Source organism: Oryza brachyantha, chromosome 9 (assembly GCF_000231095.2).
Source record: "Oryza brachyantha chromosome 9, ObraRS2, whole genome shotgun sequence".
Taxonomy (NCBI): domain Eukaryota; kingdom Viridiplantae; phylum Streptophyta; class Magnoliopsida; order Poales; family Poaceae; genus Oryza; species Oryza brachyantha.
The window spans coordinates 8,947,521-9,088,549 of record NC_023171.2 but is presented as its reverse complement, the minus strand read 5'-3'; the positions used below and the strand labels follow the sequence as shown (position 1 = coordinate 9,088,549).

Here is a 141,029-nt window from a genome sequence, read left to right as displayed (position 1 = left end):
AGCAATGTCTCTAAGGAGGTGAATGGTGCCCAAGAGCATTGATGTCCTAGCGGCGACAAATCAAGCAAGGCTTTCTCCACACAAGGCCTTGAGCTATAAGTAAGTTACTTTAACCTTCTATGCCAAATTAAACTTTGGTTGAACTAATTTGGTACATGCAACTCAACAAGTACATAAGCTTATGGAATCGATTTCCGGCTTGAATCGATGAGTTGATGCCACCGTTCGTTTTTCGCTTTATATACTTGTCACAACTGTGCTCTTACGTGTTGTAGCAGCTGACCAATACGTAGGCTCAACTTTTCACTTATGTGTATAAGACAAAATTTGAATTTTTCAACCTTAAGTTTGAAGCGGTCTTTGGAGGTTGCTCATCGAATTTATTTTTTCAGCTTTGACTTATAGATCACTAAAAGCATATACATAAAAATTTTATTAACAAACTATTTTTCGTTTGCAATATGCCGTTTGTTTTTTCCTCGAAAAACCTAAACGATCACCCCCTCCTAATCCATTGCACTGTGTATCAATCTCAGTTAACAGTTTGGCAGAAATATGTAACTCGATCAATATGTAGCTAGGTACATATATATTCTCATGAAATCGATTTCAGCAGCCTAGCTTGGATAATCGATCAAGTTAATTAATGCCGCTGTTCAATATTTAGTTTCGTGTTTTTATTGTGATGTGCATGCTCACGCGTAGTATCACAGTTGACCTAGATGGCTAGACCTGCTGCACAGTATACTGATCTTAACACATCACTACTGCAGCTCACTGTGGCAGAAAGAAAAAGCCAAACTAGCTTCATAATTACCCCTGCAACGATCGTCGAGATCGAACTTCTGATCAGCCAGGATTAATCACACGAGTTTTCATCAAAGTCGATTAATTAATCTCTGGGTGTGTCACTGTTTTGTTTCTGATCGAGTCGGTTAATCAATTCGCAATTGCGCCTAATTATTTCAATCGACGGCGTCAGCGTCGGCGAGTTTAATACTTGTCCTGAATGGCTCGATAATGGAGCTGTCAGGGTCAGCATCCTAGAGTAAATTGGCATTAAACTCGGTTTCGATGAACTGAAATGGCAAAAAAAAAAAAAGGAAGAAGAGGAGGAGGAGAAAAATACCTAGCTATCGATCGATCGGTATATATATATATATATATATATATATATCTGCTGCGTACGCGTGTACATACACGTACGTGTAAGTACTCGTCTGACGGATTCAATTCGACCGATCCATCGGTTTCTTCTTAATGTCACGCCGCAGTTTACTTCTCCATCGACAGCGCTTTCAATTTTGTTTAGGTGGATCACCATCACATTTTTTATTAATTATGTTTATATGTTAAAATTTAAATGTTCGATCTTAAATTCAGAGTTAATCTTGGGATTTTTTCACTAAATTTTTTTTTATCTTTGGCTTTTAGACCGTTGAGATACGTATATAAGATTTTTATTCACAAATATTTTTTTTCGTTTGTAAATATGCCCATTTCAAACTATTTCTTCGTAACACCGTCCATATTACATCATCCATATATTTTTATTAATATTTTATAATCACTTACTCTCATGTTAATATTGTTCTTTTCTCTTGTGATTGAATGTTGAAATATAGATGGATGAGGGAGAACTTTTTTTTCATGGCATCATCTATTATTTTTAAGATAGATGATCTGTTGGATTTACTTTAAGCAAGTTGTTACATCGGAACAAATGTTTAGACACTGTTGCACCATACTAAGTACGCTTGACACATGCGGGAAAAAAACCAAACAACATATTTATAAAAAAAATTATAAACAAAACTTTTATATACATATTTCTAGCGATATAAAAGGAATGGTTGGAAAATAGACCGTGATGAAAACCACACAATCAACTTTAAATTTAAAGTTAAAAAGTTAAATTTTAATTTAAAGTTAAAAAGTTAAATTTTGGCTTATAAGTATAAACAAAAGCGAAAAAATGAGTATCAGGTTCTTACACCACGCATGCAATTTAATGTTATTTTTTTTAGTGAAAGTTAGCCGGGGCTTTGATCTGTATGGGTATATTTAGACATGCATGAGAGCTCCTTGAGCTTGAGTTTTGAGCAAATTAAGTTAATTAGTTAATCAAGGTAGGCAACCTGAGAGTGATCATAATCTGCAATTAATTAACGAAATTCCCCCACATGATACCAATTACTCCAATCACAAATCTGCACATGCCAGCGTCCTGCCGGTGCATGCAACGGGATAATTAACAGTGAAACTAGCTGCTCCCTCGTTCCCACGATAATCGTTCCCACGATAAACCAACTCTTTGGTTTCCCTGTACACCGTTTGACCATCTGTCTTATTTTAAATTTTTTTAAAAAATTGAAAAAAAATTAGTCGCATGTTAAGTACTATTTATGATTTATCATATAATGAAAACAAAAATATTAATCATTTTTTTTAAATAAGACGAAGAGTCAAAAATTATATGTAAAAAGTAAAAAAATGGATTGTTTTAGGACGGAGGGAGTACTTTGCAGCAAAAATTAGCTGTACGCGTGTGATGGTGTGTGACCGCATGTATAGTTCTAGCTACCGTACACATGTACAGTCTCATATTGTCCTAATATTCTGATGCCATACAGAGGATCTAGGCAGCTGTTAATTTGATAATTTCCAATGGAAATTAATTGGAATGACACAATCCATGAATGCCGGCCATTTGAGAGATGCATATATTTCTCCATATATGGGCCCTGCTGGATCTGCAGGAGTTACTACCCCCATTGTAATTGCATGTATAGTACTAAGCTCAAGTTATGGCAGGCAAAGTCAGCAGCATAAAATCTAGAGGTAATTGGATTAATTAACACCATATGTTTTGATGTATCCTGCTGTACATGTGCCAGTTATACTTAGTTAGGACTACTAGTCAGTACATATATATATTGCACCATGGGTATATCATCCTCATCAATTGTCATCAATAATACTACATAGGTGTGGATGTGATTTATTCTCAATTTCTTGCAGGCTTTGCAGTGCTGCAATTTTACCATATATGTCAGATGACTCTTTAAGCACTATTCAAGTTTGGCAAACACAAGTAATTGATGATGTGAGCCAACTTAATTAATTATTTATGATCATCCAGCTATGGGTAGTATTCTACTCTTTGATGTATATGGACATAACTTCTCCTCCTGTGGTGGGCCAATTCGGTTAGAAGAAAAACAAATGATTTGAAATTTTAAGGATTAATTCCTACATAAATAATTTGGTTAGTCGAAGCATAGTAAAGCTAAAGGAATTTTTTCTCTCACAAGTTGTAGAGAGAAAATATTGGATTTTTTTATCGACTCAAAATATATTAAAAAATTGTATGTATTGATGTGAGCATGCATTCATATTTGTCCACTTTTTCTTACCATTGGTTTGAAATTTCTCCTAGCCAAATAGGATATGAATAAGAGAGAAATATAATCATAATGAGCCCTAGAGATAGTATTATTCATTTTTGCATCAATGCAAATAAAGTTATATATATATATATTAGAGGTGTAAGTGGGCTGGCCTGTCAACCCGCTTATAATCCTATGCAAAGTTGCATATATATATATATATATATATATATATATATATATATATATATATACACACACACACACACATTGTGTCATCACAAGACACACATGTCACACATCATCCTTCCTGTGCTCTCTCCTCCATGTATTGATCTTTACAGCTAGGTCAAGAGGAGGAAGCTAGCAGGAGAGGCAGCAGGCATATGCAAGTAGGCATAGATGATCTACACTACCAATAAGGGGTTTAGCCCCATGTCACATCGGATGTTTGGATACTAATTTGAAGTATTAAACATAGACTAATAAAAAAATTAATTTCATAAATGAGTGGTAATCCGCGAGACGAATTTTTTAAGCCTAATTAATCCATAATTAGAGCATGTTTACTATAGCATCACATATGCTAATCATGGATTAATTAGGCTCATTAGATTTGTCTCGCAAATTAGTTTAAGATTATGAATGAGTTTTGTTAATAAGTATACGTTTACTATTTATAATACGTGTCTAAACATCCGATGAGACGGGGGCTAAACACCTAAGTCACCTCACATGTGCAGTAGTGGAGGTGTGCATTTATGAATTTGTTTTCTCTTTTGTTCTGCATTCAATTCCTACACTCTTTGATGAGTCTGAGTTTTCTCTGCCACTTTGTTTATCACCATGTCTCTGGCTCTATCAGCACCATGCCTCTCTATCTCTCTATCTTTGATTCTTTTCTTTGACTGCTATGTTTCATATGCTCAGTAATTAAATTACTGCCAAAGTTCAACCATGCATGTGCTCCTTCTCCATGAATCTGCACTGAAATTATAGAGGGAGCAGTAATGCCCAAATTCTTTATAGGATCATACATGGGGGTAACATTAAGTTTTCCCTGCATACATGTATTCACATGTCTCTGCTTCTACACAAAGATTGCATGAAATCTTTTGTCTTTTGGCCATGAGGTCATGGCTTGCATATGAGAGCCAGGCCATTTTTAAAGTTGTTCTTCTTTAAAAAAAAAAAAAAAACTTCAGTAGGGGAGTGAGTGATGCATGAAGTACAGCAGGAACAGGACAGTGTCTTGGCTACCTGAACATGCAGGAGAAAGGAAAGGTCGATGACACCCTATAAAATCTGCAAGCCAGAGTAAGCTATAGTAGCATTTAAGCGACTCTTTGTAGTTTCCAAGGACTCTCAAGTCATGACATTGCACTCTAGCTAGCTCTTGTTTCTTTGTACTTAAATTCAACAGTAGGTATTTTGCTGCTGTACTAGTGTATATCCCTGCCACAGGCATGTGTATGTGATCTGAGAAATTTTACTATACTTAATTTATAAAATACTTAAAGGCATGAAAATTTTACAAAAATTCCCAAGTTTTGCAGTGGAGTCATGCACTCTACCTCTAATATAAGAGCAATTTTACCATCCTCAAGAAGGTAGCACTTTTTCTATATAAAATTTGGTATCTTTTGATACTTTATATACTAGAAGATATCAAATTTTACATAGAAAACAGTGGTACATCATGATACTGAAGGATGACAAAAATGCTTCTAATATTATGATGTACTAAAAATAGTTTAATGTATATATGTTGTTGTCTTGTTGGGGACACACCATTGGTATCAATTTATCATGGAGTCATGAGCGGATAACTCCATTAAATAGGGATCAAATCATAATACCCACAAATATGTTTATGTGTATTCTTAGCTGGCGCAATTAAAGGCTGGGAGCTATACTTCTCGTTGCCAAGGAAATGTGTATATACATTATTTTAATTTTGCCAACGTGTTTCACTGTATCAAATCTGACCTCGCGCGCGCGCGCGAGAGAGAGAGAGAGAGAGAGAGTGATTGGTTTGTAACCCAAACATAACCATGTGTCAAATAATTGGCTATGCTTAAAACATTTTCCACCTATATATTTGTTAGCAACAAAAGAAATTGTCATTAATTAACAAATTATTTGGCATATTTTTTACAGTAATTGTACAAACTAACTTACTAACATCACCGAGCCAAAATTCAATTTTTAACCTAAATGACTTTGGAGTTTTTTCTATTGTAACTTATAATTCAGCCTTGACTTTTATATGGCTAAAAACATGTATATGAATTTTTTATTCACAAAATATTTCTTTTATTTGTAAATATGTTATTTGGGTTTTTTCTTAAATAAGCCAAATAATCACCCTTAAAGATTACTCAATCTTTGCCCCCCCCCCCCCAAAATGGCAACAACTAATCAAAGAACTTGCAATTTTTTCACAATTGCCAAACATTTTGTAGCCGAAAATTGGTAAGGTAAGAAATGCCTTCAAATTAAAAGGCCCTTGATTTCATCAATACATATATGGCTATGTTCATTTATTTAGATTATTTCTTGACTTTTGTGCACATGGTTATCAAACTACTTAACAATATTTTTTTTGAAAAAATCTATATAAAAGTTTATAATCTCATGTTCCTAGAGTTGATTTAATTTCATTCTTTCTACTATTAAATAACTATTAAAATCAGATAATACTTTTATCTTCCATCTTTCATCGGCAAAAGGACAGAACGTTGGTTTCCCACTTCCATGGACGCCCTAGTATATGACAAAATGGCACTACTAACTGGTGGTGCTGCATCATGCCTAAAGCTAGGATCAATATCTTAATTAATGATGTAATTATTCCGATCGACCCAATTGTTGTTTGAAGAGTGGAAACGTGTAAGCATTGGGTGGAATATCATGTCAATTTAATTCCTACTCTACAAAAATGACGTGCACATGCGGATTTCTTGCTAATTAATATACAGACTAGCTAAAGATAAAGGATTTTCAGAAAAAAAATGCTAAGGCTAGCTGGTGATTCTTAATTAGCTTATAGCATCCAAAACATTCAAGGTTAATTATGCATATTTTGGTGTTGATGATTCATCATATAAAATACTTTATATTATAAATGGAGAAAAATCATTAAAAAATCACATGAGTTCAAGAGTGAGTGAAGAAGTTCACACAAAACCAGGTATCTTATTAGTGAATGATAAAGTAAATATAGTTATTGTAAACTAAAAATGGATTAATATGGTTTTAAAAACAACTTTTATATAGTAATTATTTTTAAAATATATCATTTAGTAAATTGAGAAGCATTTTTATGAAAAACAGGTGGAGTCTTTTTCTTAACGTTATGTATTTTGCAGAAAGTAGTGTTCAAGTGTTACCGTTTCGATAATAACTAACATATAGAGCATAATCAGTGACCCCTCCATTCCATATTAGAAGATATTTTGTCTTATTTAGATTCATCCACATATTTATGAATATAATTTATATATGTGTCTAGATTCATTAGTATTTATATAAATATATTTTTTTATTGCGTAAAAGATTTGCGCGTTAATATATTAGAAGAAAACGAGTTACGTTACAGCGGAGACCCTTAGGCACAAGCTTGGAACGACTTTAAGCACAGTAATCTATAGATGATTAAAATATCTTATAATATGAAATGAAGGTAATAAAGTATAGCGGCTGAAGGTTATCTTCTTCCATGAACACAATAAGGACAGTGTACGTAAATCAATTACTTTGACCGTATTGATATCATAGGGGTTGTTTAGATGGGGCTAAACTTTTTACCCTCATGTCACATCGGATGTTTGTACACTAATTTAAAGTATTAAACATAGACTAATAAAAAAACTAATTTCATAAATGAGTGGTAATCCACGAGACGAATTTTTTAAGCCTAATTAATCTATAATTAGATCATATTTACTGTAGCATCACATAGGCTAATCATAGATTAATTAGGATCAATAGATTCGTCTCGTGAATTAGTCCAAGATTATAGATAAGTTTTATTAATAGTCTATATTTACTATTTATAATAAGCGTCCAAATATTCAATGAGACAAGGGACTAAAAATAAATCCCTTGTCCCAAACACCACCAGAGCTCTCTGGCATATACATATTGTTCAATTGTTGGATCCTTTCAGTTTCAGGTGAGTTCCCAGATTTCCATGGCTGAGCCACAGGTCTCCATCTCCCAAAGGAAGAAGAAAAATTAGGTCAAGTGTCTAAGGTAGTAGTTATAGGAGCTAACTACAATATTATGCTGCCGAATTAATCTAATCACGTACAAATGGTCTTCTAGGTACACATTTGGCGGTGAGAGAGAGAGAGGGAGATCACTCCACACAAATAAAGCCACAATGCCAATTTATTTCCCATCCCTTTCCTTGTGTCCATGCCTATCTCTACTCTATTTAATTCGCATTAATTGGTGTTGTCATGTAAAATCATGTACTGCAAGTGCTTTGAAGAGCTTTGCTATTGATCTGCTCTTTTCTAAATTCTAAGATATCGACGTAGCCTTTGATACATATATGTTTGATCACAGTGTTTTCTTAACATATGTTAGTAGTATCCAACAAATATTAAAAATACAATTACTTATTTTCTATACTATTTAAAAGAAGGTAACGGTGATGGCCGCGAATCTACTATCCACCAACTATATTATTTCAAAATAGTACTATATATTGATTATATTTTTATCTCTAGAAAACCAATTCCAAGCAATATTAGCATGTGTATCATTCGCATTTGTTTGTAGCAAAGCACATATATATTTAGGTAGTTACATGTGACATCTTAAAAGTGTCCCTACTTAGACCCCGTTTGTTTCCCTCCAACCTTTTTTAAGTCCCTGTCACATCAAATGTTTAGAGACTAATTAAAAGTACTAAATATAGATTATTAATAAAACTCATCTCATACTCTGAACTATTTCACGAGACAAATCTATTGAGCCTAATTAGTCCATGATTAGCGAATGTGATGCTACAGTAATCATTTCTAATCGTAGATTAATTAGACTTAAAAATGTGTCTAATAAAATAGCATTTATTTATGTAATTAATTTTATTATCAGTCTATATTTAATACTCCTAATTAACGTCTAAACATCCAAGGTGACCTAAATCCAAACAACCACTTATTAACTAACCAGAATATCAAAAATATGCATGCCCATGGTTCACTTAGAAACCAATATATATACTAAGGGAGATTTTATGGTCCTTGATAAATTACCTCGACATACCAAAACTTTTGCTATAAAATATTGTTAACTCGATGTAACATGTTTTTATACGAAATATATGGTATCTCAAGGTACTATTTCAAGAGTGTATATAAAATTACTCATATACTATTCTGATTTTCTTTACAACTCGATAGTTAGTACATTTATCGTTTTCTCGGCTAAATTGAAAAAAAAAGGCATGTTGCAATCACACATTATATTTCATTCATTTGGCTTTTCTGCGATGACTGTTTAGACTTGGCCACAATATATAGAGGGAGGGAAATATATATCCTAAATTAATTTCCATAGACTATGATGACCCTGTTGGCACATTTGAGGAAAGGCAATGAATTGTATTCACTAAATGAGAGGTAAGATTTATTGGCAAGCATTGTCTTGGCAGTTGCCGAGGCCCTATATACTTATATGAATTCAATGTTGGTCCGTATTTTCTAGATACAATGGTTTAAATATATAGGTTTACGATATTTTATCAAAGATTTACATGCTTGTGAATTTTACTCCAGTAATTGTTGAACTTTTTGTAAACTATGAAATGTAAATGGGAGTATTACAAAGTTTTACCGTTACATATACTATGCTAATGGTCATTCCATCCTACAAAAATATATACCATTTTAAAATTAAGTAGTGGAAATTATTAAAGATTGTTAGGCCAGAAATTGGAGCGTCGACGTATATAGTTGCTAAAAGGATATAATTTAATAAGATCTAGATATATACATACATTATTTAAGTAGAGAAATTAAACACTACCAACAGCATGCATTTGATTTTCATTATTAAATCAAAACAAACAATGCACGATAGCTCTATTTTATTTGGATTGATTAAAATTGGAATAAATGCATGATGGTCATACACATATATACTCAATTTAGTATAAAATCACACTGCTGAAAAGTTATACGGATTATTTAAAAAAAGGTAGGAATTCCACTCGAAATAGTCCACATCAAAAATAATTCAAAAAATCTCACTTTTCAAATTAGTCCTCAGGGTTCTATTCGGCTATGTTGTTTTTACGTGATTATCATATTTTATATATTATCTCACTTTGTGATATGTTTGAAGGTATAAGAAAAGGTTGGAGCTTAAAATTAGAAAGAATAATTTTATCATAAAACATATTATTAAAAATCCTTGAAAGCATGGCTGCGACAATGAATAATCAACAATGAGAAAAGAGAGCCTAGGAACAAAGTTGGAACACTCGCTAACTAAATCTTGCGTGTTATTGTTTAATAGAATTCTCTAAGAAAAACAGAAAACTTAAAAGGAGACGTCGCAGTAAAAGCAGCTGTAACATATATCTATGCACATATATATCATTTAACAGATGTACATTTATGTCTTCCTGACTCCTCCATCCATTTAATACTATATAGTCACAAAGTCACAGCCCATGATTAGTAGTATAAACTTACTTACATATTAGAGCAAGTATAATAATAAACTATAAGTTGGCTATAAGTTGATGTTCTAGGAAAGAAATAATGAAAAAGAAATAGGGTTGACTCTCATGCAAAGCCAGCTATAGACCAACTCAAAAAAATATATTAAATACAAAGATAAGAGAAAGAGATAAGACATAAAAATTATAGCCAACCTTATAGCCAACCTGTTATATGTGTTGATTATAATATAAGCTTATAACTAGTAGGCTGGCTTCACTATTAAACTTGCTCTTATCAATTCAAATAAATTAAAACCCCTAGCATCAGAGATTAATTTGTAAACCTACAAAAGAGAGGATTAACCAAACTAGATAAGATCATCAACACCAAACTCGATTTAAATCACCGAGCTAGATGGAACTGGAGGCACTTTAATTAGCTTGATTAGTTACATCTTAATTAACTCAGCAACTTTGAATTTCTTTTCTTTCTGCACCTTTTTTTTGTGTTCTTGCTGTCTACTTGATTAATTCTTGGTTGTACTACGCACGCTTAAAAGAACTCACTGGGGTCCCCCAATGGCACCACGTCCATGAGCCCCACCTCGCCGTGCCCCCCCAGGCCGCCGTCGTCGAGCAGCCAGCTCTCCAGCATCGAGAACGCCGGCGCGGGGCCGGCCATCTTGCTCGTCTCCGTCGAGCCCTCCGGCGTCTGCGCGGTCGCCGCGGTGGCGGCGGCGGCGGCGCCGCCGCCGCTTTGGCTGGCTGATGCCGAGGCCGCGCCCTCCCCGGAGCACTGAGGCTGCTGCTGCTGCTGCGTCGTCGCCGTCGTGGAGGTTGAGCCAGACGCTTCGGGGCCCTTGCCCCCGCCGCCGGCCGGCCGCATCCAGCCCTGCAGCAGCCGCGCGATGTTGTCCGCGCTCGACGCGTACGTCGCCGCCGCCGCAGCCGCCGACCCTGCTTGCGGCGATGGCTGTGCCGGCGCCGTCTTCGCCGTCGTCGTCGTCGTCGTCGTCGGGGAGGGATCGAGCGAAAGCGCGTCGCGCAGGGCCTGCCGCGCCGTGTGGATGTCCGTCTGCAGACGCCGCTCCCACTGTCCCTTGGGGGCGGCCACCTTCGCACTCCCCCCGCCGCCGCCGCCACCCTCCGAGGCCGCACCGTCTTCCCCACCGCCAGCGGCCTGCATCCTCTTGAGCTTCTTCTTGAGGTGCGTGTTCCAGTAGTTCTTGATGTCGTTGTCCGTCCTCTCCGGCAGGTACGACGCTATCGCCGCCCATCTACACACACCCAGCAAGCAACCAACCCACTCAGCCATGGACAAAATCAACCAAGCTCACACTCCGTGTACCTTGCACGGCCACAGAGCATCAAACCAACCAAGCCATCAAACCAAGAAAATCACCGGTTGCCGAGTAGCGCCTGGAGGTGGATGATGAGCTTCTCCTCCTGGTCGGTGAAGTTGCCGCGCTTGATCCCCGGCCGGAGGTAGTTCGTCCACCGGAGCCGGCAGCTCTTGCTGCAACGCATCAGCCCTACACACACAACGGACTCATTACCGATCAAAGAAAAGCTCGGATCTTGCAGGCGACCACCCCACCCGACGCCGATCAATCAAAAGATTCAAGAACACGAACGCGAACCGGTGTTGGTCGGCACGGCGCGCCAGTTCCCGGGCCCGTGCTCCTGGATGTAGGACACCAGCATCAGGTCCTCCTCCGGCGTCCACGGCCCCTTCTTCACCCCCACCTTGTCGCAGCACGGCGGCCTCCCCATGCCGCCCCCGCGGCGCCGCCGCCGCCGCCGCCGACGACGACCGGCCGGTGGTTGGTAGCTAGCTAGCTAGCTAACTGAAACCGAGTATACGTGTGTGTATGTATCTCGATCAGGGAGGAGACGAGGAGAGACCGGGGTCCAAGAAGATGAGGTAAAAGGAGAGGGGGCGAGGTATATATAAGCTAGCTGCTCGCCATGGATGCTGGCTTGAGCTACTGTCACTGCTGGTGTTTGACCTAGGTAGAAAGCTCAGGCCTTGTATACTTCCTAAATTTTTTTCCCAAAAATATCACATCAAATTTTTGGACACATTAAATATAGATAAACCAAAAAATTAATTATACAGTTACGAAAGAAATCTTGAAACGAATCTTTTGAGCCTAATTAGTCCATAATTATCTATAAGTGCTACAGTAACCAACACGTGCTAATGACGGATTAATTAGGCTCAAAAGATTCGTCTCACGGTTTCTAGGCTCCGTGAAATTCATTTTTTTCATTCGTGTCCATAAACCCTTTCCAACATCCGATCAAACATTTGACGTGATACTTCTCTTAAAAATTTTCTCAATCAAACACCCCTGAGATAATACTAACAATGAACTGCAGTGACACATGCTGACAAGCACGCACGTATATGGCGTAAGCCACAACAATAAAGACCAGAAGCTCTCAAAAATAAAACAATAAAGGCCTTCTTTAGTTCAAAATTTTTTTCCAAAAACATCTTATCGAATTTTTTGACACCTAAATAAAATATTAAACATAGATGAACCAAAAAACTAATTGCACAGTTATGGAAGAAATCTTGAGACGAATCTTTTGAGCCTAATTAGTCCATGATTAGCCATAAGTGCTACAGTAACCAAAATGTGCTATTAGACTCAAAAGATTCGTCTCGCGGTTTCTAGGCTAGCCGTGAAATTCGTTTTTTCATTCGTGTCCACAAACCCATTCCGACATCTGGTCAAACATTTGACGTGACACTTCACTTAAAAATTTCTCAATCTAAACACCCCAAAGACCAGAAAAAGATAGCAAATGGAGTAATTATTTGTTTGTTTTTTTTTTGTGTTTGCTGGCGCATGGTTTCTGCCATTTTGGTTTGCTCTTAAATGAATTTATTTAAAGTATGTAGGCTTCGTTCTTTCGGTCGGATTATTTTTCGATTTTTATATGTATGCATTCTAACTGTTAAATAGTATTTTTTTTGCAAAAGAAAAATCTCTATATACAAGATCATCATCTCATCCCTGTAAAGTAGATTTCTAATTTTATATTAATTAATTTTATAATTCATACTATTAAATAGCTTTAAAAAATCAGATAATATTTCATATTTAATCAAATAAAAGAACCCAACTTAGTAGATTTGGTGCTTCATCATTTCACATTTGTTTTTACGTATAAGACAAGAATTTTAAATTTAAATCCTAATTTTCAAGTTGGTATTGTAGTTTTATTATCATGGTTTATTTTATAATATTTGTTTTTAAAATGATGTGGACACATATATAAATTTATAACAATAAATTATTTTATTTGCTAACAAGCCGTTTCATTTTTCTTTAAGAAAGTGAGACGATGCGAGACTTTACATGAGGCTGTTGATTTTTCCATTTATTTATGTAAAATACAAATTATTTGAAAAATATAAATCTTCTATGCCATTGGTGACGTGTATAAACAGGACAACACTGCCACAAAGAAAAAAACAAATTTGGGGTTGGCAGCCTCCTGTTGCCATGCCGTTGCTAACGAGTAATGTCTTGACGAAGGGATATTTAATGATTACCACCTACATGTAATAATTAACCTATGCGTTTATAATATATGAGTAATAAATCATTAAACTTGAATGGGGCAAATAGTAACATGTTGAGTGGGTGTTCGGATCAGGATTTTTTTATCCCTTACCATATCAGATGTTTGAAGTTAATTAAAAATATTAAATATAGACTGATAACAATACTAATTGTATGAATAAATGTTATTTCATTAGATAATTTTTTAAGCCTAATTAAGCCACGATTAGCAAATGTTTACTGTAGCATCACTTTCCTAATCATAGATTAATTAGGCTCAATAAATTCGTCTCACGAAATAGTTCAAACAATACAAATATATGTATTTACATGAAATTCTTTTGTATATTTCAGTTATGAATTTAGTTCACATAGCTTCCTGCAGCTTCGACCCGTCCACAATGTAATTACTTCTAATGCCATGGAGAGTTACTTCTAGAATTTAAGTAAATTAGTTTTAAATTTGGTAAATTTATTTTAATAAATATTTGAATATATTTAATATTGGATTTGTTTTGTTTTACGTTTTGAATATAGTATGGTGGTTTAAAGTTTAAATGGATCTTAAAAACAATATGGGGGGTTCATATATATAAGCCATCAGAGTTTATATAACAAAAAAGATATACTAGTGTATAATATTTAGTTTTGATGGTTGATGATGGGCTCTATAGCACGTGAATGGGCACATGTGGGCTATCTATTTGTTTTCAGCAGTTTAAGTTGATCGGATAGCTTAATTACAGACAAGTCACTCGATAAGATAATAATGTGTTTTTACGCTCTTATTTTCCTCGAGGAAAAACAAATATGAAGGAACTTAGGAGCGAGAGGTGTGGGTGGTGAAAATGGTTTAACAATAAATAAATTTAATTTAACTTGTTTTTCTCCCTTACCTTTCTTAAATCATAAGTTAGGGCCATTGCTTCAATGAGAGTCTGGGACATGTATGGCTTTGTTCTTACTTTCCTTTTAATTTTTTTTAGTACAAGACATTTTATCATTTATGTGTTTATGAAATGTGGACCTTGATCCTGTACGTCATAGATCAGTGCTAAATCGTTAAACGCTGGTCTCAAATCCTTATGTATTTCACCTCACATCGGTAAAAGTTTGAGCTTATTAAGAGGGTGATTGTGCGGTTTATTCAGTGAAAAAGCCAGTATACTTAAAAATAAAAAATAATATATTAATAATTATTTAATATATATATTCTTAGAGATCTAAAATTCAAGGCTGGAAATAGACTAGAAAAAACTAAAATCTATTAGGTTAAAATTTTAAAGTTTGGTTTATAATCATAAACAGAAGTGAAAAGATATGGCCCATAACAAAAACAAGAATTTGAATTTCAACAAAAGTTAGCAAAACTGCAAAAGTTGTCCTTTCAAAAGTAGGCCTTGCTGTGGGCAGCAACGTATTGTTTTCATGCGATTTTACACACGGCGGCAGAGTACACGATCGAGATTTAAGAGGGGCGCTGACTGAAACTGCTGTTTAATTTAAGATACTAACTGGTAACAACCAAGCTTACCAGCTTAATTAACATGATGTTGACCACCCAAATATTGTTTACCATAACTTACGCTCCGTACAAGGTTCCAGAATTGGAGTATAAGTTTTGGCAAACAACTTGTACTACTGCCCCACCTCAGTTTTCTTTATTGATGAAGATAAAAAATTATATAATTCTTTGATAGCTATTTAATGGTGTAAAAAAATTAATATTATAAAGTTAAAAATTTTAATGTTCGTTTATAAATACGAAACGATAAACTTCTAGATAATTTCTTTTGCAAAATTTATACTGTTTAACAATTTAAAAACGTGCATGGATTGCAAAACTCATACTATTTAGCAATTTAAAAGTTAGGGAAAAAAGACTGCAAAAGAAGGTACAGTACAAACTTTTGCACATACTCGCTCCATCCCAAAATAAATTAATTTTTTAGTTTTTAGATATAATGTTTGATTCTACGTCTTATTAAAAAATTACGTTTAATATTTTTATTTTTATTAGATGATAAAATATAAATAAAACTGTGACTATTTTTAGAAAAATCATTAAATAAAACGGATGGTAAAACACCGAATATGAAGATCCAAAGGTTGATTTCTTAGAGGAGTACACGTGGTATTTTTTTTCTTTTTGGCAGTGAGTAGGGAGTTCTGAAAAGAGGACAGCAGCGTGTGCATTTAATCGGACGGGTTCGCTAAAGTCAGCTTGATTGGAGTGAACTCATCTGCGTGCATTTATTTGCTGAGCCCCGGCCCTCATCATCTTCCTCCCGGCCCACACCTTTTCTTTTCTTTTCCTACTCGAACTCACTTTTTTCTTGCCCCTCTTGTTAAGGTTTTTTAAACGGATCCAGGTATGATTTTGATATGGAGTGGTTTGAAAAATGAACGTACTAGTATTGAAAATCTCTGAATAAAATGGGTATTCAAAGATACGGATATGATCGGTTCTAATTTAACCAACTTAACAAAATAAGTTGATGTTAAAATATAAATTAAAGTTTTTTAGATAAACTAATCAACTCTAATTACCTTGGGATCGACCGATGACCATCCCTAGTTCACCCCTAGTTCAAGGTATGTTATGGTCCTGTTTAGGGGATGTTTAGATGTAGCTAAAATTGTTTAGTTCATGTCACATCAGATGTTTGGACACTAATTTGAAGTATTAAACATATACTAATAAAAATATTAATTTCATAATGAGAGCTAATCCGCGAGACGAATTTTTTAAGCCTAATTAATCCATAATTAACAAATGTCTCCTATGGCATCAAATAGGCTAATCATGGATTATTTAGCCTCAATAGATTTGTCTAGCGAATTAATCCAAGGTTATGAAATGAGTTTTGTAATTAGTTTATGTTTAATATCCGATGTGATAGAGACTAAAAATAAGTCTTTGTTTCCCAAACACCACTTTAGTTTCTTTTTTTTAAAACATCACATCAATCCTTTGAACACATAAATGAAGCATTAAACAGATATGAAATAAAAAAACTAATTGCACGGTTATGGGAAAAATCGTGAGACAAATCTTTTGAGCCTAATTAGTCCATGATTAGCCATAAGTACTACAGTTACCCGCATGTGCTAATGACTGGTTAATTAGATTTAAAAGATTTGTCTCGTAGTTTCCTGAAAGGATCTATAATTTGTTTTGTGAATAGACTATATAACCCTATGCCCGATGTGACATGCATGCCAAAAATTTGGAACTGATCCTGCAGCTCAGCTACTACTATTGTACTAAACATGCAGGTAAAAACTTACAACTTCACCATCACTTTTAGGCAGAGGCAGCATTCAATCTTGTATCTTTTTTTTCACTTTGGAATACTAGCTATGTCATGCATTGTCACGACTTTGGCCACTTGTTAGAGTTAGTCTTTCTTAGAATACTATTTATGGAATATGGAATTAGTTTAGGTAATGACCTTTTCAAGATGGATCACTATAATTTTTTTGCACATTTTGGTTATTTTAAAATAGAGATATCTTATAAACACTAGTTTTCAAGCTCTACCCTTAAGTAAATGAAAAATGATCTATTCATATAACACTTTGTCAATATTAGGGAGACAGATTCTCCGACGGGGCCAGGGACGGACCAAAAAAATTCCCCGCAGGGCTCCGAAATACAAAATTACATGTAATTTTTTTCCTATATCTCCAAACGAAGACAGTCTAAAAGCATGTTGCTACTTTCAAACCTACTGGGCAAGAAATTAAATGTAATATTATCATTGCCACCATAACAAAAATTGATAATTCCAAAAGTTTCCTCTAATAAAAATTCTACCAAAATTTGATAGGCTCTAAATCAAAGCACAATCAATGCTGCTAAAATTTATAACGCCAAAATGTCCAAACTTTTACCCCACACACCGATCGAATATACTAACATATTTAAACTTTGTTTGTTTGTCTTTTCTACGCAGTTTGTAAATACTAAAAATGGTGCAGTATTATAAAAGCACGTTTATATCCTATAAACATAAGCCTTAAGCTTTCATTCATCATAATGAAATTAACCATTTAGAATGGTACGTTGAAATTGAAACAGTGCCAATCAACTCCTGATTTTTGGGGAATGAAGGAGGTATGCATTTAAAAAGTTTAAAATATTTTATATATGGCACGAATTCTTAATTTGACCTCAGTAAAAGGAGACTAATGATTATTATAAACATATTATTAGCAATCTAAAATCAAAGGCTACAAAAAGTACGATGACCCCCCCAAAAAAATCAACAAAATTTAAAGTTAAAACTTCAAAACTTAATTTTATGAGCATAAGTATGAATGAAAAGATGATCCTCCAAGTGTATAAGGGGACAAAGGCTCTGTTTGGATGAGCTTCTTCTGGCTGCAGCTTTTTTCAAAAACTGCTTCTACCACTGTCCTAAACGGTCCACGGCTTCTAAGAATATGTAGTTATAGATTCTGGAAAAATAAACTAAGAAACTATAAGCTAAAGAAGTTGGGTTTAGGAGCTTTTCCAGATTTTCATAAGCTGGCTACCAAGCAGCTGCTTCTCAGAATCTAAGCTCTCCAAACATGCTCAAAATCACACGCGTGCTCGTGTAGACATGCAAATTTTTTTTATGTATTTCAAATAACACATACTCCATATAGTGGAAATTGTATTTCTCGCTAGCAGAAAAAAATTATTGAAGAAAACTTAAAACTAACAAAAAAGGTATTGCGACTCGGCAAGCATTTTTTTTTTATCTCTCTTTTTCTCTCGATGCTTGGTACATCGAGCATGACTGTTGCGATGTTGACACATATAGGTCTCAATCACTAAAGTAATACACTTATTGATATGTCTAAGATAAATTTATGCCTCTTCATTCATGGCTGAAAATCGTGGAAGCATACCATTATATAAATCTAGGGCCAATGCGTTAGATCAGATATGCCAGACTTAAAAGAGCATCTCAATAGCTTATTTAAATTTAATCATCCATATCTTTATTTGGTTAATTATCTAAAACAGTTTCGCTCTTCCTATATCTCTGTACTCCAATAGATCATCCATATATGACGTCTTGTGTATATCTTTGGAGGATGAAGAGAGAACATCAAAATATACAGATTCTCTTCTAATATGGATGACATCCAAAAATAGAGGATAAAATGGATGTTTTGCTGGAGCTTAAGTTTTACCTTTCATCCTCTATTTTCAGGATGAAGAATGGGATAGATGTGGATACTCTTAGGCTAGTTTAAGAATTTTTCTCTTGAAGACAGAAGAAAATCAGGAATACTATAAGACACCAGAGTTCACTTCGGAAAGTCTAAAATTGATCGCTAACCTTAAATCTGAACACTTCAGTCTTGAGCTTTTCATACAGTTCATTTTGCATCCTTTGACAAAATTCAAAGCGTTTTCATACAACCCCCATTTGAAAACATAAGCACTTCTAGATTTATCGTTTCACTCATACTAATTATAATTTACAGCTTATTAGAACTTTAAAAAATAATATTTAGAGAAAGTTTTTTTATACATGCTCTTGTTGATCTAAAAACAAATATCATAAAATAAACTATGATGAAAAAGCTACCTAAATCAACTCTAAAATTACGGTTTCTCAAGACCATAACTTGTGCTATCAAACGTAGACTTATGATAGATGGAAACCACACACGTTATTAATTAAAGAAAAATGCTTGGCAAAACCATGTTAGATAAGATGTGCAAGTAATATTTTCTCTGCAGGTATTTTTGTGGCGTTGTAAAAATTTCAACCTAGAACTATACTATTTTAATTAAACATAGAAATGAAAATATCATGTACAATGTAAATAGAGAAAGTTGCTAACGTCCAACATTCACTTTGGAGAATCTTTTGAAGAAATATTATTTTTTTAATAAAAAATCGTAAAATTAGAGTCCATTAACTGAAAATCACCAAAATAAAGGCCAGTCGAATATCGAGCCATCGATAGGGCCCTGTCGACATCCCCCGGTCGACAGGGCCAGCGAAGCAATGTGGGCGGTGCCCTGTCGAACTTTGCTAGTTTAACAGGTACGGTCGCTGCCCTGTTTTTAGATTTATATATTATTTATTTCTTGCTACTTTAGTAATATGTAAAATATTATTGTAGTATTATTTATTTGCTTGTATATTTGTGAAATATTAATGTACTACCGCTGTCCTACAATAACATCATTTTTCAATTTCTATGTCCAAAGTTTGACCATTCGTCTTATTTAAAAAATTGTAAAAAACTTTAAAAAAATTAGTCACACATAAATTTTTTGAAGTTTTTGTACAATTTTGTTAAATAAGACGAATGGTCAAACTTTGGACACAGAAATCAAAAATAATGTTATTTCGGGACAGAGATAGTACATTAATATTTCATAAATATACAAGAAAATAAATAAATACTACAATAATATTTTACATATCTATTATATATATAAAGTAATAGGAAAAGGAACCTCCATGTAGTCTCTCACGGGCCAGAAATTCTGAGATTAATTGAAGGAAAATATGAAAAAAATAAAAGATATAGTTTTTGAATCAACAAGTCTAGGAGGAAAAAAACAGAAAAGAATGGCCATCCCCGCAGCACAGCCAAGGTCACTAACTAATCTCCCCAATTAATTAATTTACTAGCTAAATTGACCAACCGATCCTACCAAACACCCAGCTTAATTATTTCAGACAAAATAAGTTCTCAAAATAAGATACGCGAACGACGCAGTCCTAAACTAGGCCATGTTTAGTTCCCAAAATAAAAATTTTCAAGCCACCATGTCGAATATTTGAATATTAAATGTAGGGGGTGGATAGAAAGCTCGTGGCTCGTTAGCTCGCTCGACTCGTGACAAACTCGGCTCGGCCCGGCTCATTTCATTTTTCTAACGAGCCGAGCTAGCATTTTAGCTCGTTAGAGATAACGAGTCAGCTCAAGCTGGCTCGTGAGCTGCTCGCGAGCCTAACGAGCTAGACAAAAGATACGCGATTCGTCGGCATTCATTGATTCCACCCCGGAAAACATGTGTTCAATACTTTATAGGTTCACCATATGATTTGTTGGTTCAAACTTTAATATTTAGATACAATTTCATATGATTTGCATGTTTGAACTGAAAATTTGCTTATATAATCTATTAAAAAATTGTTTAAATTAACTTTTCATGCATGGCTCGCGAGCCTAACGAGCCAGCTCAAGCTTTGTAACGAGCCAGACCGAGCCATGCCGAGCCGAGCTGGCTCGTTATCCACCCCTAATTAAATGTATGCAAAATTTTTAAGCCGTACTATTAACTTATTAACTTGTAAGCAAAAAAGATTATGCGTGACTAATTTTTTTAAGTTTTTGTACAATTATTTTAAATAAGACGAATGGTCAAACTTTAGACACATAAATTAAAAAATGACGTTATTTCAGGACAGAGGTAGTACATTAATATTTCACAAATATACAAGCAAATAAATAAATACTATAATAATATTTTACATATTATTAAAACAACAAGAAATAAATAATATACAAATCTAAAAAAAAATGGGCAGCTACCGTACCTGTCGAACTGCCTACTGCCCACACTCTGTCATCCGAGGGGATGTCGACAGGCCCTACGTTCGACTGGCCTCTATTTGGACAATTTCTAGCCGACAGACTTTAATTTTACGATTTTCTATTAAAAAATAATATTTCTCCAAAAAATTTCACTTTGGATCACCCACCGGCTGGCTAGAAATGGTACAAAATTCGGCTCTGTTAGAGAAGTTAGAATGACCAATAACAAATCAATTCAATTTACATATTTGCAAACGTATCTCTACTTAAATACCTTCCCTATATACTATATAGAAGATCAACAATTGATTGACGAGCTTATACTTCGCATCAATGTTGAAAACAGATATGTACTTCATAAGAATATAATCCTTCTCTGTATTAAAATAAGATGTTTTAACACTGTCGAGATCCATCTATAGATAATTTGTATATTTTATATATACGTCCAGATTCATTAACATGGATAGCCAAAATATCTTATAACGTAAAACACGTATAAAAAATTTATGAATAATTTTTTTCATCTACAAATATATGGTTGTTTGTCCCTCAAAAGCCAAACAGTTTCCACCTCAAAAGAAGACAGTGGCCAATGATAAATTGCTAATCTTATTAAATTCTTATAAGAGTTACATTTTAGGCAACTCTCCGGTGCATTTTACTAGTAGTATTATACTACCAGTAGAAAAATGATATTTTTTACATTGTTAATTACTTAATTAGCAGTATTTTATATTTTTTTGCAATAAAGATCTCAATAAAAAAGATAATATTACCCTTCAAGTTTCTACTTCACTTAATGTTGTTGGTAGTATAATTTAATCATAGTCGTCCAATAAAAATAGATCAACGGTATTGATTAAATTATATTATCAGTAAAATACACCGGAGTCAATCCCTTACATTTTACTTTCATTTTTACTTTCACGTATATAGTGGATGGAATTGCACATCGCCGCATCGCGGTTTTTAAGTAATTGGTCTTTGGCAATATACCATCATGTAACATACGTCAAGTTGTTGCTAATTAAGATTGATACAGTAGCGAGCACATCGCAAACTAAAATGCAAAAAATTAGGTAGCAACGACATTTGGTAATTCAAATCGTCACATAACACCAAAAGGTTTTTCTTGTGTGCATTTTCGTGGATTAATTAATTCTACACGCAAAAAGTTCTCAAGAATAAAAAAAAAGGACACGCAAAAAAGTGTTGATTACATATGAGCACGCATATGATCCACATGAAAGATCGAATTAATTAAGCACCATATTTAGTACGAGCCACCAAGAAGAACAGCCTGTTAAAGGGGAGAAATGCATATGATGTGACACAAAATGTACCTAATGTACGTATATATTTTCTTTGTTTTCGTACATCGAAATTATAAGTCAGCTACAGTGATGTATATAATTCCAGGCCTGGCAGCTAGATGGCCGTATATCCGTATAGTATCAGGTAGAAATTAATTGGGAGTACTAATAAGGAAGAAAGGGAACACTAGAGATGTATAAATTAAGTACTCTCACCATGTACGCATGTGGTTTTGTTCCTAAACATGATTTTGGGAGCCACCATCGAATATAATTCAGGGAAAATGAAGCATCTTCACATTTTTGATAGGGAATATCATAGAACCGAATACTTTTAGAGTTGATCGTTCATCCCAAGATTTAAATTGCAGGGAATTTCATGCTGGACTCTGTTTTCTTACCGAAGTTCAAAATGGTCCCACCGTGGGACTAGAAGGCCCACATGTCTCTGTAGTTTTACTCCTCGTCTTTTGGCTATTTATAAGCATAAGAAAAACCACTTACTAATAATATTTTTTAAAAAGGAGTATTGATAATTATATGTAAGTTTTCTGTATCAGCGAGAGAAAAAAATAATATTAATCAACCAAGAAGGTCAAGTAGTCATTGTCAAATATATCCCCAAACGAATTAATCCTTTCACAATCCAATCGATCACAGTGGACAAAATGCAGTTATTTTGATTTGAAAACTGTCCATATATACCAACAACAATTGGTTGTTCTTGACAGTTAAAGTGAGTCGTTTTCGGATTTCAGTAGCTGTGTGTAAACTAGCTAGGGAATATCTTGAGTGTTGCACTGGGACTGGGAACTAGAAATCATATAGTAGTATTAAGAAAGAGCTTTTTTAATATTTTTAAAAAGTAGCTTAATTAACCATATTTTTCAGTATAAAAATTTAATACCAATGTATCAAAATTTCATACTAAAATTTTTGACTTTTTAAGGACGGTAAAGAAAACTAACTACGAAAGGAGGAGGGGGCATACATGTACGTTTTGTACGAGTGTCAAATAATTGACCAGATAATTTGACATTAATTAGGCATGCTTGTTTAACTGAATAAACACTAGGATAGGATGGCCCCTAGTAACCATGTTTAGTAATGCATGTCCGGTCGGAGAAACTCCACGAGAGAATATCCATGGAGAGAATCCCAACTAATAGTTAAACACATTGATATGGTAGATTGCCATGGCAGCAATACGGTGTGGTCTTCATCTGTACAGCAAGGTGTAGAGATTGTCAGTTGAATAATTTAAAGCTTGCAATCAAGTGGTTCTTGGTCGATAGCTCCATCACTTATTCACTTCTAGTGGCAGAATCAGCTCAAATTTAAATACTGTACATAACTCTAGACTTTTCATGTCAAAACACTGTATAAGCATGTATAAATAAAATAATTGTAACACCCTAGTCCTAAATCCGTATAGCCTACTCTACACGGTGGGTAGACATGCGTTCACATAGCACTACATATATAGCTTCGTTTTCACTTTATTTAAAAGAGTTAACCTAGGGACTATGCTTGAGGCAAGCCTATCTAAATTTTTTATGTGGTTCTAATCTCACTAACCGAACAGTTGATTACTCGGAAGAAAATACCCAGGATCTTCCTTTGGTATCATAGTACTGCGACGTATCACCCACGGCCACCATGTAAGCATACTCGTGCAGCATAGCACGACTACATGGTGAGTAAGCCCACGTTCACGTAGCACCCCACTTATACTTTCGTCATCGTTTTATGTAAAATGGTTAATCCGAAGACACTATGATTGAGATAGACTGGATATATATGTCAGCCCAAAACTAGGTAAAGTTTCATGTGAAACTAATCCCACTGAACATAACACTTGGGCATAACAGCCCAAACCAGAACATGGACACAATCAACACAGGCCGAAGCAGTACCAATATTACAGATGTACTGTACAATAAAAGAAAATATCTTCGGCACAAAATTAAAAAGAGTACGAATCAAAACGAAAACACAAAAATTAATTACCGCAGTGATTGTAACATAAGGGGCTAATGATTCTAGAAACTGGGATTATGGATGATTAACGACTAAACAAAATTTATAAATGGGCCTACCATAGGCCCACGCCCCACAGCCCCACCTGGACACGTGGCACCGACGCACAGAGTATATACGTGGGGCCACGTATTTACAACCCACTGGAGACGCCATCTACAGCACTGGCAAGTGTGGCGCCCTTCGTTTGCTTGATATTCGTGTGATGTCTTATTTCGAAAAAAGTATTGTGCAAAATAATCAAAATCAACCCTAACTTTTATAGCCTCACTGCTTCATAATACTTCTCAACAGGGGGATACTTGTACTGGGATGGACTTTTTTAATACTACCTCCGCCTTATATCGTACTATGATGTTTGACTTGTTTGACTGTAATATTTAAGCATTCGTCTTATTTAAAAAATTAGTATAAATATAAAAATAATAAGTCATGGTTAATGTTCTTTTGATAATAAAGTAAGTCACAAGCAAAATAAATGATATTTCTATAATTTTTTAAATAAGACGAATGATCAAACATTGCCAAAAAAAATCAAACACTTATATTATGAAACGGAAGGAGTACTTGAGAGACAAAAAGGCTAATGGGTGAAAACATACCGCGCCCGATAACCCGCACGAGCACAACTCTTTTATATACAAGCTTTCATTATAAAAAGCTTTATATATGTTAATGTTTAAGTGTATAATTAATGTTTGTAATCTTGTAGATACACCTTTGTAAAATAATATTTTTGATGCTGATATTTTTCTACTAGACATTTTATATGTTAAACATGTTTCTGTGTATTTTATTATAAACTTTTTTATTTATAAAGACTAAACTTTATACATGGAAACAAAATATAAAAAAATTTGCACATATAAGTTTTCTATGTTTGTAGAGCTGTTTGTTTAGGACTGCGAGCACGTGGGCATTTACCCTGGAGAGAATGCCCCTCGTTCTTTCATTTCATCTAAATATTTAACTTTTACTGCAGGTTGCAAAAATAAAAAAAATATTATTGTGAATATATGTATACTTTTTATAGCTTATAAAAATATTGTTGTGAATACATTTTAAAGTGATATATTGCATATTAATTATATCTTGTCAAATATTTTATTATTATTCTCAAAACTATTGACATGTAAAAATGAGGGGTTTCCCCTATAAGGATTAAAATCCATTTCCATGCCATGTATTCTTATGGAGGAGTACTGAACACTAGAGACCAATACTAAGAGGAAGGCCATACATACTATGAGCATATAATAAGGGAATTTATTTTATACTGGTTAGAGATAAATAAAAGTACCCTGGAGGAATATCAGTGGCTTGGACAGACAAGATTTTTTTAAAAAAATAGAGAGGACACAAGTCCTAAAGAGGAAAGCCAAATGCAGAGTTACTAGTGCTGGGTGCAAGGGGCGAGAAATCGCTTCGAGTGAAGCATCAGGTGGAAGGTGGGCTGGCATTGAGTCAACTAGGGTAATCGGCAAACGGCATGTTTGTAAAAAAATAATTTATAAATAAAAGTTTTATATGCGTATTCTCAACGGTCTAAAAAATCAAGACTAAAAATCAGTGAAAAAATCTTAAAATCAATTTTAAATTTAAGATTAAAATTTAAATTTTAGTTTATCGACGTAAGCAGGACTGGAGCAAAACGATGGGGTGGTTTCCGATATCAACGGTAACCAGATGGTTACCGTGTTTACCGTCAGCGTTGCAATCATAATACCATCGTATCCACACCAGATTAATTTAAATTTTTAATAAACATGTTCATAGAAAATATGTTCTCAACCAAACAATCTGAATAACACAGGTAACGGTTTTAAAGGATCGATGAACATATACTACGTAGTGTAAAACACTTTCGGAATTATATATATTTATTCATCTATTTTATATTAAAATATAGAAGCACATGTATTATTCTATCGTATTTTTTAACTTTTATACGCAATAATGACAACACCTAAATTGTCCATGATGCATCGTCATCTATGTGCTGTATTCATCAAACGCGAACTTATGTGCGTTGCAACAAAAAAGGATATGATCAATATATATATCCCAGCTGCACTGCCAGCAAAACGAAATGGTTCTGCGTACGTGTGATTTGTCCTGTTTGGCCTCAACGTGTCCCAAACAGTACGCCGCCAGCATCACTTTGGCTTTTTGTTTCCGGGTAAAAGTGTGGCGTATGTGACCACTGTGTGTATAGCTGTGTGTTGCCTACTATACCTCTTTTAATAGGAGGAAATTTAACTTTTTGTTGCTATTATGAGTGGTCAAAACATATTTGTCACTCGCTGTCTATGACAGGTGAATTCACATAAGTCTATGACATGTGGATCCAGTGGTAAATCTGTTATGAACCTTCGTAAGAGTGGTAAAAAGTTAAATGTCCCCTTTTAATAAGACCTAATTATATGAATTATAATGTACATTGAAAGGACGCATTCGCAGCTGCAAACGTTGTTGGACTAATTGGCATCGGTAAAACGAGAAAAGTTATTAATGTATGATTAGTTGAGTATTAGTTACTATAAATTTGAAAATAGATTAATCTATTCTTTTAAGCAACTTTGATATGATTTTCTTTTCAAAAACAAAACGTTAGCAGTTAAAAAAAGTGCACACAGAAAAACAGAGAAATTAGCTCAGATGGAAGGTTGCTCGCGAGGCTTCAAGCAAGTATGATATGAAGGCTTCGATCAAGTGTAATAATAGACTACAAGATACTATAAATATACGTGAATGAAAGAGAATAAAAAAATAAGAAATATTGGTTGTCACACAAGAGATATACAAGTGAGAAAAACATGTAGAGAAAAATAATAGAGATAACCTTATAACTTAATCTATTATGCAGGCTAACTCTAAGATAAGCTTATATACAATAGTTAGCGCTACTATCAAACTTTAAAAGGCACCATGGCTAGTTTTGTTTTTTAGACAGTGGGAAGACATCCATCAATCTATTATATATAAAAATTAATATGAAAACCAGCCACCATATTCGCTCTCACGGCAATGTCACGGGCAAGAAAATCCACATTAATCAAAAAACAAAAACTGCAATCCAATTAGAAATACAATTTTAGAATTAAAAATAAAGAGAGCTAAGAAAGAGTCAGGTGTAAATACAGTTTAGAGATCCAAAGTGCAGATTAAAATTAAAATTAATTAGCGTTGAGCGATGAGTCCATCTATAAATACAATTGAAAACATTTAAAATTCAAGTTAAAAATAAATAATATTAAGAGAAAGAGTCGATGTATAAATATAATTTAGAAGTATCTAAGTTATATTTTACATTTTACCTTATATGTCAAGGTTGTTGAGAGGAGATGCTGCACTACAGTGGACACACCTGTAATTTTGACACTTTAGTTTTTTTAAAACTTATTTTATAAATAAATTCTTAAAAAAATTTATTACACAAATGGACCTTATTGACCGTCCCAATGTTACTGGTGTCATCGTTGCATAGGACGGCACCAATGACATTGGCGCCATCCTTCGGCATAAAAACATGTCATAATGACTTAAAGGACGACGCCAATAATATTGACGTGGTTAAAAAGGTCTCAGAGGTCTATTTATAAAATAAGTTTTTTAAAAGGATCAAAATATCAAAATGACACACCATGTATTCTACACAGGCCGGGTTGCTTTTGCAAAGAACAGAGCAGCCTCAAAACGCTCCTCACCATGGATAGGGTGTTAATTTGCAATGCTACGATACACTGTTTCTTCTGATGGAGTTGTCTATTAGCACCTTAAGAGGTTTTTTTTTAACTCTGTTGGACAAAGATCAAATGTGCTATTTATCATCCTCATTGCCCCTTTGCCAAAGCTACATCTCATATCCACCATTTTTTGCATGTCCGATACCAAGCCAAGATCTTCATCTCCTAGGTTCGTTTTGCCGAAACAACAACATGCCATGGCGTATTTGCACTTTTCTAGCAATCATTTTCCTCAGTTAATATAGTTATTGACTTATTGGTCGCAGCAAACTTTCCAAGATGAGAACATATTTATCACCTTAATTTTGTTTTACAGCCGCAAAATCCACCATCTTGGGTGAGCCCTATATCACCATCATCAATGCATCGCTCAGCTGAAACGGTGTTTACATCATTCGCCTCCGTCCAGCGTACCACATAAACTCAAAGCTCCAAGAGCCACTTAGCTGATTACAATCCAAAAGTTTGAGTTTTAAAAATAATTTTATGTCGATATTTTTAGCCAGAGAAGAGCACACATGTCGGCTCACGGATATTGAACTAGAGCTGGACACAAATTACATGTGATCCCCGTCCCGACACACCTCCATCCATATTGATACACTATCTCCGTTTAATAACGTAAGAAGTTTGATTTTTTTTAACGTTTGAACATTCGTCTTATTTAAAAAATTAGGATAAATATAAAAAATAACAAGTCGTGCTTAAAGTTCTTTTGATAATAAAGCAAGTCAAATGCAAAATAAATAATTTTTTCATAAATTTTTTAATAAGACAAATGATAAAACATTGCCTGAAAAAAATCAAACATATTACATTATGAAACGGAGGTAGTAGTAATCATGAAAAGAGATCCGTACCTGCAACGAAACTGACGATGATGGAAAAAAAAAACCTCTAAACTCAAAATTTCAACGATCAAAATCAGCATCGTATTATAATCCAAAGTAGGGACGTTGCAGTCGCAGACGCCATTCTCCCGGTAAGACTGGTGTGCGTCATGGAGTCAATGGTGAATGCTCTAGTTCATAACTCCTGATTAAAGCAGTCCATGTCCTAATTATCCCTGCATCCATCCACCCTAACTCACTTCAACTACGGTTCTTTACTTTTTAGCCGTCCCTTTTAATGTTGTTGATTATATGCAGGCCATCTAGATGCCCAAAAGAATGGAAAGAAAGCAGGTGGTCCGATCCATGATGTTAAAAAAAAAAAGAAGCAGAGAAATCATCCACCTTCACAGTAAATGAAAATATGTGGATTCCAAACAACATTAAGAGCCTGTTTTGGGAGTTTTAGATTCTGAGAAGCTGTTACTTGGCAGCCAGCTTCTGAGAATCTGGAAAGGCTCCTAAACTCAACATCTCCAGATTCTGGATTCTTAGTTCATTTTCTATAATCTGTAACTATAGATTCTCAGAAGCTATAGACCGTTTGGGGCAGCTTCTGGCAGAAGCTGCAGCTGGGAAAAGCTCCCCCAAACAGGCCCTAAGGTTCTTTCGGAATGTAGGAATTTTAGGGCTCCTTTAGGTTAACACATCTGTGTAGGCCCTAATCTTTTGAGTCTAATTAATCCGTTATTAGCACAGGTTGATTACTGTAGCACTTATGGCTAATCATGGACTAATTAGGCTTAAAAGATTCGTCTCGAGATTTTTTTTCCGTAACTGTGCAATTAGTTTTTTGGTTTATTTATATTTAATGCTTTATTTAGGTGTCAAAAAATTTGATGTGATGTTTTTGGAAAAAAAATTTAGAGAATTAAACAATGCCTTTGTCAAGGCTAGGCTATATACGCATGGTGAAGCGATGAATTTTAGCCCCCTGGCTGGCTTTTCTCCGTTCTGTTTGGAGTGATAGAACCAACAGAAGGAAAAGTTCCATGGTGCACTCGTGTGCCACGCTACAATTCAAAGTGTCGACGATTAATATCGGCAATAAACTGTAGGGTGGTTATTAGGCTCAGAACTCGATGTTTAGGATAAAAAAGAAGACGATTTACTCAAGTTCAAACTCTCGACTTAGTGAGATAATACCCTAATCCTGCTTGGCGATTATATTAGATGTACGATCGTGTGTTCCCCGTGGGGTGCTTATACCCTTATATAGTGAGGTTCTCCTTTCTATTCGGTACCCCTACGACTATATATATACATGTAGTCTACGGATACCCTTAGTACAAGTATCCCACACCAAGAGTCCCATGGAATAAAGACATGTTTGTTTTTATGTTCTTTTTTCTCCATGTTTTCGTTTATATTTATGCTTATAAACCAAAATTTAAATTTTAATCTTAAATCTTGAGTTGGTATTAGGGTTTTCTTTATCGTTGTTTATTTTTTAATCTTTACTTTAAGATCGCTAGGAACATATATAAAAATTTTATCTATAAATTATTTTTAATTATTAATAAGATGTTTCATTTATGCTCGTAAAAAGCGAGAAGATAAACCATGAGAGTAGGACCGTGTCCGTTCGTTCAGCCAGATTCACTCGTTTTCGCGTGCACGCTTCCTAAACTGCTAAACGATGTGTTTTTAAAAAAAGATTTTATAGAAATATTGTTTTAGAAATCATATTAATCTATTTTACGTTTTTATAACTAATAATTAATTAATCATATACTAATCTATTACTATATTTTTCCCGTGGACAACGTATCTTCGTCCAAACGTAGCCTAACTAGGACGGACAGTTTTATAAGGGGATCACCAATGTTTACTACCTACTTTACCTACTTTGGAAATAAGGGCGAATCCTGCGTCAATGAGTATTAGTTGTTGTAGCGACAATGGTAAAAGAACAAAAGCTAGACCCCACCATCACTAGCCTGAGAGAGAAAAATGAGAGAAATCATTTGTTTATTTCTTATAACCAGGTAGTAAGCATATTACTTGGTATTAGCTACTTACTACTCTCACAATATATACATACGACGGTAGTATTTTATTCTTTACTACCACTTTATATGCACGTCGTGGATGCCCTAAAGGTTTACCCATAATCAGCCGCAGTTGAAACGATCAAAGTTGGAATTCCTGTTTTGTCACGAAGCCCTGTTCGTTTTTGTCTGTCCTTTTAAGGTGTGAGACGTACTTTTAGAGCTGGATTTAGATGGTTTTTCGTACCCCTAGTTTCCAAAAGTGCCTTTTGAACTATTAATAACATACATATAAAATTTATACTAATAAATATTATTATATTTATTACTTTATTTATGGGTAAATTTCACAAAGTTGTAGCTTTCTTCTCGGAATTGTCACTCTGCTAAGAAGTCACAGTTTTGTGAAGGTTACTTTTTTTTTAGGCCTTGTTTAGTTCCCAAAATTTTTTTTCCAAAAACATCACATCAAATTTTTGGACACCTAAATAAAGCATTAAACATAGATGAACCAAAAAACTAATTGCACAGTTACGGAAGAAATGTTGAGACGAATCTTTTGAGCCTAATTAGTCCACGATTAACCATAAGTGCTACAGTAACCAATATGTGCTAATGACGGATTAATTAAGCTCAAAAGATTTGTCTCGCGGTTTCCAGGCTAGCCATGAAATTTATTTTTTCATTCGTGTCCAAAACCCCTTCCGACGTTCGGTCAAACATTTGACGTGATATTTTTTCCAAAAATTTTCTCAATCTAAATACCACCTTAATTGTTTTACGGGTGATAAACAAACGATCGGACCCCATCGTTTTAGGCTGGCAGCAGCTGACGCTCTACGGTGGTGGTGACGAAAAAGGGAGGCCAACCTTTTTACTTTTTTAAGTATGTCATATCGAATGTTTGGACGTTACTTAGAAGTATTAAATATAGACTGATACCGAAACTAATTGCATAAATATAGGCTATTTCATTAGACAAATTTTTTAAGTCTAATTAAGCCATGATTAGCAAATGTTTACGGTAGCATGATATTCACTAATCATAGACTAATTAGGCTCAACAGATTCGTCTCGCAAAATAGTCCAGAATACCGGTTAGATTTTATTGATAGTCTATATTTAATACTTCTAATTAATATCTAAACATTCGATGTAACTTGGACATATCAGGGTCCAAACACCCCTGAGATCGGACCCGGCTGCAATGCAGGCACTCCACGCAACCTTGGAAACAGTTCGCCGGAAAGTAGGAGCAAGAAAAGAGATGAGGCGGCGTGCATCCTACCGGTCCACTCAGGCAAATCAAACGCCCCCATCACGCCGCATTTATGCCACGACCCGACGCGGTGGCGCCCACCTCCCCTCCGCCGCGTCGAACCGGCGAATTAGGGGTGTTTGTTTCCGATGATTTTTTTAAAGTCTAGGTCGCTTCGAATATTTATATACTAATTAGACTATTAATAAAACTCACTCCATACTCTGGACTATTTCGCGAGACGAATCTATTGAGCCTAAATGATTAGTGAATGTGATGCTACACAAAATATTTGCTAATCATGGATTAATTAGGCTTAAAAAATTTGTCTGATAAAATAGCCTTTATTTATGCAATTAGTTTTATTATCAGTCTATATTTAATACTCCTAATTAACGTCTAAACATCCTATGTGACAAGAGACTTAAAAAAAAGTCAAGTCCCTAGATACAAACAAGTCACTTATTCGTAGAAACGGAGACGATAATCAGATGTAGGAGTATCTTTTCACTTCCAACTTAAAATTTAAATTTTAAATCTTAAATTTTAAAAAAATATATAATTTTTTTCACCTTATTTATGTATTATTTTTCATTTCTAAATATACTGTTTAACTTATTTTCTTAAAAAATTGAAGAATCACCCCAATGGATGGTCGTGATCAGTCCACAGTTAATTTAGGGTCCAATGTCGGGACACAAAAGTCCAACGGAGTCCAACCCCGGAACTGGGACACCTCACTTGCAGTACCCGACCTCGCTTTCCAAGCCACTCAATTCAATGCGGCGCCCCCACACGGCCATCGCCGGCTGAGCTCTCGCCCGCCTGGACGCCGCAGCGACGGCGACGGCGAGCGCCGCCGCGCGGCTGACAGCAGCTGACGAGGAGGACGACGACGACGACGGCCAGGCGAGGCGAGGCCGCGTGCCCCCGATGAGCCGTAGCCCCGTGAAGGCTTGTGGCGTTGATGGTAGCCGCGGCGCGGCACCGGGATCATGCTCCAATTATTGACCGGAATCTGTACGTACGATGCTGTACTGTACTGTACTTACCTCTGCAGTGGAGCAGCGTCTCCTTCTCAGGTCGTAGCAGCAAGAGAGAACGATAGCATGGTTTATCCCTTTCCTTCTCAGTAAAAGAAGTGAAACACAAATGAAAAGTAATCTGTAAATAAAGATTTTGTATGGGTTTTTTTACCCATTGAGAAGTAACTTGAGATATCAAAAGTTTCAATGTAAAATTCTGATATGTATCTCAAGGTAATAAACTTTTAATTTTGCATTATAAAATGTGGTATATATATGTTCTTGAGATCTAAAAGCAAATACTGAAAATAAATTAAAATAAAAAACCTCAATAAACCCCTAAATTTTAAGATTAAAAATTTAAATTTTGACTTATAAGAAGAAGTGAAACGATGGGGCCTAGGTAGCTTCTCTCAGCTTCAAGCATTGGTTCCCCGGTGAAAGCTCACTCGCAAGTCGCAGCAACAGCAGCAAGAATGCATCGATCGATCACCATGGCCAAAAGAAAAAAAAAGGTACGGTTAGGGAGAGAGGAACAAGTGTTTACCTGTGGAGACCAGTGCCTTGGATGGGCTTGTACTTTCCATGGATGAGAGGGGATCATGGAATTAGAACAGAGATTCGGGCAACGGCTGCCATTATGTGCGATGAATAAATGCCACCAGATGGATCATCAAAAGGGTTAGGCATCGATTCGATCATACCGGAACAGCCATGAGCTGAGCATGATGTGTGAGCTGCAATTATTGATCAGGGCGATATGCTGCTGCACGCTTTGACACGCTGTATATGGAATTATGGATTGGCTGGTTTCCCAGGCTTGGAAATGTTGTGGCACCCAGACAGGAATTTGATGCTGCTTCTGTTACAAGCTCTAGTACAGTACTGAGTATAGGATGTTGGTGAATTTGACCATGACTCGTGCACATTTTCATCTACTTGACGATTTCCTTCAGAAAGCTGTAGAGTTCCTCTGCAACTGGCGATGGGTATTCCTCCTGCGGCAGAAGGGCACCTGGAACCTCCACGAATTCAGTCACGCCTTTGGCACCTCTGAGAGCTTCCATCTCAGCCTTTGACCGCTTCGGAGCATTCGTGGTCGACACAACCAAAACTGGTATGTCTCCGTCCAACTTGGCAAACAGCTGAAGGAATTCTTCCCTTGATTGGACAGGGTCAAGAAGGCCTGTCAAGAATGCGGCAGGGACATACCTTGCACCTTTCCTTTTGGTTAACTCATAGCGGCTCTCCACGATGTCTGGAGTCACGTTCTCAGGGTTGGCGTAAACATGGGACGTGTACTGAGACTGGATGGACTTCTCGTTGCTCACCAGAACATTGTACATCATCCAGCCAATAGCTGGGGCCCTGAGGGTTCCTCGTAGAAGCCCGTACCTGTTGATAATGGATCGGGAAATGATTTTCAACATGATCAATTTTGATCTAAAGAAACAAAAGGCTGAGATTTCTGAAAAAGAAACTCAATGGGAACAAGTTATTATAACATAATTAGCTACATCAGTCTGTTTTCAAAATCTAAAAAAAAAATATGTATCATTACTTACTAGTTTACCTTGAGTTTCACTGATTAGTTATACAAATATATCAGCATTAATTAAATGAATACTAATAAACGTAAATAGAATGAAAATATGTAATGGAAGATGAAATCGGCAGCCAACCAGAATAAAACACGGCAACACGCAACCAATTTGGAAAACAAAGTTTCTGCAGAAACACGGTACTGGCAGTCTGTATACAGCAGTACAACACACAGAGATACATACACTACTTATCAATATGGGAAACGAATTGCCTGCATAACATGCTACTGGCACTTGATCTATGCAACACCATAAACACATTGAAACCATAAATGGCATCCAAGGCTATATATTACTAATGGACTGACTGCATAAACACAACCATATTTTCACAACTGCATGCATCACAGCCGCACTGCATTATAACCCATCACCAATCTACCAAGTGTGCCTCTTAATTGAATGAGATATTTCAGTACGGAACATGCGATTCAACTAACGACAACATGAAATATGGTTGTATTGCAAGAGCCCAAGGGTTAATATATAGAATACAAGACAAAGATCTATAAGTAGACTAGACTACCACAAATACTCACATATACATGATACTACACTATTACCCTTGAAAGATTGCACCACTAACCTTCACAATTGACACATGTCACACAACAGTACAACACATTACATCTTATATTTATATTTATATGTACGAAGGGATAGGTCATGCATACTATAGGCCTACAATGTGTAGGACAAATTATGTAAATAGTGTGTATGGTATCAATAAGGGGACATCCAAAATGCAAACTGTTGCTGAAAATCTAGTGATGATGGTAGTGTGTTCATAGTAGCTTTTTTAGAGCAGTATTACTGTTGTCTTAGAAGTTGGAAAGATAACCACTCCACACTATTGTTGAGCACAACTAAAAAAAAGCAGACCACAGGAGATTTTTTCCATTCTATACAAATATTTGCAATATAAAAGCTCATACACTCAGTTTATACCTTGTCTCCATATCAGAACCACGTCCAAATACAATGGGGAGGGGTCCAGCCCAAGTAGGTGCAACAGTGGCAATGCCAGATGGTCTTATAAGACCCTTCCCAGCTGCACGGACTGCAATCGTTGCTGCATGACCTCCTCCAACAACTACCAATTCGCCACCTGATGGTGATAACAAAGTACATGACACCATCAGTTGAGTACTGGTATTCAAGCAAAAGTATTGTTACAAAAGAGTACATTATTTTAGTTCAGTACTGAACGGCTAACCTTAGCTATGGGTGATCTTATGCATAGTTATACTAGAATAGTATATTTAGTTGGATTCCCAATTACTCCCTCCGTAGAAAATTATAGGCTGTATAATATTTTGAAAACGGGTTTGCTAACAAAACATTAACAGATTTTGAACCAAATTTTCGAATTTCTAACCATCAGATCATCTCAAGATTCGTGCAGGGCGGAAATTCTGCTTGTGTGCACAGGACCGGGGTGTCGAAACCCACAACCTGGAGAGTGGTGGATGCATATGCTGCTAACCAACCAGCCGTGCACATGTTTTGTCCAGTTATATAGTAGGAATAATATATACGTTGCATTGTAACTATACTGTAGTTACAATGTAATTACCCGCAAATTATACTATAGTTACAGTTTGACAGTTTTTCACACAAAAAACTGTCAAATGTTGTATAGCTACTCCCATTTGAAAAGGCCAAAAATTGTAACTTTTGACCAAGAGTTAGTCAAATTATAGTATATTTAGTGCATAAAAGTTATACACTAGATTCATCTTTTCAAAGAGCTTTCATAAAGCATTGGCTCTATAGATATTATGAATATATTTAATGCACAATCAATATCAAGGTCTTGTCTTAAAGACTTTTTCCAAATAAAATGTCCTATAATTTTCTATGGAGGGAGCATTACATATGCAGATAAAGTAGATAGATATAAAATATAATATAAGAACCAAAAGAAAGAAATGAAATGCTCATTAACACGCCATGCCCAAGAGAAGTAGAGTGTATTGAATCAGGTATGGAATATAGTGGAAATGCTTACAGTGTCATCAGTGCACTTTAAGAGGAAAATGTGTATACCTGTATTTGCCACAGGACTATTTGGTGACCTAATTAACTGAACCAGAAAATTCTCCATCACATCAGCATTGTAGTTCAGTGAAGGCCTGTCTGAATAACCTAATCCAGGCCAATCAACTATTGTAGCACGGTAACCTGATTCTCCTTTTCGCGCTACAATATCTTTGGCTACCTCCCTCCATTCCTCCACTGTGCTAACATCAGAGATTGTAGGAATCATAAGAATGTTCTTCACATTCTCAGCAGTTTCATGCTCATGTTCCTCGTAGTAAATGTTTATTGGCTTATCCTCAAATATCCACTGCCACTTCCCAGTCTGGAAAAACACATATGGACAATGTTATGGCACACACAACAGAGCAGAGAGGCAGAACAAAATTGTTCATGTAACCATTTCCGAAACATCTAGAAAACTTGGCACTGAAGAGATCAAAATTCATTCAGAACATTAACAATTGAGCCAAGGACAAATGGACAATTAATTGTATGCACTCTAAGGAGTGTTGTTTCATAAAAATGCCATTATAAACGATGTAAAATCATTTGTTTCCCACTTCAACAATGGAATTATTCATATTTTTCCCCCATGGACAATTTAACCATGCATTCCTCCCTTACTCCCATTCTCACCATTCTCAATGGTGAGGAGCTTTCCCACTGGCAAACAAACAGATTGAAAAAGGCATAACACTAGAAACTTCTCATGATATCTATTACTCTGTGCTTGCACAAGAATATGAAAACAAGAAATTTAACCATTATGACCACAAGCATTCGTGCATGCTCTACAATTGAGGGTCACCTTTCTTGAAATTGTAAATGTCTCACCCTTTAGATATCAAGACCATGCATGACAAGTTTCCCCCTAATGGCAACCATATCAATTTAGGGAAAAACTTGCATCAGTAATAAACAGGATTGATATGGACCTAATGAAGTGGGAGGCGTCCTGTTTATAATGCAGGGCTCAAGATACCAGCATGAAAATGAAAGGAAGGAAAGAAAACTTGCAGTCTCTCAAAAATGTAAGGCCGGATTCCACTTCGGCACATATACCAGGCGGATCATGAATCTATTTTGTTTTCAGAAAAATGTTTTCAAAAGATATCCCAGGAATGAACCAAAGAGAACAGGATGGTGAATTACTAAATTCCCCTTGCCTCCGTATATACATTCTTCATTTCAACCATATGAGCAATATGCCAACAAATCAACCACATGGAGATCATACACACAATGCGAACGATCAAGCACATACATGTTTGTACAACACACCAAGCAATAATATTATTTATTCTATTATCACTTCATTAGCAGCCAAGCAGGATCTATCCAAGGATGAATATAGCAAGGCCAGTGAAAAAAGAAGCTAACTAGACCAAAGTAGATATTCCAAACTGTTAAGTACTTAAGTACGTAGTAGCATTCTGAAACAAAAGAGGACCACTACTGGACTAGCACAAGAACATGTACGTAAAAACTACAGCTTATATTTAACCAACAAAACAGCTCTTAATAAAATTGGAAGTTCAAGGATTTGCTAGATGTATTCTGTAGCAGAAATCATGCATGTTAACAAAAATGTTTTGTTTCAGCTAAACCTAAGTAGAAGTTTCTGCCAAAATAGCAAAACGAAAATTTTTGCTAGTCACATCAAACGTTTAACCGAATGTTGGAAGGGGTTTTCATACACGAATAAAAAAACGAATTTCATAGCTTATCTGGAAACCACGAGACGAATCTTTTGAGCCTAATTAATCCATCATTAGCACATGTGGGTTACTGTAACACTTATGACTAATCATGGACTAATTAGGCTCAAAAGATTTGTCTCACGATTTCTCCTATAACTGTGTAATTAGTTTTTTGTTTCATCTATGTTTAATGCTCTATTTAGGTGTCCAAATGTGATGTTTTTGGCAAAAAAAAAAAATTGGGAACTAAACAGGGCTAAGCAAATAGATCCCAAGTGTTATATTATATTCAGGTCAAACTAAAGTTATGCAAACATCAATGAGATTTTATTCGAACATGCATATCTACCACTTCAGAACAAGTTTCTCCTAAAAAGGCAATAGGGCATGGAAATTGGAAAATAGCTTTACCAATGGTGATTGTTCATAGACACCAGAACTTTACTACCCATCGGCATGACGGCATGAGATCTAAGACCTCACGGAAGCAGTTAGCAGTTACCACCCCCAAATTAATTGACGATCTGGTGAGCTCAATCCACCAGCCGCCACACCAAGGCCAGCTCGGCTCGGTGAGAAAGTGCCAGGCGATCTCACCTTGGAGGGGGCGGCCGCGGGCTTGGGGACGGGAGGGGAGGCGGCGACGGAGCGGACAGCGAAGCGCCGGCGGGCGGCGTGCGGAACTGCGCGGCTGGGAGCTGCGACGGCGGGCGAGACGAAGGCGGTGGCAGCCGCCGCGGTGGGCCGCATGGTGGTTGGGAGCGGGAGTCAGGTCGAGAGGTTTGCCGGCGCGACGACGGTGAGGAAGCAGACGACTCGCTCCCTCCTGCTGGCTGCTGCCTTGGACGCCCATTTTTCTCGGTGCACGTGTCGCCCCAGTTTTCCACTATTTTTTTAGTTACTGCCTTCCATAATAATTTTATTTTTCGTTTTTTCGTCTTCATTTGTCTTATTTAAAAAATTTATAAAAAACTTTAAAAAATTAGTCATGTATAAAATACTGTTTAGTAACAATAAAAATATTAATCACAAAAAAATTTTAAATAAGACGAAGAGTCAAAGTATTGTATTAAAAAACTGAAAAATGGAGTTATTAAGAACAGATGTAGTATACAGTTTTTTTTATTTTTTACTTCCTCCATTTTTGTTTGACTTCGCTTGCAATGTTGGACCACTTATCTTATTTAATAAATTATAAAAATATCATTTATTTTGCTTATGGCTTACTTTATTATAAAAAGAACTTTAAGCACGACTTATCATTTTTTTATATTTGTACTAAATTTTTAAATAAGATAAATAGTCAAACGCTGCAACTAAAAATATTAAACATCTTTCATATGAAACAGTGGTAGTATTATTTAAATGTTTATCATAATATAAATATTTATGTATTGATTTCTATTATTATAATTATTTCAATAATTTTAGAACTAATTAGATGCTTAAAAAAGTTAATCAATTTAAAATTCAAAAATTCAGCACAAAAGTGATTAAAAGATAATATTTTGACATCTTCTTATTTTATGTAAACAAAGTAAATATTGTGAAATTGGCATAGTATACTTGTGTGTTATGGCGAATTGGAATGACAAGGGATATAGAAAGGAGAGATGTTTCATCTTGTGTCACTGAAACCGAATGTATCGTTGCTGCGAAAACCGTGATAATCGTGCTCTGTCGAGGAAGAGAGCCTACGTGATAACATAAACCTTGGCTCCATCCATCCATAGAAGATGAACTGGCAGAGTGGATTTAGAAATATTTGAACCTATTATTAGTACACATAATACGAAGACGAGCGATGGGTGTACTGTGTGTAGGAGAAGACAGATAGATGGATAACTGTGTTTTTTAAAGTAGTTTAGAAGTTAATAATTTGGTGAACACTAAAATTTCAGCTCTTTGAAAAAAAATCTGCTCACTTAGGCTTTTTTCCCCTCATTCTTTTAAACAAATCGTAAGTTTCATAATACCATTGATATTATGGTATAGGTTACACCAAACTATAAGGGTTTTGAGGCGTGGCACGTAACCCCATGTATTACAGTTCAAGAGTTTCACGCAACAACATTATTAATCGTTACCACAGAAAAAAAAAATGATTAATGGTAGGTGTTTGCAACTTATGTATGATATGTCAATGAATTTAGAAATCTAGTTTAATTTTACATGTGGCTTTATAACTTATGTTTAGTCAAAAGTGGGGTTCTATAGAACTATATGACCATAATATATACGGTTATTTGCCATATATTAAAACCATATGGCTTTAAAAACTTGATTTTGTGGAATTTACTTTTTTTTTCTAAAAAGACGTGTAGACTATACTCCGACACGAACATACACTTACTGAAAACGATAGGCCAAGCGATTTATATCAGATGTTTGTCACTAGCTCGATTTTGGGCGTTGCAATTGAATAGTTTGTAACTAAAATTACTTCGTGGCAGTCGTGCGAAAACGTGGACACTCCAAAGTCCAAACACCACATCGCGAAAAAAAAAAAGGTCCAAGAAATACCTCAGTGGAGCACACAGCCAACCAAACTACCTGTTTGGCCTGGCCCATAAAAATAGTTGCTCTTGCTCACCTACACTTGCTTGATGGGCCAACGCTTCCGTAGACCAGAGGAAGCCAGCAACGGCCCAACCCCCCAAATTCGGCCTGGTCCAACCGGTACACCGCGATATCACGAACAACTAATATATCCGTGCGGTATAATAGATCCATAAAAATAATAATGACCTAACCATACCAATAGAGAAAAGAATTGGTATATTAAAAAAAACTGCTTGATTTTTCTTTCTTGTTTTGGTAGAACCGATGATTTTTGCGTGATTCATGATGGGAATAGGACGTGCAATTCCGCTTTCAAGCAGAAGAGAAAAAAGACCAAGAAAACAACAGACAATAGTTAAGGGAGGCCAAATGGACTCACACATGTATACATATAAAAATTATATATACACAAAAATTACAGATATAAATTTAATATATAGAAATTTTTATACATATAAATTTATATATGTAAACTTTATACACATAAAATAAAAAACTTTATGGATATACTGTTTTTAAGGTAAAGAAAAACCATATATACTGTAAACGGGCCGATCCATGGACGTATATAGAGTAAACAGGCCGTCTCTTTCGTGCGCCGAAACCGTTCGCGCACGGCCCGTTCTTCCTGAACGCTCACTAACTGTTAGACTTTTCGTCCACCACGACAGCACTGGGGGTTGATAACAAGCCAGCTCGGCTCGACTCGACTCGGCTCGGTCTGGCTCGTTAAGGGCTTGGCTCGTTATCATAATGAGCTAAAACTCCAGCTCGGCTCGGCTCGTTACAAAGCTCAAGCTAGCTCGTTAGGCTCGCGAGCCATGCATAAAAAGTCAACTTAAACAATTTTTTAATAGATTATACAAGCAAATTTTCAGTTCAAATATGTAAATCATATGAAATTGTATCTAAATATTAAAGTTTGAACCAACAAATCACATGGTGAACCTTAAAGTATTGAACACATGCTTTTCGGGGTGGAATCAATGAATGCCGGCGAATCGCGTATCTTTTGTTTAGCTCACGAGCCAGCTCGAGCTAGCTCGTTATCTCTAACGAGCTAAAATGCTAGCTCGGCTCGTTAGAAAAATGAAACGAGCCGAGCCGAGTTTATCATGAATCGAGCGAGCTAACGAGCCACGAGTTTTCTATCCACGCCCTTAGACAGCATTCCCGCCCTCGCCACGCGAATCAACACGCGGAAACCCGGGAGGAGAAACACCAACGCGCACGCCGCGCCGCATGCGTGACCCGCGCGCGCGCGCCGGCGTCGTCTTCCTCCACCGCCCCGCGCGACGCCGACGGTCGCGGCTGGCTCGTCCGCCTCGCTCCCATCTCACCGCCCCCACGATACCATGCAACCGAAAGGCTACGGCCGTTTGGAAGGAAAACCGAAGGGTTTGGACTGTTGGAGTTCCAACGATCAGTTTCTACTGTACAAAAGTTATTTTGGTTTATAGTTATCAAATTTATTTAGTTTATAGTATGAAATTTATTTAGTTTATACGAATGGAGTATAGGAAAATCAAAGAAAATTTTTAATTTTTTTATAAGGTTGAGAAAGGAGTATGGAAAAATTTCTATTCTACTTTTTTTTCCATTATCCTGGTCATTTTTTGGACCTTTTTTTTTCTTTTGCATATATGTTTTTCCTAACTGGCAACTGCTAAACAATATTTTTAAAAAAAAATTACGTAGAAGTCTATCGTGAAACATTTGTGAAGTAGAATTTTAATTTTATATGAGTTAATATCATAAAATTAGATAAGTTTTTATCTTTCATGATCCATAAAAAAAGCATAACTATTCCATATGTACTAAAATGATGCAAGACTTTATAGCATTATAGATGCTAATGAATCTAAGACATATATATATATATAAATTATATATCTATATTAATAAATAAATTTAAACGAAGATAGTATGTACTATCGCAGAACGAAAAAACTGACGACCTCTCGCACCGCACGTACGCCGAGTCGTTGATCGGCCTGCCCCAACTTTTCCAGATTCGTTCGGAAAGAAGAAAAAACTTATCGTCGACGTCGTGTTTTATACCGGTATTCACCCGCGTGCGTGTGCCCTTTTCGCCGGCCCATCGACGTCCCGGACTCGGCCGTGGGCGTGGGGTTCACGTCATGGACGGAACGGCGGCCCAGCCTCAACTTTTACCTCCTGTCCACCCTCCTCGTACGCTAGCCAGCGCCAGCATGATGTTTACAAACACCTTATTATATTTATTTATATAGACAGATAGATATTAGATTGGATTAGATCATCGTTCGGTGAGTGTACTTGCATCATCGGACCACCTTGATTACCATCTAAGAAACGGGTGAGATTGTGCTTAAGATACATACATACTATTATAATAATAATAATAATAAGATACTCCAGTTAAGTAATCTTTCATGTCGCTCTCCGTGAAGACGAGTGCTCCGGACCTGCCATACACGCCAGCAGGGAGGTCCGTCGTCCGTATGATTTTCCCCAGTTCCCTACACGCTGCAATGCCTATCGTCATACAGCTATGTACTATTTTTAGCTATGTTTAGATTCATCTATTAATCTATATTATTTATAAATATTATTTTAATATACATATAAATCTAGTCAATGAAAGCCTCATGTTATAAATTAGAGGTATATATAATGTGTTAGGTAGTCCTTCCCCGCACTTTCATACATGATGTTGTTATTTTTTGTTGCACATTTTAACTATTTATATTATAAAAAAAATTGTGTGAATATAAAAAATATAATTTATAGTTAAAATATATTTAGTAACAAATCCAATTAAAATAAAATAAATTATTACTATGTAAGTTTTTTTTGAATAAAATGAATGGTTGAAAGTACATGCATAAGTTAACAACGTCATGTATTAAAATATGAGGAGGTATGTGCTAAGAGCATCTCCAAGGAAGCACTAATATTTTGCTTTCTAGAAATTTGTACTGGATTCATCTTAAAAATATTTGGACATAAAAGTTATACCCTCCTTGTATTCTTGTACCAAATTTAGAACATAAGTGAGCTAATTTTAAGCATGTGTAAATATTAGGAATGTATTTGGTAACCTGTTGGAGATATATTTCTAGGTCAATTTTTAAAATTCAGTTTTAAAGATCAATTTTAGATGTCTCCTGGAGATGGTCTAACTCCTGCTAAGGTTTACGTTACCCATTAACCATCTGGTTTTGAGCCCTACCAGTATCCGGTTTTCAACTTCGACCGAATTTTGATCAAATTAAATTTACTGTTTGACATTTGAATCTTTTAACACGTCATTCAAAATTACAACCGGTAATTGATTCCGAGCCGTATCGAAACGTTGAAAAGCGCGAAAACCGATCGTCCTTCATCGGCTCTGCAAAACAAAAATTCAATATGTCACCCTTTTTTTCTGGCTGAATTTGCCATCTTTCCTCTTCAGATGCCAGCTCTCCTCGTCTCATGCTCTTTTCGTGTTTAGACAACTACAGCTTCGGACCTTCCATGTGTTTCTTTTTGGAACTTTTTCGATGCTTGAAAACCCTGAGCTCACCATCCAAATCCGATACTGTATTATCGTTCTGATCGATCGAGCCAACAACTGGGTCCAACTGCAAATCTAGAGCAATTCCTTCTTCTCAGGTCATATTTATTTCAGCTAGGGATTATTGTAATCTAATTATTAAGTTAGATTATTATAATAAGCTAAATGAAAAAATTGATAAATACAAGTAATTATTTTAAAGTATCCGAAGACGGTGAGTCTAAAGCCACCCAACAATCTAAAGAAACATCTCTGAATGAGTTTATTAGATTATAATAATCTTGGGTTTAGATTATAATAATCTATTACAATAACCTATCTGTGTTGTTTTAGCTTACTTCTAATAAGCCATAAGCCAGATTATAATAATCTCAAGCCAAATCAAACAAGATCTTATTCTTTTTTTTCCTTTTGCCTGGACGTTGCTCTTGAGCTGAATAAAAAGTATAGTTGGGTTTTAGGTAGGTGGGGCATTACATAAACACCACCATACTCCACATAATGTACATGTGGGACAAATGGCAACCCAAAAAAAAGAATTGCAGGAGGTTGTACTAGCCGTGCATGCACCATCAAAATACTTTAATCTCCGTTGATATGATATGCAAATCACAACGAGGGGAATCTTGTCTGATTAAGAGTGGTCTGCAAACAATTTCATGGGGACCGGCATGAATGGACGCCTCTGTGGCCTGTGCTGATCAGTTGCTATAATCTGAGTGTCAAATGTATGATCATGTCATGTAGGAAATGATTAGTGTGGCTCCTAGAATCTTCTGCAGCTACTGAATATTTGATCACTCCTTTTTTTTCAGAAGAATTGTTAGTGGGTACTGTATTAAGTGCGTTGGTGTTTGGGTGGAGAGATTTCAATTGATTGTGAGATCTTCTGAACAACAAAGAGGATACCAGTACGGCTCTTCAATGTTTTGACATTTCTCTTGCAAAAAAAAGTCGTTGAGGTTGTTGACTCGCCATCAGGCTTAATTTAGAGTACAAAAAGATAGTTGAGTCGAAATTAATGTAGTATAAACTGTTGTCTACACTTGTGAAGAACCGTGAACGTTTCCACTAGTTTTATTTGGACAGAAACTGGGAAAGTTTCAGCAGTCTGAAATTAACAAAGCCTTTTAGTGGTGTCAACTCTAAATTATTTCTCTCTGTAGAACATCATGTAGTTTTTTTTCCCTGAAAGAAGAACACCATGTAGTTTCTTAGACGATGATAATATAGATTATTGTTGGGTAGACTACTGTAACAGAAGGCAAACTTAGGGCACGTTTGTTTCTCTCTGACTTTTTTTAGTCCCTATCTTATCGAATGTTTAGACACTAATGAGAAGTATTAAATATAAATTATTAATAAAACACACATCGAATGTTTGACACTAATGAGAAGTATTAAATATAAACTATTAATAATACACACCTCATACTCTGGACTATTTCGCGAGACGAATCTATTGAGCCTAATTAGTCCATGATTGGCGAACGTGATGCTACAGTAAATATTTGCTAATCGTGGTTTAATTAGGCTTAAAAAATTTGTCTAATGAAATAGCTTTTATTTATTCAATTAGTTTTGTTATTAGTTTATATTTAATACTCCTAATTAACGTCTAAACATCCAATATGACATGTAAAAAAAACCCTGATCCAAACAGCCACTAAGTTCGTTGCTTCCCTTTTTTGAATCTTTTTTTGTGATTGATGCATATTATTTCTTCTTCTCCTCTAACTGTGCAACGAATAATTTCTGTCGCTCTCACCAGTCCCCCTCAATCCCATATGAAAAATTTGTCGGTTTTTAACTCCATTATAGGAACCCGTCTTCATCCCACTGAAAGCGAATTTTTTACTGTTATTGCGAATACTTGAAGTCAAGACAAATTAATCAGCTATTGCCAGCCAGGCATCCAGATTAATTAGCAGAGCTAAACAGCAACTGGTTCCTAATTAACACTGTCAGCTTCCTGTGCTTATTCCTCCAAAGAACGCAGACAAGGGGCAAGTCCGGATCAGCAACAGGGCGAGTTGATTAAAGAGAGTGAAATACACACAAAGGCAACTGTAAGAATCACCCAGAAAATTCAAGGGCCTCCATAGTCTCGCTAGTTTCGCTTTTTGGAGGAATAAGTGAAAACGCGTTTTTATAAAAAAAAATTGTAGGTAAAACTTTTTTAGTGTGTTCGTAGTGACTTAAAAGCGAAATGTGTAAAACAAACCACGATAAAAAAAACATAAAATCAAGTCTAAAATTAAGTTCTAAAATTTAAATTATTGCTTATAAACAGTTACAACTACGAAACGATGGGCTAAGTGGTGACCCATCAAACAGAGTAAAGCGTTGATGAAACTGCCAAATCAATTTAATCAGCCCCTTGTGCCACTCAAATTTTCTAGAATTGGGCGTTTCCAAACCACCAAGAACCAGGCTTTGGTTCCATGGACAAAAAAGATGGAATTTTGAAGGTGACTTGGAGGCCACCTCCACTGTTTTTTTTCCTCAAGTCACCATCTAAAAGCCTAGTCATGGTTTTGGGTTTAACCCAAGCAACCTCTTGTGAAAGGTGAGATTTTTCTTTCGCTTGCCGGTGGAGGCGTCAAGGACACCATTTTCCAAGCAAGGACAGATTGCTCTGGATCTATTTGCTGAAGATATATTCGATGTTGAAGTGTCATATATAGTACTCCCTGCATCCATAATATAAGCATTTAGAGCTCATTCAGAACAGGGAAATTTTACAGAATTTTCACAAAAAATAGTTCAATTCATCAGAAATTCCCATAAACCAAATAAACTCTTAAAGTATTTAAATATTATCCATAGATATGAGTCCAACAAACAATATCTCGTTCAAATTGATTTACATATTTCATCCGACCATCGTTCCATCACCGCCATCTTTAATTATGGACAACAATGTTTTTTTCCCTCTTCAACCTTAATATTTGTTAAAGAAAACTAATGTTTATATTTGTGACAGACGGAGTACAACCCAAGTTTCTCCCTGACAAGAAAAAATGTGGCATAACAAAATGGCGTCACCATGAGCTGGAGCCCATGCAAAAATGTACTGCGTTCGCATTTCTATACGCGTTGATAAGATATTCTGGATTTAGCCGTACTCATATAACTTCTCCTCTAAGCAAAAATATCGACGCTCCCATCGTATCGCTTTTTGGAGCAATAAGCGAAAACAAGTTTTTGTAAACGAAAAATAATTTGCATGCAAAACTTATATATACATGTTCATAGTAACTTAAAAGCGAAATGTGTAAAGCAAATCATGATGAAAAAACCACAAAATCAAGTTTAAGATTAAGTTATACAATTTAAATTTTAGCTTATAAGCATTTGCAACTGCGAAACGATAGAGCCCCGAATCAAATATGTAATCCGTGTATTTATTATAGGAATAGATGTAGATGGGCTCATGATAATTTAGAATTAGCACTAGTTTAAATAAACAAAATAAAATTTATCATATAATAAAATGTAATTCATTTAATCAATCTATAGTCTACTTTAAATTATACTTGATCGATCCACCACCATCCCTAATATATTTTCTTGTTTTCTGTAGGAGCACGGACGGAGCACAGTGTGCAAGGAAAAATGCAGCAAAGCAACGCCAACGCGTGGGCGAAGCGCCGCCGGCGCGGCGGCCGGCGATGGCCCACCCGTCGGCCACACAGTGCTCCCACCCCGTTCTGTCATCGTCTCCGCCTCCGGCATTCGTCACAACGCGCGCGGCGGCGATCTCTCGGCTGCGCTGGGCCCAGGTTGAAGCGACGAGGTGTTCATTGGATTTTTTTTTCTTTTTTTGAGGCAGCCACACCTGTGATGTTCTGTACTCGGTAGATGTCCTGTTTCTGTTTCTGTTTCTGCATAGATTTGTTGGAATCATGTGATGATTTTGCCTTTACTCCCTTCTCCCCTGATGTAAAGTGTGGCTTTGGGTTGCCACATCTCTTTCGTGCGCGACTGCTGGTGATAATATCGATCTTGAACGGCTCAGGTGTGACGAAATGACTCGTGTGGTTATGGGCAGCTAGAAGGTTGTAACATCATCTAAAACGCGTGCAAGCTCCAATGCGATTATTTATTTATTCCGGCAAAAAAAACATAGATGTCTCACTTACTTACGATTATTACAATATAGATTATTGGTTAGATTATTGTAATTTAAATTATTATAAGCTAAAGTAGATAATCGATGTCAAAATGTGTAGTTACTTTAATGTACTAGAGAGAACTTGAAGTGGGTTTTAGTCACCTAATAATATGGAAAAAAAAGCTTAGATAAACTTATCAGATTATAGTAATTTGGACTCTGTAATATTTTGTCACCAATCTATTTGTTTGTTTTAAACTATTTGTAATAATTTAAATCACAATAATCTCAAGTGCAAACAAATAGGGCATAATTCAACTTGATTTAAAATTGTTATAGTGTTTGATAGGAGTGCGATCAAACTTTTAAAATTTTGACTATTAATAACTTTTAAAATATTTAGTTTAAAAACACCGGTACAATATGTATCGACGAGTCTTAAAAAGTAATTTAACAAAAGCAAATATTCATTATATATATTTTAATAAAAATCATAGTCAAATATAAAACATTTAATATTTGTTGTCTACAATAGTATGACTTAGGGCATTTCCAACTCATAACACTAGATGTAGTTTCTATAAACTCCACATCTTCCAATGCAAACATCACTATTCCATAATTCAATTTAATGCTATTTATCTCACATGATATTTTGAATGCTGTGTAGAAACCATGTCTCATGTAAGACATGGTTTCATTCTCTTTTCTCATTTATTCACTTGTCATATCATCTTTTATTCTAGATGATAACTTATTTAATTATTTAATGTTATAAACACCATCCTAATCATTGGGTTGGAAAAGCCCTTATTAAACCAAAGAGGATACTAGTATAGTTAATTAAGACACGCCCATCTCTCGGCAATGCCAAATGGCGTCATATCCCAAAACCTTCTCTGGCCAATTCTTCATGTCGGACCTCTCCTTCCTGCCACGCCACCTCCTTACCCACTTACTCCGGTTTTCATGTCCCACAAAAAACCAATTCTCCGATTCTCATATCCAACGTTTGACCATCCGTCTTATTTAAATTTTTTTTAGAAAATTAGAAAAAAATTAGTCACACATAAAGTAATATTCATGATTTATCATCTAATAAAAATAAAAATATCAATCACAAAAAATTTAAATAAGACGAAGAGTCAAAAATTATAAGTAAAAAATGAAAAATTTGTTTATTTTAGGACGGAGGGAGTAAGTTCCTTCCTCCTATCGACCGGTCTCCTCTCACACGTGTGCTGGTTCGCTCTTATAAAATGTTTTCCCTTATGCTTATGTTTACGAGCTAAGAAATAAATTTATAATTTAAATTTAGATTTGATGTTTTATCAAAAAAATTTTAACATTGGCTTCTAGATCATTAAAAAGACGTATATAAAAATGTTATTCACAAGTTAAATTTCTTTTACAAATATATCATTTGACAGTCACCCCTGGTCACCGGCGAGCGGGTCCCACTGGTCATAATAGAATATTGGCAGAGATTTTAGAGCTGCCCTTGAGTTATATAAAAAGACATAATTTCCGGTTTTTTTTCATTTGGTGACCACCGCGAGAGATGTTCTAAACGACCACAATTAACTGAGATCTGAATCACGCGATTTGTGGCTACGTATTAATTTTGATTGCCGGTGACTAATCGAGTGGAGCACCGGGAATACAGAAGCGGAGACAGGTTTGACCGTTTGATGCCTTGCGCCTTTGTGGCTTGCACATTGAGGACTTGATTAGTTCGCAAAAAATTTTTAAAAACATCACATCGAATCTTTAAACATCTAAATAAAGCATTAAACATAAATGAACTAAAAAACTAACTGTACAATTATGTAAAAAATCGTTTGACGAATTTTTTAAGACTAATTAGCCCATGATTAGCCATAAGTGCTACAGTAACCAATATGTGCTAATTATAGCATAATTAGGCTCAAAAGATTCGTCTCGCGGTTTCCAGGCGAGGTGTGAAATTTGTTTTCATTCGTGTCCGAAAATCCCTTCCGACATCCGGTCAAACGTTCGATGTGACATTTCTAACAAAAATTTTTGCCATCTAAGGATTTGTTCGGAACACAGGATAGGGAAAATATAGGAATAGGAAAAACACGGGAATAATATAGGATTTTATATGTAAAACAGAGGATTGAAAAACTTAGAAATTCGATGGTTTAAAGTGTTCGGAGCAAAGGAATATATACACCCCAGGAATTTCAAGATCAACAGTAATCCATATATTTTAGTCTAACTAAGCAATACATATTAATTTATATCTAGACTCTGCAAATGGGCCACACAGAAAAGACTTTATCTGATCTTATCCTCACAAGCTTCCATGACGCTCGGTTGCCACGGTATTATCCTTCAATTTGTCTATAACAGTTTGCCCCGTCCGAATGATAGGAAAGGAAAAAATCCCTATGAACATGATTTCTCCAAAATTCCTTTGAATATCCTGCGATCCGAATAGGGCCTAAACACCCCCTGACTGGGATCGCCGACTTTTTATGCCCTAAGCCTTTTCCATATCCGCACGGATGCATCATAAAAAGAAGCGAATCCTCCAGATGCACACGCATTTGATGAGGCCCCTAATTAATTAAGATTTAAGAGGCACAAAGCATATAATCCCCCCCCCCCCCCCTCCCTCCTCGGCGACACGACACAAAAGGCAAGATCATTATATTCTTAAACCCTCGTAATGGAATGCTGAAAGGCGACAATGGAATTTTATTACATTATGAAAAACAAAAGGTATCCTACTATCCCATCCTACTCTCATCTTATCTGAGCAGAGCGCCCCCCATCCACCGATCAGATTCCTCTGTAGCTAAAGACACCGTACTTTTGTCACTGACATATGGGTGAGCCACATGTCGGTGACAACGGAACGGTGACGGTGGAGAATCTCAATCCATTAGAGAGTTGAATGCAAGCTGCAGCAGAGATTCAAAATCTCGATACTGGGATCAAGACTACTCACTACCAATGTCTCTGGGTCTAGTAAAAAAACCATTGATAAATAAAAAAAGATGAAATATGGACATAACTTGATCGAAAAATGAGGGATGATTGTTTGTCTTTTTTTAAAAAAAGTCAAATAATATATTTGTAAATAAAAAATAATTTGTGAATATATATATTGGTCTAAAGCTAAGCTTTGTTGAGAAAATTTCAAAATTACCTAAATTTAAAGTTGAAAATTTAAATTTTCGTTTACCAGCATAACCAAAGTGAGATGATGAAGGTACAGGTTTTTCTTAATTTTGTAAGACCTGAGCTACGCTGTGCCGAAGAGATATTTTGTTTCTTTGCATACTAATACTATATAGTGCTAATTCAATCGTCGAGTTGGACTCCACTAGTTAAGATGAGAAATCCTTTTCAATGGATGCCGAACAAAGTACCACAATCTTTGTAATTAGCTTTCCCCGTGCAGCAGCGCTTACATTTGGTACAGGAGCACCATCAATCAATCGACCAGCCAAGTTGAGTCGGTGTTTCTCTTTCTCCCCCGTGCCAAGCTACCATGTACCAAATCTATGTCACTTAAGAAAGGAATAACCACGCAGGAAAGGAAAAGGATCAGGTGGAGCTTAGTTATTTTCATATAATAAGTTTGCTCCTTTCCACCGGTGCCCATTCTAGCTATAGTTTTCAATTGTTTCGAAATTATTATTCCAGCTACTTGTACTCGTCACTAAATAATTAAATCAGCAAATACGTTTAATTTTCAACCAATTAAGTGTTGCTTCGGTACGGTAGAGATGCTACTGTTCCCAATTGATCGTCGCAAAATACACCACGCCAACCAGTTTTAGGTGTGGGTTAGGTCACGTAATCTTCTCGTTTATGTTTATGTTTAAAAAAATAAATTTAGAGTTTATTTTATATTTTTTGTTAGTAAGTTTAATTTCTATCGTCTTTGGTTTTAGATCACGGTAACAAAACGCGGCTAGATGTTGCTCCGAGCACCGCGACGGGACCAGCCGGTTGCAGGCACGGGTCAGGTCAGCGGCGGTTGTTACAACTTGGTTACGGTTTGGCCGAGTCATCAGGCCAGCCGAGCCGGGGCGCGACGGACCGCGTGAAACCCCCCAACCGCGAGCGACGCGACACCCGGTCTCGCGCGGAAGCGGACTCGCCACCACCACCCCGATCCGCCAGGACCCGGCGCGCAGCGAGCGCCTTGAAAAAAAAAAAATGGTTCGCCGCGGCGGCGACCGTGCATCGGTCAGCCGCCGCCCCGCGGGGTTTTCCTCGGCGCGCGTCGTGGCGTCGAGCGTGTGGTGTGGCTGCCCTGAGGTTTTTTCGCGCGTGTTTCCCCACTGCGTTTTTTTCCCCACTCCCTCCCTCCCTCCCTCCCTCCCCGTGGCGCACGTCGTCAAAAGTGTTTAGGTGCGGACTTTGAGACTTTGCTGCTGATTGTCAAACTACGAATTTTCCATCGAAAAATAATTTATAAATAGGATATATATATATATATAATTCACTTCTGTTATTAGTCAAACGTTTGATTTTTTGTTTTTCTGCCAAACATGCGGACAATGCATGAGGGACCGTAGGAGGAGAGCGTATATGAGATTATTGATTTGCGTGCTTTTAGATTATCATCCAATAACAATGACCGAATTTGACTGATGGAATTAAAATTTTCAAACATTTTATTACTAAGCGGACCCTATATAGTTTTAATGTTTTAAAAGATAACACTAAAAAATAAAAGTAAATAAAAAAGTTTAAAATTATTTCTAAATTTAATATTGAAAAATTAAATTTTGGTTAAAAAAGGGGATGTTGGAGGGGAGAGGCTGCTCCGCGACGCGGTCTTTCTTTGTAAGCCTGAGGGAGGAGTACAGAGTACAGAGCGCCATCGGGATCAGTCGCTCTCGCCGTCTCATCTCCGGTGTATCCGTTCCTCCTTCCTCCATCCACACCTCGATCGGCGGATGGTGGCACGTAGTTTTCCTCGCCACGCGCGCGGGGCCGTCGTGGTGGTGGTGGTGGCTATGGCGTAGAGAGGAAAAGGATCCGTCGGACGGAAGGCGGAGGAGGCGGGGTTTTCTTTCTTTTCGTTTCGTTTTTTTTTCCCCTTCTTTTTTCGGTGCTGGTGCGCCGCGCTCTTCTTCTGCGCTGCCATGGTGGTGATGTGCTGCCGTGCGAGGTGAGGTCAGGTTACGTAGAAGCCAGGCGGCCGTGTGGGTTTGGCTGTCCGTCCATGGATGCCGGTGAGGGTGGCGGCGCGCCAGCCGCGGCGGCGGCGGCGGCGGCGGCGGGCGGTGGTGGTGGTGGCTCGAATGGGTTTATTCACGCCGTGGTGCGGTGCTACTCCTCTCCCCTATTCTTCTGGCTCCTCACCGTCGCGCTCGTCGCCGCAATCCACCTCGCCTCCAGCTTCATCTCTCCCTCCAGGTATTATACCGTCACCGGCGGCCAAGAAAATCGATGATTTTGCAGGGATTCTGAACAATCCGATTGGCTGATTGACAGGGACGAGGAGGATAAGGAGGCAGAGAGGAAGGCGCGGCGCGGGAGTGGTTTCGCCGGCGGCGGCGAGGACGAGGAGAGGGAGGAGGAGACGGCGGGCAGGAACGACGACAGGATTCTGGAGATGATGCGCAGCTTCAGCTTCATGCATACGAGCGAGGAGGATTTCATGGAGGGCATGGTTACGTACGACCATGTCGTCGCCAGGATGGCGCCGGAGCCGGTGGCGCCGCTGCCGCTGACACCGTCGCCGCCGTCGACCTTCAGCTTCAAGTTCCAGCACCAGTTGCCCGAAATTCTCCGAGAGACGACGGTGGTTTCGGGAGAGATACCAGTGCAAGTAGTGGAAGAGCACGAGCCGGAGAAGAAGCCGGCGATCGCGTTGGAATCGGTGGCCAAGCAAGAACGCGAGCGAGAAGCAGAGGAAAGAGAGGTAGTCATGGGAGAAGAAGAAGAAGAAGAAGAAGAAGAAGAAGAAGAAGAAGAGCAGGGTAGGGAGGTCATGGAGGCGGCGTCGCCAAGGATCGTCGCGACCACGCATAACTACCGGTTCTTGACGGAGCGAGACTTCCGGGGGTTCGTCAAGGAGCCGGAGGCCATCACGGTGCGCGTCCAGGAATCCTTCGTGCCATCGCCGCCGCTGGCAGCTGCGGCGGCGCCGGCGCCGGCGGCGTCGCAGCCTGAGGAGCGGCGAGTGGTCGACGTGCCCCCGCGTCGCGGCTTCCTCACGGAGAGCGACTTCCGTCCGTCGAACGAGCCCGGCGCGCGCCGCCCCCAGAGCGTGGCGTCGCCGGAGAAGAGAGCGCCGTCGCGGATACGGAAGCCGGCGGCGAGCTCCCCGTCTGCCGCGTCGAAGGGCAGCGCCGTGAGCGGGAGGACGAGCTTCGCGTCGGAGTTCTCCGGCTTCGGCGGCGACTCTGACTCAGAGTCAACCGCCAGCGACGGCTACTCGGTGAAGGACCTCGCCGTCGACTCCGACAGCGACTGGTTCCTCTCGGAGAAGGACTTCCCAGCGGCGGCCGGGCACGACGCCGGCAGACTCAAGAGCTACTACAAGGCCAAGGTGCTCAAGGCACTGGACGCCCTCGACGAGTCGGCTTCCAACCTGGAGCGGTCTTTCCAGGATTCTGCGACGACGGTGTCGCCGGGCTCGGTCGGCCGGGCATCGCCGGACAGCATCGCCGGCGGCTCCGCCAAGTACCCCGAGGACATGTGGTCCCGGAGCCCCTCGCCGGACGCCGAGTACAAAGAAGACAAGCACAAACGAACCGGCGAAGAAGCCGAGGTGAGGAACATGGAGGAGGAGGAGGTGAGCTTCGACATGAGCGACGACGAGCGCGCTCCTTACTCCGGCAGCAAGAAGACAGCAGCAGCAGCAGCAGCAGCATCGCCGGTGCACGACGCCGATTCTGAAGACGAGAACAGCATGGATCACTCAGAGAAGGAAACCATCACCATCAATGATCATTCGTTCGAGTCTGTCTCCGATACCAGGAGGAGCCCAGAAGCAATCTCCGACAGAGAATTGGATGATCTCTCGTCTCATCGTGTTCATGTTCTTGATGCCAAGATGAGCTCGGAGCCAACATCAGAAAGGGAACTTGTCGGTACGAACGTTCATTCATCTGAACTCATTTCTGACGACACTGAAGAATCTGCAGCTACAAATGATCAGTTACAGGCAGCAGTTTCTGATGACAAGCGAATCCCGCGTCATTTGGAGGAAGAATTTGCCGATACAGATGGTCATTCACATGAACTCATTTCTGATGTTTGGAAAGAAATTGTCAGTGCAAATGAACAGCCATTAGCGGCTCACGACGAAAAAAGCAACCTTGAACCATCAGAAATTGAATTTGTTGGCACGGACGATCAACCGGTTGAGACTGTTTCTCATGATCAGATTGCAATCGTCAGAACCCTGGATGATCCTTCATTTGCGATGGTTTCGGATGATAAGAGCATCCCAGAGACTCCAGAGCAGGAATTCAGTGCAAATGATCATCCAAGTGGACTAGTCACCGACGTCAGGATCAGTTCAGAGACTACAGAAGAAGAAATTGATATCCCAAATGATCGTCCAGCAAATGCCACTCGACATGTAACCTTCTCTGTCGAAGAGAAGGGGAAGGTGCTGGACGAGGTGGAGGAGGATCAAGAAGACAAGTGGAAGGATTTGACAGAGGAGGAGGAGGACGAGCTGGAGTCACTGTGGGAGCATCAGGATCTGATAGAACAGCTGAAGCTGGAGCTGAAGAAAGTGCGGTCGATCGGGTTGCCGACGATCTTGGAGGAGTCGGAGACGCCAAAGGCGCCGATGGAGGATCTCAAGCCATGGAGAATCGATGCCAAGTTCCTGCGCGAGGATCCGATGGACGAGCTGAACAAGTTCTTCAAGAGTTACAGGGAGAGGATGAGGAAGTTTGACATATTGTGCTATCAGAAGATGTATGCAATAGGTATGTATTTTTTTTTCCACTATTACTACCTGTTTACCCTTATTTATCTCAAATTTTAGCAACTTTTATCACTAGAGTGCAGTTTGCAGCTTTTGTGACTATCAAGCATAGCATCCACTAGCTTTTTAAAGCTAGTTAAGGACAGATGCAGCTTTATGATGCTTTACCTAGGAAAATATTTTGTTTCAACTCAATGAGTACTAAAAGAAGTGATTTTTTTTGGTTGCTTAAAATTCGGTTGTGCTAATATGTACTGCAATGGATTTGCTGCAGATTTTCTACAGCTCAGAGGGCCTCAACAATCGGCAAACTCTCTAAAATCCTTATCACCAACGGTGACGTCCATCCTTTCTCACAATTTCCGGTCATCACGTCGAAAATCACCCGAGGACCCGTCAGAAAGGTTTCTCAAGGAACTCAGGTATGACTTGGAGACGGTTTACGTCGGGCAGATGTGCTTATCATGGGAGTTCCTCCGGTGGCAGTACGAGCAGGCCCGCGACCTGCCGGATTCCGATCCTTACCACAGCCATAATTACAATCAGGTGGCTGGAGAATTCCAACAATTTCAGGTAGTAGTGCAGAGGTTTGTGGAGGATGAGTCCTTCAAGGGCCCTAGGCTGCCAAACTACATCAACAACCGATGTGTTCTCCGGAATCTCTTGCAAGTACCTGTAATTAAAGGTAAGAAATCTGGTTTCAGAACTGAACAATCAGTTAGTCCATCTTGTCGCTCTATATTCTCCTGGATTGATTGATTTGTATGTCAATGTTGGATTTGCAGAGGACAGCTTGAAGGACAGGATGGAGGATCAGCGTAAGGGGAACTATGTTATAACGAGCGAGGAGCTGGAGGAGATCATGGAGGAATGTATGCGCGTTTTTTGGGAGTTCATCAGGTCCGACAAAGTCGAGACGACGTCGGTGCTCAAGGGTTTGTCGAGCAACCACGTTGAGCTCCAGGACCCTTTAGACCATGACCTTATGATGCACATCCATGCCACGTTGCAGAAGGTAAATTACTGAATTTACACAGTACCGGCAAAAGAGTGGATTTGGTACAGTACCGACAAAACATACTTGTTGCATTACATGACACCGAATGACCCTGAAATGGATGCAGAAAGAGAAGAGGCTGAAGGATCTCCTGAGGACTGGCAACTGCATCGTGAAGAAGTTCAAGAAGCCCAAGGAGGACAATTTGAACCAGAACCTCTTCTTCTCGCAGGTCGACATGCGGCTCGTGGCACGGGTTCTGCGGATGCCGAGGATCACCAGCGAGCAGCTGCATTGGTGCAAGGCGAAGCTGGACAAGATCGCACTTGTAGATAGGAGGATCCACAGGGAGGCTTCATTTTTGTTGTTTCCCTGTTGAGAGTACATACATATATATATATACACACATGCTTCTTTTGTTCTTTTCCCCCTTCATATAGCATCTCCACCATGTAATCCCCGGCTTGTAGGTTTTCTTAACCTTTTTAGTAATCCAGCTCCTTACACATGTCAAGTGATTACAATTGTAACATGATTAAAACAGCTCATAAACCACAGAGTCCACACGGCATATAGTACTTACAGTACCTTAGCTAGAAAATTATCAGTGTAATAATCACCATTTCCTCTCAAGAGAGAGAACACCTACCAGAATGCAGAGATTGCCAAATCTGAGATGAACTGTGCGTAGTACCTTGCCTCCTCTGTCACCACATGGATGCACAACCCTGCTGAGGCTGTAGTACCACGGTGTGCAAATAAAGAAGCAATAAGGGCTTTGCCCAAGCGAAGATCAGCTGAATGCGTGTTCAGTTCTGGCTGGACTGTTCTGTGTGTACCTGTAACCTATGGTCCACTGCACTGAAGCCACGGCTACTGTTGATCGCCATTGTCACCTGTGCCCAGCTGGTGAAGATGAACAGTACAAGTGCTCCCTTTTTGCTTGCCACATGAGGCATCTACTGGCGGCCATACTGAACCCAACAATCCAAGTACTAACTGCAAACACTGCATTCTTCTGAGAGAGACAAATCATAACTCGCAGATAAAGGATCAACTGCTACTGTGTGTGCGTGGAGCTGGGGACCTGCGGCTGGCGCCGTCATTATCAGCAGGAAATGCAAGGCTCGCATCGCATCGCAGCAGACAAATGGATGCAGATGGAACAAGATGCACACAGGCTGTGCGGGGTATGCGAGTTAGTGACCTCGTCTTTTCGCTAATGCTTATGCTTATAAGCCAAGATTTGAATTTTCAACTTTATATTTAGAGCTGATTTGGGGATATTCCATCATAGTTTATTTTTTATCCTTTATTTTTAGATAATTAAGAACACGTATATAAAAAATTTGTTCGCAAATTATTTTTCGTTTACGAATATGTCGTTTAACTTTTTTAGACAAAAAAGCGAAAAGATGAGGGCCTAGAGCTCAACCGAGCTGGCTCTGGATGTACTACTAACTGTTTATCTGATCCAATCTGATCCGTGCAAGGCTTGAAATGGGTAAGATCGATGATCACAAACCGTATCGATCAACTAGGGAATTGTTTCCCAAGAAAATCGATTTGACCACCCAAAAAGATTGGTTGGATGGCAACCAATTTGCCACTGATAAGTTGATACTAGCGATGTAGACAGCACTCAAACAGAAAGTTCTAGTTAGGTAAGGTAGGAGTAGTAGGTACTGTGAGAACTATACCATGCCTGATTTTACACGGAAATATACACTTAGCTTCGAGTAAGAACGATCACAGGAACAAGGATCCAAATTTCCCGTCCAACTCTGCATTTGACGATGATAGGAATTTTTGGTGGAGCTAGGGAGTTGCCTCTGATCTTCTAATCCGGATTCTCTAACTTTTTCAAAAAAAAAATCATAACAGTATTATGCAGTAAAACACGGTAGCAGCAGTAGAAAACAGTAATAAATAGGAAACCCTACTGTGCATATTCACTTTTCATCACTACTATAGCGTTCAATCTCGATCATTTGTTGCGAATCAGACGTCTAAAAATATCCGGAAAGTCACCGTACCGTTCGTCCGTAATTTTTTAAGCAAGTCAAAGAATTTCACTTGTTGATCTTCGTCTGTCTGAGATGCAATCACCGATGCATGAGTATGGTTTGCATACATAGTGGTGTGTGTCCATGTGTGTCTTACTTGAAATCGTAAAAAAAAGAAAAAAAAAAGTAAATTGTACTTTGCACCGAGTAAAATACACAATGTTTCACTTTGCACCAGATTATATCAAAATAAGTTCCACTTAACACCATGATACATCATGAAAAAATATTAAAAACGAGAATTTCATAAAATTCAAATGAAACTTGGTGAAACATGGTCTAAATTAAAGAAGTGCTGCCAATATTTTACAAGATATCTCTTCAATTATATGCTGGAACCTATTGCAAGCGAAACTTACTTTGTATGCCCTAGTATAAAGTGAACATATATGCTAAACGCGGTACAAAATAAAATAAAATACATCTAGCTATTGTAAAAGAGCAATTTACTTTTTTTTTAAAAAAAAAGAATCATTCAGTTAAGGCTTCAAGGTGTTCAAATGAACATTCAGATTTGCCAATAAGCCAACATTTTCAATGGGCTTTGAAGTGATAGAAAACAGCGGGCAGACGGCCCAAGTAGGCCCAGGACGCCCCGATCAGGCCCATTACCGCATCGGGTGAATCCTAGCCGTCCGTGCTAGGTCAAGGCGCCCGGAGGAGAGCCATTTATAGGCATCGCCGCCGCCACGCGCTTGCTCCCCTTCTCTCTCCCATTTTCCCCCTCCTCCTCCTCCTCCTCTAGGGTTTATCCACCGGCGGCGGCGGCGGCGAGATGGTGCAGCGCCTGACGTACCGGAAGCGGCACAGCTATGCCACCAAGTCCAACCAGACGCGGGTCGTCAAGACCCCAGGTCCGGATCCTCCCATCTCTTCTTCGTTGGTGGTGCTCGGCGTCTGCTCTTTTTTTTGGTGGATTTCTCGATCTGTTTAGGCCTGTGGCTCTTTCCGCTTGTCTGAGCGGGTGGTTGTGTTGCGATTTGCAGGTGGCAAGCTCGTGTACCAGTACACCAAGAAGAGGGCGAGCGGGCCCAAGTGCCCCGTGACCGGCAAGAAGATCCAGGGAGTGAGTGACCCGCTTAATCTAGCCCGCGCAATGCATTTGCTTGGTTGCTTTTGGTAGGATTATTTCTGGTATCGATTCTAATCTGGGGCTAGGCCGACGAGTCTGTGCAAATGTAGATAAATTACTCTTATCTTAGCAAAGTAATCAGGGGTTAGGCCGATGAGTCTGTGCAAGTGTAGATAAATTACTCTATCTTAGCAAATCACTGTGCTGTAGGACCTGGTAACATAAAATCAAGGTGCGATTGGTGTAGGTATCGATATTTTGGTGAGATGGAATGGTTGATAGTTGATGGAAAATCTGCATGCCGTATGATTTTCAGCTTGGCGCATGAATGTAGCACCGTTCTCCACAGTGATTCAATCGCACAATTTACTCTTTTTGTTTACCCATGTCTGTTCCTATTTAATATGGAACTCGTTTTGCTAATTCGTTCTTTAATCTTTATGCTGATTCCATTTCTTTTAATTTTCTGTCAAGTATAGATGGTACTTATATCAATCTGATTTACTGTAGTTTCTAAGAGGGTTCAGGTTTTAATAATAGGGCATTCGGAGAGTTATAGTACTGTGACCAGAGTTTGAGCATTGAACTAAGGGTTGTAGAAACTTCTTTTCTATGTAGGCAAGTATATTTAGCATCAGGTTGTGACAGTCCCACTGTTTGCTCAACCTGACTCTTCATGATGGTTTATAATATGTACTGCATTAAAAACATTTCTTCCTACCTGAATTAATCGCAAAAACTGAATCAGTATGCTTTCTATGGATGAAGCTCTTGCACTTTTGATCATCGAACAATTGTCATGATTATTAGCTTTTGATAACACTTATTATGTGTTGACATTTTTATGTTATTACGTACTACACATGATGCATTGTATAAATATTAATTTGCTGTACTCATGCTGTCAATTCATCCATTTCCAGATTCCCCACCTCAGGCCTGCTGAGTACAAAAGGTCCAGGTTGTATAGGAACCGCAGAACTGTGAATCGTCCCTATGGTGGAGTGCTATCTGGAACTGCTGTTCGGGAAAGGTCAGGAAACAGGCTCTAATGTATTCATGTGTTTGTAACCTGTATTTTATTATGTCACCTCAGTTCCTCATATGATTGATATTGCCTCGCAGGATCATCCGTGCTTTCTTGGTGGAAGAGCAGAAGATTGTGAAGAAAGTCTTGAAAATACAGAAAACCAAGGACAAGTCAGCCTCAAAGTAGAACTCTTGGAAGTGGAAGCAAGACGCCGTGCTGTAAACAAGGAAAACATTTTTGTTGATGGTGATGATCAATGGTCTAGCCTCTTCTAGCTGAATGTTTTAGTATAACTGTCGAGTTTGGAGTACTTGAAATCCTTCTACCATTGTGATGCACTTGATGTCAAATGTTGTGAGGCATTTGATCCGCACTTTTGTTCACTTAGTACTTGGAATGAATTTTACTTACTTGAGCTGGTGTTTTGTTTCTCTTCCCCCTTCTGTTTATTTGTCCATTTGTTTGCTCTGTTCAGCAGAGCCAGATGTTGTCAATGAACCACGTTAAAACATTATTCTTGCTGCTATTCTGCAACCATAAGCCATTTAAGTTGCGTTTACTCAGGTTTCAGGTTTCTAGTATTGTTGATGATGTAGGTCAAACTTTAGAACTTTCTACGGAGAAAATTAAGCTGATTAATTTGCCGCTAAAGGATGCCATAAACATTAGTTTAGTTTAAATAAAATAATACTTTTCAAAATTCGAGTAAATATTAAAAAAAATCTCAACAAAAATAACGTGTCAAGAATGGGATTCGAACCCATGCCCTTTCGGACCAGTACCTGAAAATAGCGCCTTAGACCAACTCGGCCGTGTTGACTTATGCGGTCATTTGCCATCTTGTCTAATTGGCCGAATTTATGCTATATGAAAGTAAATCTTTATTCAAAATTCCAAATCCCCAGCTAGTTTCCAATGAGACTGTGTTGGGGGATTGCTCATGCGAATGATAATTTAAAAGATTGAGGCTATTAATTTCTTTGTTTGGTGGGTACATGAGTTAATTAAGAAGAGATGAGAATTGTGGTTTGTACTCAAACTCCCTCGCTTTTAATAGCAAGTTAGATTTGAGCAGGAAAAAAGTATAGGAAAACCTAACTTAGGTGGAAACTGGAATAAGATATTAAGATCCTTTACCTTAAGTCCTCTCTTTGTTAGTGATCCATTTTACTATGAGACCATAGGTATATAAAGTTTCGTAGCTTAAACGAGAGGATACCTTCTAGTGTAAACTTATATGAACCACAATCAAAAAGTCATACACATAATATGACGAAACAATTATTTAAAAATCTTGTCAAAATAGACCTTATTGCTTAGATAAAAATAAATTAATAAAGCTATCTTCCTTCGAAATTTATTATTTTTATATCTCACAAACTAAGTTAAATTTGAATAAGCTTTTCCACACAATTGCTCATCACCGTCTTACCTACATGTGTGATTTTATTTTATTTGATTATTGGTGACCTTTTGGAGTTTCAATCTAAGTTAGGATTTCTAACAATCTCCATCCGTTACAAAACAAATCAATTTTTTAATTTTCGTGTCCAGCGTTTGACCATTCGTCTTATTTAAAGTTTTTTTAAAAAAATTAAAAAATAGCCACACGTAAAATCTATTCATGATTTATCATCTAAACAAAACAAAAATATTAATCGTAATTTTTTTAATAAAATGAAAGTCAAACATTATAGGTAAAAAATAAAAAATTGGTTTGTTTGGGGATGGAGGGAGTATGTCTTCAACAAGAGCCGTTTCTTTTGCCAAACAATAAGACCTTGTTCAGTTTTCAAATTTTTTTTCCTAAAACATCACACTGAATTTTTGGATACCTAAATAAAGCATTAAACATAGATGAATCAAAAAACTAATTGCACATTTATGGAAGAAATCTTAAGACGAATCTTTTGAGCCTAATTAGTCCATGATTAACCATAAGTGCTACAGTAACAAACATGTGCTAATGACGGATTAATTAGGCTTAAAAGATTCGTCTCGCGGTTTCTAGGCTAGCCGTGAAATTTGGTTTTCCATTCGTATCCAAAAACCCCTTTCGACGTCCAGTCAAACATTCGATGTGATATTTTTACCAAAAAATTTTGATAACTAAAACACCACATAAAATTGGACTGGAGTGAAAAATCAGACGCACGGTCAACTTGTGTGAAGCCGTTTGGCAGCAAGGCGTCCTTCGTTCTCCTTTTCGAGGTGGGGGTTGGCAATGGCGCGCAGCCGCGCACACGAGTAGGTTGCCTCCTCCCCTCCCGTCGCGCCATCTCCATGCCGCCTCGCCGCATCCTCCTCCTCCTCCTCCCCCACGCCTCCACCCCTCTCGCCCCCGCCAACCTCCGCGCTCTCTCAGCTTCCGCCTCCACCCCGTGCGCCGTCGCGCCCCACCTGTTCGGCGGAATGCCTCGTGGCCCCGACCTCCTCGCGCGGCTCCCCGCCGAGCTCGCGTCCTTCGCCCGCGCGCGCGCCGCGGGGATCGCGCCCAGCCACTTCGCCTACGGCGGCGCGCTCGCCGCGTGCGCCGCCGCGGGGCGGGTCGCGGTGGCCGAGCAGGTCTACTGCGCCGCCTGGAAGGACGGGCTCTCCGGCAACGCGTACGTCTGCAGCGGCATGGTGGACCTGCTCGCCAAGAGCGGCCGCCTCGGGGACGCGCTCAGGGCGTTCGCGGACGGGGACCCGAGCAGCGCCGTCTGCTGGAGCGCGGCGATCTCCGGGGCGGTGCGGAACGGCGAGGACGGGCTCGCCGTCGAGATGTTCCGTGATATGGTGTGGGGTTCGTGCGAGCCCAGCTCGTTCACTTATTCCGGGGCCCTTAGCGCGTGCGCGGCGGGTGCGGAGCTGAGCGCTGGCCGGGCGGTGCATGGTCTTGTGCTTCGGCGTGATCCTGAGTACGATGTGTTTATTGGAACGTCGCTTGTTAATATGTATGCAAAATGTGGTGATATGGATGCTGCCATGAGGGAGTTCTGGAGGATGCCAGTCCGGAATGTGGTTTCATGGACCACCGCGATTGCTGGTTTCGTTCAGGAAGATGACCCAGTTAGTGCGATGCTGCTGCTAAGGGTAATGGTGCGGAGTGGGGTGGTGATCAACAAATACACAGCCACGAGTATCCTGCTCGCATGCTCTCAGATGTCTATGGTACAAGAGGCTAGCCAGATGCATGGTATGATTATGAAGACAGAGCTGTACTTGGATTGCGTTGTCAAGGAGGCTTTGATTTCAACATACACAAACATGGGGTGCATTGAGTTGTCAGAGAAAGTGTTTGAAGAAGCTGGCACAGTAAGCAGTAGAAGTATCTGGTCGGCCTTCATATCTGGGATCAGTAACCATAGCCTTCTGAGATCACTTGAGTTGTTGAAGAGGATGTTTCTTCAAGGTCTAAGACCAAATGACAAATGCTATGCTTCCGTTTTTAGTTCTGTTTCAATTGATATTGGCAGACAACTTCATTCATCTGCCATAAAAGATGGGCTCATTAATGCTATTCTTGTTGGCAGCGCACTCTCTACCATGTACTCCAGATGTGATAATATGCAGGATAGCTACAAGGTTTTTGAAGAAATGCAGGAACAAGATTTAGTCTCATGGACAGCAATGGTTGCTGGTTTCGCTACACATGGCCATTCAGTTGAGGCATTCCTAACGTTCAGGAATATGATTCTTGATGGTTTTGAGCCAGACCATGTTTCGTTAACTGCCATTCTTTCAGCTTTGAATGGACCAGAGTGTTTACTCAAAGGGAAGGAAGTTCATGGACACGTCCTTCGTGTCTATGGAGAAACCACATTCATTAACGATGGTCTTATTTCCTTGTATTCGAAATGTCGAGTAGTACAAGCAATCTCACTATTTCAGCTTATGATGGCGGCAGGTTCTCGAATAGACGGTTTTATATGCTCTTCTATTCTTAGCCTATGTGTTGACATGGCAAGACCATTCTATTCTAGATCATTACATGGATATGCAATTAAATCAGGTATACTGGCTGATCTTGCAGTAAGCAGTTCACTTGTGAAGGTGTACTCAAGAAGTGGCAATATGGATGACTCTCGTAAATTATTTGATGAAATAAGTCTCCCGGATTTAGTTGCATGGACCACTATAATTGATGGGTATGCTCAGCATGGAAGTAGCCTGAATGCCTTGGCAATGTTTGATTCGATGATTCAGCTTGGGGTAAGACCAGATACTGTTGTGTTGGTGAGTGTTTTGTCTGCATGCAGCCGTAATGGTTTAGTTGAGCAAGGAATTAACTATTTTAATTCAATGAGAACTGCATATGGGGTTGAGCCAGAGTTACATCACTACTGTTGTATTGTTGATTTACTTGGTCGATCTGGGAGGCTTGCAGAGGCAAAATGTTTTGTTGATAGCATGCCTATAAAACCTGAACTGATGATATGGAGCACGCTACTCGCTGCTTGCAGAGTTCATGAGGACACTGTACTTGGAAGGTTTGTAGAAAATAAGATCCGTGAAGGAAATTACGACTCAGGTTCTTTTGCAACTCTGTCGAACATACTTGCAAATTCTGGAGATTGGGAGGAAGTAGCTAGAGTCAGAAACACAATGAAGGGTGTAAATAGAGAACCTGGATGGAGTATGGTGTAAACTGAAATGCTTGAGGAGACATACAAAAACGAGGAATGCAGCACAGCATCTAGAAACATATATTTCATGAGGCAGTGAGATCAGCTAGAAAGATAAAAGTACCTTGGCCGAATAATTTCTACTATAACCAAGACACTGCAGAGTATGTTCATGATTAACTATTTTTTATTAGCAAACGTGCTAAATCTTGACTCAGTTGGAGTGATGATTTCCGGGAAATTGGAAATGAACACCAGTTGGTTTTATGTGGTTCTGTTCGTGGTAAAGGCCTGGCAGTTATCAAAAGTTCCCACTCTTGGAAGAACTGAGTTTGTGATTCTTCTTGCTGTACTTCATTAACTATTCACTTTATGAGAATTTTCATACTTGACATATATAGCACACCCCTAATTCTCAGAGGAAGCATACGATCTTTATATTACCGTGGAGCGTGCATTCTGAACCTTTCAACCAAAAAAAAAGTCATCATGCCTGAGTTGGGAACATCGAATCAACGGAGCTATTAACTGGACAGTAAACTTGCAGCTAGAGCTATATCTTGGAGCCGTGTATTGACACTTGATATGATCTACTGCTCTTGACAAAAACAATAGGCAGTTGTCATGTATACAAACCTATATTTTTGACCATTTAAGAAATCACTGGCCATGCAACTTGGCATTTCAATGATATCGGATCTTAAAAAATTGTGGAGGGTGTAAAATAGCATGACTTTTTGTTTACATTAGTGGGCTGAATAACAACTATGCCCCTGGTTTACATTCACATGCGAGCATTTAATATTTTGCAAAGGAGTATTTTTCACACCCCCAAATCTTACAGGCATCTAATGACTGTTACAGAGATGGAATGGACCAAGAACTCTAGAGAGCAACGTTTGACATCCTGATCCCGGTAATACTATAATGGAGCCATGAACATCATTTGTTTCTCATTGAAGTTACTAGAGAAGTCAGGAAGACAGACTGCAGACCAATCATACAGCAAGGAAAGAACAATCAGTGAATCAGTGCCCTCTGTTCACGCAGACAATGTATGAACAGCCACTGACAGGGAAAATTCATGTCAAATTCGTTGGGCCGACCTGAAAGCTACTTACAACGATACAGGAAAGTACAATGCATTTGTTATGGCAATTATTTTCCTGTTAATGACAATGGGGTGATCGCTTGGCATATTATATATATATATATATATATATATATATATATATATATGCTCTTAGCCATCTAAAAATCAAAACTGAAAAATAATCCACAATGAAACAACCCTAAATTTTACTTCAAATTTAAGGTTGGAAATTTAAAATTTAGCTTATAAGCATATAAGAGGAAGCGAAAAAGCGAAAAGATGGGGCTGAATATGTCAACTGCTATTTGCATTTGTGTACCTGCCATTCCGTCTGAGAGCTATAATCTCTAAAATAAAGTTTGAGAGCTACCTTCTAGAGACAATATACCAGTGAGGCAACGGGAAGATCATTTTCAAGTTATTATCTGACTGGTGTTTCCAATAGATTTCATACTTAAAATTTAATAGGATATTTGTTTTGTGCAAATGATGCAAGTCTTGCAAACTCTGTGTTCAATAGGTCTTTTTAGAAGTTTTCAAATTATCTGGAAAACTTACTAGAGATAGGGTTGGGGACGTTTTCTATATTTCGCATAATATCGATAGCAAATTCAACTTAATTTGACAGATACAAAAAGGGCAGCCAAAATTGTAATTTAGATACCCTGCTCATTATTTAAAAAACATATGTGCTTCTGTACTAGCATTCATTATCATGCATGGAAATCTTCATAGAGTTCATATGTTGCTCTGGTGCTCAGATAATAAGTCGTCCACACTTTCTTTTGTATAGATTCAAGTTAGATCACTACAGATGAGTACAAACACAATTATTTGATTTATTTCATCGCAGTTTACTTTTGGGAGTTACAGGAAACATAAAATCACTTGGAGAGTAAATAATGAGCACTGAGCAATAAAATAAAGGAGAGCCCATTATTCCTTTTCAAGTATCTTTGATCAAGTAACTAAAGCATATGCACAAAGCAGTAGTAAGCCTTCAAGATGCTCCCAGAAGCTCCTTGATGTCATACCCTTGTAGCTGAAGCAATAGAAAACTATGCATGTCAGTTACATCTCACTAGTTACTACTTGCATCAAATATGCCATCTAAAATAACCAAATAACATAAATAGATAAATTAATCGGATAGCTATCCTGCTCTTATGCAATCCAATGCAAGTTATACAACTCCTGAGTTCCAAATAATAAGACATACCTGAAGAAAGGTTAGCAGTAATATTACTCCTGAGTTCCAAAATGCATGTATTGTGATAGGAGTTAGAAGATTGTGGGTTTGAGCATATGAAAAGCCCAATGCAAGACCTGCATACCAGTCAACAAGGTTATGGAAATGGAAAACGTTCACACACTTTGTCAGACATGGAACTCACACGGTTTTATATCTTATTTCTAAATTAGCATATAAAATTACCAAGTACAAACAACTGCGGGAATTGTCCAGGTGTTAGATGGGCCAAGGCAAACAGAGCAGCACTGACAAGTATGCAAACTGGAGTAGGAAACCTGTACAGGAAGCAGATTGTTAAACACTTAAACAGGCAAAACTGCAAAGCATATAACATACCAAGTTGCTACATGCAAACATGTGAAAGGAAGCTACTGAGAAAGAGCTAAAAAATATATGGTCCTTTACCACTTAGTCAAGGACACCATTAGAAATCCTCGAAATACAGTCTCCTCCAGAATGGGTGCAAGAACTCCAGTAATGCCCACCAGAAAAGCAGTGCTAACAATATATTAAAACGTAAAAAAAAAATCATTTCGTGACTGTCTGGTATAAAGGCATAAACCCACTAAAAATTTGATGGATGATACCTGGCACTTGATGAGCCAATTAATGGCAATAAAAGAACTAATGAGTCAGTCTGCAAAATAAGGATCCAGAAATGAATCAGCAGTTTCAGGACTCATGAGTCATGACAGTACTCTGACGAAGGTAACTAGCGTAACAGGAGATAAGTACACAAAATATGTTGAGATCCAATTTGGAAAAAGCATAAGCCCCTATTAATTTAAAGTGAGGCCTTACAATGCAAGCTTGCCAGTCAAAGCATGCAATAAACCTTTTACACGAAGCTTCGCTTCATCAAAAAGTCTTAATTATACAGTACACTGTTCCTAATTATGCCCAGTCCTCATCTCTTAACAAAGAGAATATTGTATTCACTAATCCCTTTGCTAGTAATGGATAACCTATCTTTCTTGTTTCACCACCATCTGAATCTTGGACGAATGACCATAAGACAGTGTGAGTTGTCATTGTTTAAATCATAACCAGCTTAGGTCAGTCCATGTATGTCGCAACAAAAAAAGTCAGTCCATACATGAGAAAGTTGTGATTAGATAAGACCTAGGGCCAGGCAAGATACAACCGAGGCAAGCCAAAAGGGTTTGAAATAAGAAAATGATCTATTACATTTGCCAATTACAATAATTTCTCCATTTGGCATATTGTTAGAGGTTATTGTGCAATGAATATTAAGCAGTTGAAGATGTAAAAAGAATTTTTGCTGAATAAATTAAGTTACAGGTTGAAGATGAATGGAACTGCAATCTCACGATTTGAAAAACAATGTGTGAGAAGTAATAATGAATTAAATGGGAATCAGATTGTATTGATTGAGAAAGAGCTACAGTATGTAAAAGGCCTGACCTCTCTCTCTGGAGGTTCACCATTCAGATAATTCATAGCAACCCCTACTAAAGCAATAGAAATTATTGCACCAAAAAGGCCAGCTGCGGCCCACAGAAGCCAACCGTTTTGCAGCTTGAATGGTTCTTTAATATCTGCAAATTCAGCAAACCTGAATATGGTTATTCCTTATATCAGAAAAGCAGAAAGGTGTTAAAAAAATATTAGGCCGACTCTGGTGCATATTACTTGTAGTATAATTTAATCCAGACCACTGATCTAATTTTATTGGACGGTTGTGATTAAATTATACTACCAACAATTTTATGTGTAGTAGAATTCTGAGAGAAGAATATCGTCTTTTTTACTGTGATAGTAAGTGGGCCTTGTTGGGCTTTTTTTATCCGTGCATAATATGATAAAAAAATAATAAATATAAATCTAATATTAATCAAAATACGAAAATACCTTTTTAAATCAATGGATGAGATTAGTTCTACTGGCAGTATTATACTACAAGTATGCATCGAAGCGTTGCCCAAAAAAATATATATCCATCATGACTTAAGCATGCAAAGCAATACCCACGAAAAAGAGGGTAGCTATGCACCCTTAGCTATAGCATAAATCCAATTACATAAAAAATTTGCAGAAGCTTTCCACAGTTGAAAAAAAATGCTAAAAACCATGTACTCTTCACACAAGACAAATTTATTACGAGCAATGTGGAGACAGTATTATGTCCTGACCATATCGGAATATATCATCTGGCAGGGGTCGGAAGGTGTTGGTGATGCCAAATACGACACCCAGCACAACTGCTGTCACGCTACTGCTTAAGATAGAGAAAATAAAATGGTAAATATGTTTGCAATTGATGTCATCCATTCTTTGGACGATACAGATAAACAGAGAAATAATTGAATAAGCGTAAGTGCTTGGATTCATACAGTTGTCCAAGGAAGAGTATTTCTGCCTTCTGATCTACTGTTGCCTCAACAGCTTTAAATCCCACATATGTCAAAACCGATTGCTCAACCAATCCTGTCAGAACAAAGCTGTCTAAAGAACATTCAAAAAACTTTCTTAAATGAAGCCGTCGATTACTGACAGGCTAAAATACTGGATTTGAGCGTTAAGCATCTGCCAATTTCAAATTATGAGACTACTCATTACAATTCACAAAAAAAAAAATTAAAACCGGACCAATTTGATTGGTACCACTATAAAAATCACGGAGTTGGAAAATACCATCATATATGTCTCAGAACAATTGTATCACCTTGATGAAATTGATCGAGTTCAATAAAACTTCCATTATGTAAAAATATACGTCATTTTCTCGTGTGCGATGGTATTTTCCAAATTATCCCTTTGAATTCTTATTTGTCATATTTAACTCCAATACAAATGTGCAAGATTGCAATAGACATCACCAACCAGGATAGGGTACAGAAGGTTTAAGAGTACCTTACTCCACAGCCCACCATGGTGAGCACCACCGTCTGCCACTCCCACGGCACATCCCACCGGCGAAGGATTGGCCACTCGTCCGAATTCTGCTCATATCCAAATGATGTCACAACATCCTTAGCAACACAGACCATAATAAAAGAGATGAACCATGAATGCTTTCAGTAACTAGAGAAATCTTTAATGATAATACGATATCGAATGACCATTTTACATTCTAATCCGTTGGCTTCTGTTGATATAGGGACGATTGTTTGGCTTTTTTGGCATATTTGTAAACGAGAAATAATATATCAATAAAATTTTTATATATGCATTCTTAGTGATATAAAAACTAAACCAAGATTGAAAAATAAACTTCAGTTGAAAAAATTTAAAATTATCTCTAAATTTAAGGTTAAAAAATAAAATTTTAGCTTATAAGATTATAAGCAGAAGTGAAAAGATTAGGTGACGTGACATTCTTTTCAGAAAGAGATAAAAACTAATCTTCGGTATGTTCTTCAAAGAAACTAAATTTCCTCAGTAACTGAAGCGGCGGAGCGTGACGTCACCTTAGTGGAAGGCGGAGGCGGATTGTTGCCGGAATTGGAGGAGAAGCACGCGAATCGCCCGCGCCTCCTCCGCCGGCCGGTCTCCGGCGACCGGAGCCACCGCTGCTGATGAGTTCTTACTGCTGCTGCTGTTGCTGCTGCCACGCAGCCAGTTCTTGGCGAGGGGAATGGCTTCCGTTGCCTGGAGAGGAGCAGGGCTCTGCACGGGAGCGGCCGGAGCATGTGGAGAGAGAGCGCCGGCGACGGCGATGACGCCATGAGCGAGATGCTTCGTTGCTCTCTCAGCTCGCAGCTCGCTGGCTCACTGAAGAAGCAGCACGTGGACACGTGGTCGGGATAAGCTGAGGGATCTATTTGTAAATTACATAAAATATAAGGACATAAATAAAAAAGTTCAACTGATAGTCTTGGGAATCATGTATAGTTCTAGGGTTGGATTTGCAAATTGACACCTCCGGTTCTCCAAAGCACCTGGGCTCTTGCGGCGGCGATGGCGGCGGCGGCGAGCACGTCCGGCGAGTGGCTGAAGGGTGCCCTGCAGGATCTGCGGGAGCGGATGGGTAGCGGGCTGGAGCTCGACGCCGACCTCATCTCGGGCCTCGTCTCCTTCTGCGAGCTCGCGCCTCCGCCCGACGCCGCTGACTACCTCGCGGTCCGTACCCATTACCGCCCATCCCCGTAGAGTGATACGCATCAATGAAGGATCGCGCTCTTTAGGTTTTGGTTGGACCTTGTTGTATCGAATTTATCGTTTGGTTGGTGTAGCGGCCTGATATTGTTGACTGCTTTGGTGCCATTTTGGAATTAGGGTTCGTGTGATTTGATTTAGTTGGTGTTGCAGTTGAATCGACCTGTGGAGCTTGGTTTTGGTTGTTTAGTTAGGTGTAAGTATGATCATCAGTGTATTGCAATTGTACCGCTATTCGGCTCCTCTTTGGTTTGGGATCTCTGTGGGGTTTAGTTGCAAACAGAGGATTACTTGATGAATACTGAAGCATCTATGCTTACAACTCTATGGCACAGGGACTCGTTGTTAGACTTTGTGTGCGGTTAGTAGAAAATAGAGAATATCTATGCTGCACTGATACCTCCGAAAATGTATCGGTGTCGAATGGCTTGTCCGATACAGATACTTCTCCGATGTGTCTCTGATACGTGTCAGCCAAGTATCGGAAAAACAGAAAAAATAACTAATTTAATTATCTGATACACTGTTGACTCTTCTCCGAGCATGTGTCATGCCCAGCAATTAAGCCACATTCTAACCTTGGAGTTGGGAATAGTACATTATAGAAACACATTGATATATTAGACGGGGTGTTATAGGTCGAGGGAATGTCAGACGGTGGGGTGGTGTAGGTCGAGTTAATGTCAGATGGTGGGGTGCTGTAGGCTGAGGGAATGTCCGATGGAGGTGAAAGTATTGCAACTATTGTGGCTTTAGTGGCTATAGACTTGCTGAAAAGTTATATTTTCCTTGCTTGCAGCACATTAATTTTTCATTTTGGTGACAAACAATTGAGAATTTGAAACAAAAATACATATGTACTATTTTTATTAAAAATATGTAGCTGTGTCGCCATATTGGCATTTTGTTAGAAAATGACGAATCCCTGTAAGTGTCGGGACACATCGTGTCAATGTATCCATGTCCGTGCATCAGGAGAATATGATGCTACGATGAATATAACTTTATAGCCTGATGCATAACTGTAAGAACAATGGAGCGTAACTGCATTGGTACAATATTTTGCTTAAGAAGTTAAGAAGTGTAGCTACATGTCTGAGGCAGCATGGTGCTTGGACTGCCAAGTTATCTGTGGTTCTATTCAACTTTGTTGTCTTCATGCGTCTGCAGCTTTTCGGAGCATAATTGCTGATTTTGTGCATGATTATACTTTCCTTTCAGAAAACAATGTAACTTTGCATTGAAAGGTGGAACTCTAGATTTGACTGTGAATTTAATTATCCTGCTGTGCATCTTTAATAAAATCAAAAGGACTACCTTGCATATTCAGTCCAAAAATAATATTTGCACCTTTACCATGTACCCCTAGCTTGCCGTTCTCGATTGGGCATTTGGTGTTGCTGAGGGATTTTAGTTATATTTTCTTCTTGGAGTTGTGTTTGCTTCATATTGTTCAGCTATGTATTACTCATGATTCATGAATGCATGTGGATATTGCCTTTGCTTACTCCTTACTCCTTAGTCTTTGTCATTGATACTTTACAGTTCAATGGTGCAGAATATTATTGGAGTAGAAGCTTCTCAGGACCTTATTCAGGAGTACTTGCAGAGGAGGGGTTACATTGATCCATCAAGGGGCACTGAAAACCTGCAGTCATCTAATCTTCAGCCTTATGTGAAACCGTCTGCTGGTACAGGGGTTACCCAAACAAAGAAACAGACACGCACACAAAAAGATGCAACAGCATCTTCTTCTACTCAGAGTTCCAAGAGTCAACCAGAGAGTGCTGATCCCCGAGTTGCCTCCAAGAAAAGTTCAAAAAAGAAAGGAGGAAAAGCCATTTCCCTTGCTGAGGCAGCAAAGGGTTCTATTGTCTTCAAGCAGGGAAAACCTTGTTCATGCCAAGCACGCCAGCACAACCTTGTCAGCAACTGCTTATCATGTGGCAAAATTGTGTGTGAACAAGAGGGCGAGGGACCCTGTAGTTTCTGTGGTGCACTTGTTTTAATGGAAGGCAGCACATATGCTGGTTTAACTGATGTTGGAATCCCTCTTTCGGAATCAGAAGCTGCAGCTGAAGCGTATGCAAAGAGGCTTGTTGACTATGATAGAAACTCTGCAGCAAGGACAAAAGTTTATGATGATCAAAGCGACTACTTTGAAATGGAAGGAAATAGTTGGCTTTCCTCAAAGGTAAACCGTCTTTAATTCTTTACTTTATATGTCCATTACCGGTTCACTGTGCTAAGTTGTAGCTTCTATGGGTTGCTGTCCTTTATATGCGCACTGCACCCAATCCTGTCATCCGAATTGTTTTTTTGAAGAGAATTGCTTATTGCCTTTGTATTACAAGGAGTCTCTAATAAACGTACACCATTAATTATAAAGTCAGAAAAACATCATGCACTTTTACTCTAAAAATTGCTTGCATAATTTGCAGTTGATGTACCATCATATTCATTTAATAAGAACATATAACCTGATGGGATCAGATAACAGTTCATCGTTCAATTGTTTGAGATATTAGTAGATTGCTCCAACCGAATCATATGGAAGAATGTTTAGTTAGTTACTTAGTTCTCGATTTTTCTCACTTCAGGAAAAGTCTGACCTAAAGAAGCAACAGGAGGGAGCTCTGGAAGCAGCTGAAAAGGGCAAAGGCAAAGTGGTTGTGACATTTGATTTGGTGGGTCGAAAGGTAAAATAATCATTGTTCCTGTTGTACAGTTTCTAATTTGCTCAGTTCTCTAAACGAAACAGATGACAACATAATTTTGCAACTGTTTCATGCAGGTAATTTTGAACAAAGATGAAGCCGCAGTGTTGGAATCCGAGCACCGGATCTTAAGGCCACCTGAAGAGAAGGATCAGAGCCACCGCATACAAGCCAACCCCACTATCAGAGAGCAGCCTGTGTTCATTGAAACAGGGCCGGTGAAGCCGAAAACCGACAGAGCAAGACAAAGCAAGAGGCTCGCCAAGAATGGCCTGTGCCTGGAGGTAACTGGGAGGCTACAGCACGACGACAAGGACCCCCAGAGTTTCCTGGGTGGCAAGATGAAGAAGGGTGATCATCTGGCCTACAGCTCCTTCGGCCAACCCCGCGAAGGGGACAACTTCGACTGCTCCCAAGATTTTGATTGACTTGTTGAGTTTTCAAGTTTTCACCCAGAGGAGGTAAAATACAAACCAGGCTGTAAAAAGATGCTAAGATACACATCCATATCCAACTTTTTTTGCAAGAATACCTTGTGACCTATATTGAAAAGATGATAATGATGCATTCGGTTCTTGTTGCCCTCCCACTGTGTTCTATTTCTCCATCTGGAGATAATTACCAGGGTTCCCGAAACCAGGTTTAACTAATGATAAAACAAATTGCAATAAATAATTAGTAATTACATAATTTTATGAAAATAAGACGAATGGTGAAAATAATTCTGAAAGTTAATGACATTAGACATTAGAAAAATGGAGGGGGGGGGGGGGTATAAGTTTCCTATTTCATGCTAAAATTGATATTGTTTTCTATAGAATTTTACACTATTTGTATTACCAAATATAGATGAGAGCCATCCGAGTATCCGATCATCTGCTTGTCTTATTGTTGCCTATGAGACTATTATGAGTCGTGTCCTCGGTCCTCACAAAGTCAATCCTGATTGTCATATGAAGTGCATTACATAGCTTCATGGTAGCACAATGACACAAATACACAATGTGGTGTTTGCTGAATGATAGGAGCACCTCCCATCTTTTGACTTTTGCTTATACCTATACGCCAAAATTTAAATTTTTAACCATAAACTTGGAGTTGATTGAGGTTTTTTCGCCGAAGTTTATTTTGTAGGATTGCCTTTTAGATTGCTATAAACACGTATATAAAAATTTTATTCACAAATTATATTCCGTTTGTAAATATGTTGTTTGACTTTTAAAAAAACCCAAAAAATGACATCCGTTGATATTATGGCTTTAGTACAATAACATGAGCAAGAAATCTGGCACCTCTTCACTGAATCACTGTTAAGCTTCAGCCACCAATGGCTACTAGAAGAGGCTCTGGCTATGCTCTTTGTTTGTCCATGTTGAAAGCTTCAGAAATTTGCCAGCTTTAAATGCTCATCTCACAAATTTCGGAACTTCACCGATTGCATTCGCATGAACATGACCAATAAAACCTGTCATGCTCTTCACTTTAAGTGCGGTGCTTGGTTGGATAGTTTAGAGCAAAATCACATGACAGGCTCTAGACCATTCAAAACAAGCAAGCGCATCATAAACAAAAAGAATGCACGCAATTCGAAAGCTAGTCAGCATCATTGTCAGTTGATAAAATTGGGTCAGTGGGTTCACATTCTCTCATGTTGAGATCCAATTCATGGATAATCCTACAAGCCCCATGAAACTCAGGGCAAGACTCATCCCCGCTGATGAACCGATGTGCCCGTCCTCCTACCTCAACACAACTCTCTCCTGCCATCTTCTTCATCCCTCCTTCCCTCATCACCCTCCTTGCCTTCGCCGCCTCGTCCCATGATCCAATTTCACAGTAGATGTTCGCAACCATCACGTAGTTCCCGCTTCTCATGGGCTCTAGCTCCAGCAATCTGTCATGCACCTTGTCAACAATCTCAATGCACTCCTTGGAGCTATGCAGCTGGCAGGCGCCCAATAATGTCCTCCAGACAACTGGGTCGGCCTCAATTGGCATTCTTACAATAAAGTCATAAGCTTCATGGAGGAGACCATTGCGCCCTAGGACATCAACCATGGCGCTGTAGTGTGTCATCATCGGCTTGATGCCATAGACATGCTGCATTTCGTGGAAGAACCGGCGCCCCTCATCAACTAGACCAGCATGGCTACACGCAGTGAGCAGGCCGAGAAATGTAACATAATTTGGCATGACCATTGAGAGTTTCATCCTGTCAAACAGCTCCAACGCTTCCGGAGCCAAACCATTCTGTGCAAACCCTACGATCATCGCAGTCCATGTCCAGACATTCCGAGCAGGCATCCTTTCGAACAAGCGCAGGGCGTAGCTTACCGCGCCACACTTGGAGTACATGTTCACTGCAGCTGTTCCAAGCTGAAGAGTCATGTCCAGCCTCCGCGCGAGAACCTGCCCATGCGCCCACTTGCCGAGCGCCAGGTTACCCAGCTCGGCCACGGCGGACAGCATGACCACGAAGGTGGTCGGGTCAGGCACGGAGCCAGCCTCTAGCATTTCCGACAACAGCTTAATGCACAGTTGGTGGCGGTCGTTGTCCGCGCAGGCGGTGAGGGCAGTGTTCCAGGACACGACGGTGCGCCGCGGCATTTCGTCGAACACCTGGCTGGCGCGCTCCAGGTGGCCGCAGGCCGAATAGGCGGCCATGAGCGCGTTCGGGACGTAGACCACCGCGCAGGCGAGGCCATCCTTGACGGCCTCCGAGTGCACGGAGCCAACTAGCGGGAGGGATCCCGGGGCGAGGCGGGCGAGGGCCTTGAGGACGTGCGGAAGCGTGTGCGCGTCGGGGCGGAACCCCCCGCGGCGGAGGCGGAGGAAGAGGTGGGCGGCGTCGGAGGGGTCGGGCGAGGAGGCGAGCGGGGGCAGGAGGAGGTTGAAGAGGTCGAGAGACGGGGATGGGAGGGAGAGGAGGAGGCGGCGGGCGAGGGGGAGATGGCGGCCGGGGTTGGGCAGCGCAACGAGGCGGCGGAGGAGTTCGGGGCCGAGGGAGGCGAGGCGGCCGGAGGTGAGGAGATGGGCGTGGATCTGCCGGAGATGGGTGACGGTGGCGGCGCCGGCGACGAGGGCGTGGAGAGCGGCCATGCCATGGATGGAGGTGGCGGGCCGTGCTCGACGCGCCGGAGATTTTTGGTCGCTGCGGCTGCTGCTGGGCCGTAAATTCAAGGCCCATTTTGATATTACACATTGACTAGTGATTATAAACTTGGAAAAAGTTCACTTTCAGTCCCTTAAAAATAGACCGAATCTAATTCATACCCCTCAACCAAAAATCGGATAGGATGACTCCCCAACTATTGAAACCAATGCAATTTAACTCCTCCAGCGGTTTTAGAGAGTGGTTTTGCTGACGTGGCGTTGATGTGGCGGTGTTGACTTGGTCTTGGTCTCGCGTGGTGCTTATGTGGCACTGCAATTAAATCTTGCACAAAACTAGATGCGGTTCGCCGCGCCATGAACGATCTCACTGTGTATCTGTGTCGATCGTAGCAGAGATAGTTGAACCAAATCTTGAATAGAACTTGAGTGCAAAGAACAGGGGATTGATTGCTTACCAGAAGTCATCGTTGCCGCAGGGACAAATGATATCGACGAAGGCGTGGACGTTCTCGGGCTTGAGGCCAGCCATGATGGCTAGGCTCTCGTAAGCGTCGACGCCCGGGAGGCCGCCGTGGAACGGCTTCTCGGGGCCATAGTAGTTCCGGCGCTTGGTGTCGACGGGAGCAACAAGATTGGCCGGACAGCGTCGTCGAAGAGGCTGGCGTGGAGCTCCGGCGTGAGCTGCAGGTAGTGTGCATCGAAATGGAGGGAGCTGAAGCGGCGATGGCGGCAGCCGCGAGGAGGCGTCGGCGTTGGCGGCGACCACACGTGCGGGGCTGCGTCGGCTGCGGACGCGGCCGTGGGGAGGCAACGGCGACGGTCATGGGCGCGGGCTGTGTTGGCGGCAAACGCAGCCGCAGGGAGGCGTCGACGTCGGCGACGACCACAGGCGCGGGACCGCGTTGGCTACGGCCGTGGGGAGGCGACGACGGCTACGGTCACGGATGAATAGAGGAGAAAGAAGAGAAAGAGAAGGGAAAAAAGAAAGAGAGTATGACATGTGGGACCCACCTGTTAGTGAGTGCCACATCAGCGAAACCGCTCTCCAAAACCTCTCGGGGAGTCAAATTGCACCGGTTTCAATAGTTCGGGGGTCGAAATATCCGGTTTTACGGTTTAGGGTTATGTATTAGATTCCGGTTACTTTGAGAGAGTCAAAGTGGATTTATTCCTATAAACTTGGGCGAAAAGTCTATTTAGCGCAGGGCCGCGCGAGAAAGGGCGCACGAAGACGGCCCATGGAAGAGCTTTTTTGGGCCGCCAGCCATGGGGATTTGGTGGGCGGAGAGAATAAAGGCCCAATAACACAAGGTGTGAGGTTTTTTTTATTTTATAAAATAGAATTTTATCTTTATGTGTATAAAGTTTACATGTATAAAGATTTTTATATTAAGTTTATATTTATAACTTTTTGTGTATATATAATTTTCATATCTACGTAGATTTTCACAGAGTGTATGTATGTGTGTATATATTAAGTTTACATGTATAAAGTTAATATATATAAGTGTGTAAAGTGTATGAGTATATATATAGAGAGAGAGAGAGGACATACCCTATACCATACGCTCCGGGCGCGCATTAGGCCGACCCAAGTTTGGGAAAAATAAACAGAGAAAATGTCTAGATTAAACAGAAAAAATACGCTGTAGTATGCCGTCCTAGAATGATACAGTTTAATGAAATTGGTGCTCATGAGCCGCTTAACATTAGTGCCTCGTGTTGAGACACTGGTGACTTATTAGCGTCCATGTGTTAACCTCTCATACGCACACGAGAACATAAGTGAATAGATGTAGGAATTAAGCATAATTATCATTTTTTTCTTATAGATAAAATCAATCTCTCTCGATATATATAACCATAATAGAGATTGTCTTGTACGCATTGCTAGTGGCGAATCTGCCATCACCATTACCAACTCATTTTTTATTTGTACTCTATTTTTAAAAGGAAAAATAATAGTGAATTTCATATATTAACTGTTCACGTTAACTCAACTTATTATAAGAAGAAAAGAAACGTGAAATTAATAGAACCATATTCCAATAATAAATATATGTAAAGTTAAAATATGACGCATAAAAAAAACCTCGTTGCAACTCACGAGCAATGTTCTAGTTAAGATAAGTATACATATATGTGGAAGAGCTTATCTTTATTTTTAGTAGGAGATAAATCGTAGGAAGCATAGACGGTGGATTCCTAACACCTCCTACATGTAGCTAACAACATCACGAGTTGATCGATATTGTACGAATAAATTAATTCATTAATTGCGCCTGAGTTTATGTATGTATGAATTTTCTATTTGTTTGGCTTGATTTACTTTTTTCTTTCTTTTTGGAAATTTGTTTCCCTCATTTTAATGGTGTGCTAGCTTGTTCGAACTAGCTAGATGGATGATAGGATCTTATTGATACACGTGGATGCCAATTCTAGCACACATGATACAAGGATGATACATGTGAGCATTAGATATAATACTTAATTATGTATTTATATGTATCCATAGTCTCGACACCATTATTGTTTAGAATTTATTATATATATATATATATATATATATATATCTAAAAGTGCCATATATGATACATAGCTACAAAATCCGCATATACCAATAATTCTTCAAAAGGATCTATAATTGTAATTTTATCCTTTTATTCTTAATTAGCATTCAGTGCGTTATTTTCTAACGAATGTGTCAAATCACTCTTACTCAACAGCTTGCTTTCCAAGCTCTAGAATAGTGTGATTTTCGAAAAAAGTTTCTATATATAAATTTCTTGAGAAACTATTTTAAATTTATTTTTTAATTTTATAGTGGACCCTTGAATAGTTATCACAAAATTATCTATATATTCAGAAAAACATTAATACATGATAAAAATTAATGACAAGAATTTTAATATATATATATATATGATAGGCTTAAAAAAAAGGAAAAGCAACCATTGGTTAGCCATTGGTTAGCCACAAGAGAGGGCTAGACCAGAGGGGGATGGGAAGGAAGATGGAGCAAACAGACAAATCTAAAGAGATCAATAGCTAATGGCAACTATAAAGGTGTTGTATTTGCTCTAGATCACAAGCTAAATGGTATATATTAACCTAACCATAAAGACATGTTTATCTCACTAAATTTCCTAGAGGTTGAGAGAGAGAGAGAGAGAGAGGAACAAATATTGTGCACACAGTTACAACTTACAAGGACGGAACAAGACTCAGTTAAATTCAAGTCGATCTATTAACCTCTTGTTACATATGAATATATGATCACTGCCATGTGTAGAATTAACAGGCACATGCGTCTCATACATCCTTAAATAGCTGCTTGCTTTTTAATTAAGGGTAACAACTTGGATACACACACAGCGACAAGAGACATGGACAACATTAAAATTTGCAATATGATCATCACACATGAAGGGAAAAGGGCACGCGCGGCTATAGGGACTGCATGCACATGATCATTAGAGCAATTTTACGGTGCTTGAGAAGGTACCAGGAGATACCAAAATTTTAATATAAAATTTGGTATCTTCTAGTACCTAAGAGATCAAGAGGTACCAAAATTTATATAGAAAAAAGTGGTATCTCCTGGTACCATTCTCAAGGACGTTAAAACTGCTCTGATCGTTGAGATTTGAAGCACAATTCAATATAAGTGATGGATCGTAGCTAGCTAGCTCAGCTCCAACCCGGTGGCTTGTGGTGGTTGTTAGGGCCTGAGGGCGGATAGTCCTGTGTCTCCAAAGCCACCCTCGCATTAATCACAACGTCCTCCCCTGGGATGACAATGGATCTCTCCATTTCTATCTAAAATTAAGAGATAGTATGATCAATTATGTAATATATAGTAAAGAGAATTAAGTGTTTTTTTCATCTTCAATGTGACATGTGTTGTATCCCTTGATATGTAAATCAATACGAAAATCCATGGGCTCTCTCAAGTTGGCTATGGGATGTGTGGTAACAACGATTTTCTAGGAAGGTTGTAAGATAATATCTTGAGTACTTATGTACCCAGGTCCTTTCAAGCAAAATGATGCATCTGTAACTCAACATATCTTGGGGATGAACCATGGTAACCAGTTCCGTTTCAAACATGGGAATCTTGAAATTATTCTTACACAGTTTTGTGTTGCAACAAGTCATAAACTACTAAGCCTTTTCTTCACTTACGAATCAATTTATCAAAAATATGTAACAAGCACCTTTTTTTTGAATTGTGCAGCATGCGTATAAAAAACATGGTAAATTACCCAAAGAAGATAAGCGGTGGAAATATGTCCTAATAAATGGTAAGATGATATATTTTACTTAAAATACCTTTGGCTTTGCTGTGCTGATGCCTCTGACCAATGGCATATCACTGGACTCTTGCAAGGGCAGCCTTTGCACTCCTACAATCCAAAGGGATGTAAATGATGACCATGTCAGATCTTACATGAACAACAAATTTAATAGATCCAGGAATCAAGGAAAGCAAATAAGGGTGAGATTGTGAGCTCTACTTGACAGAGGTATAGCATTGGAAGAAACAATCAACAAGTAGAATGCCACCAAGGTGATAAGAAGAAGATAGTAGAGTGGTAGTGCTGGTGATTTCCCCATTGCATGCATGCACTATAGAAGGCTGTTGAGCAGCACTATCTCAAGTTCTCAACAGAATGGAATCTCTGCTGGCTTCATGTGCCCTTGCACTACACATCTTGGTCATGCCCTCAACCCCTTTTTATTGCACATGTCATTCATCCTAGATCATTCAATTAGGAGCCAAAGTCAAAAAGGCAAGGTGGAGATTCACAAAGTCTAATCAGTGGAATTTGGCACTAACCAACCTTTCCCAGCATTTCTTCCCCTCCACTAGTTATGAAGTGCTTCTATTAGTCCATATCTCATATTGTTGTATTTGGCTATGGCATGCCATTTGTTGAATGAGGAGAGAATGATAGAGAGATGGACGGTTTCTATTAAGAGAAACTATTTTTCTCTGTTCTATATTGTAAAACGTTCTAACCTTTTCTAAGTTAAACTTTTTTAGAATTTGAAAAGGTTTCTTGAAGAACATAGCAGTATCAACAACAACATTTTAGTTCCATTAAGTCTAACATTGAATATATTTTGTTAGTATATTTGTTTTGTGTTGAAAATATTACTTTCTTTCTCTATAGACTTGGTTATTGTGTGCTAATCAAATGTGTTTGTTTGAGAAAAAAGTCACCATCTTTCATTTAAAATCAATATAACTAAATCTATTGACTTTGGTATGAACAGAAAGAAACTAAACTAAAATAATTAATTACTCTAGCACACAACTCACCACTGCGCTTATATGTTTGCGGTGAAATTCAAGGTAGGTAGAAGCAAGATCCTCAGTAGAAAATTATTAATCCTAGCCATGTTGTCAAAACAAGTGCCACTGCCATGCATGCACACACAATTTCATAGTCCAGAGTTGTACTGTATTTTCAGATAATATGCATGTCATTGTCACAACAGAACTAATGGGACGGCTTTCATATGAAACTATTCTCCATATATATAATGCAAAGTAATTACGCACGAAACTAAAAGAGATATTTCCATTGGAAGCCACACGGATCGTCCATAGTGGTGCATGCACAAAAAGGCTAGCTTAGCTAGCTAGCATCTCACAGCAGCGACCAGTGGCTGCAACTCCTCGTTTGGCATGGCAGTGGAGGTGCCTGTCTTGGAACGAACATAACCCATGGGAATTCCTCAAGTCCACACACAAAAAACTTTGCTTTTGTGCGTTGGTAAGTACGGTAGGTGTCAAGGGCCATCTTCTCGTTTTTAAGGAAAAAAGTCATCATTTATAAATAAATTTTTTATATATTTATTTTTACTGATCTAAAAATAAAGGTCAAAATAATCTACAATAAAACCCCCTAAAATCAATTATAAATTTAAGGTTAAAAAATAAAATTTTGGTCTATAAACATAAACATAAGCGAAAAGACGAGGTTGCAAGAGTGGTGAAAGATATTGTGCTGAAAAGGTATTCACTTTAGTATATTTGCAACGGGGACAGGACATAGATGCAAAGGATTTGAGAATTTCGGCAGAGCAATAGGGGGGTTTCTTATAGAAGTGGAACTGTTTTTCTAAAAAAAAAATGCTGAGAGTGTTCAATGATTGGATCTTTCTTACTAGAGTTGATCAGCTTGATGGTTGGTGCGCGCGATTAGTCCACGAGCTTTGTAATTCGACAGTCCACTCTATGTACTCGTGCTCAAGTCCTAATCAAGTTCCTTTTCAAAAAAGAGACAACCATTATGTGCGGTTTTAAACTTCATAAAAAAATATGTGCGGTTTTAATTTCATTGCTGGTTCAATATTGTTCAATTTTCGTTTTTCCACTGTAACAGAAATATGGCATTTGAATTTACTCTACCATTATTTGTTTCAATTCCAGTTTATGTACCTCTCTAGCTCTCTGGAGTCTTAGTACGCATACATGCTTCACCCACAAATATAAGGGATCCAAGAATTTATGAGAGCAATTTAAGCCGGACAGAAAAATATGCACATGCATCCCATTAAAGTGAGCGGATAGGTTTTGATTCAAGCAAGTCACATAGATTAAATGGCATGTCATTGAGTCAGGCACCAAATTGTTCCCTCCAACTCCCAAGGTGCTCCTGTTGCTAACGTCTCCCTCATCGGAGTCGATAATTAATGAAACAAACTTGTCGTCAATCACCCAAACTACATCCTGATCCCTGGATGAAATCCATGCCTTATTGAATATCATGCTCACCAACATAGCTCCACTAAGAGTCGTATCAACCAGGCCACAAATCCATCCCGAGCCACTACCATCTCACCATGTGCGACTAAGCCGCATCCCTCTGATACTATGGTGTGCATCCGTGGTCACAATCCTCCGTCGTAGTGCCATATCAAATCCACCATATTTGTGTGCTAACGGAAGATCGCGGGGAGAGACAGGGTGAAACAAGTAGCAGTGTATCTCATTTTGGGAAGGGCTAGAGAGAGGGGGCGGAGCAGCGCATCGGCTGCAATGATAGAGAGATGACTACAGGAGCCAGTGCCGGTCCTAACTTTTTAGGGGCTCGGTGCGAAACTATATTATACTATATAATAATAGTTAATAGAAATATATACACACATATATATATGAACGTATGAATTATTGCCGTAAAAAATTAAATTACATTTAGAAATAATATGTATATAGAAAATATGGTATATGTTACCTCAAAAATTTCTTCTAACGTTTCTGGATACGAAGTCATTGATAATTGTATTAGTATCAATTTTATCCAATAGTTTCTTCTCAATGCATAAAGATGCCAAACCATTTAACCTTTCTTAGGACATTGAAGATCTCAAATAGTTCTTCAATAATTTCAATTTTGAAAAGCTTGCAGATGCCACAGTCACGGGCACGGTAAATAAGAGCCGATAAGCAACAGAAATATTAGGGTAACAATCTCCATCAATGACAAATTCAAATATCTCCATCACAGACATACCTTCTCGACATGGCCTGACAATTGCAAAAACAATTAACATCAATAATTTATAATAGTGCCTGGTTTAACTTATATAAATTATACTATAAAATTACACATCTAAATTTAAATCTTACCTATTGGAATTGAAGAAGATGAAGTCTTCCATTCTATGCAGCGCAACTGTTCTGTACTGTACTTATGTTATATCAATCTGACAATCTATCAAATAATCAAAGTATGAAATTAACCAATAGTTAGTAGACATTAGTTATGTACTAACTAGTTAGCACTACTGTCTACTGCACTGTTGGTATTTATTTACCTTGCCGCCGGCCGGAGGATCAGACATTCAGACTCGAGAGATGAGAGATTCAGAGATGAGGATCAGCCGATCAGACATTCAGACTCCAGGACGGCAGGATGCGTGCGGCGTGCGTGCAGGTGTGCAGCGTACTCGTCGTTGACTGGTCGACCGTAGCCGCCGCCCCTGAGAGCAGGTACAATATCAGTCTTTCGATTGTAAGCATATTTTAATAAGATAAGAGGAAAGAGAATGGCAGCGGGCTACTATTTGTAGCCAAATACAGCACGAACTCCAAAACTCACGTGTATATGACAAGTAGGACCGGATATTAGTTATGTAGTCTATGCTATTGTATGAATTGACTATTAAGTTGGCTATAGACAAGTTAGAGCCAACAGTTGGCTATACTATTGAAACTTGCTCTGATAGAGTGATCGTCGACGCGACGCCGCCGCCGGCTGGACCCGATTGGCGAACTGGCGAAGTCGTAATCACAGAGACAAAGATGAGACGACACCGACGTCCCTGATCGCGTATCTGATCTCGACCCATAGACCTATGGGGTTAAGGGCCCCTAGGAATTGAGGCCCGAAGGGCTGCACCTCTAGGCAACCCCCCCCCAGCCCTGATAGGAGCATAGCCTTGCCAACCACGTACTACTCTACGAGGGATGAGACGAGAGAGATGGATCAATGTATGTGAATAATAATACAATATGTGAAAAATAAGATAAGAGGAGGATTAAACGGACAAAACAAAGACATTGTTTTTATCTTGGTGTAGAGTGTGCTACCTTAAATTTATGGAGAGAATAGTACTATCATATACAATATAATATGATACAATAAATATATAAATAGCAAGTGACAATTTATGTTCATCCTAAGTTACCATTGAAAACGTCTTTCGGTGGCATAGACTTCTCGAGCCTTTTAATTAGTTGATGAGTACACTTACCTAATCCACTTGTCTAACTACGAGCCCACCGCCCACAGTACCAATGCATACACACACTGAAGCTGATACCAGGATTTAAGTATCTGATGGACGGCTAGATCCTGATCGCCCCCCCCCCCCCCCCCCCCCCCGGGCATTACAACGGTTTTCACCTAATTTCGAAAAAATATCCAAGCAATCCTCTTCGAATTTACTGTTTCAAAATTGAATTTCTTGTAAAGTATTCAAATTTTATCCTTGGGATCTGCTTTCCTCCTCGTTGTAACTTGTAACCTCGAAATTTTATGGTTTTCAACTGGTTTCCGTCGAAAACGTGAACTTTGGCTGCTACACCTTGGTGTCTGATGGTCATCCGAGCCACCAAAAGGAGAGAGGATCTAACAAACAGATCGCTTCACAGTGTATGTTGCTCCGTTTTAGAATGTAATGTGATTTAGTTTTATCCAAAGTCAATACATACTGTGTTTTTTATCACTACGGCACCAAATTATTTTCATTATGTTTATATTTTATAATAAATTATTCGGTGTTGAAAATGGTACTATATTTTTTTATAGACTTGATTAAACTTTAAAAAATTTGGTTTATGAAAACACCCATAAGAAACGGAGGGAGTACACCATGCAGCACACACCTGTGACGAATGCAGACATGGTGAATACTCATTTAACTAACTGTTTTTTCTTAGTTAGCTCAAAGGATGATAAAAACACAAGAAAGCAGGAGAAATTGGGTGTGGCATCAAAGACAATGTGAAGAACTGGAAAACACTACTAGCTCGTAATGTAGTGCAATTGTACAACCCCATTTAAATTTTCAGCTCGGTTTTACATGTTCTGCGAGGGGGGAGAAGACGACGGCAGACAACAAAATTAGACCATTTGATTTCAAATATAAGTTGATTTAGCCTTTCTCATTTCTCGTCCTTTTTAAGAAAAAACCTACAAGTGATCTTAGACCTTCCTATTTATAAGACCATCTTATCTGAAACAAAAGCTGTTTTGGTACCAGATAATAGTTATTAGCCGGGTAGGCTCCCACGTACGCTCACAAATTGAAATCTGAAGATGTGGCCCGTAACAGTGAAGGCCGAATGCAATGTTCAAGCCCAAATATGACCCTGAATGCATGTTTTGATTGGGTCACATAATTATCTTGTGGTTGTTGATGGAAAAGAAGCCTTGCATGCGTCTAAGTGAACACGGTTTGTGGGCTAAATCCGGCATCTGGAAATGGTTTTGGAAGATTAGGCCACCGCCCACTGGACTAATATTTTTTGCTGGGAGAGGGAGCGAAGGGTTTGGTTGGGTTGGGTTGATTCTGCCGAAATTTGGTGATGTTAAAATTTAGACAAATTTGACTGGAGTCAAAATTGGGTGGGAAATTCATAGGTGTGTTGCAATTTGCTGTTAATAAGATTTATTTCTATGATTTTCCATGGTAGAGTTACTCATCTTCGTATATTTGACCCTATCATTGTAGTCTTTTCTTTATATGTTGGAAGTCATTATGTTTTGTTGAAGTACCAATTTTGTCCGACGCTATGTGTTAGGGTCCTGTCTCTGCTCTCCCTCTCGTGACAAAGGGCCTAGCTATCAACGCATGAGCAAATAAGTACATGATCGACTGACAGCATACCTCATCGCTCATACACATCCATAACACATTAGTGAAAAAAATCGGACCAGGGGTTGACCCAATCTGGCCATCGGTTCACTAACCAAACCACTGGTCACCGGTCAAACCGTTGGCTATTTATTTATTTATTTATTTATATTATTTTTAATATACAACCATTACAAATTAGTAAAATATATATAAATAAACCAACATATATTGTTACATAGCCACAACATCAAAACATAATTACAATACGGTAACCTAATAAATTTATAATGTACTTTCATAGGAAAAATTAAAAAAGTGGTTTGATTCTAAACTGGTTCACCGAAAACCAACCAGTTAAAAAAATCGGTCAGTTCACTTGTTCGATTATAGGGACAGTCTTTAAGTAGAACCGAGCCACCAAGATTGTCAGTTCCGGTTTTTTTTTTAATCGTCGGTCCTTTTCAATTTTCTAACTATGTACACAATAGAGCAATAGTTTGAAACTTATGATAAGAGAGAATAGTACATCAAAGGGCCACAGTGGCACTAGCGAGCGATAGAAACTAATGTATAGAGATATTGTCACCCAATGACGATGAGTAGATTTATATATATTTTAGATTTAATTATAAAATCTTAGATTTGCGTGTAAACTATATGTAATTGTAAGGACTAAAATAAAAAATGATAGGGGTTGACATGAAAAATTAAGGTTACCTTGAAGTCTCTTTTCACCGTGAAAGAAAAAGTACGGCCTATAAAAGCAATATAACATCGGAGACCACTCGAACGAGAGTTTCGCATTTAACTCTCTCTCTCACACACACACATTTAGGAAGGCTATATGCATTTTTTTATTTCTTCCCCTCTAGAAAAAATATCATCGTTTGGTGGGGCCAGTTAGCAGCGGCTGTGAGGAGTGGCACGTTAAATTAGGCAGGCCAGGCACGCAACGCAAGCGCCAACTCCGGCGCCTTCGAAGCCTCCAAAAGCCTCGTTTAAAGCCCACGGAAACCACCACCTTCTCCCTCCCTCCCTCCCTCTCTCGATCCCATTCCATTTCCATTATTCCTCCCTTCTCTTATCTCTTCCTCTCTCTCTCTCTCTAAACTCCACACGCGCCAATGGCGAACCCGAGGCTGCTCCCTCTCCTCCTCCTCGCCGCCCTCCTCGCCCTCTCCTTCTCTCAAGGTACGTACGTACGCTGCTAGCTCCACCCAGTCCTCCTTCGCTGCATGTGTTGTTCAATCGATTCCTTGATGATTTCGCCACCACGATGGGAGTGTCATTTTTTGCAATTTTTTTCGTGTACGCGTGGTGTGGTCGATGCAGGGGCGGTGGTGGTGGAAGGGAGGAACGTGCAGCTGCTGAAGCCCGTGCGCCGCTACGGGCGGTGGCGCACGCCCCTCGCCGGCGCCGGCGCCGGCTCCGGGATGGTGTCGACGGTGGCGGACTACTCGGACCCCAAGCCCAACACCAACCCCCGCGGCGGCGTGCTCCCGCCGACGGACCCTAACTCGCCGCCGGCCCACTGACCGCCGACCACCGCACCCGTCGTCCGTCCATCTACCCCACCCCGGTCAGCCGGCGACGTCTCCTCCGCGTACACATACACTATATATACTAATATATATATATATATATATATATATATATATATATATATATATATATATACATATAATATACCTGGTAAATACGGCGTATAAATACGGAAATACATGCGCGCACGTCCGTAGTAGTAGAGGAAGAGGAAATGATCGAAAAAAAAAGTTAAAAGGGCGTTCTCCTCCTTGGGCCATGCTGTATGCAGCGACCGTACTGTACGCGTATATACGTACATGTACGGTATGCATTGCGTGTACTCCAGCCGAATATTGAATTAGATCTAGCTAGACCTGTGTGCTTGACTGTCATGTGTGTGGTTCTTGTGTGACGTTGATTAATTTGATTCTGAACAAGTTTTGTTTAATTTGGAAAAATCAAATGTATACTTATCTAGAACATGTGCGTGTGCGTTGTCGAATATTGATGTGATCATGTGTCCTGCGTTCGTCCCCATTGTAGCAATAAAACCTTCAGCTAATATGTCATTGTTAAGCCTGCCATTGGATTGTAATCCAATCCAAATCCGCTTCAATCCATTTCTTTGCTAATTAGTCTATCAAACCAACCCGCACCAATTATTCTTTATTGGGATCCAATCCAAACCAATCAAACTTTAATTTTAGCCCAACCCGCACCAACCCATTTGGTTAAAATGGATTCAACCCACCCTTGCAAAATGGATACATCATTTGATATGTATAAACTCGGACTTAAAATTTTAAAACTCACGTTCACACTATAAAAGTTTATTAAATTTGACTGAAGTTTAGTGGGATGATCTGTTATGTATAAAAGCAACTTTGTGCAAATTTTGGTCGATTTCTACATGTGGGCCCCACGTATGTCTATTATCTTATCCATTAGCTATCCAATTAAAGAATCAATTTACCCTCCACGGGTTAAATCCATTTAGAACCTAAAATAACCTAACCAAATTCAGTCCATACCAATCCATTTGTCTCTATAACCCAATTCAATCCAGACCATTTAAAGTTACAATCCATTTGCATCCAACCAAACACAGTCTAAATTAAAACCAATCCATTTAACCCATTTCCATCCAATTCATTAGTAGGCCTAGTCATTGTTGGATAACAGTGTGTGTTTTGTCGCTGAGTTATTATCTTCTGTGAAGTCAATTGATTCCTATAGCCCAAGATTATCCATGAACTGTATGGGATTTGTGCATATGAAATCAAGAACACCATTTAGAGTGAACCAGCGCCAATATGGCTTGATGGATTGATTCAGCTAGTTAAACAAGAACCAGCTGAAAAGTACCATTGAAATCAATTAATTCTAAATACTGAAGCAGGTTCTGGGCTCCGATTGCCAAAAAAAGCTCCACTGAAATGGACGAGTCTAAAACAAATTCAGACGAAACCTGAGCAAATTTGAACCAAATTCAAACGAAATGGGAGTCAAATATTGTCTCGGTCCTCGATCTCCAAATACAGAAGAAATTAGCAGGATTTCAGACCTTTAGGTAGCCAGAACCCTGGTATCAAATCATCTCCATTCAATCTTTCAAAAAAAAAAGTCATCTCCAAAGTCAATGAAACACAATACTGTTCGGAACTTTCTGACAAGTTTTGGCATGCACTGTCGGCGACTTTAACATTGCATTTGTGATGCCAAGCTTCCCTGTCATCGTTGGTTGCAAGCAACGTTATGAAAACTAATCCACCGGTTAATATAGGCCCCTCTGAATTCTGAAAGTAATGTAAGGATCATCATGAATTTCGGCAGTCTTTACACGAGATTGGTCATGACACCGTTTAAAATTTTGGTTTAATTAATATTTTAATCTTTAATAATTTAATTTTAACAGGAACAAGGGGGAAAATCATTGTTTAAGGACTCTTCAGTTTGGAGAATTTTCAAACAAAAATTAGAGGAACCCAACTGTTTTCTATAAAAATTACATTAAATCTCGGTGCTCCAAAGAGACGCTTAATCTAGATCCTAGAGCTTCCCTTAGTTTGATTTCATTGTGTCATCACCTGATCCTAGGTGCTTCATCTCACTGAATATACTGTGGTCTTTTCGAGCACCAATCATGCTGACAACTGGGGATACCAAAATCCTTGCTTGCCCATCACAACACCATATATGAATATATGAGCATCGATCACTTAAATATATATATGCATACATCTGGCCATCTATCAGGGTCAACTCATCGGACTAGCTGCGAGCGTGAACTCCTAGCTCAATTCTACTAGTCTGATTGTGAGCTGCACCAACTTGAGTTTTGCCTGTTGCTTAGCGTTCAATTCTGTTTTTGGGTGAGCTACTAGCTTGTTTTTCATCGGCGTGCTTCCGGAACGAGTTAATAAACATGACATTTCATTAAAAGAACTTTAAATTTCTTTAAAAAGAGTAAAAAATCCATTTTTAAGTTTTAATACTTAATACTAAAATTAACCATAAGATAAAAGGTCATCTTGCTTGCTCACCATCCGCAGCAAAAGCATGGCTAGGGTAGTTTAGGTGGGCCAGTTACTATTCTTGATTTTTGTCCACAAATAACTCCTCTATACAGTGATGGATCTAGCCAATGAATTTAGAGGAATCTGAATAAGTTAGATAAAGTATTAGCTCTCTTTTCCATCGATCTTTGTCATAAAATTTTAAAACGATTTTTGTGTGAGCTCCAATGACTTTATGGGGAGCTTGGCCTTACCATTTTCATGCTAGATCCGTCCCTGCCTCTATATTGTTTTTATATTTATATTAGATTTTAATTAAAATTGAACTTGTATTTGTGATTTATGATGTTTAAAAATTTTAATATGTGATATCGATTTGTGCCCTAGGACAACGCAACTAAAAATTTCTGGCTACACCTCTTATTCACATAACAATCTATTGGACCCATACGCTGATCGGATCTCCATGACTCCATCCTTTTTTTTTTCCGACTCCTGCTCCAAGCTGCAGAAAAGTGTGAGTTGAGTGACCTTCCACCAGCAAGCAAAAGCAAATGGATCTAGCAGCGAGCTAATTGTTCATAGTAGATTGTTCTGATCGGTTGGGACATGCCGACCTCGTGATGCGTCCATTCGACGACGCAGGCTTGCATGCACTGGAGCAGGCGAGCAGCTAGCTAGCAGAAAGAAAACCCAAATGGTCCACGGCGATGTCATTTGCCAAACCGGAGAAAGGAACCTTTTGTAAACCCTTGGCTTGATTAGGTCAGCTTTGAGAGATTTGCATGGAGATGAAGCCACGGTTCCCCAAAGTAATAAAAAAAGAAAAGGAAAAACCACGTATGGGTCGCTGCTAAAATTTAAATTCTAAAAGTTAATTTTAAAAATAATTTAGGATTTTTAATCGTAATTTATTTTACAGCGCTGTCTTTTAAATCATTAAGAATATAAATATAAAATGTTTAACAATAAATCATATTAATTTACAAACAATAATTTGTTTGACGTATTAGCTATTAGCCATCGATAAAATTCGTTTCTATAGAGATTTAATTAGAAACTTAGCACGAAATTCGCTCATATGAATATTTAAACTTAGGTTCTTCATATGTTACTCGGATCACTACAATTACATGATTTTTTGCATCATCATAAGACCTTTAGGGTTTAGCTCAACCTTTTCGTCATTGCATTGCCTAACTAGCAGCCCCAAAAAGGGTAATGAGTAGAAAGAAGAAAACGAATTGATGATTGTATCCCCTTGCATAAGGAAGTTTGGTACATGTGCACAAACCATTGGATGGATGATGGATCAACTTGTCTGAAACCTAATTAAACAATGCAGAATAAGAGATGCTCTTCAAGTCCTTCCAAGGTGTGGGTCCCGGATGTTTGTACCAATCGGTCAAACGTTTGACTCGTCAGTTTGTAGTTTACTTTTTTTTTGAAAAAAAAAAGGTGAGTTGCAGTTTAGAAATGTTGGATAAGTTTTTTTTATTTTTTTCAGAGAAGGGTATTTTTACCCGACCTCTATATCCACTCAGATATATGCAGCTTATTTTGAGAACTTTGAGGACTTAGCCTCACCCAAATCTGAAATTCATAGAAATACTTCTATGAAGATGAACTAACGTCCAATCATTAGGCTACATGCTCTTTCACGAATCAAGCTAACTTTGTGCACAGCATGTACTTTTATCTCCTCCTCATCATCATGATCTCGTTGACAGTTTGACGTACACGAGTCGCGCGCGTAGTACTACGGCACGATGCACATGCCGTTAGCTAGCTTAGCGATTCGGAAGTCTTGATCGATCACGCCGCGACGAAACAAGCAGACAGGGCAGCGCAAGTTGGGGGGCCTGATCTGATCAAGAATTCAGAAAGCCTGTGCGCATGTTTTCGTCGCGATGTCGCAGGTCGTCGTCGTGTATTGTCACGTAGGAGGGACATAGCATAAGATGTCTCGTTGTCTCGGATATGAACGTGTGTCAACTCAAAAAAATGAGCACGTATCTTTTCGCTAATGTTTATAATATAAAATTTAATTTTTTAATCTTAAATTTACAGTCGATTTCTGGAGTTTTCTCGTCATAATTTATTTTTCAGTATTTACTTTACGTCGCTAAGGATACCTCAGTTTTATTGACAAATTATTTTCTATTAATAAATATATTATTTTTTAATAAAAACCGAAAAGATGACTAGAGGTGTCTCTTTAGAGAGTTTAGGACAGTTTTTTCTCTTTTTTTTTCAGAATCTCCGCTCTTCCATATATATATATATATATGGTCCAGAATTCTAGATTCTTATTCATATTTTAATAAGCTAGATCCAAAAATACATTTGAAACTGAAAACTAACTTTTCCTAATCCTCATCAAATGACTTTTTATTCATTGCTTATAGAATATTAAATAACCTAAGCAAGAATTAAACCTTATTAGTCAATCCTAAAAAGACTTTATTTTTAGCTTCTGCTATTTGTCTCAAAAAACTAAGTTTGGTAAACTAGGAGATAAATACATTGCAGTTGGAAAAGGTACAGGACTATTAAACCGAGGTTCAAAAAAGAAAGGAAAATTTTTGTTTTATAGCTTTGTATACGTATATGTAAACTGAGCTACAAATAAAATCTTTGTATACGGAGGAGTATTAAATTATGTATGTTTGGTACATACCCATAGCCATTGGCCGGTCACAGGCTGCCCTTAAGCAGTTAAACTATGCAGTAGACATGTTAATTTGTTGACACCGTGACCACACGAATGGATATTTTCTTGGCTTCCAGTCATCTCATCTGCCTACTACTGTGTTCCACTCAGTAGTGTAACTACTGTCCCATTCTTAAGTATAGTTATAATTAGATCTCAATGTAGTCTTCATAATACTATATTCATTTTAAAACATAATTTTTCTATATTATTTAGTATACACTAAGAATATATTAAAATATTTCTTTTAGTCACCTCGGTGGTTAGTTTTTGAATTTTGAATTGATTAGATTCTTTTTCTAAGTATCTAATAGGATCTGGAATCATTAGAATAATTAAAATCATAAAAATGAGTACTTAAATGTTTATATTATTGTAAAAAAATTTAATCTTCTAAATGATTATATTTTGTAATAGACGGATTATTATTTTTGACTCATAATATAATACTTATGAAAAATAAATCATTTAAATAAAAAAGATTCGCATGTTGGTAGTTTGTTTAACGATAAATCCAGCAACATCATTCTGGCATGATCGATGATTTTGTTTTTTAACTAATATTTAAATTTTAAAATATTTAATCTAGCATTCCTTTAAAACGTATTGTAGCTATATTACATATGGTGTGCTCGCATACATGGCCAACGACGCGAAGAGAAGAAAAGAAAAAGATCACCCACTATATATGGGCCACACGGCCCACACGTAGTATCCACGTTCCCGTTATGGCCCAATCTGACATTGCCACCGTTCCGGGCCAACTATGTAGCCCGTACCTAAATTGGAGCCCAATTCTGGCCCAACAACAACGGTCAACGGGCCGCCGTAAACTGGGCCGAAATAAAATGGGCCTACGTCGTATCTGAACGGCTCTTCGGATGATGGGCCACTACGCTATTCAGGTTAGGCCCATTGTACGCCGGTCTTTGATTTGGATTGTGATTTTCGTTTTTCCAGATGCCTTTACTTACGATAGTTTCTATAGTTTGTTTTTATTTTTGAAATTTTCAACGGAAATAAAACAAGTGTTAAACTGACCCAGGCACCATGCTGCATCAGCTGAGAATATGTGGCTGCGGTCAAATTCTCATCAGGCGACCAATCTACATCAGTTGATCATCCGGGCAATCCAAATTGTGTTTTAATAATAGTACTGGTTAGTGTTTTGTTAGGACCATATAAGCAGTCGGGGCTGACTGGTCATGGTGTTCGATTAATTGTTGATGGAGACGTGACGAAGCCATGGCAAAAAAAAAATAAAAGGAAAAAAATATGCACGAAAAACTCAGATGTAGTAGCTTTTTTTTTTCTTTTGTCTTGGGGAAGAAGAGACTATAGTAATACCTACCGTGAGGTTGTTTAGCATGATGAAGAACGGCAAATGAGTGAATGGATTTGTTGAACGCGTGACTACGGCCAAGACGTTTGAAGATTACAAATGCGGCGAAAGTTTCTAACATCAGGCATAGAATTATCTCCACTGAAATAACTCCTCATTTCCTCATCTTCTTCCGCATGTAATTCCTCTTTATGGTACTTTTCTTTACGTGTAGGATCAATTCTTGTCAACATTTTGGTATTTACCACATAATATAGACATATCGTTTAGCTTATGTCAATCTTAATGAAAGTTTCATGGACAATAATTAAATAAGGTGTCATGTAGACATTTGTGATGATGTGGCAAAGTATTAATGAAGAGAGAGATGAAATAAATTTCGTGAAGATGAAACCTTCTATGCACTACTACCTAGAATGTGTCACATAGTAAACAATAATAGATAAAGGAGAGATGGGTGTTTTCTACTAGTTTTAAACTTTTTAGATGACATGTCACTGTAGGTAATCGTGTCCATGAAACTTACAGAGGATGGCCTTACAACTAATGATATGTAAAACCGTGTTTAAGCAACTAGGGTAAACCAGGAGAGTGTTCTGCGCAATTTTTATAGGGAGCTACACAATTCATGTAGAGTTAAAGTTAATATACAACTTTGAATTTAATATCTAGAGATATAGATATTACTATGTATAAACATAATTGGATTTCATATCGAATGGACTCAAATTTCTCAAAATTTCAGAAGATTTTTTTTGCAAAATTTAAATGTAGCTTTCCTTGATTTTTGTTCAATATTTATTTAGGTTAAAGGACTTTATTCTTTTAAAAGATTTTACTTCATAAACTAGTTTCTATTCAAAAAATTCTTGCGGGTCCACATCCTTTTATCTTTCTCTCTTCCAAATAAAATTTTAACTTCTACACTTCCGTGAAATCCACAAAATTCAATTTGGAATTGTTCCCAAACTTCCATAGAAGTTTACAAATAAATCCTTTGTTCTCTATTTACAAAATTCCTTTGAATTTTTTTATTCATTCAAATAAATTTTAAAGTAAGCTGGAAGCCTAAAAGACAAGTCTTGCTGAAAGCTTGAAAGTAAAGGGTGTCCTCTACAGTTCTGCTACATGGATTTGCATAGAACACTCTAGCAACAGTGTCCTAACAACGTGTCGGTTTAATGTATTCCATTATTTACACTGTAGCACGGTATTGTAGCGTTCGTTTTTCGCTGTTTGATGGAGATTAGACGTCTAAAAATATAGACTAATGCAAATCAATGTATCGCGTATTTTATTCTCAAATGCAAAGTATCTCATTCCGAAAATGCTAAGTCTTCCATCAATGCCTTGCTAGCCTGCGGAAACAGAAATATCGGCCCCTATAGCCCCAGCCCCCCCCCCCCCCCCCCCCCCTCGCTCAGTCCACCCCCATGACCCCAAATTCTCACCACGCAAATTCAGTCAACCACTCGACCATCCAACCACCACCTCGCGCCCGTCCACCGGATCCCACCACACGTCCCACCTCGAAATCAACCGAGAGAACGAAATGCGAAAACGAGACGGAGACATCGGCGCGGTCGCGCAAACGACACACAAAAAAACCCACCAAAAACCAACACAAAAAGGAGAAGCAGCCTCGTTTCGACGAATTCCAACTCGACTCGCAACGCGACCGCGCCCGCCCGCCCGCCCCGGCCGCTGCGTGCGCGCGACGTCGCCGTCCACTTCCTCCTCCCACCACGTCTCCCCAACCCCCCGCGCGATCGCGGGCGAAGCTCCCTCGAACCCCGCGCCCCCCCCCCCCCCCCCCCTCCCGCCCGTTCGCATCCACTCGTCCGGCCGTTCCCACGTCGTTCCGCACCCGCGACCACGACTGTTCATTTCGTTCCTACTTCCCCGCGACCGCCATAAAATTTCCCTTTCCTTTTCGTTTTCTTCTCCACGCGCCCGCCTCCTTCCTCGAACCCTCCCGGATCTCCCTCCCGCCTTCGCCTCGCCTCGCCACGCGCCGAGCTATATATCCCGTCCCCGCCGCTGAGCCCGCCAAACCGGCGAACCGAACGAACACCGAACTCCATACGCGGAGCGGCGCAAGAGTCTCTCTCTCTCTCTCTCGCTCTCGCTTTCTCGAAGAGATCAGGAGAAGCAAAAGGGGGATCGATTGTTTGATTTTGTCCATGGAGGCAGCGTCGGCTCCGAGCACGTCCACCTCGTTCCAGTTCTCCCTGGCGCACGCCGTGCTGACCATCTCCATCAACGTCGCCTTCCTCTGGCTCTCCGCCTTCATCAAGTCGTCGTCGTCCTCCACCTCTGCGTCGCGCTCCTCCCCTCCGCACCGCGCCGCTGCACCGACCGAGGAGAGGGCTGGCGCGGCGGCGGCGGAGGTCGACCTGGACGCGGTTCTTGCCCTGATGGGCGCGGCCGCGGAGGAGTCGGTGGGGTTCGATGAGGCGGCCGCGCTGTTCGAGGAGGAGGAGGCGACCGTGGAGGAGGCCGCGGTCGCGTTTCGCGTCTTCGACCGCAACGGCGACGGGTTCATCGACGCCGGCGAGCTCGGGAGCGTGCTCAGGTCGCTCGGGTTCGCCTCCGGCGCCGGCGCGGAGGACTGCCAGCGCATGATCAGCGCCTACGACGCGGACAAGGACGGCAGGATCGACTTCCGCGAGTTCCTCAGCTTCATGGAGAAGACAGTGACAGCCTAGGGAATCCAGGGTTCCATGGCGTCTAGCTCTCCGCTAGTTCTTCGTTCTTTCATTCTGTTCTTATATATGTTCTTGACATCAGCTGAGCCGAACCATATGAATATTCAATTCGATTCTTTGTAATATTAACTACTACAGATTAGGAGCTGTTTGGATCTCTGGAATTGACTGGATTCCCTGCCATTTTTTTACTTGAATTTGAATTAATGGAAATCGAATTCAAATGTCAGTTTTTTTTTTGTGCGTTGAGTGTTTTCTTTGAATTAAATTACTCAACCTGCCTCTCTAAACCAAATCAAACAAATTTTCATTCCCCAATCTAGTAAAACATAGCAAGAAACAAAGTACACAATTTTCGTTCTGTTTGATTTAAGACTATGAAAATCGTTTGTCCGATCAATAAACTACTATAGATTTTAGTTTGCGTGTAGTGATTTTTAGTCCCATCTATGCTTACTTGACGGCTTGACCATTGTCTATAAAAATTGACGGCTTGACGCTACAGAAATAGGAAAACACAGGATTGAAATACTATGGACTATCATCTATGGCTATATGATTATTCACGTTTTCTGAACTGATAAACAAACTGTGTATATTTTTTATAAAAAAATTATTATATACATTAATCATCTTACATTTTTAAAGTATATTTTTAACATTATTGTCGCTAATTTTATCGCATATACCGTGAAATAACTATAATAAAAATCTAGATATATTTTTAACTTCAAGAAAAAGGAAATGAAACTACAGGATCATGGAAACATTTGTAGGTTGCATCATGGGAAAAACTGGGCAAATTTTAGACGTGCTGTTTGTTAGACAAACAACGTAGATTTTAAGAGAGAATGTGCATGGCAAAGTTTAAGTAGTGGATTTGGAACATGAGGTTAGAGACCTCGTGCGAGAATTCCTTCGAAATACAGAGGAATTTTTTCTATCACTGTACTAGGGATGGCAACGGGTGTCGATAACCGATAGGTATTTACTTTATTAGGGGATGGGTATAGGATCATATTCTCTCCGCGGGTATCAGAATAGGTAAGAATCCATCCCCAGCGGGAATCCATCCCCAGCGGGTATAACAGGTACGAAGACGTTCTATATATACCCATCCCCGTTACCCGTTTAGAAACCCGCTATAGTGTTATTGATATTCATGTGTATATCAAAATAGGCCCAGTTAGCGTATATTGGCCCAAGCCCAGTTAAACTCATATAAAAGAAATGCTAACCCTAGATCCCTATGCACTATGTGCGGACAACTCCCCCACCCCATCCCTCATTCTGTCGCCGTATTCCTGCTCGCGGTCTTACGCACGCAGTCGCACTCGCGCACGCCGTCGTTGCCGCCACCCCATGCACCGCCGCACACGTGCTTGTGGTCTTGCGCACGTTGTCGACGCCACGCACTCGTGCACGACGCCGTCGCTGCCGCCCCACGCGTCGCCCTACTCGCGCTCGCGCTCACCCTCCGCATGCCCTCCTCTCTGCCTCCCACCTCTGGCGTCTCCCCCTCTCAATCAGGCGTATACTCGGGTACGGGTTACCCGTCGGGCTTGTTTTACCTGGTCGGAGGACGGGGACGGGGAAATTTATACCTGCGACCGCTAATGAGACGGGTGTGAGCATTACATTGTTTCAGGGTTGATAAGGTTCTCTAGATACCCGACGGGTATATACCCGTTGCCATCCCTACCCTATACATTTCCTTTGAAGCATTCCATCAAACCAATTGAGTCTTATATTAATTACTGAAATATTCATTTGGGTTTAACTGCTTTATTTTTCTTCTAAAAATCCTTCAATCCAAAAGAAACATGAAATCTTTCATCCCCATCTTTTCGCTTTTGTTTATGCTTATAAGCCAAAATTTAAGTTTTCAATTAAATTTAGAGTTTTTTTACCGAAATTTATTTTCATTCTTAGCTCTTAGATCACTAAGAACACACATATATATAGTATTTATTTACAAATTATTTTGTATTTACAAATATATTATTTTGCTTTTCTATAAAAAGACCAAACAATCACCTTATTTTGGAGGTACTAATTCAAGAAGATAGAACATGGACAAAGCTAGAGGAGACACTAAGATATGTGGTCGAACCACTTGAGAGTCGTGATCGTTTGGCCTTTTCAGGTACAGTAAGATATTACCAGCTCAGCACTACGCCTAATCGACAAAACCAGTAAAATTCAACTAGAATTTGCTGAAAAATATATTTTAGTTTAAATATCATAATATGGCCAGCTCATTGAGCGATTTCACGCATCGTACCACATCCGTATGTTTGATGACCGGTGATACCCAAGCAGTTATCGTCGAAGTTTCAAACCCTGGGTAATGAATCAAAGATTTCGCTTCAATTTCATTGATGCTACTGTATGCTGGGTACTGGTGGTGCCTTTCGACATGTCAATTCGTCATCTTTTCGCTTTCGCTTCAAAATTTTAATTCTTAACTTTAAATTTGAAGTTGATTTAAGGATTTAACTTTAAATTTAGGATTTAAGGATTCTTTATCGTAGTTTATTTTCTAGTTTTTTTACTTTTAGATCATTAATAATGTATATATAAAGGTTTTATTTACAGATTATTTTCTATTTATAAATATATCATTGATCCCCCCGAGCCCTGCATATATCACCTCGATCTATTGCTTTTACTTATACACATAAGCCAAAATTTAAATTTTTAATCTTAAATCTAGAATTAATTTTAAGATTTTTATTGTAGTTTATTTTCTAGCTTTGGTTTTTAGATTACTATGAACACATATATGAAATACTTATTATTCACAAATTATTTTCTTTCTATTTATAAATATGTTGTTTTTTAAAACAAAAGATGACCCCTATATTTGATTTTGTGATGCTTCCAGCCTTTTTTTTCTTCTTATTAAACCAAAATTTAAATTTTTTAATATTCAATTTGGTGTTGATTTTGGATTTTCTCTACCATACTTTATTTTTTATACTTTTATTTTATATCACTAAGGACACAAATATAAAAGATTTTTTTATAATTTATTTTTCTTTGTAAATATGTCTTTTTACTTTTTCTTTGAAAAAGCCAAATGAATGACCCCTCGTAGTTTGGGCTTCAATTATCTAACATCATGACTTACTGTTGATCATTCAAATATTTTCTTATATTGTTGCCAAGAAGTGTCGACGTAATCAAAGTGGCGATGACAAGGTCAACCTATGAAATCTTCGGCCAGTGTGGCCGTACAGAAGGCTGGATCTTCTTTGGCAGATCATAGTTGGGCCAGGAGAAGCATGGCCCAAACCGAATAAAGCCCTAACTGCTACAGCCCATTCCGACCCATTTGAGCGTCTTATTCGGCTCGGGGAATAAGTCCACTTAAGGTCCCTCAACTTATCGTTGAGGGACGTCAAGTGGACTTATTCCTTCGGCTCGGCTCTCCTCGCTTGGTGGGCTTCTGGCTGCTTCTCCTCCTCTTCTCCTCCTCCTCACCTGAGCCGGGGAGATGCGGCGGCCGTCGCCTTCGCCGCCGCTGGCGAGGGGCCCGGCGCTCGCCGCCGCCGCGGCGGCCGTCGCGCTCCTGCCGGCCGTCTTCCCCGCGATCTTCACCCCGCTTGGCCGCGCCTTCCCCTCACTCTTCTCGGTGAGCCCCCTGTCCTCCTCCTCCCCTCTTGTCCTCCCCTCGCTGCTCGATTGGGGCCAATGTGCTGTGGAGTTCAATTTGTTGGTGTCTAAGCTACTGCTTCATAGGTTTGATTTGTAGCTGGTTGGTTCCAGTCGCTCGGGATTAGCAAATGTTGTCTTTCATTTTGACAGGTTGCTATGTCGTGGTGTATGTGAGGAGAACCGGTGTCTCAAATTCATGAGAATTTTGTTTGTTCTTTAGGTTTATCAGTTTGCGGCGTGAAGGATGTATATGAATGCAACGTCTGGATTGAAGCTGTATTGGATTTCTTACTTTTGTCGTTTTTTCTTTAGTTTGAACCCCAAGTTATTGTATGCTACAGAAAAGTATGTTTTAAATGAATTATTCTGTGATCTATTATTTAGTTGGAGTATTAAATAGTTAGAATTTTGTCAATTCTTTGCAGGAGTGGAATGCTCCTAAGCCAATGCACGAGACCCTTCTGAACGAAGCCTTACGGCAAGCAATTGTGAGTACACAAAACTCAGCTGAAAACTGGAGTATTTATGTTGGAGCCCATCTATAGGTTGTATTTTGTACAGTCAAACGAGCAAAAGAGAGAGCTGTGGTCACCATTACCATACCAAGGCTGGAAACCATGCTTGAAGTTATCAAGTGTTCACGGTAACCTACTGCAATGACATGACTCCCACAGCTGCAGCAATAGAAATTGGATTAACAATTAGTTGATTTGATGAATTATAGGGGTACCCTCTGAACCCACTGGATACATCCAAGTATTTCTTGATGGTGGACTGAACCAGCAGAGAATGGGGGTAATCCACTTTCTATGCGCTGATGCTCTGATATAGAACACATGATTAGCATCCTTGGGACTTTTGATTATCCAGTTCTTTCCTTTCTTCTCTTTAGATATGTGACGCAGTTGCTGTTGCTAAAGTTCTGAATGCTACCCTGGTGATCCCACATCTTGAAGTAAACCCTGTCTGGAAAGATTCAAGGTTCTTTCGGAGTTTCTGAGCACTATCTTTTTAATTTCTATCTTCCACTGCTTAATTTGAAGTATAGTTTAATTGTATCTTTTTTATTGTAGCTCCTTTGCAGAAATTTTTGATGTGGATCATTTTATCAACACCTTAAAAGCTGAAGTTTCAATAGTCAAAGTTCTCCCAAAAGAGTTTTCCTGGAGCACAAGAGAGTACTATGGTACAGGCATTCGTGCTACAAGAATAAAAAATGCACCTCTTCATGCCTCAGCAAGTTGGTATCTGGAGAATGTCAGTCCTATCCTTCAAAGGTTTGTGAAAAAATGACTTTCGTTGTTTTTCTGTTCGTCACGTGTCTTGGTTATGTAGTCAGCTTTCTAGACTTTTCTGAAATATATTCCTCAAGTCACGACCTGCAATTATCTTTGTATGGTTATATTGGTCGTATTAGGGTTACTACGAAATTTTCTATGACATTTAGCCTGGGTCAACTGGTCAATGGCTACTCGTCTAGCTTCACCTGTGTTAACATGGCATTGTATCATTGTTTAATTTTTTTAATAGTTGGTCAATACATGGTGAATTGTTTAGCAGACATCTTACCCTACCATCTATTTCCTTGCCAGCTATGGTATTGCTGCCATTGCCCCCTTTTCTCACCGTCTTGCATTTGATGATTTGCCTGCGGATATTCAGCGTCTGCGTTGCAAAGTTAACTTCCAAGCTCTGGCTTTTCTGCCTCACATTATCTCACTTGGGGAGGCTCTTGTGAAACGCTTGAGATCTCCCGTCCAGGGCCACTCTGGTGAACTTATCCAAGAAGTTGGAGAAGACACAACCCAAGCCGGAAAATATGCAGTCTTGCATCTCCGTTTTGACAAGGTAAATGGATAACTTTTCCAATACATTTTCAGTATGGTGTATGTGCATTTTGTCCTCTTTAAAACATTCATGCTCGATCATCTCATAGAGACCAACAATTTTCAGGATATGGCTGCACATTCTGCTTGTGATTTTGGTGGTGGCAGAGCTGAGAGATTAGCTCTGGCTAAGTACAGGCAAGTCATCTGGCAAGGGAGGGTATTAAATTCACAGCTAACTGATGTGGAGCTTCGGAACACGGGACGCTGCCCATTGACTCCAGAAGAGATTGGACTGTTACTGGCAGCTCTTGGATTTGACAGCAGAACTCGAATCTATCTGGCCTCTCACAAGGTTTGGCGCTTCCATTTGTTTACCCCTTCTTTTTGGTGGTGGTAGGAAGGTCTGACATACATTATGTATAAAGGTATATGGTGGGGAAGCCAGGATCTTGAGCTTGCGCAAACTCTTTCCTCTAATGGAGGACAAGAGGAGCCTTGCATCAGAAGAGGAACTAGCCAATGTTGAAGGCAAGGCTTCTTTACTAGCAGCTCTTGACTACTACATCAGCATGCACAGTGACATTTTCATCTCTGCGTCTCCTGGGAATATGCACAACGCACTGGTAAGTTCAGTTGGATTTTGCAATTCCTTGATTTCTTCCTTTTTGTTACTGGTCCTGACTAGAAGAATTTGTTTAATTTTAGATGGCTCACCGCACCTTTGAGAATTTGAAGACCATTAGGCCAAACATGGCATTGCTTGGGCGCATCTTTGTTAACAAGAGCATGGAGTGGTCAGAATTTCAGGAAGCTGTACAAGCAGGGCACAAGGGTAGATACGGGCAAATCAGGCTGAGGAAGCCAAAGCAATCTATCTATACTTACCCTGCTCCAGACTGTATGTGCCAAGGGTAAACTGCTAAATCTCACATCAAAGAACTAGATTCTACAGTGCATGAAGCTAAAGGATTTTTGCTTGGCAACAAGTGAATGCCACAACGGGGTTTATTGTCAGTTTTTCAGTACGACAAGGTTCTTTGGATATAAGGTTGGCTCAGAATTTTTGGTTGAACCAGTAGCTTATTCAGCTGACGTTACCCTAGATGAAATTCGGCCTCGTTACAGATCCATCAGTCGTAAAGGTTGTAGTTTTGAAACTGATGTTGATTTGGCATATTGTATCTTTTTTCTCCAGTTCATACTACATTCTTGCAGATGTAAGTAACATGGATCTTTAAGATGTTCTAGTAGAACAGTGGAAAGTGGAAACTCAGATGTGTACTACTTATGTATTTTTCATCATAGCATAAAAGTACGTTAAACAGCCTTTTGGCATGTGGTGGACAATTAAGAGATGAGATCACAAATTCTGCTTCGACTGGAAGCACGAAACATGAATGAACATCTCTTTCGCAATCCCCAAAATAAATCCTACTCTGTATACATCGTTGTATCCTCTGCACCATTCGTCTGATGAATAATTAACAGAAATCAAGGTTTCCAATGGCTGTGTTCTTTTTTCTTTAAGATAAAGGAAGCTTTTATTGTATTAAGATGATACAATTGCATAACTAAGATGCATACGGCCAAAAACTAGAACAACTCACAAGCCAAAAACTAAAGGGGTGTTTGTTTGTAGGGGCTAAACTTTAGTCCCTAGTCATATTGGATGTTTGGACAGTTATTATAAAGGGTAAACGTAATCTATAAATAAAACCCATGCATAATCTTGGACTAATTTGCGAGACGAATCTAATGAGCCTAATTAATCCATGATTAGCCTATGTGATGCTACAGTAAACATTTGCTAATTATGGATTAATTAGGCCAAAAAAATCGTCTCGTGGATTAGCTCTCAGGTATGAAATTAGTTTTTTGATTAGTCTATATTTAATACTTTAAATTAGTGTCCAAATATCAGATGTGACATAGGGCTAAAAAGTTTAGCTCCATCTAAACAACCCCTAAGATGGCTGTGTTCTTTTGATGATAAAAAATAAAAAATTATCTGATTTTTTATAACTGTTTAACAATATAGATGATGAAATTAGTTATTAAAAAGTTTAAAATTTCCTTAAACTTCTATGTATAATTTTTTTTAAAAAATGCACTTTTTAACTGTTTAGAAAAAAACTGAATAATCTATTGAGTAGAACACAGCACGCGTGGTTCACGATTATTGCAGTAATCCCGTACGAAAGAACAAAGTCAGTTTTTCAAACCTCGGGTTTTCACGGCAATCCTGATACCGCCAAAAGAGTAAGGAAAACCCTAAATTTCAGCAAATTTCACCGTTCGCCTGAAGTAATTCCACTCCCCGCAAAAAGAATTTCACGCAAATTTGGATCCGCTGCGAAATGGGCCGGGTGCCGATCCGAGTCTCGGCCCAGCAAGCCCACTTCCAGAAAACCCTAGCAACCCCCCACTGGAGCTATAAATACTTCGCCCTAATGGGGTCTCCCACCATCGTCCTCGCCGCCGAGCTGCACCGATCAGCTCCTTCGATTAGATTCTATGGTTCTCGCCGTGGCCTTTGTAATCTTTCTCGTCCCGATTTCTTCTCGTTTATCCCTTGTCTCGTTCTTGGTGGATTTCTGTTCTGATTTCTTAATCGCCGCACCTCTCGTTTTTGGCTGGCTGTCGATCTGGATCATGGGTTCTTTTTTGGGGGATTTCCATGGGAGGAAGCATGCAGGTGATGAGAGCAAGACAGGGACATCAGCACCCTCTCTGTTTCTGGGATGGGAATGATCGACTGAAGTCTATAATGGGAATCTCTCTGATGCTTTTTGCCTTTCTTCATCTCAGATCCATCTCTGTTTTGATTCTTTTTGTTCTTCGCGGCACTTGTGAATCTGCTGTTCATGTTGATGTGGCTGCCTGTGATGCATAAACAAATGCACGTATTATCGGATTTCTCCGTGACGATCTCACAAATGTTGTCACTACCACTGAGGCAGCTCAGTCTGTATTTTTCGCTTGTTTGTTTTAGGTGCGTTTGCAATTTTGATTTAAATTAGTAGTTTTTTTGTAGTCGTTTTCTTTGCAGTTTTTTCCTTTTATGTGCAGTTGTTGATATGCGCAAATTGCCTATGATGGTGTTAAATATACTTTGAGCAGCACGCTGTGAAATAATCTTACATCTGAGGCCATTTGCATTACCCATGCATTATTGTACCCATGCATTATTGTTATATTTGAGGGATTTTGTTACCAATCGTAGCAATCCCTATTTAATTGTTTAATGGATGCATTAGGAATTTCAAATATTCCAGCAGTCCGTGGAATGAAACAGTTGTTTCATTCCAAATTGACAAAAGGTTTACAATATGCGATGTAAAACGCAACCTGATTAATGAATCTTGTTGAACAGAGCGTTTAGTTCTGGATGTTTTTCAGCCTTAATTTTAAAATTAAGTTATTTGCATAGGCTGCCGTATACACAGGTATTTGCATAGGCTGCAGTGAATTTTAAGGAGAGGCATGCTCCTTAAAAATGGAAAGGACCATTCAGTTACCAGTGCAATCACTTCATATAATAGAGTTTAAAATGTAGTTTAAAATGTCGCTCGATAGATATATTTCTCAATTAACTAGAACACCCACCCTGGACAGAGCTCAGCGTTGGACTGCATATGCACTTGCAGTCCTGCGCTGGGCTGGTCCGTTCTATCCGGAAACTCTGGGCTGGGCTATATCCTGTGTGTTGGGTGAAGAAAATAATTGAATACTGCTTCAGATACTTTAAGTGATATTTTATTGAGGTCTTATCACGTATCGTTTTAATAGTTGTATAGTACCGTGACATAAAAAATCTAACTCTATAAAGTGAGATATCGTTAATTCTCTCCATAACTTTTAGGGTACACGGTTCCGATGGTATGTTAGGTTTTTAAGATAATCGGTTGTACTGCTATGACAGATATTGTACAAACCGTTATGATTATTGTCATAGATACTGCGATTATTGTCTCTCACTTAACAGTGATGTTAATTGCTACCTAGTGCACGATAATTGCTCTTGTCACGTGGTTTGACTCTTAAAACCGCTATGATTTTATTAAAAATACAATGATGATTTTTTTCAAAAAAATCACGATGATTTTATTAAAAAAGCTGAATTTAAATTCGTTTGGTTTTCATGTGATTATTGTCAGTAATCGTGACCTCGCTGTTGTGTGGTTTCAGTTTGTGAAACCCCGATTATGCCTTGATATGACGCACGACTGCACGGGCAAGACGCATTGAGCTTCTTTGGATTATTAGCCTGGTAGATTTTGACTAATCGTACAAATTGGCTCATTGCTACTTGTAGATGGATGGCTTCGTTTCCCTATTCATGTTCCGCAAATAAATCATACAAGACCTACTAATAATTTATATAGTTGTGTATGTACACAAGTAGCTCTATCATTTACTTGCGGAACATGAATAGGAAAACAATGTATTTCGATAAAAATGTTTGTGTAATAAATAACTGAAACCATTGAAGACGTGGAAAAACATAGAAAGTTGGTAACTAGTACAAAGAAACTAGAATAAGTACATAATTTCTAACTAAACGTAGTATTCTCACAGCGGACCAACGCTAAAAAAAATTCTATAAGTTTTTTCGTTGACCTTACACTCAAAAAATAGAGCGGATAATTCGGACCAATGATTCGGTGTGAGTGCAGATATATAAGAAATGTTGTCGACTCAGAATGGGCACAAATTGCACTTGGGCCGATAATTATCAGATATCATGTGTATTTATAAACAATAGATAAAGAATGATATACACTAATTTAGCATCGAACAATGAGGCCAATTATGCTCTAAATTGAATTGACTGTAATAGTATGGTTCAATCATATGATGGGGTCATTTGGTCTATAAAAATGGATATCCAAATAGCACCTTATCGGATAATCCTCGTAAGAAAAATCAAACAATGTATATCTGTCAGATTTTAGGATTATCATTTGCTAACCGATGGTGGTTGGGTTTTAAAATCTATTTGTCATATCCTTACAATTATCCTATTTTGAGCTGATCAGATTGGAAACTATATAATTCATTTTCATCCTGACACATGGGGCCTACATGTCATGTCTCACCTCCCTCTCTATTAATGTGGTTATCTTATAGATAGACTTGAGTAATTTAGGTTGAGTTGTAGTTTAATAAATTGAACTCAGTTTCATTTTTAATATCAACTTAGTTCATTAAGTTAACTAGCTAAATTATATTGTGGGTCGATCCATATCCAATCCTAGGTTAATATGTCTCATCTCCTCCTTTCAGATAGTGTGGAAGTGGGTGTGTTGGAGAGGGTGGTGCTCGGTATGTCCCCTTATCAAAGGGGATCTTGGAAAGCCGTGTTGTAAAGTTGAAGATATGACATGGGTATCTTAATGATATGTGAGACCCATATGAGTCAATGACGTGTGGGTTAGGATGATATTTTTAATTTTACAAAAATATAATGATATTCTTGGAATTTTCCCTTTTTTATTTGGATTGGCTTGTTCGGTTTAATAGTAGTTTGGTTTTTGTAAACATACCAATTAAAATAATTCTCAAAAAATAAAAAACCGAGAAGAAAATGTACCTTTAGTTTTGTTCGGTTATGATTTCGGTAAAAAAATGACAATCAACAATTCCATAGTATTTAAACCCTGTTTAGATTTTTATAAAAAAATGATTTCGGTTAGAAAAATCTAAACAGGGCTTAAATACTACGAACCTTTAGTTTTGTTACGAGGAAGACATAAATCCTACAAAACTACATGTGTTTGAGCAGACAATTAGTGGCAGTTTGGATTTAGGGTTTTTTTTAAGTTCCTTGTCACATCAGATGTTTGGACGTTAATAGGAGTATTAAATATAGACTGATAACAAAATTAATTGCATAAACAATTGTTATTTAATTAGACAAATTTTTTAAGTCTAATTAAGCTATGATTAGCAAATGTTTACTGTAGCATCACATTTGCTAATCATGGATTAATTAGGCTTAATAGATTTGTCTCGTAAAATAGTCCAGAGTGTGTGGTGGGTTTTATTAATAATCTATATTTAATACTTTTAATTAGTGTTCAAACATTTGATGTGACGTGGAAAATTCCCTTGCATCCAAACATGATCTTAGTAGCAGCAAAACCAAGGATGGTGTGCCACGAAATTCCGGGCTCATGCTTTTTAGACCTCTTTTAGTTTGAAAAACATCACATTAAGTTTTTGGACATATATTTAAAGTACTAAACATAGTCTAATTACAAAACAAATTTCAGATTCTGGCTGGAAACCACGAGACGAATCTTTTGAGTCTAATTAATTCATCATTAGCATATATTGGTTACTATAGCACTTATGGCTAATCACGTCCTAATTAGACTTAAAAGATTCGTCTCCTAATTTTCCCCGTAAACCGTGTAATTAGTTTTAATGTTTATGCATATTGAAAGTTTTATTTATATGTTCAAAGATTCGATGTGATGTTTTTGGAAAAGTTTTTATCAACTAAACATGGCGTACTCTCTCCCTCCATCTCAAAATAAATCAATCTTTCACTTTTTACCTATAATGTTTAACTATTTATCTTATTTAAAAAAATTACGATTAATATTTTTATTTTTTATTAGATGATAAATTATGAATAATAATTTACATGTGACTAAATTTTTAGTTTTTTAAAATTTTTTTAAATAAAACAGATGGTCAAATGCTGGTAATGAAAAATCGAAGAATTGGTTTTTCGTTGGATGGATGAGTACCTAGCAGGCTAATACTTGTACTGCCAGTAGAGTACATTGCCATGTCTGTGAAAGAAAGAGGCAACAGTGATTGATTTGAGCGAGCCTTTTAGACAGTGATACTTTCTTGGTAGCTACCGCTACTCAAGTATGGAAAAAAGCTAGCTAGCAAAACGTCCAAATTTTAGCAAGGTATTTAAAACAAATGCTTGTGTTGTTACTCTTGTATCGGCTCATTTTTAGACAATTAAATCAAATAACAACTCTATTTTGACAAGGCCGTGTTTTGGTGTGGTTTGAAGCCCTACCAAAACTTTAGCAGTGCCGAACCTTCGACCAAATTTTTGGTAGGGGATGGTTGTATCAATTAATTAAATCGTTCTTTTGCAAGAATTGACTAATAACTCCATCTTTTTCTTCTACTTTTGTTTATAAGTCAAATTTTAATTTTTTTAAACCTTAATTTGGACTATATTTTGGGGTTTTTTTATTATAGTTTATTTTCTAGATTTATCTTTTAGATCGATAAGAACGCATATATAAAACTTTTACTCACAAATTATTTTTATTTGTAAATATACTGTTTGTTTTTTAATAAGCCAAATAATCACTCACTTAATGACTAGCATGTACTATAGAAGTTTCCAAACAATTGATAGGCAAAATTTGACATTAGGCCCCGAAATTTAATAAGGTAAAGATACATAAGAATGATTAATCGGTATTAATACTCTCATCGTTTACCTATTAACTTATTAATTACGTAACCAAATTTAAATTGTAGTACATAACTTCCAAGTTGATTATATTTAAAGTAAGAGTTTTACTTTCATCCATCCTATTGTACCGTGAGATACTAATATCCCCACTAATACTATCCACCTCACGATAAGCTTGGTGATCGTTCAATGTATTATCACCAACAGTTTTAGAACCATCTTGATCGTGGGGTGAATAGCACGAGTGAAGATGAAGATTTTAGTATAGTATCTCGTGGTACACAAAGAATGATGGGAGTAAAGCTCTTAAACTAAAGCTACGTACGTTCCTTTTTGCCGGTTAGTAAGGTCATGTTTAGTTTCGAAAAAGCTTTTTTAAAAATATCACATCGAATCTTTGGATATTTAAATAGAACATTAAACATAGATGAAAATAAAAACTAATTGCATAGTTATAGAGGAAATCATGAGACGAATCTTTTGAGCCTAGTTAGTGCATGATTAGCCATAAATGCTAATGATAGATTAATTAGGTTCAAAAGATTCGTCTGTGAAATTCGTTTTTTTCATTTATGTCCGAAAACCCCTTCCAACATCTAGTCAAACTTTGACGTTAATCTTTGCCAAAAATTTTTGGTAACTAAGGCCACATTTAGTTCCTAAATTTTTTTTCAAAAACATCACATCAAATTTTTAGACACCTAAATAAAGCATTAAATATACATGAACGATAAAACTAATTACACGCTTATGGGGAAAATCGTGAGACGAATCTTTTGAGTTTAATTAGGACATGATTAGCTATAAGTGCTACAGTAACTAACATGTGCCAATGATGGATTAATTAGGCTCAAAAGATTCGTCTCACAGTTTTTTAGCGGAATCTGAAATTTATTTTGTAATTAGACTACGTTTAATACTTTAAATATATGTTCAAAAACTTGATGTTTTAGGCCTAAACCAGACCTAATTTCCATTGTTTCGTTATTGTCCTCCGTACAACTTTCCCATAAAGAAAATGAAAATCCGAATAGTACGAAACACTGGTCGACACAAATTTAACGTAGTAAAAAGAACCCTAGTTTTGACTAGACAATGGGCAATGCCCAGCTTCCCCGGCTTTTTTGCTTGGGCATCTGCAGTACTAGTACACATCAACACTAGGGAACAGCAGGAACTTGCATTACTGATGAGTACTGGCCATATCTCCCAGCATTCACGCATGATCTGATGCAATAGCTTCCCCTACTGCTCTGAGTTGACTTGAGTTACTGATCATGTCTACGTAATGCTTGCCGAATTCACTGCCCATGCCATACCATCTGCTTTCAGCAGTACGGATGACAGAAAATAAACCTAGAGCTTCAACAAGTTCGTGATTAGCTGGGGTGCTAACTGCTTTCTGATTCCTGATTCATCAGGGAGTTTCTTCAGTTTTTTTTCCCGCTGATCAAATGTTTTATCTCAGCTGTATAAGTGCCAGTTCATTTACGGGACGTTAAACATCTCCTCAGCAGCTCATCTACATTTGGTTATCTATATCTTCATTTGGACGATCATTTAAAATAGTTTCATCATTCGTATCTCTTTGTACTCTAGCAGATCATCTATATATGACATCTTTCATATCTCTTTTAAGGATAGAGTGAGAAAAAACATTCAAATATATAGTTTCTCTCTGTTAATATGGATGATATAAAAAAAATAGAGGATGGGATTTTACAGAAGCTTAATTTTTATTCATCATCCTAAGACTATATGAACGGTTGCCGGGTACCTCTGTACCTGTGGCCTCCATAGTAGAGCCATTAATTGCTACTGCCCTTCCACGTCGCCGTTTGTCCAATCCGGCCAGGATCGTCCGGCCGTCATATCGCCGGATTTCTGCACATACCGGCCACTCCAAGATCATCGATCCAGGCCGGAATTTTAGCACATAAACATCGTATTGAATCTCTAAACATTTAAATAGAGCATTAAATAGATGAAATAAAAAACTAATTATATACTGATGAGAGAACTCGTGAGATGAATCTATTGAGCCTACTTAGTCTATGATTAGCTATAAGTACTGCAGTAACGTATATGTGCTAATGATAGATTAATTAGGCTCAAAAGATTCATCTCGCGGTTTATAGACTAGCCGCGAAATTTGTTTTTTTATTCGTGTCTGAAATTTTTTTCCGACATTCGGTCAAATCGTTTAAAGTAATATCTAAAATTTTTTTTTTCGCCGACTAAACACCCCTAAACGTTGCTGCGATATCGCATTCTCACCTCAGTCATTCCCTGTATAAAAGGCGCCATGAATGCTTACACTAGCTTGTGCAAAGCAAATGCTATAGGTTCTCCGTCTCTTCTCTTCTCTTCTCTTCAGTTAGCAGCTGTGTTCCTCCCTCTCACACTATGCCTGATTTGCTAGTTAAGCTGCTTCTTGTAGCTGCAGCCTGCAATAATGCATGTGAATCATGTACTGATTCAGTAGTATCATCGATCTCTCTCTTGCATTTGCTCCATCCATGGCTTGATTAATCTATCTGCTTCTGTTGAGCGAGCGAGCGACGTCTTTGAGTTCTTGCATGTGGGGAGGAGGGCAAATTGATCAGCATTTGATGTGTAGCCAAGGATGAATTGCCGGTGCCGTTTCGCTGCTGCATGAGCAGTGGTGGGTGATGCCGCCGGCAAGTCATTTGGGGCTACATGTTTGCCTCCTCCTCTCATGCTAGAGCAAAGATGTCACGCATCCAAGGCTGTGTATTCATTCCCATCTTTATGATTATAAGCTAGTAAAATTTAAAATTCAGTCTTAAATTTGGAGTTGATTTTCTGGTTTTATATCGTAGTTTATTTTCTAGCATTGAATTTTAGACCGCTAAGAATACATATATAAAAGTTTTATTTATAAATTATTTTTCGTTTATTAATATGTTGTTTGGCTTAGATAAACAATCACCCTTATTAATTCGTGGTAGCTTCTCAGCAGCTGTAGCCAGAGAGGTGTATCATTATTTTTTCTACGCAATCCCCCATGCCCTTGCGAGAGAGGTGTATAGATGTAGAACTTGTTGCGATGACACACTGGTGACTAGTGTTCTAATATTACATAGAATCACAACTGATGAACGCTACATCCAGTAATTACTTCTCATGCTGCTTCACGAAATTAAATCTATTGTCAACCAAGTATGTCATTGACTAATTATGCCATAGGATTGGCATCATCAATTGGACACTTGCTACGCGGAATGTGAAGGCCTATTAGCTCAGCTGGTTAGAGCGTCGTGCTAATAACGCGAAGGTCGCAGGTTCGAGACCTGCATGGGCCAATTTTTTGTTAACCTTTGTGTTTCTTCATTTTATTTGTTTACCCTTAATTTTTTTATTAGTTTCATTTGTTTACACATAAACCCATTAAACTCACAAGGTCATTCAAGTTAAAAAGACAATGTTTTATTGATTTATAGAGTATGACAGGTGCAAAGTCCAAATGATCCCACTAACCTTTATTTTTCTTATACTTTTTATTCTTTCTTCTATTTGTTGGCAAATAAATCCACCAACCTTTATTTTTGGATCCTTCCTTTTATTTATTGTTACGATACAGTTTGTAAACATACATTCACTAAGCAGTAAACACAAGTACATTCAATTTTTTTTTGAAGTGGAAGGACATTCAATTTTAAAAGATTGTTTGGTTGGTTTTATATAGCATGACAGGCGCATAGTGTTTTCTGGGATGGTTCAACTTATATAATTTTTAAAATATCATAAATGTACCATGCTAAAAATATAATATGATAATAAAATATCAAAAAAATACCATCACTTATTATTAATGAGTTTTTTTCTCTTCATCAGATTTTTTCTTTCTTTTACATATATATGTGCCTTATATTAGATTTTCTTTTGTGGGGTTTCGTACCCACCCCTAGATACACCACTCAATGGTAACACTGTTACAGGCGATAACCATACTAAATTTAAGAAACACTCCCTGTTTCTCATTAGATGGAGCTATTGATATTTTTATATATATTTGATCATTCAAAAATAGTGTAAATATACGGTAGCGTAAGTCATAATTTAAATACATTATTAATAAATTCAATCATAATAAAATAAATAATAATTACGTAAGTTTTCAATAAAATGAATAAGTAAATAAGTAAAAAATTAACAATGTTATCTATTAAAATATGAATCGACTAGTTTAAATTTGTTCTCTATTTTTTTTTAAAGATTTGCTGCATAATCAGAACACCGTGATGCCATCACCTACCTCTCGGAGATAAAATAAACCATGCATGGTCTGGCCAGAGAGATGAACTGCACACTGAAATTAACCGAATTAACATATTAACGTTAAAAAATAATTTATAGGCAAAACTTATATACATTTTTATTTTTAATTAGTTATCCAAAATCTAAAAGTATGATTAAAACTAAGATAAAAATACAAATATTTTTAATTTAAAATTTGACTTATAAAAGAACAAGCGAAATAATACGGCTGGGCTGTACACTCAGATCGAATACGAGCTCAGATCGCTTATAAATATGTGCTCGATCGCGTGCACGCTAGCTGCACCGGCAATTGCTCGCGCCGTCGCGCCGGCCATGGGAGCGCGCGGCGGTTTCGGGATGGCCGGAGACGGCGCAACGGCGATCTCGCCGCCGCTGCCTCCGGGCTTCCGGTTCTGCCCGACCGACGGGGATCTCGTCGCCCACTACCTCGCCCGCAAGGCGGCAGAGGCCGGCTTCACCTCCGCCGCCGTCCGCGACGTCGACCTGTACGGCGCCGAGCCCTGGGAGCTTCTGCCGCCGCCGCCGCCGACGCGTTAGTCATGCACAAACACATATGCAATGATGCACATGCAGGATGCAGCTAGAGTGGAGCTCGATCGCTTGATGTGTCGTCGTTCATGGCCAGGTGACGCGGCGGCGGGGCCGGTGACGGGAGCGGAGGAGGTGGAGGAGAGGTGCGGGTACTTCTTCTGCACGAGGAGCTTCAGGTGCCCGTCGGGACTGAGGACGAACAGGGCCACGGCGGCCGGGTACTGGAAGTCGACGGGGAAGGACAAGGCGGTGCGGCACCACGACGGCGGCGACGGCGACGTCCCCATGAGGGTGAAGAAGACGCTTGTGTTCTACAGGGAGAGGGCGCCGAGGGGCGAGAAGACGAGCTGGGTCATGCACGAGTATCGGCTGCTGCACGGCGGCGGCGGCGGCGCCCTCTCGTCTTCTTCCCCGGCGACGGCGTCGGTGCTCGCAGGAGGCGTTCGAGTGAGTGAAATGCTCCTCTCGTCCAGGTGGCATCCTTGATTTTGCAAGTTGCAACGCACGGATGGAAACACAAAATTTTGACTGTCATCTTGGCTAAATTTGAACAGAATTTCATTGAACTTGAACAGTTTTATTTGATAAATTCAAACAATTCTAAATCACGCGCTCTATTTGTGGGCAGAGTGAGTGGGTGATATGCAGGGTGTTCGTCAGGAAGACACCACCATCAACTCATCAAGCGGTAACACTAACAGAACACAACAGCATCTTCTTCGGGATCATCGCAACCATCTCCTTTCGTCACCGGCGCCGGCGCCGGCGGTCTCCGTCGACGGCACAGCGCACGCAGGCTGCAGCTTCTCCGGTGCTAATGAGTCCATGGCGCCAAGCGACCGATTCAACCAGATGGCGGCATGATCTTCCATGACGCTGACGATCAGGATCAGCTGCTGCGAACTATGGCTCAGCATTTGAGCTGCCAGAGCTTCTCGCTTGATCTTTGATCCAACAGAGACACTGCCATGAATGGTTCGAAATTCCAAACGAAGGACGACGATGCAGCTAGATTGACCGGTGTGAAGGGCAGTGCCAGTTCAGTTCAGTTCAGTTCTGTTCTGTTCTGTGAATGCATATATATGCATCGATGCATATGATGCATGCCTAGTTCTTCAGGCTAGCCAACTTGTAGGTATCCGTTCAAATGTGCTGTAGTCATACATGTAATATACGTATCGTGTATTCCTGTGTATGTCATACTGTCATACATGTCTATTTCTTCATGTTGTATTTACATACGCGTCTACGTATGCTTTGTGTACATGCGTACGAGTTAGCAATACTCCACTCATTTTATATTACAAGAGTTTTAGACCTTTTTTAAGAAAAAAGTCAAGCAAATATTTGCATATGAAATATAATGTTTGAATAAAATTTTTATATATGTGTTCTTTGCAATCTAAAAACCAAATCTGAAAAAAAAACTACACTAAAAGACTCTAAATTTAAGGCTAAAAATTTAAATTTTGGATTATAAGCACAAACATAAATGAAAAGACGGGGATGCTAGTGTGAGAAAACATCTTGTATACTTATGAGTTTTCTCTCGATCCTTTTTATGGCCTAAAATGTCTCATTCTCATATATTGCCATAAGCTTTCGTTTTGATCTCTTCTATCTTGAGTTAACTGTTAGTTGACTTTTATTTTTTTCATCCAAATAACCATATCACCCCTCAATGTTTTCATCAAGATTTGAAACCAAATAAAATGTAATTTTAGTATTCAATTTCTTGGTGCAAAAAAAAAAATTCTAGATTCAACCATTATTTAAGTTGGTTCAAAATTTAAATTTCACATCAAACAATTTTGTGACTTTTGATTTTATAGAAAGTAAAACAATCACACTGAAATTCGTAATTTTGATGTAGGTTGCACATAGGGGTGAGAGGGGCAATATAATTATTTTAGAAAAAAAAATAACAACCAACTCATGGCCAACTATGGAATAGAGATATATATAAGGGATGCGACAAAATGTATAGGCATATAGTGGATTAAAGATAAACTTAAGGGTACATAAGAAATTTTCTTATGGTAGCCTTATAAATCCCGAGAAAACTAAATCCCGAGAAAACTAGAAAGTGTATAATATAAAACGAAGGTAATATATTCTAGTAAAAACATGTGAGATAAACTACATTACATATATAATTACATATATAGAGTAATGTTCTTAAAAATATATTGAGTGTGGATTTTTGTACATGTTAAGGGTGGACTCTTTGTTCTGTAGCTAGACCAGTGCGTATCTCGGAGGTATATAGTATATACGACATATTTGTATTAGGCCCGTATGTACATACGTACGCAGAGATGTTGGTGTGACTTGTGGTCCGGAGCGATAGCGAAGCTATGCTTTTTCTAGAGAAGAGTTAGGCTAACCTTCATACTCGTTAATATAGCGCTTCATCTGTCCCTAAACGTTTGACACCATTAACTTTTTTATACATGTTTGACTATTTATCTTATTCAAAAATTTATATAATTATTAGTTATTTTTATATCATTTCATTTATAGTTAAATATACTTTTATTCATATATATAACTTTACATATTTAAAAAAATAGAATAAAATAAACGATCAAACATGTGTCAAATATTTAGTGACGGAGGGAGTATTTTTTGTGCTAACGATATTTAATTTGCATGAACGACCTTAACTTGGTTTCGTTTGTTATGAGCTCTCCTAGTTTGCTTGCATAACGGCAGAAAAACAGAACAAAGGGAAAGATTCTCAATGCATTATTTGCAGGTCAACTTTCATCACATCGCAGCACGTATATATTGCCCAGCAAAAAAAATTGAGATTAGATTTTGCATGACAACATGTTTTGTTTTTTTACGAGAACACGGTATAACGCAGACGCTCACAACGCACACAACATGTTTTGTTTTTGACTAAGTCAAGTTCTACATTAGAAGTTTCGGTTATCAATAACCTTCTAGATATCTGGACAAATTGTGTACTTTATTCTGTTAAACAAATACTTTCAAAATATTATAACTGCATCGATTTTTCTAAATATTAAAATATCGGTGATATCTTTTATTGGTTTTATTGTATAATTTTAGAATAAATTTTGCAAAACTATGATTACTTAAACCAAATTATCACAAAAGTACACATTTAGTAACCAAAATATGCTAGGGATTAGACTCTAAAATCTCTAGTTTTGTGATAACTTAAATATTAAGTATGTAGTTTTGGGGTAAATTTTGTTCTAAAATCATTAAATCTATGACAACTCTTTCAATCTATAATTTTACGATTGTTTGATTAAAGAATCTATAGATTGTAATTTTGTCCCAAAATCATTAAATTTGAGGTTGTAATTTTAAATTTTAGCTTATAATTTAAGGTTAAAAATTTAAGATTTGGCCTGTAACCGTAAGCAGAGGCAAAGTAATTAATCCAGCCTACCAATGGGCGCTAATCACCCCTCAATATGATCTCAGTCAAAGCGTAATGCACGCGGTGGCGGCTCGCGACTGGACCAGCGCGGCGATCGCCTGACCGCCGCCACAGTAGTTAAACCGCCGCGGGCTTTCTCTAACCTCTGAATAAACTGAAGAAACTGCAGGCGAGGTTCAGTGTCGCCGCTGCCGGCGGTATTCAGATTACGATCCGAGGGGGGCGTGTGATCTCCTCTGTTAGATCCCAGCTTGCGTCACAGATATGAGAGCTAATATTGTTTTGTCTACGTTCCTCCAGCTTATGTTACACATCACTGACTAGTGCGGTTTGTTTACAGGAGCCGGAATTAGCCCAGTGATTATCTAAGATCCTGGGTTTAAATCTTTATATGAGCATGAATTTCATATTAGGCATTTGAGGGATAAGTTTTTTATCTCGGCTAAGTTCTTAAAGTTTCCGAAATAAAAAAATAGCTGCATATATCCGAGTGGATATAGAGGACCGGGTAAAAATATCCTTCTCAAAAAATTAAGGCTGCGTTCGGTAAGAAAGGGGTAAGTTAACTTACCCAGCGCGAAAAGCGTACTAATAATAAATTAATACATGATTAATTAATTATTAATTATTAAAAATATAAAATAAATGAATATGATTTTTAAAACAACTTTCCTATAGAAACTTTTGTAAAAAAGTATACGGCTTAGCACTTCGGAGAGCACGAATTTAATTAACTTACCTATGCCGGCAAACACGGCCTAAGTGATTCTCAGGCAGGTTGATCTTCATAATAAGGGCCACGTCGGTTTGGCCAATTGCTGATAATACACCAAACGGTATATTAGCCACAACAAAATAATTTGTAGGTTAGAGGTTTGTATTTGTGTTTTTATTGACTTAAAATCAACTATAAATTTAATATTAAAAATTTAAATTTTGGGATATAAATAGAAGCAAAAAAAGATACAACGTAACTCTTGATTTCACACTAAGAGAGGAATGAACCGGATGGTTAGATTCAAAGTCATCTAGCTAATTATTTTCTTGTTGCGAAATTAAGAATCTTAATATTAATATAAAACTCATATATTTATAATTCATGACAGAATTGGACCCTCCGTTCAATTTTTATCTTGAGCTGGGGCTGTCGGACTGCGCTAAAGTTCTAGGCTAGCCTAACTATCCTTGCATTGGTGTTCAATATCTTACTTAAACCAGGACTGGCCTAAAATTAATTTTAAGCTAGTCTGAGTTAATCTCCCATGAAATTTGCGCTGAGTTAGATCATATTTCGAATTTTGTTAGAAATTTCATTATTTCACGAATTTACTACAAAAACCATGTATAAACCAAAGCGATAACTTTATTTTAATTTGTAGAGTATGTTGTTTATTCTATTTTCCAAAGCTAACTCTAAAGTGTGTTATAAATTCAGTCCTCTTGAATCTAGGAAGAAAATTATGTAAGACATCCGTCCTTCAAAATTCAATAAGATTCGCTTCTCGATTATCACGTATTCAACATACATCTTCTATTTCTCTCTAACATTTTCTTTTCTCTCTCCTTCTGCTTCAGTCCTTCTCCTTTGCTAAGCCCTAGGCGGCTAGGCTCTTAGTTTTAAGATTTGTGTGTTCTTGAAGTGTTTTCAAACATCTTATAATTTTCGGCACCCACAAACACGAGGTTTCATCTAAAAAATCAAAAAAGAAAAAAAATCCTAGTCATCTCGTCATCGGGTCTTTGATGATTTGCCATCCTCCCCTGAATGACGCAATACCAAATGCCACTTTCTTCGTGAACTTTAACTATTTGCCACTTGTCCTATAGGTTTTGTTGACTCAGTGCCAGCTTTGTCTAGTTTTGTAGGATTAAAGCTATATATGATCTCTTATCTTGATAATAATTATTTTCTAATTGTTAATTTGAATTTAAAATTTTATAATTATATTTTTACATGGAAATCATTTACCTATATTATAAATTGTACTTATTTATAAACTCTTTTCTACATAATATTTAATTTATAATTCAAATTCAAAATACTTTTAAATTGTATTTATATATTGAAAATTATTACAAATAAAATAATTGATATTAAAATTGATATCGAGGAAAGAGTCCATCTATAAATATAATTTGTAAACAATTAAATCTTAGTGAATCAGATTAGAAATACAATTTAGGATTTAAAAATAAAAAAGGTCCATGTGTAAATTAAGAGAAAAGGTCAATATATAAATATAATTTAGAAGTATCTAGAATTTAAATTATAAATTAAATATTATGTAGAAAAGACTTTATGAACATGTATAATTTATAATTTAGAATATAGGTAAATAAGTTCCATGTAAAAACATAATTTAGAAAATTTAAAATTCAAAATAATAATTAAAAAATAATCATTATTAAGATAAACGATCTTGTATAACTATAATCATATAAAATTAAAAAAACATGACATTCCATCAATTTACGAATAAAATAGCATCCAGGAATACGCCTCGGATGGCAAATCATCCGAAGTGCCCTCTTCGCCTCATCTCGATCTCGCCGAGCCTATCTCACCAGCAACAGCAAGCTCGCCTATAGGGTTTTTGCTAGCAGCAGATGGGGAAGGACTCCAAGCCGAAGGACGCCAAGGGGAAGGGCAAGCAGGCGGCCGGCTCGTCCGGCGGCGGCGACGACGCCGGCGGCGGCAAGGGAGGGAAGGGCAAGGGCGGCAAGTCCGCCGACGGACTCGGCACCTGCACCTACGTCAAAGGTAGTACCTCCAGTTCCTCTGCTCATGGGAGGCACAGAAATTCCCTGTCGGACTCGAATCGCTGTTGGTAGTATCGGTTTGGATGCCCCGCGAGATTGGATTGGTTGAGCCGGTGTCCCCAGATCGCTCTAAGTGGATGGATTTGTTTATCGCTTCTGATGCTTAGTATTGGAGCAGGTCAAGAGCTTGATTAGATGGGGATCAGCTTTACCTTATTGTGGGTGCTGATTTATTGTTAGCTAGGAAGGTCCCTTTGGTTTAGGATGGTTCTGTTCGTTGTAAATTTCATTTGTTTTGGGTTTTTGGGTACTTGACTGCTGTGCTGTTGTTGTCTTTGTAGCGAGGCATGTGTTGTGCGAGAAGCAGGGGAAGATCAATGAAGCGTACAAGAAGTTGCAGGATGGCTGGTTGGACAACGGGGACAAGGTCCCTCCTGCCGAGTTTGCCAAGGTAAGCGTCGGCAGATGCGGATGCAGCTCAGCTTGAAACTAGTGGGAGTTTTCAGGTGTTCGGTACATTTGTATGGTAAAACTTTATGCTGTATGCTGTTAATAGCTCAATTTCAAATCAAAGTCCACCAATCATGCATATCTGTTGGATTTGCACATCTGACTGCTTTATTTCCAGCTATCTCCAATGAATCGCAGATGAAATTTATGAGAGATGAGTCAGACATGCTGATTTTCGGTGTGATTATATCGCATATTGATACTTTAAACAGAACTTGAGATTTTAGGTTGTACTTGATAGGGAAAAGGTAGGATAAATAGTTAAGGCATGGTCCTAATACTGGTATGTAATCTTGTACTGCTTGATTCCCAGACCAACTCCTGACAGGTAACTAGTATTGAACTGTGAATAATAACTAGCCAAATGACTATGGTAGGAAATATTGGGATATTCTTGTAAAGAATCAATTTGTTTTCTGAAGAAAATAAGTATAAGAAATGAGTTCTTCTCGTTGATACAAAAAATAGTTCTATTTAAATATTGTGGTAAACAGTGCACACTTTACAGATTAAGTATACCGACAGTCAGTTGTTGAGTGACATGATGTAGTTAATACACTTTCCACATGATTGTGTACTCGCTACTTGAGACATGCATATGAGGCTGTGGCTGATATTTTGTGTACTGTGTGATATCATAAGAAAAATATGGGTTATAATTTCACCTGGCATCGGTTTCAGACAAAATTTAATTTTTCAATCATTTACTGACTTAAAATACAATTCACTTCAATGTTATTTGTTGACTGTGGAGTCTGGCTGCTTTCATACCGTGCTGAACACTTTGTATAACATTTTGTCTGACTGAATTTACTGATACTGCAGATAGCCCAAGAATTCTCTGAATGTCCATCTGGAAAGAAAGGTGGAGATCTTGGATGGTTCCCACGTGGAAAAATGGCTGGCCCTTTCCAGGATGTTGCATTTAGCACACCTGTGGGAGCTTGCAGTGCACCATTTAAGTCTACGTATGTATATATTGTCACTGTTTTTTCTTCCAATCTATGGTTTGTTAACACGCAAGTAGCACCTATGACATGAGTACTGATCTGTGTGATTCGTAGTTTCTTTTAATCGCCTGCCTCATCTTGAACTAGTTACTTAACACAATGTTTGTTGGTTTACTGTGCAGGCACGGCTACCACTTCATCCTCTGTGAAGGGAGGAAGAACTGATCAGCCTGGTTCAGATTGGAACGGACACACCCTCAGGCAAACGACTTGTGTCTCTGTCTACTTAATAAGCACTGAGTGATGGGAGTTCATGTTCTATGCTTAGCCTTTCTAATGATGTCCCAAAGAGTTAAAAGAAAAACTGTGCTTTCTGTAAGTAACCTGTGATGCCAAGCATGCCATTGCCATCTATTTGGGATCTGCTGAGATGTAGCATTTCAGTCTGTCTTTGTTCGATTGGTATCTTTTTAAATGCCGGAAGTCTCTAATTGGATGGTTCCTCTTGCGACAAGGCTGGCCTGGCCTGAAAAATAAGTGAATCACTAAACTTTCTGCGGCATATAAGGAAATTATCGTTTAAGTAACAGCATTTGTTCAGGTGCCTTCCTGTTGCTGTACCTGTTACTGTAGTTGTCAGTTCACCAGACCGTTTTGGCGTTCTCTCTGTTGGGTATATATCTTGACATTACAAACCTGTCCAGAATGTCACGAGTTTTGAGCTGATGACGCTCATTTCCTGTCAAGTCACTGTTTAAGCAGAAGTTTTTCTTCATCTTGGCATGAACTAACCATTTCTACTGAGGTGTTACAATTCTGTTTAGAACGTCAAAAACTTTGAGCTGATGCAGAAAGTTTTTCTCTATCTTGGCGTGAACTCAACCATTTGTACCGAGATGTTACAATCCTGAGCAGACGGTCAAGAGCTTTGAGCTGATGACACTGATGGTTAAGTTCCCATTTAGAGGACATTTTATTTCTACATGGATTTTAGTGGTTTTTTTTCTATGTTTCTACGTGAATTTTAAGAGATAAAGGTTACATGCATATTGATGCATTTCACGGGTTTCCTCTCCCGCCGTGGTGAGGTAAACGGTGAGTAAATGTACAAAATTAATTAGAAATTTAAATTATTTTTAATTTGTTTGAATTTAATGTGGTTACTGAGATATTATCTCTGCGATTCTCTTTTTTTTTTATTTGACGCTGTTAAATTTTGAATCCTACTCAAAACTTTTATTAAGCACGTAAAATTGTAGATCATACTTAAAATATCTTTAATAATGGATCGAATCACAACAAAGTAATTAATAATTATATAATTTTTTAAATGAAATCAATGATCAAATGTAATCTAAAAGTCAACCACTTCAAATAAAATGTTTGGACGGAGTATATCAAATTTAAGTTATTTTTCGAATCTGTATGAATTTATTGTGGTTACCGCGTAATTATATAATTATCATGACGTAACACGGTTCCCGCGATAACCTATCATATCCATATTTCCGATCTTCCATAGCCCCGAGGTGGAGAGAACCAACGGTCGTCGTCTCCTCTAATCCGCTTCGCCCCGCGCGCGCGCCACCGCACTGCACCATGGCCGCCCCGATCAGCCACCACCTCCTGCCGCTCCGTCTCCTCTCTGGCCACCCGCAGCCTCCCGGCCTCCGCCTCCCCATGACGAGGGCGCGGCCCCTCCCCCGCCTGCTGCCCCGCGCGGTGGGGACGCCCTCGGACGCTGCGCTGCAGGAGTTCAGGCGCTGGGTCTCGTCCCAGGGCGCGGACGCGGGCGGCGCGGCGTCGCCCGCCGCCGTCCCGGAGGGTGGCCTCGGCCTCGTCGCGGCGAGGGACCTGCCCCGCGGCGAGGCCGTCGCCGAGGTGCCCAAGAAGCTCTGGATGGACGCCGACGCCGTCGCGGCCTCCGACCTCGGCCGGGCCGTCGGCGGCGGCGGGGAGCTTAGGCCGTGGGTCGCCGTCGCGCTCCTCCTCCTCCGCGAGCTCGCCCGCGGCGCCGACTCGCCGTGGGCGCCCTACCTCGCCATCCTCCCGCGCCAGACCGACTCCACCATCTTCTGGTGAGTGAGGTGATCGATGCTGACCGCTCCATCGCTCTACATGTGTTTGATGAAATGCTCTTTTTGTTTCTTTGGTGGCTCATCACAAGTGACCTCACATCACATGCCTCTCCGTGCTGATGCTTTTGATTGGTTGCTTCGTGCCTCCAGTGCAGGTCAGAAGAAGAGCTCTTGGAGATACAAGGTGAGCGTCCAATACAAAAGTCAAAAATCGACCAACCTTCTTTACAATGCGAACTCGTTCTGTGAATAATGTGATGCTAGTAGCTTTCGTGAAAAAAAAAATTGCATGCTTTTGTTCCATGCAGGAACACAGTTGCTGAATACAACAATGGGTGTGAAAGAGTATGTACAGAGTGAATTTGACAGCGTTGAAGCTGAGATCATAAGCGTGAATAAGGAGCTGTTTCCTGATACTGTAACATTTGATGATTTCCTATGGGCATTTGGAATACTCAGATCAAGGGTGTTTGCAGGACTCCGTGGAGACAAACTTGCTCTCATACCACTTGCCGATCTTGTAAGATCTTGAAGTGCAATCGTGCCTGCATTTCCTAATTGCTTTTCCAATGCTGTAGACCAACTTTTGCAATCAGTAGACGTTGCTGTAAAGTGGAAGATATGCATGTATTTTGTCATGCCAAATTATATATGAAACACACTCTACAATGCAAACCATGCCTGTATTTGTCATGCCAAATGTTCAAATATTGTTCACTTTACAATATAAAGTGCTTTTTTCAGCATTCCCACAATACATAATACAAATGTAACAGGAAGATTGGAAATTCAATCTGTTCTAACCACTTTGGTGCTTTGCCAAATCAGGTAAATCACAGTGATGATATAGCCTCAAATGAGTCCAGTTGGGAGATCAAAGGAAAGGGCCTTTTTGGTAGGGATGTTGTGTTTTCTCTGCGAACACCAGTGGGTGTTAAATCTGGAGAACAGGTACATATTCACATATATTCGTTTTTTTAGTAAATCATAGTACCACAGTTACACAGCTGTGATCTTTTATCACTGGTAACATTTATGTACTAAATATTGATTTGACAGATATATATTCAGTATGATTTGGACAAGAGCAATGCAGAATTAGCACTTGATTATGGTTTCACAGAACCAAATTCATCAAGGGATTCATATACTCTGACCTTGGAGATATCTGAATCTGATCCATTTTATGATGACAAGCTTGACATTGCAGAGCTAAATGGGATGGGGGAGACTGCATACTTTGATATTGTCCTTGGTGAATCTCTTCCTCCTCAAATGCTACCTTACCTGCGATTATTGTGCATTGGGGGAACAGATGCATTTCTCTTGGAAGCACTCTTCAGAAATTCCGTTTGGGGCCACCTTGAACTGCCATTGAGTTCTGACAATGAAGAAGCAATATGTCAGGTTATCCGAAATGCCTGCAAATCTGCTCTTGGTGCTTATCACACTACCGTAGAGGAGGTATACTTATATATTGAATAAATGTTATTCTTTTTCTTTGTTATGTTACTATCTCCTAATTAATGTTATGAAACATGTCGAAATATTTAGGACGAAGAACTATTGAAAAGCAAAAATCTTCAGCCAAGGCTTCAAATTGCCATTCAAGTAAGGGCTGGTGAGAAGAAAGTGCTACAGCAGATTGATGACATCTTCAAGCAGAGGGAGGAAGAATTAGATGGCCTTGAGTACTACCAAGAAAGGAGACTCAAGGATATCGGCTTGGTTGGCGACAATGGTGAAATTATCTTCTGGGAATCTTAGAGGCGTTTTATTTGTTAGTGCAAGCCTAGAGAGAGTTTTGTAAGATGCCACCGTGAGATAGAAAATCAATGAAATAGATGTTCACAAAATTGAATTATGGTCAACATTCAAAAGGGCCTATTTAGTAGGGCTCCAACTCTTAAATTTAACTTTAGAAACGAAGTCCTGATGGGAGCTATGGAGCTGTTTGAAGCTAGCACCACCTCCCTACTACTTTTTTCCAGATCACTCAAGCCTGATTTGCTATCATTTCGTGTGTTTAGTTGGACTCCAGCTCCTAGAGAAGTGAAGTTGGAGCTGCAGTCATACCAAGCATGCTCAAAGTATAGTTTTCATTCAAAACATGACACAAGTAGTAGTTATATACTTATATCACTCCAATACGTGGAATCAACATTTGTTCGAGCAGAAAGAAAATATGACATTTAGAAGTGTTAATGGGCCAAGAACTTTGGATTCTTTCGTAACACTATTTAATCCTTAAAAAAATTTAGTTCCAACCTATTTTAAATCTAACCTTTAAATTTTATTTTGTTTATAGGAAAAAAAAGTTGGGTCCATTAGAGCATCCCTGACAGCTCATCTAAATTTGATCATCTATATCTTCAATCGTCTAAACTAGTTTCATCCTTCATATCTCGTTGTACTTCACTATATCATATATGACATTCTCTGTATCTCTTTGGAGGATGGAGAGAGATCATCTAAATATGAATGTTCTCCCTCCTAATATGAATTACATTTAAAAATAAATGATAGGATAGCCGTTCTGTTGGAGCTTAATTTGTAGTCTTTATCATCTATTTTCACGATAGAGGATGAGATAGACGAGCCGTTGGGGATGCTCTTACCCCACTAACATTTGGATGGGATACTGTAGCTACACGAATTCATGGAACAATATATACCGTCCAGAAGTGACCGAAATACGTTGTATTTTCAAAAAATAAAACATTCCCCTTTACAGTAACACAAATGTGCAGTGTCATATGGTCCATTATACTTTTAGTGTAATTGCATCAACACGGACCACGGTTCCATTTGAAAAAAAAATGAATTCAAAGTGTTTACCATGAAAACCCAATGAATTCCGCGTGTTTGGGCGGAAATCGATCGGTTCAAAGTGACGGGGGCACATTTGCCATTTGCTTCTCTGCCGTTTTGATTTGGGTTCGCCAGGTTTCTCCCGTCGTCCCGATCGGCTTCGTCGTTCTTCCCGCGCGGGGGCGACCGCGCAGGCCATGCCGAGCGCCGGCCATGGCCACCGCCGCCGGCCTCCTCGTCGCCACCCACCCGGCCTGCCCCCTCACACCCCCTACTCCCGCGCGCTGCAGCAGCGCCTCTACCTCCTCGCCCAGCACCGCCGCCGCCGCATCGCTCCGGGAGACACCTCCTCCGCCCGCCGCGCGCTCGACCAGCTCCACGCGCAGGTGATCCTCAACGGGTTCCCCCGCAAGCGCTTCCTCCTCGCCAAGCTGCTCTCGCTCGCCGCCGCGGCCGCCGACCTTCCCCGCGCCGAGTCCCTCTTCCTCGCCCCCGCGCCCGCGGCCGAGGCCGACGACAGCTGCTCGTCTGCCTCGTCGTCATCAACCACCCTCGCCAACCTCCTCCTCCGCGCCGCCGCGTCGTCCCGCGCGCCGCCTCACCGGCTGGTGGTCCTCTTCTCGCGCCTCGTTTCCCGCCACGGGTTCCGCCCCAACGCTTTCTCCTTCTCCACGATCCTCGCTGCCCTCGTGGACGCGGGCGCCGCGGCACTCCCCCACGGCCGCGCTCTCCACGCCCGCGCGGTCGCGTGCGGGCTAGCGCTGTCCAGCGGGCACGTGCTTACCAGCCTCCTTGATCTCTACGCGGTGGCCGGGCAGCTTCGGGAGGCCCGTCAAGTGTTCGACGAAATGCCGGAGAGGACGGTGGCGGCATGGAATTGCATGCTTGCGGCTTATGTGCGGTGCCGCGAGATGGATGTGGCACTGTGGTTCTTCAATGAGATGCCTGAGAGGGATTCCGTGGCATGGACGACGATGATCGCTGGCTGTGCAAATGCCGGGAGGGCAGCAGAGGCGGTTGAGCTCTTCTGGAGGATGAGGAAGGCAAATGTGAAGGATGACGCAGTGACAATGGTTGCCTTGCTAACGGCGTGTGCCGAGCAGGGGGACCTGCGGCTCGGGCGGTGGGTGCACACCCGCGTCGAGCAGGAAGGACGAGAGTGGCGGACGGTTTTGCTGGACAATGCACTCATCAATATGTATGTGAAATGTGGGGCTATGGAGGATGCACACCGCTTGTTTCTGGTGATGCCAAAGCGGAGTACTGTGTCATGGACTACTATGATCTCAGGGCTTGCAATACATGGTCGCGCTGAGGAGGCACTAGACTTGTTTCACAGAATGCAGGAGCATCCTGATGGTGCGACTCTGCTTGCAGTGCTGTTGGCATGCAGCCATGCAGGGAGGGTTGATGATGGCCGGCAATACTTTCAGAGTATGGAAAGATTTTATGGGATCACTCCGGGGATACAGCACTACGGCTGCATGGTTGACATGCTCTGCCGCAGGAAGCAATTGCGTGAAGCTCTTGAGCTTGTGAAGACAATGCCTTTGCAGCCTAACGATGCCGTGTGGGGTGCACTGCTTAGCGGATGCAAGAGGGAAGGCAATCTTGAGATCGCAGCAGAAGTGACTGAAAGGTTGATTGAGCTGCAGCCAGAGCGAGCAGCTGGCCACCTTGTCCTGCTGGCTAACATGTATGCTGGTGTTGGACAGTGGGAGCAAGCTGGGAAGTTAAGAGAGAGAATAGCTACATTGGATGCTGGAAAATCTGCAGGAACAAGCAAGGTGAATCCAAGCTAGTCCAGCATGTTGGTACATAGCATGCGAGCATGAGCCGAATGACGAATTGATTATAAAGTTTCATTAATCATTAGCAGGAATTCAGGGGAGTCTTTGACTAAGTTAGTGTTGGAGCTTGAAGGTCAACTTCAAGCACGAAACCATGAGGTGTTCTTGTGAATGCCTGAGGAAAAATGTTTCAGATTGAGTAGTGGCAAAAGGATATACGCATCTTATATTCTTGACCCTCTGGTGAAACCATGAAATTATGCAGCAGCATTGCTCCTTTTCAGGTTAGGACATGACATGTTTTTTACTTATCCTTGGTTGTCCGAGAATTCTTGTTCTACTGAACTTAGGGCATGTTTGATTTGAAGCCAAAATTTGCCCCACCAAAATATTGGCACTTTGAATAGTAATTTGGCTATTTTTTGGTTTATCACCAATATTCGCCTATAACTCACATATGTTACCAAAATATTGACATCAATAAAAAGTTGCCTATGATTTGACGTTACCAATATTTGGAATTATAGCAAACCAAACCAGCCCTTAAATAGCTTAACTGCTAGGAGCATCTATATCTCAGTAAACTATAGTTCATAACTTCTAATAATGAGATGATTACTGTTTGAACCCCTGTTTCATCTTATTAATTTTGTTCTTGAAACTATTTATGACAACTCAGGACATTGTCATGATGGAACACCTAAATAAATTAATAGAAGAAATACATACAGAAGCTTATCTAATGCATCTCATCTTATTCTTATCTATATCCTGGTAGATGCAAAGCACTATTCCTTTCTAATTTAAAAAATGCTTGAATCTTCTCATCTATCTGAACCTATGCTGCAAATTGTTCTTAATTGCGACAAGTTGGTGTCTGCTAAATTCCTTCTTCTGGTCGTCCCACCAGGTTCCTTATGTCACTCAAGAAGCTTGTTACATGTGCCAATGCCAATTGCAGCAGCGAGATGCCATGCAGCATGGATATAGGGAGTCTCTGGGAAGCAATCGTCAGCTATGAATAGCGCGCCTCCTAACAGAGACGACATCTTATGCAGGTTATGTACCATTCTGAGCTCTGGTTCAATTGATGCTCTTTTTGCAAAGGAAACCTGACACATAGAGAAATGATAGATTTTTATAATTCTGCACCAAACATTCCTAGTAATCGTTGAAATGATGATTGGTTTTAGTAATGTTACTTGCCTCCATCATTCCAGTGTGAACAACTGAAACCATCAAAGGCTGAAATGGTAGGAGCAATGCTGATGCTGCCATTAGTAATCTGGGGTTCTCATTCCGAAGTGCTCTTGATAAACACTGCACGAAACACACGCTTGTCATAATGTCATGATTTTGCACCAGTCAGATAATGTAACAATAACTAATTACTCCCTCAGGTAAAAAAAAAACTTGTCGTTTTGAAATGTGTTATGTTCTTCCAAAACATTAAAAATGCACCTCTCGTTAAATATTTAGATTAGAGCATGAAAAATTGTATGTAGAGAATTTTACTGAAAGCACTATCAGAATGTTATAACTTCTGTAAATACGTTATCATAGAATTTAGTGATCAATATTGTATTTTGTAAAGACAGCGTGCAATGTTCAAAATGATATATATTTTTGGTGAATTGTAGGGATGATAATGTGTCGGGTCGGGCATGGGTAGAGCAAATCCATGCCTGATCCGAGTACCTACTTTTGCCCACATGATTTATGCCTGATAGGGTGGGGGGGGGGGGGTGGAACTCTATGCCCATACCTATACTTGTCGGGCACGGGTATATCAGACAGTACCAAATGAGTTTTACATGATTAATATCTCATAGATAGAAAATTAAACAAAGAGCAATATAATCAATACATTCTAAACTTACCAGCAATGATTTAAAGAGCAACACAAATTATCACCAATCTAGTATATTTTTATCAAAATTCAAGATTTTAATGTTTAATAGAAAATAGGTACGAGAGATAGGCTAAAATTAACCTTTACATAAAAATTGGGTCGGGCATGATCACATAGGTTACTCATGGATAAAATATAAAACCCGGTTACCATCCACTATATACTACAGGTCAGACATGCTCACGGACAAAAAATAAAACCCATGTCCATACCTTTCGGGTATCCATAGACCTGTGGACAAATTGTCATCCCTAACTAAGAGAGTAGCAAGTAATAGCACTGACGATATGACTAAATTACCAATGTAGTAGTTGCAATCATAGTATAGTCTGCCCACCGCAGGAACTTTCTGATCTGTCCTTTGGAGGAGTGGTACAAGCTTGAAGCTATTCCTACCCCGACTAGCGAATTCGCATAGAGCGCCGTGTTTAAGTTCGTCCTGCAGAGCTGGTAACAGCCTCGTTAGACGATAGTTGACAATTTGAAGAACAATAGAGCTAAGCCGAAACCCATAAACGAAGTAGCCTGCCTTGGTGTATGCATCCCAAGAATAATGAAAGGGAGTGAGGTGACTACATTAGCTATAGTTTCACCAGCATGCTTGTCACCTGCCCAAAGGAAAACAGTTAGAATCTACGTACTGGAGACGAGCTATATTTGCTGGATAGATCAGCTAACTTAGATGCTACTCGTTTCGGTTTTTAAAAAATAACATCGTGTATATATATATATATATATATATATATATATATATATATATATATATATATATATATATATATATATATATATATATATAAGAGTGTCTAGGTACGGTGAGTTGTAACTCATAGGCTGCTCGTGAGTCGGGTGTCTAAAAACATATCAAATCACCTCTAAATTTTGATTTATATGGCTCACTAGATTCTTTGTATCAAAATCTTGTAGCACGTAAAAAAAATTATTTTTAAAGATTTTTAAAATAAAAGTTAACGGTGTCATGTATTAAAAACCGAATCGAAGAGAGTGTCTTTTACCGCATGATATGCTGCAATGGACGGGCTTCAAGAAGGAAGGCCTGTGCTGCCACAATCGCCTGCAGTCGGAACCCATCAACTTAGATAAAATTAATGTTTTGTCTACCGATGATGGTGTGATTATCTGCCCCAAATTTTGTGATGAAACGGGTTTTAATTAGTTACCTAATCGGCAATCTCTGCAGCGTTTTGCCGTCCCTGAACTGGTGACGTTCCGAACCAGACGCTGCCGGGTACTCCACAACGGCGGCCTCGCCGCCGTCTCCCGGCGACGGCCGGCGCCGGCCAAGCTGCACCCCGTAGAGCCCGTCCAGAACTCCGCCGGGAGACGCCTTGTCACCCTCCACCCCCATCAAGCCCCCCGTACCCGCAAAATATTCTACAGCTAAGAGCCTACGGTTGCGGAGCGTGCAAGAAGGTGATCAGCTTCCTGCTTGCTTCTTCCTCCTCTCCGGCCGATGCGGTGGTAGCCGGCCGGCTCGCCGGCGGGAGGAGATAAATAGGCGCGCGCGGCGAGGGGTGGAAATGTGCAACGAACGGATGGAGACCTGGCCGGGGCGCGAGACGCCAAGAGAACGGGAGCGCGCGGGGATGCCGATTCCCACCGGATCTTCCATTCTCGGGTTGCAGCCTTGCTGCAGGAACCCAGAATATTCTCGCCCGCGCCGCGGCATACCCATCGGCCAGGGTGATGGGCTGAATGAGCCGGCCCACGCGAATCCCATGTAGAGTGATGAGCCAGCCCGGCCTGTCATGGCTCGGCTTGTTCGAGCCCGCTGCCCTAAGATCAATCCTAATAGGCTAATACAAGTCATTAGTCATGATTTTTTATATTCTCCGTGTTATAAAAAAATAGTATCAGACAATATTCTTATAACATAAACACTACTAATTCACTTTTAAATTTAGCGTTACTTATTTCTCGTTAAGCCTTAGGTGTTGCGTAGAAACCATGGATTTCTTTCTTTTCTTCATTTATTTACTTTTTTATCATCTTTTATCCTATGTGTTAACTTATTTAATTCTATGAATATTATCTAATCAGTGTATCTAACGAACCGCCTCGTTTATCTTAACCAGGTAGCTTGCTTTGATTCGCGAGATGGCTTGTTAACCAGAGCTATCTCATTTATGCAAACCTATATATTACCAATTGAAATGACAAACTTAAGTAGTCCTATAATAATAATTCGATTGAAAAGTGATGACTTAGACAGTTGAAAGCATTGTTCGGTAGGTATGGTAGCAACATTTGTCCGCTAGTAAACACTGCAGCGATCATTATTTGAAAACAAATATAGTATCGATTTTATCCGTTGATTGTCCAGATCCAACGATGGATGAAGACCGCAACCGCTAAAGTTGCACTTCTTAATATGACTGTAGATGATCCTTACGCATATGTCATTTCCGTCCTAAAATATAAGTATTTCTACGTTGTTTAGCATTTATTAATGCTGAGAAGAAAAGGCTTTGTTTTTTTTTAATAAATAAGGAGTTAATGAGTATGTGACGGTAAGTAAGGATAAAATAGAAAAAAGTTCAAAGTGATCGATATGATTAATAGTACTATTAATAATACCATAAATATATATTTTTTTACAATATCTAAACATGAGAAACATTTATATTTTAGAATGGGAGAGTAATTTAAAATTTAGTATTGTATCGTATTTTAACATAGGGTTAATTATATTCATGCCATTATTATTTTTACGGTTTTGAAAAATACCATTACTATTTACTTATTTAGATACATACCATTAAAATTTAGTGGATATTTGAGATATGCCACTAGCTACCCATTTGAGACATTAAAAAAATTCCTTGGCCCAAATTGCCCCCTTCTCCCTTGTTCCTTCCCCTCTCCGTAGCACTCTCGCTGGTGTGATGGCATGGCGCCAGGACAGTCCGTGGTCGGCGGAGTGGCCTCGACGGGCGCCGGCTTGGTTTACCCCGGTTTTGCTCGTGTCTTTTTCTCGTCGAATCTCTCCGCTTCCCTAGCGCCAAGTACAGTACCAGCAATTTGTGTGGTGTGTGCCTGTGTTTGATGCGCCTTGCCGCGGCCATGGCATCCGCCGTCGCAAGCACCATGTCATCGCCGCTGCCCTTCGTGTCGTTCGGGTCAAGATTCGTCGCCGGATCCGCACAGCCGGCGCTGCCATTTGCGGCATCTTCGCCAACGATCTTGAAGAGGTTGGGGGAGTGCCATCATTTGCCAAGCTTGAGCGTGAGGTGGGGTGGGATGGACGGGAGTGGAAGAAGGTTTGAGGAAGAAGACGAGGGTATTTTGGTCTAACTATTTTTATAACTGTTTTGAATAGGTAGAGAGTGGCATGATTCTAGTTACTACAAAATTGTAATGGTACCATCACTATTAGATGAATAGTAATGGCATGAATATGATTAATCCTTTAACATAATAATAAACACTAACTAATATTGTGTCCGTAGCCTTCTAATTTGATTGTATTAATTTTGGGATGCAGAAGTAGTACTCTCTAAATAGTTTTAGTGTAATTAAAAAAACAAATACTCATATATGAATATTTGTTATGTTATGTGACGCTCGTTAAGCTTACGAGCTAAAAGTCTACCTTTGTCCAACTTATTATGATTTTAATTTCTAATTGATTCCAGCCTAACTTATTGCTGGCCAATTCGAGTAACGATTTTCGAGTTTTTTTTCCCACACGAGGAATTGAGGGGCAAAATGAAAAAAAAAAGGGGAAAGAAAGATCAAGGAGGCATGTCGTCACGTCATGCCTGCCTGGAGATGGGAGACCTGGGGCTGACTGACGCCGGGGCTGGGCTTTGGCTCGGCCATGGCCGGCAGCGCCACGCATCGGTAATTGTTCCGCCGCTGGGCAGCGTCGCAGGCTCGCCCGCGGCACGGAGACGGAGACGGAGATCGGGATGGTCGGCGCATCAAGGCAAAGGTCACGTCGCCCCTGGCCCTGAATGATCTCCTGCTCTGATCAAAGTTCGTACGGCTCACGGTCCGTGTTTCACCTCGCGCGGCCGACTTTTGTCAGGTGATCTCACAGCAAGTTCAACTGGCTTCAATTTATTTATAGTCAATTTAACAGCTAATTTATATAAATGTTATCTATAAAATATAAATACATGGTCCCACATGTCATATACACATTCTATATTGGAGCTGGCTACAAATTAGTAGTCTACCTCTCTTCTCTCTCCCTCTTATCTCTTTAAAATATATTGTACCTGCTATCAGTTTTTATGGTCTTTGGCGCTGGCTACACACGGCTAGGGAATCCTTGTGAGGTGAGAACTCCGATAGCACCTATTATTTCCATTATATTTATAAGACAAAATTTAAGTTTTTACCCATTAATTTTAGGTTCTTTTATTAAAATTTATTTTGTAGCATTGACTTTTAATCAATGTGAAAAATATGCTGTTTCATTAAATAATTTGTAGTGTATATATATATATATTTATATGCTGTTCAAACAATTAGATCCATATCTACTTCTAACTAGTACTACTTTTATTTACCGCTTAAGCTTTGTAACACAATAAGTGAAAAAACACTCTTCATTTCGAAATATAAGTATTTCATAAGCTTATTTGTAAAGTAATACTTTTATTCCAAAAATATATGTACTTTCGGATTCTTTAGTAGGATTTAAGGTCGAGATAGAAATAAAACGACATCCCTTAATATAAAATTTTTATTCATAAATTATTTTTTGTTTGTAAATATATGTTTGGTATTTTTCATAAAAAACCAAATAATCACCCCTTTGAATGAGATTATTTGATGTAACAGTAATGTAAATAATACTAGAAATGCTTATATTTTGGTATAAGATTCAAATCATAAAAATATTTATAATACATTTTAGAACAGAGGGAAACAAATTACATCTCGTCCTTTTTGACTGAGAATTATATCTGTAGCTACTATTGTTTTGCCTGCTTGTTTGTCCCCAATAATTAACTCTCGCTGACAGCGCCCTATGTTGTCATCGAATTGATAGCAATAAGCCCCGTTTGAAGGGGTTCAAATACAGAACGCCTGGGAATTATACCTAAAGCAGAGATTCAATCAAATTCTAAATCTATAATTTCGTCTATCCTATTAATAGGTTTAGCAAGAGCATTTATAACATGACAAAAGTAAGCCTCGCTCATGGGTATCTGAGCGATTCTTCTTGTTGCTTTTACAAAACTACCTTCTTGTATCATCAACCCATCGTCTATTAATATAATTCGAGCATTTTTGTATTCCAAATTAAGACCAATACCCCTAGTCCCTATCCAAATTCAACAAATTTGCCCGACATTATTTCACCAAGATTTATTATCTTATCGATAATTCCTTTTTTAAATTTCTTCCTATTTTATCTTTCAACCATCCTCCCACTCTCAATCTTTCTCATTTAATTAGGGGCATTTAGGGTATTTTCTTTGTTACTAGATTGTCTTCAATTCTAGAAACACACTTGATATGAAGGTAGCAACTATTTTTTTTGCAATTTTTCAATCATCATCTTTATAGTTTAGAAAATAATCTAATTTTGTGATGGTTTAAGTTTGACCACAACTTAGGTTCTTTTTTCCGGTATGAGCAACTGTGGGTTTTCTTGGACACGTCTTTGAAGTTACTAAACCACATGTTTTATGCAAAACTATTTAATATAAAAGCTTCTCATATAATTCAATCGTTTATACCCTTTAATAGCTATAATAAAAATTTGATAATCCTTCAATCCCCTTAATGCTAGTTTTCTCAAACATCATCTTATATGTCGTGGTTGTATTTTTCTTGAATAAAAAATGTATTTATAGGATGACACAGTTACGGAAATATGTTTATATGAAATGAATTACATATGCCTATGGAGAGAACAAACGGTTTTAGAACAAACCATTTAATTTTTTTTTCTGGTTTTTTAAAAGCGATGGTTTTTATGTTACTTGGGATAGACAGATCACTCCACTTTTAAACAACGGAGATATAAACACGTGCCGGTAAGAAATATGACTAGTTCAGTTGGACGGGCGAGATGGACCGTTGGATCCCCCATCCGATGGTCCAGGCAGGGCAACTCCTTCGCCGCCACACGGTTGGACACACGCAGGGCTCGCTCTCTGAGAGCCCAACCCAAACCGTAGGTGAAACAAAGCCGTCGCCTCGCCTATCCAGATAAGGCCCGGCGCGCGCGCGCGCGCACGGCCACCTGCCGCGCAACGGCGCAAACCGAGCCTAAGCCACCAGTCCACCACCGATGGACGCCACCGCGTCGACATGCCGCCTCCTCCTCCTCCCCTCCGCCGCCTGCTCGACGCCGCCTCCCAGAAGGCAGCAATCCTTCTTCCTGATCCCCTCGTCGACGCCTCCCCTAGTCCGGCGGCGCCACTCGGCCAACCGGGCGAGGCTGCTCTGCCTCCTCCATGACGCGGTATGTCCCCGATCGCCACCAATCAGCTTCGTGCACTCGTGCCGCCGTCGTCGTCGTCGTCTGATCGACCGGTACTCGCTGCCGTGTTCTTGCCGTCCGTTTGCGTTGCAGCCTGCGCCCGCCGCCGCCGCCGACGACGAGAGCTCGCCGCTGTGGAAGCTGGCCGCAGCGCTGCAGTGCGGCGCCATCTGGGCAGCGGTAGGACCGAGCGGCTTTCTTTGCTTTTCGTTTGCTTCCCGGCATGGATGAACGGAGAATGACCGGCGCTACAGCGGGGTTCGCCGCGTGCCCGCGCCGTCCGTCCTTGTTGATCGATTGATCGCAGGTTGAGGCCCCGGCG

General features: G+C 39.1%; 17 protein-coding genes and 4 non-coding genes across 23 annotated transcripts in view; 15 read left to right on the top strand and 6 right to left on the bottom strand.

The window, feature by feature from the left end:
• Positions 1-10,449: 10,449 nt before the first annotated feature.
• LOC102712930 (myb-related protein 306-like) lies at positions 10,450-12,006 on the bottom strand. The gene is made up of 3 exons (XM_006660560.3): positions 11,712-12,006; positions 11,474-11,603; positions 10,450-11,348 (listed from the first exon to the last, which is right to left on the bottom strand). The coding sequence occupies exons 1-3, from the start codon at positions 11,842-11,844 to the stop codon at positions 10,625-10,627; spliced, it is 987 nt and encodes a 328-aa protein (XP_006660623.2). The 5' UTR covers positions 11,845-12,006; the 3' UTR covers positions 10,450-10,624.
• Positions 12,007-34,199: 22,193 nt separating this feature from the next.
• LOC102704449 lies at positions 34,200-39,678 on the bottom strand. Its single transcript, XM_006661165.2, has 4 exons — positions 39,423-39,678; positions 37,132-37,447; positions 36,031-36,190; positions 34,200-34,873 (listed from the first exon to the last, which is right to left on the bottom strand). The coding sequence occupies exons 1-4, from the start codon at positions 39,573-39,575 to the stop codon at positions 34,414-34,416; spliced, it is 1,089 nt and encodes a 362-aa protein (XP_006661228.2). The 5' UTR covers positions 39,576-39,678; the 3' UTR covers positions 34,200-34,413.
• Positions 39,679-53,915: 14,237 nt separating this feature from the next.
• On the top strand, positions 53,916-58,645 carry LOC102704175 (neurofilament heavy polypeptide-like). The gene is made up of 5 exons (XM_040527396.1): positions 53,916-54,451; positions 54,530-56,985; positions 57,259-57,669; positions 57,770-57,999; positions 58,109-58,645. The coding sequence occupies exons 1-5, from the start codon at positions 54,258-54,260 to the stop codon at positions 58,358-58,360; spliced, it is 3,543 nt and encodes a 1,180-aa protein (XP_040383330.1). The 5' UTR covers positions 53,916-54,257; the 3' UTR covers positions 58,361-58,645.
• A 2,109-nt stretch (positions 58,646-60,754) lies between these two features.
• On the top strand, positions 60,755-62,581 carry LOC102712658 (60S ribosomal protein L34). The gene is made up of 4 exons (XM_006660559.2): positions 60,755-60,901; positions 61,034-61,113; positions 62,043-62,152; positions 62,245-62,581. Exons 1-4 carry the CDS (start codon positions 60,823-60,825, stop codon positions 62,333-62,335), a joined length of 360 nt encoding a protein of 119 aa, XP_006660622.1. The 5' UTR covers positions 60,755-60,822; the 3' UTR covers positions 62,336-62,581.
• Positions 62,582-64,316: 1,735 nt separating this feature from the next.
• On the top strand, positions 64,317-67,924 carry LOC102703897 (pentatricopeptide repeat-containing protein At1g74600, chloroplastic). Its single transcript, XM_040527371.1, has one exon. The coding sequence runs from the start codon at positions 64,433-64,435 to the stop codon at positions 66,776-66,778; it is 2,346 nt and encodes a 781-aa protein (XP_040383305.1). The 5' UTR covers positions 64,317-64,432; the 3' UTR covers positions 66,779-67,924.
• Positions 67,925-68,544: 620 nt separating this feature from the next.
• Positions 68,545-72,829, bottom strand: LOC102712385 (membrane-embedded CAAX protease MroQ-like). The gene is made up of 10 exons (XM_006660558.3): positions 72,533-72,829; positions 71,976-72,064; positions 71,456-71,563; positions 71,255-71,337; positions 70,527-70,660; positions 69,689-69,738; positions 69,507-69,599; positions 69,285-69,376; positions 69,069-69,175; positions 68,545-68,891 (listed from the first exon to the last, which is right to left on the bottom strand). The coding sequence occupies exons 1-10, from the start codon at positions 72,788-72,790 to the stop codon at positions 68,850-68,852; spliced, it is 1,056 nt and encodes a 351-aa protein (XP_006660621.1). The 5' UTR covers positions 72,791-72,829; the 3' UTR covers positions 68,545-68,849.
• A 129-nt stretch (positions 72,830-72,958) lies between these two features.
• LOC102712107 (activating signal cointegrator 1) lies at positions 72,959-76,520 on the top strand. Its single transcript, XM_006660557.3, has 4 exons — positions 72,959-73,184; positions 74,779-75,414; positions 75,821-75,919; positions 76,015-76,520. Exons 1-4 carry the CDS (start codon positions 73,023-73,025, stop codon positions 76,363-76,365), a joined length of 1,248 nt encoding a protein of 415 aa, XP_006660620.1. The 5' UTR covers positions 72,959-73,022; the 3' UTR covers positions 76,366-76,520.
• A 986-nt stretch (positions 76,521-77,506) lies between these two features.
• On the bottom strand, positions 77,507-80,341 carry LOC102711829 (pentatricopeptide repeat-containing protein At2g36730). The gene is made up of 2 exons (XM_040527628.1): positions 79,507-80,341; positions 77,507-79,426 (listed from the first exon to the last, which is right to left on the bottom strand). The coding sequence occupies exon 2, from the start codon at positions 79,034-79,036 to the stop codon at positions 77,531-77,533; it is 1,506 nt and encodes a 501-aa protein (XP_040383562.1). The 5' UTR covers positions 79,037-79,426; positions 79,507-80,341; the 3' UTR covers positions 77,507-77,530.
• A 1,874-nt stretch (positions 80,342-82,215) lies between these two features.
• LOC102711559 lies at positions 82,216-83,792 on the bottom strand. 2 transcript variants are annotated; one of them, XR_001550989.2, is made up of 4 exons: positions 83,569-83,792; positions 83,384-83,457; positions 82,671-82,870; positions 82,218-82,561 (listed from the first exon to the last, which is right to left on the bottom strand). XR_001550989.2 is itself a non-coding variant. In XM_006660555.3 (3 exons), the coding sequence occupies exons 1-3, from the start codon at positions 83,675-83,677 to the stop codon at positions 82,742-82,744; spliced, it is 312 nt and encodes a 103-aa protein (XP_006660618.1). In that variant the 5' UTR covers positions 83,678-83,792; the 3' UTR covers positions 82,216-82,741. The 2 variants fall into 2 exon arrangements, 1 of the variants encoding a protein (XP_006660618.1); XM_006660555.3 differs by having other exon boundaries at positions 82,216-82,870.
• A 6,672-nt stretch (positions 83,793-90,464) lies between these two features.
• LOC121055349 lies at positions 90,465-91,432 on the top strand. The gene is made up of 2 exons (XM_040527727.1): positions 90,465-90,619; positions 90,761-91,432. The coding sequence occupies exons 1-2, from the start codon at positions 90,553-90,555 to the stop codon at positions 90,961-90,963; spliced, it is 270 nt and encodes an 89-aa protein (XP_040383661.1). The 5' UTR covers positions 90,465-90,552; the 3' UTR covers positions 90,964-91,432.
• Positions 91,433-99,706: 8,274 nt separating this feature from the next.
• On the top strand, positions 99,707-100,231 carry LOC102711289 (calmodulin-like protein 2). Its single transcript, XM_006660554.2, has one exon. It carries the CDS (start codon positions 99,707-99,709, stop codon positions 100,229-100,231), a length of 525 nt encoding a protein of 174 aa, XP_006660617.1.
• A 3,456-nt stretch (positions 100,232-103,687) lies between these two features.
• LOC102703614 (O-fucosyltransferase 31-like) lies at positions 103,688-107,186 on the top strand. The gene is made up of 10 exons (XM_006661162.3): positions 103,688-103,868; positions 104,317-104,379; positions 104,453-104,534; positions 104,616-104,686; positions 104,784-104,872; positions 104,965-105,168; positions 105,484-105,739; positions 105,845-106,072; positions 106,146-106,343; positions 106,426-107,186. The coding sequence occupies exons 1-10, from the start codon at positions 103,731-103,733 to the stop codon at positions 106,633-106,635; spliced, it is 1,539 nt and encodes a 512-aa protein (XP_006661225.3). The 5' UTR covers positions 103,688-103,730; the 3' UTR covers positions 106,636-107,186.
• A 1,222-nt stretch (positions 107,187-108,408) lies between these two features.
• LOC121055415 lies at positions 108,409-108,509 on the top strand. The gene has a single exon (XR_005812542.1). It is a non-coding gene; the product is annotated as a small nucleolar RNA R44/J54/Z268 family (small nucleolar RNA).
• Positions 108,510-108,597: 88 nt separating this feature from the next.
• LOC121055425 lies at positions 108,598-108,679 on the top strand. The gene has a single exon (XR_005812552.1). It is a non-coding gene; the product is annotated as a small nucleolar RNA snoR122 (small nucleolar RNA).
• Positions 108,680-108,803: 124 nt separating this feature from the next.
• On the top strand, positions 108,804-108,875 carry LOC121055414. Its single transcript, XR_005812541.1, has one exon. It is a non-coding gene; the product is annotated as a small nucleolar RNA Z267 (small nucleolar RNA).
• A 7,553-nt stretch (positions 108,876-116,428) lies between these two features.
• On the top strand, positions 116,429-116,502 carry TRNAI-AAU. The gene has a single exon. It is a non-coding gene; the product is annotated as a tRNA-Ile (tRNA).
• Positions 116,503-123,941: 7,439 nt separating this feature from the next.
• LOC102711011 (peptidyl-prolyl cis-trans isomerase NIMA-interacting 4) lies at positions 123,942-126,093 on the top strand. The gene is made up of 4 exons (XM_006660553.3): positions 123,942-124,191; positions 124,532-124,641; positions 125,526-125,668; positions 125,833-126,093. Exons 1-4 carry the CDS (start codon positions 124,038-124,040, stop codon positions 125,873-125,875), a joined length of 450 nt encoding a protein of 149 aa, XP_006660616.1. The 5' UTR covers positions 123,942-124,037; the 3' UTR covers positions 125,876-126,093.
• Positions 126,094-127,133: 1,040 nt separating this feature from the next.
• LOC102703061 (fructose-bisphosphate aldolase-lysine N-methyltransferase, chloroplastic) lies at positions 127,134-129,727 on the top strand. Its single transcript, XM_040527531.1, has 6 exons — positions 127,134-127,728; positions 127,884-127,912; positions 128,037-128,248; positions 128,557-128,679; positions 128,788-129,192; positions 129,283-129,727. Exons 1-6 carry the CDS (start codon positions 127,250-127,252, stop codon positions 129,493-129,495), a joined length of 1,461 nt encoding a protein of 486 aa, XP_040383465.1. The 5' UTR covers positions 127,134-127,249; the 3' UTR covers positions 129,496-129,727.
• A 957-nt stretch (positions 129,728-130,684) lies between these two features.
• LOC102702780 (pentatricopeptide repeat-containing protein At5g56310-like) lies at positions 130,685-133,323 on the top strand. Of its 2 annotated transcripts, none has more exons than XM_006661159.3 (3): positions 130,685-132,326; positions 132,419-132,613; positions 133,240-133,323. In XM_006661159.3, the coding sequence occupies exons 1-2, from the start codon at positions 130,737-130,739 to the stop codon at positions 132,440-132,442; spliced, it is 1,614 nt and encodes a 537-aa protein (XP_006661222.3). In that variant the 5' UTR covers positions 130,685-130,736; the 3' UTR covers positions 132,443-132,613; positions 133,240-133,323. The 2 variants fall into 2 exon arrangements, with proteins under 2 accessions (XP_006661222.3, XP_040383547.1); XM_040527613.1 differs by having other exon boundaries at positions 132,416-132,613.
• LOC102702495 lies at positions 133,247-135,610 on the bottom strand. The gene is made up of 6 exons (XM_040527614.1): positions 135,423-135,610; positions 135,258-135,316; positions 134,771-134,849; positions 134,542-134,680; positions 133,536-133,649; positions 133,247-133,441 (listed from the first exon to the last, which is right to left on the bottom strand). The coding sequence occupies exons 1-6, from the start codon at positions 135,608-135,610 to the stop codon at positions 133,250-133,252; spliced, it is 771 nt and encodes a 256-aa protein (XP_040383548.1). The 3' UTR covers positions 133,247-133,249.
• Positions 135,611-140,438: 4,828 nt separating this feature from the next.
• The window catches only part of LOC102702214 (NAD(P)H-quinone oxidoreductase subunit L, chloroplastic), a 2,192-nt gene continuing 1,601 nt past the window's right edge, over positions 140,439-141,029 (top strand). The window contains exons 1-3 of the mRNA XM_040527652.1: positions 140,439-140,689; positions 140,801-140,887; positions 141,015-141,029. The exon at positions 141,015-141,029 is cut by the window's right edge and continues 96 nt beyond it. Of these exons, the coding sequence (XP_040383586.1) occupies positions 140,516-140,689; positions 140,801-140,887; positions 141,015-141,029 (276 nt within the window). The 5' untranslated portion in view covers positions 140,439-140,515. The remainder of the gene's footprint in view (positions 140,690-140,800; positions 140,888-141,014) is intronic.

Coding starts and splice junctions, on each gene's coding strand:
- LOC102712930 (XM_006660560.3), bottom strand. CDS start 11,844: ATGGGGAGGCCGCCGTGCTGCGACAAGGTGGGGGTGAAGAAGGGGCCG. Junction 11,604..11,711: donor CGCCGTGCCGACCAACACCG/GTTCGCGTTCGT, acceptor TTGTGTGTGTAG/GGCTGATGCGTTGCAGCAAG. Junction 11,349..11,473: donor CAGGCGCTACTCGGCAACCG/GTGATTTTCTTG, acceptor GGGTGTGTGTAG/ATGGGCGGCGATAGCGTCGT.
- LOC102704449 (XM_006661165.2), bottom strand. CDS start 39,575: ATGCGGCCCACCGCGGCGGCTGCCACCGCCTTCGTCTCGCCCGCCGTC. Junction 37,448..39,422: donor CCGCGGCCGCCCCCTCCAAG/GTGAGATCGCCT, acceptor GTGTTTTTCCAG/ACTGGGAAGTGGCAGTGGAT. Junction 34,874..36,030: donor GGTTCTGATATGGAGACAAG/GTATAAACTGAG, acceptor CATTATCAACAG/GTACGGGCTTCTACGAGGAA.
- LOC102704175 (XM_040527396.1), top strand. CDS start 54,258: ATGGATGCCGGTGAGGGTGGCGGCGCGCCAGCCGCGGCGGCGGCGGCG. Junction 57,670..57,769: donor GCAAGTACCTGTAATTAAAG/GTAAGAAATCTG, acceptor TTGGATTTGCAG/AGGACAGCTTGAAGGACAGG. Junction 58,000..58,108: donor TCCATGCCACGTTGCAGAAG/GTAAATTACTGA, acceptor AAATGGATGCAG/AAAGAGAAGAGGCTGAAGGA.
- LOC102712658 (XM_006660559.2), top strand. CDS start 60,823: ATGGTGCAGCGCCTGACGTACCGGAAGCGGCACAGCTATGCCACCAAG. Junction 60,902..61,033: donor GCGGGTCGTCAAGACCCCAG/GTCCGGATCCTC, acceptor TGCGATTTGCAG/GTGGCAAGCTCGTGTACCAG. Junction 61,114..62,042: donor CCGGCAAGAAGATCCAGGGA/GTGAGTGACCCG, acceptor ATCCATTTCCAG/ATTCCCCACCTCAGGCCTGC.
- LOC102703897 (XM_040527371.1), top strand. CDS start 64,433: ATGCCGCCTCGCCGCATCCTCCTCCTCCTCCTCCCCCACGCCTCCACC.
- LOC102712385 (XM_006660558.3), bottom strand. CDS start 72,790: ATGGCGTCATCGCCGTCGCCGGCGCTCTCTCTCCACATGCTCCGGCCG. Junction 69,377..69,506: donor ATGGTGTCCTTGACTAAGTG/GTAAAGGACCAT, acceptor CTTCCTGTACAG/GTTTCCTACTCCAGTTTGCA. Junction 69,176..69,284: donor CCCGCAGTTGTTTGTACTTG/GTAATTTTATAT, acceptor ACTGGTATGCAG/GTCTTGCATTGGGCTTTTCA.
- LOC102712107 (XM_006660557.3), top strand. CDS start 73,023: ATGGCGGCGGCGGCGAGCACGTCCGGCGAGTGGCTGAAGGGTGCCCTG. Junction 75,415..75,820: donor ATAGTTGGCTTTCCTCAAAG/GTAAACCGTCTT, acceptor TTCTCACTTCAG/GAAAAGTCTGACCTAAAGAA. Junction 75,920..76,014: donor TTGATTTGGTGGGTCGAAAG/GTAAAATAATCA, acceptor TGTTTCATGCAG/GTAATTTTGAACAAAGATGA.
- LOC102711829 (XM_040527628.1), bottom strand. CDS start 79,036: ATGGCCGCTCTCCACGCCCTCGTCGCCGGCGCCGCCACCGTCACCCAT.
- LOC102711559 (XM_006660555.3), bottom strand. CDS start 83,677: ATGCATGCAATGGGGAAATCACCAGCACTACCACTCTACTATCTTCTT. Junction 83,458..83,568: donor CAATGCTATACCTCTGTCAA/GTAGAGCTCACA, acceptor TTTGGATTGTAG/GAGTGCAAAGGCTGCCCTTG. Junction 82,871..83,383: donor TCAGCACAGCAAAGCCAAAG/GTATTTTAAGTA, acceptor TCTTAATTTTAG/ATAGAAATGGAGAGATCCAT.
- LOC121055349 (XM_040527727.1), top strand. CDS start 90,553: ATGGCGAACCCGAGGCTGCTCCCTCTCCTCCTCCTCGCCGCCCTCCTC. Junction 90,620..90,760: donor CGCCCTCTCCTTCTCTCAAG/GTACGTACGTAC, acceptor TGGTCGATGCAG/GGGCGGTGGTGGTGGAAGGG.
- LOC102711289 (XM_006660554.2), top strand. CDS start 99,707: ATGGAGGCAGCGTCGGCTCCGAGCACGTCCACCTCGTTCCAGTTCTCC.
- LOC102703614 (XM_006661162.3), top strand. CDS start 103,731: ATGCGGCGGCCGTCGCCTTCGCCGCCGCTGGCGAGGGGCCCGGCGCTC. Junction 104,687..104,783: donor TGAACCAGCAGAGAATGGGG/GTAATCCACTTT, acceptor TCTTCTCTTTAG/ATATGTGACGCAGTTGCTGT. Junction 105,740..105,844: donor TGCATCTCCGTTTTGACAAG/GTAAATGGATAA, acceptor AACAATTTTCAG/GATATGGCTGCACATTCTGC.
- LOC102711011 (XM_006660553.3), top strand. CDS start 124,038: ATGGGGAAGGACTCCAAGCCGAAGGACGCCAAGGGGAAGGGCAAGCAG. Junction 124,192..124,531: donor CACCTGCACCTACGTCAAAG/GTAGTACCTCCA, acceptor TTGTCTTTGTAG/CGAGGCATGTGTTGTGCGAG. Junction 125,669..125,832: donor AGTGCACCATTTAAGTCTAC/GTATGTATATAT, acceptor TTTACTGTGCAG/GCACGGCTACCACTTCATCC.
- LOC102703061 (XM_040527531.1), top strand. CDS start 127,250: ATGGCCGCCCCGATCAGCCACCACCTCCTGCCGCTCCGTCTCCTCTCT. Junction 128,680..128,787: donor GTGTTAAATCTGGAGAACAG/GTACATATTCAC, acceptor TTGATTTGACAG/ATATATATTCAGTATGATTT. Junction 129,193..129,282: donor ATCACACTACCGTAGAGGAG/GTATACTTATAT, acceptor CGAAATATTTAG/GACGAAGAACTATTGAAAAG.
- LOC102702780 (XM_040527613.1), top strand. CDS start 130,737: ATGCCGAGCGCCGGCCATGGCCACCGCCGCCGGCCTCCTCGTCGCCAC. Junction 132,327..132,415: donor AATCTGCAGGAACAAGCAAG/GTGAATCCAAGC, acceptor ATTAATCATTAG/CAGGAATTCAGGGGAGTCTT.
- LOC102702495 (XM_040527614.1), bottom strand. CDS start 135,610: ATGGGGGTGGAGGGTGACAAGGCGTCTCCCGGCGGAGTTCTGGACGGG. Junction 134,850..135,257: donor CCATTGCAGCATATCATGCG/GTAAAAGACACT, acceptor TCCTTTGGGCAG/GTGACAAGCATGCTGGTGAA. Junction 133,650..134,541: donor TGATTGCAACTACTACATTG/GTAATTTAGTCA, acceptor TGTTTCGTGCAG/TGTTTATCAAGAGCACTTCG.